Source organism: Caretta caretta, chromosome 16 (assembly GCF_965140235.1).
Source record: "Caretta caretta isolate rCarCar2 chromosome 16, rCarCar1.hap1, whole genome shotgun sequence".
In the NCBI taxonomy this organism is placed as follows: domain Eukaryota; kingdom Metazoa; phylum Chordata; order Testudines; family Cheloniidae; genus Caretta; species Caretta caretta.
Window position 1 is genome coordinate 6,883,923 of NC_134221.1, and position 143,339 is coordinate 7,027,261.

The 143,339-nt window shown below is 47.6% G+C and overlaps 2 protein-coding genes and 1 pseudogene across 7 annotated transcripts in view; all 3 read left to right on the forward strand.

The window, feature by feature from the left end:
• Positions 1-1,311: 1,311 nt before the first annotated feature.
• On the forward strand, positions 1,312-1,879 carry LOC125623515 (histone H2B 8-like; annotated as a pseudogene).
• Positions 1,880-9,283: 7,404 nt separating this feature from the next.
• Positions 9,284-79,043, forward strand: ARRDC1 (arrestin domain containing 1). Of its 2 annotated transcripts, XM_048822897.2 has the most exons (8): positions 9,286-9,627; positions 39,043-39,153; positions 66,638-66,688; positions 68,061-68,215; positions 69,610-69,792; positions 70,451-70,627; positions 71,336-71,747; positions 77,069-79,043. In XM_048822897.2, the coding sequence occupies exons 1-8, from the start codon at positions 9,510-9,512 to the stop codon at positions 77,131-77,133; spliced, it is 1,272 nt and encodes a 423-aa protein (XP_048678854.1). In that variant the 5' UTR covers positions 9,286-9,509; the 3' UTR covers positions 77,134-79,043. The 2 variants fall into 2 exon arrangements, with proteins under 2 accessions (XP_048678856.1, XP_048678854.1); XM_048822899.2 differs by lacking the exon at positions 39,043-39,153 and having other exon boundaries at positions 9,284-9,627.
• A 20,238-nt stretch (positions 79,044-99,281) lies between these two features.
• Positions 99,282-143,339, forward strand: part of EHMT1 (euchromatic histone lysine methyltransferase 1) — a 169,873-nt gene continuing 125,815 nt past the window's right edge. For 2 of the 5 annotated variants that reach the window (XM_075120509.1, XM_048822534.2), the window contains exons 1-2: positions 99,283-99,371; positions 106,527-106,688. The gene's annotated coding sequence lies outside the window, so the exon portion shown is untranslated. Of the gene's footprint in view, positions 99,372-106,526; positions 106,689-122,719; positions 122,821-137,245; positions 137,375-143,339 lie in introns of those variants that run through there. The other 3 variants (XM_075120510.1, XM_048822542.2, XM_048822541.2) reach the window with 3 other exon arrangements.

The window sequence follows — 143,339 nt, forward strand, 5'->3', positions numbered from 1 at the left end:
GGGGACAGAATATAAATACAAACTGCAGGTATCTGTGGCGATGACTTGAGGGAGGCAGCCATGTCTCTCTATTTATATTAGGTACTCATCTGGCCATCCTTACCATAATACCTGAGCACCTTGCATTCATCATTATATTTAGCCTCACAGCACCCGAGTGATAGGGATGTACCTCCTCCATATTTCACAGCTGGGGAACTGAGCACAGTGAGACCACGTGACTTGCCCAGGGTCACACCGGAAGTCTGTAGTAGCTCAGGGAATTAAATCCCGGTTTCCCATGTTGAAGGCAAGCTCCTGAACCTCTAGAGCATCCTCCTTTCAGGGGGAAAGGCTGAACTGAGATGGAAAGAGTTTCTCTCCAATGGAGAAAACAGTCAACCTTGAGCGCTGTTTGTTGTAAGTTTCAATACGTATTTCAATCTTGGTGGGTGGGGAGGAATAGACGTAATTGACTTTTAAATTAGCTTCTTTTTGTTAATTTTGGGCCAATTGTGCAAGTCTCACCCTGCGGAGCACTTACTCACAGGAGCAGTCCCAGATGAACCACTTGTGTGAGTAGGGGATCATCTATGGGTGAAGTTCACCCCTGTGCTGAGGGCCAACACCCCACTTAAGCCCTCAAAATAGGACCTAAGTAGAGCATAATCCCTTGTACTGGCCTTTTGCAAGTGTGTGAATTTCACCCCACCGTGCATAAAGGCTGCACAATTGGGCAGATTTGTTCAAATCCTGACCACTCTGCTCAGAGCCAGATTCTGATGTCCTTGCTCACACTGAGTGGCACCTTGCTGCACAACTGGTCCCATTGGGGTTGATGGGATGACTCCCACACCGGGGCCTTGTCTGCACAGTGGGTGCGTCTATACTGGAGTTGGAGGGGTGATTTCCCGCTCGGGTGGATGTGCCCATGCTGGTTTTGAGCACGCTAGCACGCTGGAAATGGCAGTGTTGCACAGATGGTGGGAGGGGCTAGCCGACCCAGGTATGTTCTTAGCATTTCAGACAGGATCGTGCTCCAGGCAGCTAGCCTATCCCACTGCTCACACCACTGTGGTTGAACTAGTATTCTTGGCATGCTGGCTGACCACAGCGAGCGCACGTGTGTCTGCCTGAGCTGAAGATTACACCTGCAGGGAACAAGGGGTGTGTTCTCGGCTCAGTTTGGCTAATCCCAGCTGGGATCCTAGACAAGACAAGGCAGTTGCAGTTTTCAGCCAAGTTAGTGGGTCAAGTTGAGCTCCAGTCTGACCTGTAGTCTTTGGCTGGGCGTTGCTGTTCCTGTTCTGTGCTGTGTGAGTAGCGATCGAGATGCCTGAGCCGGCGAAATCTGCCCCTGCACCCAAGAAGGGCTCCAAGAAAGCGGTGACTAAGGCCCAGAAGAAAGGGGATAAGAAGCGCCTCAAGACCAGGAAGGAGTTACTCCATCTACATGTACAAGGTGCTGAAGCAGGTTCACCCTGACACCAGTCTCTCTTCTAAGGCCATGGGCATCATGAATTCCTTTGTCAATAGAAAAGGAGGACTTGTGGCACCTTAGAGACTAACAAATTTATTTGAGCATAAGCATCTGATGAAGTGAGCTGTAGCTCACGAAAGCTTATGCTCAAATAAATTTGTTCGTCTCTAAGGTGCTACAAGTCCTCCTGTTCTTTTTGCGAATACAGACTAACACGGCTGCTGCTCTGCATCCTTTGTCAATGACATCTTTGAGCGCAGTGCTGGGGAGGTGTCCCGCTTGGCACATTATAACAAGCACTTGACCATCACCTCTCGGGAGATCCCGACCGCCGTGCGCCTGCTGCTGCCTGGGGAGTTGGCTGAGCACGCTGTGTCTGAAGGTACCAAGGCTGTGACCAAGTACACCAGCTCCAAGTAACCGGTCTGTGTGCTCCCCAAGAGACTTCAATTTAAAAAACCTTGTGTTGGAGCTGCAGCTGCCTTGGCTTCTCTAGAGTTTGGATTGAAGTTGGCTAACTTCAGTTGAGAACACATCTTTGTTTGCAGTGAAGACAAGGCCCCAAAATTACTCAGTGGGAATAATGGTATCAGAGTCTGTCCTTCCATTTTAATTCAGTCTTTACTCAGGCAAAGGCCCATTGACTTCAATGAGAGCTTGGACTGAAGGAGACCTACTTCTTGCAGGGCTTGTAGATGAAGACAGATAAACTGTAACTTCCACTATGCTTGGGGCTGAGCCTCTGAACTGCATAGGGAGGGAAGAAAGATTTCCCATCTCACCTTTGTCCCTCTCTCTGTATTTCAATGCCAAAGTCACACAGAGAAACGTCCCATCAGGGAGGAGAGCAGAAATCCAGCTAACCAGATTAGCATGATCATAACCCTACCTTACACATCCCTAGTGCTTCTTTTCAACAGAGGATCTCAAGGTGCTGTCAAGGCATTAACCTGTTCACGCTTACAGCACCCCTGTGAGGTAAGCAAGTGCAGAGTAATGGGACTGGCCCAGCTGAGTCCTTGGCTTGCTAACAGTGATCCTCCCTGGTTCTCTTTGCTCCTTTGGAGTTTGAATTAAAAGGAAGGAGGTGACTAGCAGGGAGTGGGGAGGCTCTCCGTTAGGGTGAGGGCTGGTCTGCATGAGAGGAAGCAGTTCAGGGGTTCCATGGAGGTAAATAACGAATCACCATCTGCCTATAAGAGCATGCATGCCCAGATACAGGAACACCATGAACTCATGCATGGATGTAGACATCTGCACACACACATGCGTGAACGGATGAGCATGCACACCCCTGAACAAATGTACACGCATAAACATATGAGCGCACATACACCCTCTTAACTACATGTTGAAACGTACCAGGATGTTGCACTCAAAATGGAATGGGTCCACCAGCAAAATCAATAGGAGAGAGATTCTTTCCATCTCAGGTCAGTCTTTTCAAAGGACCATGGCTATCTCCATGGACAGAGTAAATTTCACCTTTATCTTGGAACATTCAAGGTTAACTTTGTCAGAGCCCGTTCTATTGGCTTTGATCCAAGATCACTTTATTCTGAAATGTTAGTAAACAGTAATATTGAGCACCTATAAGGCACCTAATATGTTCATGGAATGGCTGGAATTTTCCTCTAAATGATATGCCCAATGGAAGGAATAATTTCTGTTTTTCATAGGCACTGATTCCCTTCTTCAAACTCTCCTTTGGCATGCCTACAAAAAACCTGACAACTGTTAGGCAGCTGGTGTTTTATAACCATTGCCTACCATGTTAACCAACTTTGTTTCATGGTTTCCTTGTTTTCCCCTGTCATAAATATAAAGGGAAGAGTAAACACCTTTAAATCCCTCCTGGCCAGAGGAAAAACCCTTTCACCTGTAAAGGGTTAAGAAGCTAGGATAACCTCACTGGCACCTCACCAAAATGACCAATTAGGAGACAAGATACTTTCAAAAGCTGGAGGGAGGGAGAAACAAACTCTCTCTCTCAGTCTGTGTGATGCTTTTGCTGGGGACAGAACAGGAATGGAGTCTTAGAACTTAGTAAGTAATCTAGCTAGATATGTCTTAGATTCTGTTTTGTTTAAATGGCTGGTAAAATAAGTTGTGCTGAATGGAATGGATATTCCTGTTTTTGTGTCTTTTTGTAACTTAAGGTTTTGCCTAGAGGGATTCTCTATGTTTTGACTCTAATTACCCTGTAAGGTATTTACCATCCTGGTTTTACAGAGGTGATTCTTTTACTTTTTCTTCTATTAAAATTCTTCTTTTAAGAACCTGATTGCTTTTTCATTGTTCTTAAGATCCAAGGGTTTGGGTCTGTGTTCACCTATGCAAATTGGTGAGGATTTTTATCAAACCTTCCCCAGGAAAGGGGGTGTAAGGTTTGGGAGGATTTTTGGGGGAAAGACATTTCCAAATGGGCTCTTTCCCTATTATATACCTGTTAGACGTTTGGTGGTGGCAGCGATAAAGTACAAGGGCAAAAGGTAAAATAGTTTGTACCTTGGGGAAGTTTTAACTTAAGCTGGTAAAAGTAAGCTTAGGAGGTTTTCATGCAGGTCCCCACATCTGTACCCTAGATTTCAGAGTGGGGAAGGAACCTTGACATCCCCCTTCCGACTGTCTGTATCCACCCCTTGACTCTTGTCTCATACTTAGGCCTGGTCTACATTAGGAAATCAGGTCCGTATAACTACATCGCTCAAGGGTGTTAAAAATCCACACTCCTGAGCAACGCAGTTAAACTGATCTAAAGTATAGACAGCACTAGGCTGACAGGAGACTTCTCCCGTCAACCTAGCTTCTGCCATTTGGGGAGGTGGAATATCTAAACCAATGGGACAACCATCAGCATGGGTACCATCTTCGCTGAAGCACTACAGCAGCATAGCTTGAGAGCTGAATTGATAATAGCATATAGGGACCTTCACAGGGAGAATATACTGAGTATTAAAGGGCTCTTTAGTCTTTAGGCAGAACAAAACTATTGGCTGGAAGCTGAAGCCAGACAAATTCACATGAGAAACGAGCACAGATTTTTAACGATGGGAGTCATTAACCCTGGGAACAAACTCCCAAGGGAAGTGGTGGCTTCCCCATCTCTTGATCAAGGCTGGCTGCCTTTCTGGAAGGTGCGTTAGTTGAACACAAGTTATTGGGATCAACACAGGAGTAAAGATATGAAATGTAAAGGCCTGTGCTAGACAGGAGGTCAGACTAGATGATCTAATGGTCCCTTCTGGCTTTAAACTCTGTGAGTCTATGAATGGGTCCTTCTCGGTGGCTGGGGTTCCTAGGTGCTGGGGGAGTACAAATAATAAACGGATGGGTCAGGGATTAGCGGCAACCTCAGAGTCATAGCAAATAGCTCAATAAAGACATCTGCTTGATTTGGTTATATTTTTGGACTGTGCTTCGCACGGTGGGGTCCTAGGCCAGGAGTGGTGCTATCATAAATAAATAATGACAATGGAGTGTGGTGGTCACAAATCAGCTAAGATGTTACGGTGTGCTGAGGACAGAAAATGGCAAGGGAAATGTTTTAATACCAGTATATAAATAAACCCGTGGTGTGACTTCACCTGGATGACCCTGGTATTTGCTACTTCATCTACAAATGGCTGCAACAGAAGTAGAAAAGATCCAGACCTTAGCTGGCTTGAGGGGTGCATGTTTTCAGATGAGGCTTCAGTTTCCTGTCATTGGTTCTTGTTATGCCCTTCTTCGCTTGATTAAAGAGCCCTGTTAGTACCCGTGAAGGTGCTTAGACAGTATAGTCAAGTCACCTCTTGATCTTCTTTTTGATATAAATCCAGGGGGCCTGACTCAGCCCAGCTGTACGCTTTGGCTCCCTTGGTTTTGTCTAGATGAGTATTTTTTTTTTCTCCCCACCATGGCTGGAGCTCAGGTGCCTGGCTTATGACGTTATGGGACATTCATTACGCTGCATGGCTTTCTCTCCAGTATGAATACCTTGCCTAGACACCAGGCCAAGGAATTGTGCACAGTGCTCCTCAGTGTAAGAAGTCCACACTGCGTGCCTTGCTCCCACAGCACACCCCTGGCACCACAAACCGTCTGGAAATGGTCCTGTGATTTGCAATTGCACTAAAGATAAAGAGGTGTTGCCTCACCTTGATGTGTTCACATAACTGGCCCGTGTGTCTGTGCCTCTCAGTCATTACGTAGTTATTTAGGGACATTTCTATAGAACTTCTCACTAAAGTCACTGGTTGCCTCACAAATTCAGCCTCACACTCTCCGTTGGCTAGGGAAGTGTTACCATCCGCAGTTTGTAGATGGAGAAACAGAGGGGTGACACAACCAGCCCAAGTCACACAGGAAGAGACGGCTAAGGAATGGGACTTAGATCTGATTCAGAAGAAAACTCCCATGCTTTAACCATTACACCTTCCCCCTTACAGATAGCTCTATAATATACTAATAATATTTTGCACTTACTGCTGGTCTTTGTGTGTGTACATTGATATCCTTATTTTATTTCATAAATACAGCTACACTTTGCTCCCCAGGTAGTGACTGGTGTCTTTGGTCCCAAAGGAGAACAGATGCAGTTATTTGTTTTTAACCTGGGATTTTGACAACAGTTACATTTTTCCAGGACACATTTCATATTCCTCAACACTTTTAGTCTTTTGATGAACTTTCCAAACAAAACATTTGTTTTAAAATTTTAGGGAGAATCCTGCTTCCTCATACTTTTTTAATGTATCTTTTTTCAGCAGAAAAAAAGAGGGGAAGGGAGAGATTTTTAAAAAGTAAAAGAAAGTGGGATTATACCTCCCCGCCCATGAAGACATTTCAGAACATTTTATTTTAAACTACAATTTTTGTTTAGACATTTTTGTCAAAAAATTTTGTAAAAAATTCAAATTAAACAAAAATTATTTAATTAAAATGTTAATATAACATACTTTTTTTCACCAGCTCTAGCTGTGAATTTCATGCCTCATGCTTCTTTATGTGCTGTTATATAAGAATTGTACTTTCAGTGCATACATGTAGCTGCAGATGAGCAGATAATTAGGTATGTAAATAGTCTACAAATACGTACCCCATTGGCAGAACATAATCAACCAAGAGGTGAGGAGTAGGGAATGGTGAGTGAGTTGGCATTCAAGTGTAAGACATTGTGTCCATATAGTTATGTTACGTAAATTGCTAAGCAAACTGCAACCATGGATCCTTGTAGCTCCTGGCAAAAGAGTCAATTCTGAGGTTTCGTAACCATCCATATAAGAAAAATACTCATTATCCAGAAAGAGAGATAAAATTTACAGCTTGCAGTTGTACTACAGCATAGGGAGCATACCTAATGGATAGACCAGCGAATAGGGTGCCTATGTGCTATTCCTGGCTCTGCTACTTATTCACACTTTGGCCTTGGGCATGTCATTTCACTTTTCTGCGTCAGTTTCCCCTGTGTAAAGAGGGGATAATAATGATATCAGATTGGAGGGAGGTCTCAAGTGGGATTCCATAGGGATGTGTTCTGGGTCCGGTGTTGTTAACATCTTTATTAATGACCTGAATGTAGGAATAGAGAATGTATGGATCAAGTTTTCAGATGACACAAAGCTGGGAGAGTTGCCAATACTTTGGAGGATAAAGCTAAAATTCAGAGGGTGATACATTGGAGAACTAAGCCATAGACCACAAAATGAAATTCAATAAAGACAAATGTAAGGTGCTACACTTAAGGAAGAAAACACAAACGCACACAAATACAGAATGGGGGATAACTGACTTGGTGACAGCACTGCTGAGAAGAATCTGGGAGTTGTTGTGGATCACAACCTCAACATGAGTCAGCAATGCAATACTGTTGCAAAAAATGCAAATGCAATTTTAGGTTACATTAACAGAGGCATAGCATGCAAGTCATGGGAAGTCTCTACTCAGCGCTGGTTAGGCCTCAGCTGGAGTACTGTTGTGTCCAGGTTGGTCACCAATGTATAGAAAGGATGTAGAGAAACTGGAAAGGATCCAGAGGGAGCGACAAAGATGATGAAAGGGATGTAATCTTTAGTTTGGAAAAGTGGAGATTAAGGGGGGACACAATAGCAGTCTTCACAAAAGGCTGCCATAAAAAAAAGATGAAGAAAAGTTGTTCTCTCTTGCCACAGAGGGCAGGGCAAGCGGCAATGGGTTCAAGCTATAGCAGAGCAGATCTAGATTACATCTCAGGAAAAACTTCCTAACTGTAAGAACAGTAGGACAATGGCACAGACGCCTAGGGAGGTTGTGGACGCTCCTTCACTGGAAGTTTTCATAAGGAGGCTAGAGATCCACCTGTCTTGGATGGTTTAGACACAACAAATCTTGTCTCTTGGCACTAGATGACCTTTGCTGTCTTATAACCCTATCATTCTATGCCTACTGACTTCAAAGAGTTGTGGTGAAGCTTAATTACTAGCGTTGGTAAAGTGCCTTGGATGGGATCATTAATGGGACAGAGCACTCCCACTTTTGCTACTACTAGCGGGACGGTACTAATGCTAGGAGACTTTCAGAAAAGTGCTTGCAGAGCCCAGGCCTTAATCACCAGTGTGAATCCAGCCAGGTTGGTGGTAACCAACAGCTGTTCCCTTTCCCAGCTAATGGCTGCTAAGGGGTCCAGGTGAAATTAATTGGGGTTTCAAGTCAATTTCTACTGGATAGCCATTCTCATCACAGGATCTACCATTACAACTAACAGTTCTTGCCTCCCTCTTTACTGGCAGTCTCATCATAGAGAAACCCAGGACAGAATAATGGGTCATTTCAACTGGAGTCTCTTAAAAGTCTAAAAAGAAAAGGAGTACTTGTGGCACCTTAGAGATTAACAAATTTATTAGAGCATAAGCTTTCGTGAGCTACAGTTCACTTCATCAGATGCATACAGTGGAAAATATAGTGGGGAGATTTTATATACATAGAGAACATGAAACAATGGGTGTGATCAAAAGTGATCACTCTTGTTACAGTGTGTATGGTAAAACCCATTGTGTCATGTTCTCTGTGTATATAAAATCTCCCCACTATATTTTCCCCTGTATGCATCTGATGAAGTGAGCTGTAGCTCACAAAAGCTTATGCTCTAATAAATTTGTTAGTCTCTAAGGTGCCATAAGTCCTCCTTTTCTTTTTACGGATACAGACTAACAGGGCTGCTACTCTGAAACCTGTTAAAAGCCAAAGTTGAGGAAAGGAGCAGTGTGGGCGAAAGCTTGCAGGGCTGCTGTCTATACCATCCCCGTTCTGTGGATAAACAGGGCTTATTAATTCTTCCAGTGTCCACAACCTGCCTGTCCTCACCCAGGCCTGAGTCTCCAGGAGGAGCCTTTCACCAGCACTAAAGTCACACCAGTTAATAGCTAAATAAATGGTATTTTGACTGCATTGACTTGCTCAGCACATACAAGAGGGTTGGAGACGGGGGCAGGGAGGGAGGGAGGTAGATGGTTCTGAGGCCAGAGCAGTCTCACAACCTGGCACCTCGGGTGCAAGGTGCGTCCCACCCCTCCCAGCTGAGGAAGGCTGGATTCTTCATCATCCTCCCCACTAGTAGGGCGACCGCCTGCACCGCAAGGAAATAAAGGGCAGATGGCGCTTATCTTTCAGGGGCACCTGCCCATCCCGTTTCCCCCTTTCATTACCATGGAGGGTAGGAAATGGTGCATTTGGATCACAGTTCCTTTGCCCATAGCCGCTGCAGGCGATTGGTTTTATCTCCATGAGACAGACGGGCAGAGAGAGACACAAACAGGCCCGTGCTGGGAAGCAGGCTTTCTTCCTGCCTGGATCCGGATCCAGATCCCGATCTCAGGGCATCAGACCGCGAGGCCGGGGTCCCTCCTCCTCCTCTAGCTGTAGGGTGCGGGGATGGGGTGCGCGGGTGCGGGACACACCTCCTAGGCATCCCCCCGCCCCGGGCGGGGGCGGGGGCGGCGCTGGCCCTTTAAGAGGCAGGGACATTCCCGGCCGGCGCGTCACTAGCAGCGGGTAGAGCCTCCCGCCAGCCGGCCAGGGACGCAGCCCGGCCATGGGGAAGCTGCAGCTGTTCGAGATCCGCCTGAGCGAGAGCCGCGTCGTCTACAGCCCCGGGGAGCCGCTGGCCGGCACCGTCACCGTGCGCCTCTCCGGGAGCCTGCCGTACCGCGGTGAGCCCCGCACGGCCGGGCTGCGAGCTTCCCCCCCCCCCCCCGCATAGTGCCCTCCTCGGGCTGCGAGCTTCCCCGCCGCAGTGCCCCTCCTCCCCCCCGCATCCCCGGGCGGCGCCCCCCCCCAGTGCCCTCCTCGGGCTGCGAGCTCCCCCCCCCCCCGCATAGTGCCCTCCTCGGGCTGCGAGCTTCCCCGCCGCAGTGCCCCTCCCCCCCCGCATCCCCCCCAGTGCCCTCCTCGGGCTGCGAGCTTCCCCGCCGCAGTGCCCCTCCCCCCCCGCATCCCCCCCAGTGCCCTCCTCGGGCTGCGAGCTTCCCCGCCGCAGTGCCCCTCCCCCCCCCGCATCCCCCCCAGTGCCCTCCTCGGGCTGCGAGCTTCCCCGCCGCAGTGCCCCTCCCCCCCCGCATCCCCCCCAGTGCCCTCCTCGGGCTGCGAGCTTCCCCGCCGCAGTGCCCCTCCCCCCCCGCATCCCCCCCAGTGCCCTCCTCGGGCTGCGAGCTTCCCCGCCGCAGTGCCCCTCCCCCCCCCGCATCCCCCCCAGTGCCCTCCTCGGGCTGCGAGCTTCCCCGCCGCAGTGCCCCTCCCCCCCCCGCATCCCCCCCAGTGCCCTCCTCGGGCTGCGAGCTTCCCCGCCGCAGTGCCCCTCCCCCCCCCGCATCCCCCCCAGTGCCCTCCTCGGGCTGCGAGCTTCCCCGCCGCAGTGCCCCTCCCCCCCCGCATCCCCCCCAGTGCCCTCCTCGGGCTGCGAGCTTCCCCGCCGCAGTGCCCCTCCTCCCTCTCCTCCCCCCCCCCCCCAAAGCGCCCTCCTTGGGCTGCGAGCTTCCCCGCCGCAGTGTCATTCCACTCTCCTCGCGCATTACATTTCCGGGTGCAGGGCCCCCGCTCCCCAGGGCTGGGAGATTCCCGGCCGCGGCGCCTGCTGGCTCCTCCTGGTCTATCCGCCCTTGCACTTCAGAGGTTGAGTTCAGTATCACCTTGTTGAACCCCCCGCCGCCCGCCCACCCACCAGCCACCCACCTTTTTACTGGGAGTTTCATTACTTATGACTTTCAAGAGCCTGATTTTCACGGAGCTCCGTTATGCCCAGGATGGGGGGGGGGCGGGGCAGCCTTTTGGACCGTCCTGCTCATTCCCTTGCTAGCAGGGCTTCGATTGTGTTGTCTGTTGTGTTTCATTTCTACCTCCTGGGGGCTTCAGCAGGAGTGTGACTCCTATTTCCCCACCTTCCCCCATCCTCGGCTCCAGGGAGGGCGTGGGGATGCGGGAGTTTCTTCCTTGGCTCATGGGCAGCGGGAACGAAACTTTCTCTGCTCAGGGTCTGTGCATGCGGGGGCAGAATAGCCTTGGTAAGGGACTGTTTACGCATGGTGGGTGCTAGCAGGCTTCTGGCAACAGTCTCCCTGTCCGGGGTAACCATGGGTGAAACATCGACCAGTTTCAGGTGTGAGATCCATCTGGTCAAAGTCAGTGTCTGTGTGTTGCCCCCCACCCCTGGTTTGGGGAGCTGTTGCTTAGACCCCCCTTCTTAACAATTGCTCAAATTCCCTTGCTGCTGGCATGGCTCTGACCACCGTGTTGATTGCATGCAGCGGGCACTCGGATGCTGTGGTGATGGCCGTGGTGTAAAACCCTAAACCAGACATGTGGTGTTGCCCTAAAGCTCAGCTGTGATTTTACTGGAGATGGGACTTGGTACAAGCAGTCTGAACTTCCCCATAAAGTTTGGGGAATTGCCAGGGTTTGGCACGTAGGAATTGTCAGGTGTGGTCTGCTCCAGGGTCCACCTACTCCAGTACCCTGTCTCCAACACTTGTTCCTACAGTAAACTAATGTGGGATCAACTGCCCTTCCACCCATTTCTCCCCTCCCCCCCCACTAGATCTCTTCCTTATAGTTTAAGATCTGAAGTGTGAAGTTGAATATCTGGGTTCTGGCCTGTTTCTAGTTTGTCCCAGCTTGTGTGAATAGGACTGAAGTGAGTTAAGTCCACAGCCATGCCTAAGTTGTCTTTAGCTAGGTTGGAGAATGTGTTATGTGCTTGGTCCTAACTTGGTAGGACTGTGTTTACAGAGGCCAAACCATAGTGGAGGATGTTTGAAACACAAGCAAGTGTAACGGTTGAACTCTGCTGTCACTGTAGTGTGTGTCTGGGGAGATAGGGCCATATAGATGCTTGCCCTAAAATCTGCATTCTCAGCACCGCGTGTTAAACGTAACTGATTCTGATTTATGTTAAGACCCTGTTTCTCATATGGAAGGTGCTCGGCGAGAGCTGTTTGAAGAGGTCTTGGTGTCTCTCTCTCCATAGAATTATTGACTGTAAAGGACCAGGTTGGGGGAGTGGGGAAAGAGATCATGTACAGGTACCTTGTAGAGAGTGTTAGTTCTCTCCCGCTGAATATTCTCCTTCCCCTCACCCCTTCCCTCCCCCCCCCCCAAAAAAAGCACCCCTAACCACTTGGTTCACAAAATACGCTGCCACAGCTCTGACTCAATGCTTACTCAAACATGAGGGCAAAGAGAGATGACAACCTGAGTAGCTTGGAGGCAAAGCCCAGCAGAGGTGGGTCCAAGTGATCCTCTGACTCTTCCATTTCTCACACTCTTCAGTCTACGTGGCTTCCCCCCAAGTTGTGCTGTGATCTGAGAAGCAGCTCCTTGGTGAAGCACTCATGCTCCAGAGTGCGGTTGAAAGTGGGATTTCTACATTTTCTCTTGGGTCCAGTTGGACTGTGACTAATGAAAATGACAAGCAAGCCAGCTGAGGTGGTAACTTAGCCTCAGTTCTCCCTCTTTCTCAGACAGTGGGGATGGGAGGGTCAGGGGACTATGAGGCGCTAGGCTGTATGATGTCTGTGCCAGGCACTCCGGCTGTAGTCGAGGGAGAGCACTGTGGTACCATGTTTGCAAATTTGGCCATTGAAAAACTCTTCGTAGCAGATTCGGCAAATCCTGTATTGTTAGTTTGCCGGAATTCTGCCAGTTGTGAAGCCTGACTTAGACTGGAATCTTCCTCTGAAAACTTCCAAACTCTGAGGCCCAGCCTATGCTAGGGGGGAAACTTTCTAAAACTGTCTTTTTAAAAAGACTTAAACCCCTTCCCATCATTGCTAATGCTAGTTCAGCTCCACCTGCAGATACCCATGGAACTGACCTGATAGTGATGGAAAGTTACATTAGAGAATTTCCTTCGCGTAAACAGGGCTTCACTGTATAAGCAAGGGATGGTTCATGGCATGGGGGTGGTTGGGGATAGGTGATCTTGGTTCTATCTTTGCTCTGCCACAGGCTTCCTGTGTGACTTTTAGGGTGAGCAACTTTTGTCTGTACCTGTTTTCTCCTTTTTTGTAAAATAGGTATTAGCATCTTCCCTGTCTTCATTATTGCTTCCAAAGTGCTCTGATAGCCCTGGTGCTACAGAAGTGCAAATTATTATTTCTTGCTTCCCCTAAGGCTGAGTCTCTCCCTTCCCCGTCTTCTGCTCTCATTGCCTCTGTCTCGGATTCTTGGGACTGTTTCCAAGTATTTAGATTTAGTCCTTCTGGGCCAGGACCTTGTTCTGTTGACCTTGTCTGGCAAACACCATTGCTGTGGAAGCAAGTATGCCTGTCTCGATTTAAAACACCTCTCCCATTGGACCTTGGTTTTTCTGGCTTCTGAAAGCTATTGTACAGAACTAGTTAGAGGCTCGTTGCTGGTGGTGGTTTATACCTATTCTCCTTAGGAAAAGCTATTTACTACTTTCAGCATGAGACACCTAATTTCTCTCTCCTGCTTCTCTCCGGCCCCCCCAAGCATATAGACTGACTTTTCTCTCGCTCTTCCCGAGAACCTGCTCCCAATAATAGGGCAGCGAGCTGAGTATCCCAGGATTCTGTTGAGCTAGTCCAACTAGCCCGGATGCATTATGGGCCAGCTGTGAGGTAACTATGGTTACACCAGGCTACTGACTGCTATTTGCATGTGGGGCAGCCATAGGCAATCAAACTTTCTGGAGAGTGTCTCTTCTCTTCCTCCACCCCCCCCTTCCATTTTTCCTCACTTTGCCTTCAGTTAAGGTTTTCTTTAACCCCATCGACAGCTCGAGATCTGTTGTAGGATCTCTTTTTTTCTTCATTTTGGAAAAGTTCCCCCCGCCCTGCTGTAGCAACCTATGCAGACTTGAGCCTAGGAAATTTTGGAGTCTTGCATAAATAAGCTTTAGCAACAAAGACAGGAAGATGTTTCCACCAGCCCCTGTCCTTTCAGTACTTGCATAGTGGGTTTGGTAGTGCACCAGTGAGCCGTGGGCTGTAATGGGACCTGAGCAGGGTTTCTGTAAAACTTGTTGGGAAGTGGTAGCTGACGAAGTTTTATTTTTAATTGCATGCAGGGCTGGCCTTAGGCATGATCATCTGCTCTAGGCAGAGGTGTCCTGGTTGACTCAGCAGCTCACGGAGCAGCGTTATGTCCCCTCTGGCTGTGGCAATGCCGAGGGAGGCTGTCCGTGGCCCAGTTTCCCTCTGACAGCTTGCATGAGCCTTTGCAGATCTGCACGTCTGGCTCTGCTCTCCAGGGCGGGAGTCTGCATATTTTTAGACTCCAGGATTTGGTGTGATCCCGTCCCCTGGCTGGAGTCTGAATGTGTCCAAATGTGAAGTCTGCATGAAGGGCCAGTGGCAGCTGCCGGGCAAACGCAGGCTGTCTGATTCATTCCTGTACATCCTCCCTATTGACTTGGCTAATGTCTTATTTATTGTGCTTGTGGGAGACTAGTGTCTCAACAAGTCTAAGCAGCTGAGTTGGGGGTTGTAGTTTGCACCCTGAGGTTTACAGCCTCTTCTGTTTGCTCTCTCTGGCTAACAGCAATGAGGTTGCTGTATGCCCACTGTAGGAAGGGGACTTCTCAATGGGCTGCTGCCAGTGGGGAATCCAGTTAGTTGTGGTGGTGTTGTCTAGGAGCTCTAGTCAAGGCTGAGATCCCACCATCTTTGCCCAAAAAAATACACCAACCTGAGCCTACTTCATGTTGTGGCTCATAGTCTGGCTCTCAGATGCTGTCTGATGCCACAATGGGCCAGCACAGGAGTATCTTGGTCATTCTGCCTTGCCCAACACATTAGAAACCTCAAGCATGTCCTTTGAAAGAAGGACTCGGATACCAACACACCTGCACCTTTAAGATCAAACCACATTTCTCTGATCTGCACACCTTTCGGTGCCAACTCCATAACTAGAGATATCTGTGTTTAGTCAGAGGTCTCCCTGAAGGAATCATAGACTTTAAGCTCAGAAGGGACCATTATGATCATCGTCTGACCTCCTGCACAATGCAGGCCACAGAATTTCACCCACCCACTCACTCCTATAACAAACCCCTAACCTATGTCTGAGCTATTGAAGTCCTCAACTCATGGCTTAAAGACTCAAGGTGCAGAGAATCCTCCAACAAGTGCCCCACACTGCAGAGGAAGGTGAAAAACCCCCAGGACCTCTGCCAGTCTGCCCTGGGGGAAAATTCCTTCCTGACGCCAAATATGGCAATCAGCTAGACCCTGAGCATGTGGGCAGGAATATCCCGCAATGAAGTCTTAAATACTAACTCTGACCTGCTAAAGAACAGGAAGCTGCCATCTTGACCACTGGAGACTGAGTCAAATTGGAAGACTCTGCTTTAGCACAGGGGAAGATGGCTTCAGAGTTGTAAGGAAAACGCTACAACAGTGTGTTCAATTTTTTTAAATTTATTTGACCACTTGCTTCAGTTGTAGAAGTGCTTTTTTTTAACCTTTCAACAACTTTGAAACGTTCTGATTTCCAATGGCAAAGCAGATTGTTTCAGTTCTATTTTCCATTATCAAACTGAGCTCCTCCTGGAAAATATCGTTAAAAGAACAGCCCTGACTCCCACATCGCCACCAGAGACAGACTCAAGGATGAAGAAACTAAAGGTGTTTCTAAAAGCAGCTCTGAAAATTCCTCTCTGTGTTCCACACGCACTTATTTAGCTGTCCAGATTACTAGAGTCATGGCTCTACTAAGTGAAATGTTAAGGTATAAAAGTCTCAAATACATCAGGCCTAAAATGTGTGTGTATACATGTTAACTCTTTATCCAGGTTCTAAATACCGGCAGCGATGGGGCTATCTGATCACCCACTGGGTATTTATCCTTATTGGTATTATAGCCCCATTTTATAGATCGCAAAACTGAGGCACAGAAATCCAGGTCACAGAGAAAATTGATTTTTTAGAACTGAGAATTGAAACTGTCATTCAGTGCTATAACACCAAGACCATCTTTCTTCCCCTGGCTTGTCTATGGGCTTGTCTAGATTAGGAAAGGATGGTGGGCTTAGCTAACTTAACCTGCACCCGTGCTAGGGGAAAAACTTGTGGCTAAATAACAGCTGGTTATCTCTATCTCTCATTTATGTGGCCCAGATCCCCACGGGAGTGAGCTGAAGGTCCACCTGGGCCAGCTAAATGGAAGTGAAAGATACTAACCTGAATCCACACTAGGGAGCAGGTCCTGGCTGACTCTGCTGAACATGGTAAAATGATGTTGAAAAGATGGCACCTGAAGCAGCGTGCTGTCGAAGACAGGGCCCCGCTGATGCAAGTGGTCAGTAACGCCAGTAAGAGTGGATTTGGAATATGTACAGATGATGACAAAGCTCGTGGGTCACCCCAAATAGCACCTCTATAAAATCGTTCTGGATGTGACCGTCAAGCAGTGGGTCCTTTTTGCAAAATGCAGGTCAGGGACACAGCAAAGATGTTTACTGTGTAGAAGTGTGCAAGTGTCCTGTTCAGGGGAAGTACCCAAGCACCGATGCCCCTCCTCCACCCTAGACCCCTCTCCCCATGCATTCAAAACCCAGCTAGCTATTCAAATGACCCTGGCATTGCTTTGCTGGCTTAACACTCACCACTGCATATTCCTGTACATCAATGCAATGAACAATGTAATTCTGTGTCAGTCTACCAGGCTGACTGTTTGCTACTTCCCAGTTTAAAAATCCACTTCAGCTATGTGTGGGATGAGAGCACCCTAGCTCTGTGGCAGTCTGTCTGCTGAGATGTGGTGCAAAAAGGGATTTCTGCCCCTCTGGCTAGTTCACTGGTGGATCAGAAATGCTGTGTAAATAATTATTCTCAAGATTGCGCCGTATGTCTTGGTCTGTAGTGCACTCCTTCCTTCCTCCCCTCCCTCAGCCGCACCTGTGGGCAAAGCTTTGCTGTTAAATTCCTCTTTGCTGATGGAAACATGAGAACAGGAGCCATCTGTGGTGTTTAGTGCATCATTGGGCAAGTGTAATGTAGACCTGAGTGTCTCAGGGCTAGTGGCCAGCATCTGATATGCTGCCAAATGTGGTACTGGGGCATGACCGCTGCAGGGGATAAACAGGAAAATAAGCAAATAAGAGTGGGCAGTACTGTACCTTATAGTCTTTGCAGCATAAAAGTCTGTTGCTAAGCAGGAGAGAGGATTTAGTGGCTCCCTAGCTTGAAGGAGTAACTCTTCTTACGGTTGGCTACCACTTGGAAATTCATATCCTTTAATGGAGAGGGAGGCTAAGTTCATATCGGGATCCTGAGGTCCCCCTGATCTAGGGGATGTTCTGTTCTGGGGTTCAGTCTGTTTGTTCATGTTTACTTTTCCATGGTGGTGGGGAAGATTTTGGAAGTGGGTGGAGGGGAAGAATCCAAATGTAGTTGGTGTATTGTAGTGTAACTTCTCTGGCAGAGACATCTAAAGTATTTTGCAGGCAGTTGTGGGGGGATCAACCATTTCTTGGTAGAAAGTGATGCTGGCTCTCATAGGTTCCATGAGAACTGGTGTGATTTTTGGGAGCATTGTAGGAGAGCAGGTGGGGAGAAAAAGGAGAGTAGAGGATGTGGAAGAGGGCTATAGTAAAGGGGGCGGTGCAGAATGGATCTGATCAGTGACCGAAAGAAGGCGGCCGAGGCTGAAGAAACAGAGACCAGAAAAGTGATCAGATGATGGCTGGGAAGAAAAGTGGCAACTGGGCTCTTTGTGTTAGACGCTGGTATTTAAGTCTTTCATTTAATTATTATTTATTAAACTTGGAGGGCAAGATACTCAAAAGTTGCTGTGCACTCACTGAGAATGGGGGAGACTCAATCCCCCACTGTTTTCAGTCTTAATCTCTTTTTTTTTTAATGCAAATCTGTCTGTGTCAGGCCATTCCATGACCTCTTGCCCTGTTATAGGATTGCTGTGAAAGATAATCATCTCTTTCGTGTGGCTTCTCTAACTTTTGTGTGGAAGTGAAAAGTGCTTAGAGAAGAAATGTACAAAGGATTTAACTGCCTCCAGTCAGCAGATTTGTGTGTGTGTGTGTATAATTGTGCATCTGTGCTTGCGCTTCCCTTATTTCCTATTTGTTTCTGGGGTCTGAAAGCAGATGAACTGATGTCTGATCACAGAGATGCTCTTCAAGGCAGGCAAAATCCTGAATTTACTTTGATGCCCAACTAAAAATAGATGACGCTCCAGTGTCTGATGTGATTTGACTTTTGCTGGGTGTGTCTTTAAAACTTGCAGTGTAAAGGCCTGCCACCAGAATTGACGGGTTTTACTCTAATGGTATGGGGGATATTTGTCACTAGTTCTTGGATCGATACAACCTTGTGTGGTACCAAATACGGCTCTTGGATATCTGCGTGCAACCACTGTGTATGTGTGAGTGTATATGAGAGTTGAATTGTAGGGCCTGATTGAAGCCCTATAATATAAAGCCTGTGGAGGTATCTGTCTTTTAGAAAGCTGGATAGCTGCAGAGGAGGGATACTGTAAGTATCCCAGTGCAGTAAAGGATTTCTCTTTGGGGGCGAGGGGGCATAAATTAGCTGTAGATTACAAACTGTCTGAAAGTGGCAATTGACTCTCGGCTCAAAATAAAACCTTGGGCTTCTCTGATATCCATAACAACAAGCATTTTGTTATGTCCACATTGATTCATACGCATAAATTGTGTAGGTGAACAAATACATTGTCTCAACCTTTCACCAACAACCTGTGCCCATTTTGGCAACTATGTCCTTGTTCCCAACATTCCCTGCCCCGGTGACTCAAGTGCTGAGGTGGTTCCCATTAGCGAGCAGGGTCTAGAGCCTGAAGAGGGAAGTTCAGCTCCATATCTTCTTTAAGGCTGGCTCTGTGCTATAGGCTTCTGCTGGCACAGCTTTGTCCATCAGAGGTGCGAGGAGGTGTGATTCCCTCCCCGACAGATGCCCCTGGTGTAGAAGCAGTTCAGCTAGGTGCGATTACCAGTAGAGCTGGGATTTGCTGGTGGGGGTGTGGATAGGATAAATAAACCATACCGGTAAAAGTGCAGCTTTGCTGCTTTAGCTGCATTCACACTAGCAATCCAATACTTTGCTGGTCTAGTGTACCAGTAAAGTGCTCCTAGCATAGACAGGGCCGAAGTTCCAGAGCAGGCCCTCTTTTTCCAGGAGGTGGACTGAGACCGTTCATTTCATGAAGGTGCCGAAACAGGAGGCATGAATGAGAATCTGAGGTCTCACAAGGTCTAACCTCTTCGTAAGAGGGGTTTAATGGACTGTCATCTCTGCTCTGCACCTCTGATAACCAGCATTTCAGGTGCATGTAAGCTTCTGAGCAGAGTAGGTACAAGTTGGTATGTTGGAAAAGGAGGCCATGCAAAAATGAACCTAAATGAAGGAGGGGTGTGTGTGTACACATACAATTTCCTGGACTTAGTAGTTGCTATTTAAATCCCAGAAAGGCACTACATGGTGCTGTCCAAAAACAAAAGTGGAGGATGATGACTGTCCTACGCCCTGCAACCTGTGTCCTCACTTACACAAGTGCAGAGCATTGGGGATCAGGGCCAACATAACTGTTGTTTAGCTGGATATAAAAATAACCCCGCGAAGTGTAAATTTCCTTTCCTTATTGAAGCCCTTTCTTAAAATGAGTCTGGAAAGGCAGCAGGCTTGTTCAGTGACTAAAGCCCTTTGTGGTGATGGGTGATTGGTCCCAGGAGTTTTACACAGGAGTCTCCGTGCCATATGGGGTCGCACTCCTTTGAACCGATGTTTGTGGTACGCACAATGGCTGATGCTGAGGGGAAAGGATTGATTGTTTTCCTCCCACGGCTCTCCTGAGCTGGCTTACATGGCCATTGGTATTGGCCAGATTTAAAGGACTCTGTGCTCCCAGAATGTCTGAGCACTGGGTATCTTGGCCTCTCAGACTGCTTATTGCTGATCTCTCTCATTCACTGAATTGCTGGCTTGCCCTGGCAGCCAGACAGGGATGGGATGTTTTGCTTTGTGCTTACAGGGGAAGAACAATACATGGATAACATGTTTGAAGGGGCAGCTTATTAGGCTGTAGACTTGACAGGCATTAAAGCACCTTGTGGGGAGTGTTTGCCAGGACCTAAAGCGTCATTAGAGCTTGTCTAAATGTGAAATGTGCACCAGAATAACTTAAGGTATGAATTTAAACCAGTGCAAAATGTGGTGTGGACACTTCTTTTAATTTTAGGTTTAGCAACCTATTTTGGTCTAGCTAAAGTCGGTTTAGGATCAGATTTAGGCTAAATCAGAATGAGCCATTGGTAAATCAAAATGAGAGGAAGCCTGGCTCAGTGGCTAGGGTGCCGGCCCGAGACTCTAGAGACCAGGGTTCAGTACCCAGCTCTGCCACATACTTCCTGTGTGACCGTGGGAAAGTCACGTAGGGCATGTCTGTACTGTGCCTTTAAAAAAAGGGGCAACCTGTGGCAGTGAATCTGGGTCTCAGACCCTGGGTAAGCTGCCTTGAGCTCATGCTATGGGGTGATGAAATAGCGGTGTAGGCATGCCCGCCCCGCTGGGTTCCAGAGCTGAGCGGGAACATCTACAAGACTGTCGTTTGCCCCGTAGCAGGAGCCTGAATTGGTTGGTCTGGGTTCTGAGACGACGACTGCTGCAGATGTTGTGCAGTAGAGACGTACTCCTAGCCTCCCTGTGCCTCTGATCCCCCTGAAACCAGGAAGTAATAGCATTGCCTATGCTCACAGGAGCACTGGGGGGGGGGGGGGGGGGGTTGTGCGGCTCTCTGACGACAGCGATAAGCGCCATATCGGTACACACTGGCTTAATATTTAAATGTGCTCCAGCTGAACTGACTCACCCCCTCTCGCACCCCTGCCCCAACCTGGTGAAAATGAGCAAGTGAGTGAAGGTGAGGGAGAGCAAGCAATGGGGGGGGAATGGAAGGAGCGAGGGGAGGGGTGCATGGCCTTGGAAAAGGGGTGGGGCAAGGGTTTCGGTTTTCCGCAAACCGAAAGTTGACAACCCTACTTTCGTTCCAGGGGTGGGATTCTTCACTCCTACCCCTGTACACATTTTGGGAGAAGAAGAATGACCCACTGGGGAAAGGCTGGCAATGTGTCGGGCTACTGTAAGTGGCCCTACAGATTCTCTGCCTCTTCTGTGTCTCTTTCCCCCCCACACATTTCCTTTGCAAGCCCAGGTCTAGGAATATTGTCATTCCTAGACTCCAGTCTGGGGTAACTTTGTGGGGGAGGAGAGTAAAGGAAACATCTGTGCAGCAGGTTGATCCCCAAAGCCCATGAACCTACTTGAGGATCTGAAGTGTTGGAATAAGCCTCCAGGAGCCAGGATCATTAGGCAGAAGAGTAAATCAAAGGTGCAGCCGATCACATGGCTCTGTAATTACATGGACATGCCCACTGTGCATGTGTGTCAGATGAAGGGAGATAACGAGAGTTATCAGGGGAAAGTAACTTCCCCACTCCAAGACTTGACGGAAGCAGCAGGATTTGGAACTAACCCAGTCTCTGAGTTCAAGAAACCCTTTTATGTCGGGGTTGGGGAATCTTTGTGAAGAGATGCTCCCATGCCAGTGCAGTGACAGAAGGGGGCTAAAAATGAGCTCGTACAGCAAAGCTGCTGGAGGTCAGTTTCGAGACTCCTGCCCCAGGAGGAACAGCGCTTGATGCCTGTTGCTAAGAAACTAGTTGCTTCTGGCAGTTTTTTTTTTAAATGATGAGCACACGTTGGTTGTACTTTTCTCTCGTTTCTTCTTCTTTCCCCCTCCCCCCCCAAACCACCAAAACAAATCTAAGTGGGATGCACTGGTTCACTTTCCACTCCCCACCTTGCCGCATGTGTAAAGAAACAGGCTTGGTGGTAAACATTCGCAAGCTGGATTTTGTTCCAGCTGTTCAAGGTGACTCCTTTTTTTCTTCCTCCTGGAGCAGCCAGCGTGCTGATAACCTGCATGGTGCTATAAATAAGTGTGTTGCCTAAGTAGGGGAAAGTGCCTGAGGCTTAAACACACAAGACTCCTGTTTACAAGTCCGGCAGCTGGTGAAGAAGTGGCTGTTCCTTCCCCAGACAGCCAGCAACGAGCTGGTCTATATCGCCCACAGGCATGGCGGTGCCAATGTCCCCCGCATGGGTGACCTGTGTGACACGGCGGCAATCACCCACGCCTTCCACCTGCTGACGTGTCCCGACGCCATGGTAAGGAACATCGCAGTAAACGCCCTCCATGACGCAACAAAGAAGCGGATCGGCAAAGACACCGCTAGCTTCCTGAGCGGTTCTCTGGATGGCGAATTCGGACGGGACTGGTGTGACATTGCTTCACTGTGGTCCCGCGCTCACAACGCCACGCGCCGCCTGGGGAAGCGCATCGGCTGCCGCTGGGAGTGGTGCGAGGAGCGCCAGGAGCTGGGAGTCCTGGTGCCACAGATCAGGTCTGAGGGAAACGCCATCATCACCATGAGCGCCAGAGGCATGCTGGAGAGGACCCTGAAGGCAGCCATCCACTCGCTGTGCATGGAAACCCTGAAGCGTAAACCAGACCAGGGTAAAGCCTTCGAACTGACCAACAAATGGGAAGCCAGCAACCACTTCCTCGCCGGGGGCGGCTTCACCGACTGGCGGTTCATCCACCACGCCCGGCTCAACTGCGTCCCGCTCAACGGAGCCGTCCGCCACGGGAACCGAGACAAGTGTTGCAGGAAGTGCGGCTACTCCAACAAGACCCTGCCCCACGTCCTGTGCAGCTGCAAGCCCTACTCCAGAGCCTGGCAGCTGCGTCACAACGCCATCCAGAACCGCCTGGTGAAAGCCATCGCACCGTGCCTGGGGGAGGTCGCCGTGAACTGCACCATCCCCAGTACTGACAGCCCGTTGCGACCCGACATGGTTGTCACCGACAAGGCCCAGAAAAAGATCATCCTCATCGACATCACGGTCTCCTTCGAGAACAGGACCCTGGCCTTCCACAAATCCCGAGCTCGTAAACTGGAAAAATACGCCCCCCCGGCCGACACCCTGAGAGCGAAGGGCTACGAGGTGCAGATGGATGCCCTGATCGTCGGAGCCCTGGGCGCTTGGGACCCCTGCAACGAGCATGTGCTGCAGACCTGTGGGATCGGTCGACGCTACGCACGGCGCATGTGGCGCCTCATCGTCTCAGACACCATCCAATGGTCCAGGGACATCTACATCGAACACATCACCGGCCACCGACACTACCAGGAGGTGTGAGCCGGTACGACATCGTGCATCCACTATGGGAAAGGGACTGAGAGACTTTTTTCCATTGGACCGTATGAACTGGAACCATAAATTCAATGAACATTAAATCCCACCAAATGAGGGTAGATCCATCCCCATCATCATATCCACTCATTATATTCCACACCTCAACATAGCCATTTTATGGACAACATACCCCCATATCTCAATGTCTGTACTTTGACTGGTTAAACTTTTACCCCCAATCAGGGAGATTGCAGATTATGTATTCCTTATGCCACCAGCTCCTAACCGAATTTCACACCCCTTGATAATCTGTACCTTATTCCCTGATAACTAGAAACTTCTATGCTTGAACTCTGTACCGTTTCCTTTTTATTTCAACATTATCTTAATAAAATTATTAAATCTGAACTCGGCAGTTAATTTGTTTCTTCCCCTCTCCTGGGATGCATGCAGACGAAATCCCTGATTTGGGGAGGGGAAGGGAACCGGTCCTCTTGTCATGCTCACTTTGTCTATCATTGAAGAAAATGCTTGCAGGCCGGAGAAGATGGACCCATGTATCGCATGGGGGACACTGACAAGTGAACGCTACTTTCTTCACCATGGGGATCTATCTGCACAGCGCTTTTGTTAAGGGGGGGGAAATCTGTATTTGCCTAAATCAAAACTTCTCCTTAGCATGGAGACAGTTACCCTGAAAAATAAAATAAAAACTCTACCTGACCAGGTTCTTGGTATTACGGACACAGGCTATGTGGCCTCTTGCAGCAATGTGCTGAAAGGTCAAGGAAGGGTGAAGTTTGGCCAGGGGGATGCTCTTTAGGATTCCTTTGAAGTAAAACCCCGGGGGGAAGATTGCACAAACCCAGATGCATCCCCTTGGGCTGGACTAGCAAATGGCCTGTAGCCCAAGGGCTGTGTCTAATTTGAATATTTGCATGTATTATCCAAATTTACTCTGCCAGAATACTTGCTCCTATTTCTCTTCCTTGTGGGACAAACCCAAACTCTCTGGAGTTCACAAGCAATACAGACCTGCAGCTCAACTCTACAGAGGGAGGGATACTACAGGCTAGATTTGGCAGTTGATCTGGACTTTCTACAACCCTGCTGCAGACACAGGTCAGCTGTAGTGGTGAGCTAGTGCTGAATGCAACTCCCTTGGCCATCACAATTTGTTGTAGCCAACCACTAGCTAGTCCAGTTTGTTCCATGTTAACTGGTGTGCTTCTAAGAGTAACTGTCTTGCCTGGCCCCTTCCAAGAAGCAGCTTTCAGCTGATTCTCTAAACGGTCCGCGTAGGTTGGAGGTTTGAGCACCTCCCTTATTTCCCAAGGCATGACACAACATTCACAGCGGTCTAGCACCAAGTCTATACAAAATCCTACTTTTCCCCTCAAAGTGGGACTGGACCGTTGGGTGTGTATGTCTTGTGTGTAGGTCTCTGCATAAGAGTAATCTTCCACCAGGGTGGTGGGATTCCTAGAGGGAAGCATGGGGAGATGGGGCACAAGATGCTCCTCAGAGAAGGGTTCCTATCTTTAGAATTGGTCTCTCTGTCGTGACTCCCACAGCTTTGGTCCCTGCAAACTACTCTGACTGCAGGTGTGTGTTTGTGGTAGCTTGTTTGTTTGTGGTAGCTGTCTGTAGATCCATGTGTGCATGGCTGTCCTCAGAAATATGGTCAGCTACCCAAGCAGAGGTAAAACAGTGGCATTTACAGCTGCTTCTCTTGCTCTGGGGGGGTAGTGTGAGTGTGTGTGAGAGAGATACATTTGATCGTGGTTGGGGTTATCGTAGAGTAGCAGGGAAGGAAACATTCTGCAGAGATGCTCCTCCCCTTCACTTTTTAGCTGCTGCTGCCTCCCCCCTCTGCCCAACACAACCCTTTTGCAAAACAAGGACGTTCAGTCTTGCAGCTGCTGTCCTACCTTGAATGTCATCCTGTTGGGCCATGCCTCGTGGGGCAGAACTCCTCGCTGAAGTCAGTGAGGAAATCTGGCTCTAATGACCACTGTCATGCCTGAGCATATTGGCAACCGTGGTATGAGAGGCATCGATAACACTGGGCAGCATTGTATTCCTGTCTGACTTTTATCTACCTTCAAATAGCAAGTGAATCCTTAACCCAAGAAGGTCACCGAAGCGTAAATACATGCTGGAGTAATAGCTGTTCTAGACTGACTGATTTTGGTCCCAGCCGTTCTTGTACGGCCTCTCTTGTGATGGCCTGTGTCTCAGTACAGGGTCTACCTCCCAGTCCTAGTGTACAAAACAACACAGGCTTTTTTCCACCCCTGAAGATCAATACCCATGATATTGGGTTAAAGAGGAACTCTAAAGTTACCACACTAGAATTATGCAGTGTCTTCCTACGATTTTTGGCCGTAATATAAATGGCAGGGAAATGTACAATGTCTGTTCTCCATCTTGGGCTAATCAAGGGTTGTTCTCCTTCAGCTTCTTGTGTGCCCAGTAGCTCCACTGCATGATATGGATTTTTTTGTGTGTGCTAATACTTGAGGAAAAACCTTACGGTCAGCCAAGAGGCCACCGCAACTTCAAGCGGAAAAGGAACCTCTAGGTCTTGGTCTATCCCTCTCCTTACAATACACAGTTCTCTAAACTATATTTTTCCAGTGCCTTGTTCTGTCCACTTCCAACTCTCCCTAGCGATGTGGCTAATGTCCCTGTTCATCCTTCATATAATTAAAGACTGCTATTCCCTGCTTGATCATCCCTTAGCTGGACTATACATATATGGCTCTTGGAAATCTTACACCTCTCTAGCACCTGACTGGCTTTGTTGTGCTCTGAACACCGATTGTGTCACACATCTCCTCGGAGCCACAACTTAATGTTGTCGTTAGACTATAAACTGTCTGACTCTGAGAAGACAGAAAAGGTAGCTGAGGTCATATCTTCTATTGAACCAGCTTTTGCTGGGGGTAGAGACAGGCTTTCAAGCCCCACAGGGCTCTTCTTCAGGTCTGGGAAATGTACTCCTAAATGCAGGGTGGAACAGGCTGTTTAGCAGAAGTAATTAGCACATATTCTAAGGGGCTGCTCAAGGTAGAGTGGCCCAGTAACACCTCTGCAGTCCTAGGCTGAAAAGGGCGGCTAGTGAGTTACAGATTGTTGTAATAAGCCATACATCCAAGGTTTCTGTTTGTCCATGATTCAGCAGAGTTCTGAATTTAAGCTCCCCCCAGGCTTGTCTTTCCTCAGAGGCTGAAGACCGGTTGGATATGGAGAGATCGCTTTGTAAACAGTGTTCACCCACGGGTGATAGGGTGTTTTTGTCTCTGAACACTTCTATGACTAGGACTATGACTTTGTCCTTACCCATAACTATTTCACATTTGGGGACAATGTATACCTTCAGATCAGCGGCACTGCTATGGGTACCCGCATGGCGCAACAGTATGCCAACATTTTTATGGCTGATTTAGAACAACACTTCCTCAGCTCTCGTCCTCTAAAGCCCCTACTCTACTTGCGCTATATTGATGACATCTTCATCATCTGGACCCATGGAAAAGAAGCCCTTGAGGAATTCCACCATGATTTCAACAATTTCCATCCCACCACCAACCTCAGCCTGGTCCAGTCCACACAAGAGATCCACTTCCTGGACACTACAGTGCTAATAAACAATGGTCACATAAACACCACCCTATACCGGAAACCTACTGACCGCTATTCCTACCTGCATGCCTCCAGCTTTCACCCTGACCACACCACACGATCCATCGTCTACAACCGCATTTGCTCCAACCCCTCAGACAGAGACAAACACCTACAAGATCTCTGTCAAGCTTTCTTACAACTACAATACCCACCTGCAGAAGTAAAGAAACAGATTGATAGAGCCAGAAGAGTTCCCAGAAGTTACCTACTACAGGACAGGCCTAACAAAGAAAATAACAGAACGCCACTAGCGGTCACCTTCAGCCCCCAACTAAAAACCCTCCAACGCATTATTAAGGATCTACAACCTATCCTAAAGGATGACCCAACACTCTCACAAGTCTTGGGAGACAGGCCAGTCCTTGCCTACAGACAGCCCCGCAACCTGAAGCAAATACTCACCAACAACCACATACCACACAACAGAACCACTAACCCAGGAACTTATCCTTGCAACAAAGCCCGTTGCCAATTGTGCCCACATATCTATTCAGGGGACACCATCACAGGGCCTAATCACATCAGCCACACTATCAGAGGCTCGTTCACCTGCACATCCACCAATGTGATATATGCCATCATGTGCCAGCAATGCCCCTCTGCCATGTACATTGGTCAAACTGGACAGTCTCTACGTAAAAGAATAAATGGACACAAATCAGATGTCAAGAATTATAACGTTCATAAACCAGTCGGAGAACACTTCAATCTCTCTGGTCACGCAATCACAGACATGAAGGTCGCTATCTTAAAACAAAAAAACTTCAAATCCAGACTCCAGCGAGAAACTGCTGGATTGGAATTCATTTGCAAATTGGATACTATTAATTTAGGCTTAAATAGAGACTGGGAGTGGCTAAGTCATTATGCAAGGTAGCCTATTTCCCCTTGTTCCCCCCCCCCCCCCCCAGACGTTCTGGTTAAACTTGGATTTGTGCTGGAAATGGCCCACCTTGATTATCATGCACATTGTAAGGAGAGTGATCACTTTAGATAAGCTATTACCAGCAGGAGAGTGGGGTGGGAGGAGGTATTGTTTCATGGTCTCTGTGTATATAAAGTCTTCTGCAGTTTCCACAGTATGCATCCGATGAAGTGAGCTGTAGCTCACGAAAGCTCATGCTCAAATAAATTGATTAGTCTCTAAGGTGCCACAAGTCCTCCTTTTCTTATTTCAGCCATGATTCACATGATTGCATCTGACACAACTCCAGCTCCTGGGAAGCGTGCTCTCCCTCTTGTCACAATGATCAAAGTTCAGTTACCGCAACTCAAGTTCTCTCACCCTTTTTAATGCTGTAATCAGTGTGGGTGACAAGTATCTATTCCAGACCAGTGGAATCTAAATCCCCTTCTATATTACAAATAGCCATGCCAGGGGCCTGGTTACACGATGGACCCCTGACATAGTCTTAAGCATATCTGCCCCATTTTGTAGAATCAAAAACCCTGTTCCAAGAGCATGCTTTTAAGTAGGGAAATGATCCCATCCCCTTGTAAATGAAGGGTAGGCTAAATTAGAATCTGGATCCAAACCACTCTTGGTTTTGCAAAACCAAAGTACTGCCTCTTACCCTTTCCTCTCATCTTGCTCAGATGACTTGCTCTAATGTTTCAGTACATAGGACTTTTTTGTGTGTGTATATATATATATATATATATATATATAGATATAAAACCATACAAGAACTGATAGGACAGCCCCAGCAGGGTGGGGACAGCTAAACATTAATTAGTAGCTATTGGTTAATTGGGAGTGTCTCTTTTCCCAAATTTGCATAAATTGCTAAAGTATGAAGCTAAGGTTGCCAGCTCTTCCACTGAGACTTCCCAGCCCTCTCTCCAATAGATTTCCTTGCTCCTCCAACATGAAGGTGTTGGATTTTTTTTTTAAATCTGTGGGAACTGAAGGTGCTTTTCACCTTTGAAAGTTAGTCCCCTTTGTGTTCTGCTACTAATGAAGTTTCCATTGACCTTTCGAGATGCACTCTATTTTAATTTTCTTCTACACATTGAGCAGAGACTAAAAGTAACTAATTTTTTACCTAGAGATTTTGTAGTTCTTCGCAAACTTTCCAAAGTCTTGTCTTGTCTTAGTGCTGGCAGATGGACACCCAGAGTCCTCAATTAAATTCCAACCATCTATTTCCCCTCCGTACAATACTGGGGCCTACCATACACCCAACAAGGCCAGCAAGAACTCCGAGCGCACTTGAGCTTTGACTTCTGTCTCTGAGATGAATCCTTCAACCTGCTGATAGGTTGATACACATGCTGCTTGTTACAGGAACTTGCTGAGACCTTTGTGGCATTTTCTAACCTGCTGCATGTCTTGGAATACAGAATCTTGTACCTCCGCTTCAGCAAATTGGTGTGGGCTTCTTATTTTGTCTGAAGCCAGCTCTGCTCCCTGACGCTCACTCTTGGGAGGTGGTGCAGGGATGGGGGTGTGTGTGACACGTCTCTGTTGTGCCTTGGCCATGCTAGATAATTGACCCATTGCTGGCAATGACAGGTCAGTAACGTCCTCCGTCAATCATCCTCCCACTTCAATCCCATCAACTGGTGCCAAACGTGGCTCTTCAGCTGCTAGTGTAGAGAGAGGGACAAATGTCTTGTACTAGACAAGAGTCTAGAGGATCCAACTGAGATCACACCGTCGCCCCCCCCTCAACCCCCACCCCGAGCTCAGTCTCACTAGGCAAGCCAAGGATGGAAAGGGTCACCAGAGGCAATGTTACTTGCCCCACGCTGCCCAGCTGGCCCAAGCTGGGCAGAGAACTCTCCTCTCGTGTCGCCCCAGCCAGGCGGTCACACAGGCTGTAATGGTGCTCAAGGCCTGAAAACAGCCTGTGCTAGCACTTAATTTGCTCTTATGACCCTACTGGGACTGGAGTGGGGTGAAAAACCAACTTACTGACACCCCCCTTTGCTATAAAGCCCAGTCTTAGCGCATATGGGGCCCGGATGTACTGTTGCTATCCCCAGCATTGTGTTGGTTATGAAGGAGCTTCCTCCCACTTTATTCATTGATCGGGGCGTGGGTGCTCAGGATAATTCTCCTTTCTCTTTAGGAAGGGAGGGCTTGGCTTGGCTATTGCTATTTTTGGTGCCTTCCGCTATCGACTGACTCTTCTGAAAGCTCGTCTCTGGGGTCCAGCTGCAGATACGTGGGAGGAATTCCTGGTCTCAAGGTGCAGGGGGTGTGTGTGTGTGTGTACACACATGGAGAATCTAATTAAACCGTGGTGCTCGGCTGACTCTGTCCTCTAATGGAGGGAGGATGAGAACTGGGCCCCAAAGTTAAAATTGGCTGGTGTTCAAATAAATCTCCATGTCACAAAGCTGAATCACTAGCTGCCCAGAGCACCTGCTGCTATCTCCTCTCTCCTGCCCCCGGCATAGTTTGACTTCTTGGGCCAGCTCCATGTGCTGGGGCCTGGTGAGACCGCACCACCTCCATCCCCTGACTCACCTCAGCAGGGCACCCAGCCTGTCAGGGTTTGGGGGGGGGCACCAGACTCACAAAGGGGAGGGGTTCAGCTCAAAGTTTGAAAACTGGGGAGGTTGCAGGCAGGGGGTAGTGCTTTGTGCCAGAAGAGGGGGTAGCTCAGGGTACAGGGAGTGGGTAGCTAGGGGCTTTGCCAGGCACCTCAGCAGGGCAAGGGCTGGAGAAAGAGGTGCTCCACCCAGGTACATAATGGAGGCCATTCCTGACATCAACCCCCACCCAGATCAGGAGGGAGGCTCCCAGTCCCTAGCAGAGCAGCTAGCAGTGGCTCCATGGGGGACTGCGGGACAGGGAGAGCATCTTCCCTCCTACTGCAAACTTCATACCCAAACGTGGTATGAAACTCAGCGAGGAACTACCTTCCTGCTCTCCCTAAATGGCACCCCGTCTCCAGTCAAAATTGGGGCCCCTGTTAGGTGCTGTGCAGACACCCAGAGAGCTCCTCACTACCCTGAAGAGCTTAAAATCAAGCAAAGGGTGGGTGGAGAAACAGGGCATGGCAGGGAAGTGACTTGCCCAAGGTCACACAGCAAGATAGTGGCGGAGCTGGGAACAGAGCCCTGGTCTCCTGACTTCTAGCCCCATTGTCATGGGGATGCTTCTTCACAAAGAAGTGGGTGTAGGAGGAAGACTTGTCTCTCTGAGGTGTTTCAGAGTAGCTGGGGCAAGGGGAGGGGTTGCGACCTTCTGGATTTTATTTTGTTGCAGAATGTCCTGCTGGGCGTTGTATTCACTCCTCATGCAGGACAGCAGGTGACGTTCTGTGCACATTGGCAACATCCGGTTAGAGCTGTGGGAAGCAGAAGAAATCGTAGCCCTCTGTCTTGCTTGCTACGCTTCCCTGCCCTCTCCTGTAGGGGAGAGTGCCACACAGTGTCTCATTCGCATGTGTGTCTGTCCTTGCTTTTCTCCCACCTACGATGGAAATGGAGCTTTCCTGAGGGTAGACGCTGCCACGCTCTGAATCGACAGAGAAAAGCAATTTGAGCTCTGAACAGGACTTGGCTGCTCTCTTAAATCACCTGGAGGGGAGGCCAATGTGCTCAGGCTCCTCTGCTGACTCGGTTTACCTTTAATACACAGCTGGATGTGGCCGATCTGTCTGCCTTCATCTCGCCATCACTCGATTCTCCTACTTGCATCCCGTAGACCCATAACGTGCGGCATCACTGGGCGCATGCAGATGCGGCTGCCCATCTCATAGGCCTGGCTGTACTGCAAGCGCAGGGTACTTCTGGATTTTGCTCTATGTACATTGGGGGGGGGGGCTTGGGTGTCTCTTGTTTCTGTTGAACCCTGGAGCTCTTACTAGTGGAATATCAAGTCCACCCAGTGGAACAGGAAAGTGCAGAAATATGGGGCTGCTGGTGTCACTTTAGAGTGACCAACTTACTGACAACCCCTTCTGTTTGCTTGTTGTAAGTGTGGCTCAAATACCTGAAATTGGATAGTGTGATGGGGAAACTACCCACATCCTTCCTCTCCCCAGGAAGTACACACAGGCCGAACGTTTGGAGCCTCTGCACCGATGAATGCCCCGCCAGTACAGCACTGCCAAAGGGGGGATACTAATCCCAGTGGTATAGCAGGTTTCAGAGGAACAGCCGTGTTAGTCTGTATTCGCAAAAAGAAAAGGAGTACTTGTGGCACCTTAGAGACTAACCAATTTATTTGAGCATGAGCTTTCGTGAGCTCCAGCTCACTTCATCGGATGCATACTGTGGAAACTGCAGCAGACTTTATATACACACAGAGAATATGAAACAATACCTCCTCCCACCCCACTGTCCTGCTGGTAACAGCTTATCTAAAGTGATCAACAGGTGGGCCACTTCCAGCACAAATCCAGGTTTTCTCACCCTCCACCCCCCCACACAAATTCACGCTCCTGCTGGTGCTAAGTGGTATAGCAGTGAGAAATAGCCACTTCTGTGCCCAGGACATGGCTGCCCACCTTCCTCTCCGTCCCTAGGCAGTGACCCAGTGGAACTTCTATTGGGGTGCTACAGATCCAGTATCGTCCTCTCGAGGTTAAAAATCATGAGTCAGCCCACCCCCAAAACGATCCCATAGCGTTGAGTCTGACTCGAACTCCCCTTTACTCCTCTGCCTGCGAGTGATTTCAGGTTGAAAAGTCAAATTTAAATGCATGCCTCTCCCTGGCTGCTCAGGTGGAGACTCTGCTTCCCCTCCCCCTCCCCTCTGAGATAGGGAGACTGCCATAGGTTTCCTGGTTCTGCCTTGAGTACTCCTGGCATATTTTTTTTGATAAAAGAAGGGCTGGATAGCAAATAACACGAGAACCATGGAGCTGAGTAATGCATCACGCTGGTACGGGGTTGATGAGTTAGAGATACACATGAGCGAACTTTGAACGCCTATCAATCATTGCTATGCATGGGGGTATCTCCTAAAAACCATGAGACTGGCTTAACCTTTAGCAAGAAGCAGCGCTTCCCTGAACACCTCCTGCCCCCTCACATTCTTCTCTGCCTGAGCTAAGCCGGACTCTTTCTCCCCCCGCCCTACCTCCCCTATATTAGGCCCCTCTCCTTCCCACTCCCGTCCACCAGTCACAGTGTCTCTGCTGTCCAGCCCCCCGAGCCATAGAGTGGCAGCTGTCCAATTTCATCCACGCTGCCACCTCCCACCATAAACTTTATTAAGGGCAGCGTCACTTCCACAAGCAGGCACATAGGGACATAGTGGTTATGTTGCTGGCTTCAGTCCCACTGAGAGTAATGGGACACAGTAGCCATTTTGAGTAAGGGAAAATTCCGGAGGGGGCACCCGGTCTTCACAAGACTGGTTAAAACATCCCACATCGCTAGAGTCCCGATAAAATCATGAGAGCTGACAATATAGGGGGGTGCACAGTTACCTGTCCAAAGCCTTTTTCTGTCCTCCCCCAGCCCCTACTGCTCATTAGGGAATTTGGTTTTAAAGGAGGAGGACAGCTGTAGCTTTCCTTTTTACTCTTTCAAAGGCAGGAGGGTTTTCCCACCTGTGTAACTGCTGCTCAGCTCAAGGCAAGGGATTTTAGGCCTTGGTGAGCCAACCCTAAGCTGAGCAAGCTGGCACTGAAATGCCAGTGCCCATGGGTGATCTGGAAACCCTGCTGTCTAATAGCTCTTCCTGTAGTGCGTGTGGGTCTAGCGCACTCAAAGGAACGTGGCTGCAATAGAGACTGTGACAGGATTCCACTGGAACGACAGAAAACTGAATGAATGGCAGACAGTTGAGTCCAGTGGCTCAGCTGGGCCACAGACTTGCTCCCATTTCCTTGACAGAAAGCCAAGGAGTCCTTAGGTGCCAAAGACAACCTGGTTCTGGCCTGTGATAAGGGAGATCAAGCAAGCATCCACAGCTATGCGCTAGACTAAAGCAAACACTGCAAGCTTGGCTGTGTCCCCTGTGTTCCGCATGCATGCATCTGTGCCTAGATAAAAACTTTGCAGAGTGCCCTCAGAGCAGGCAGGCCCTAACTACCAGGCAGTAATGCTCTGCAACTGGGCATTGCAACAGATGCTGATTGCTTAAGAACATCCGAAGTGGCCCATGGAGGTTTCCTGTTGAGAGCCTGAGGTGTCCTTTGGGACTGTAAAGATTAAGAATTTGACAGGAAAATTACTATCTTCATTGTGGAGGGGGAAATGTAACTGCGCTGGGAGAGGAGCTGGCTGGGTTTCGGAACAGTTCATCTGTGACAGATGGGCTGGCTAAGCAGTTGGTGTGAGCTTCCCCCTGTGGGAAGGACTAAACCCAGAGACAGTGGCAGCTATGTTTGGAGTGGAAGAATTCCGCTAATGATGAGCAAAGGCTGAGTGACTCGACATCTGGTTGGTGTGCTTGGGAGTCCAGACTGCAGTAAACCTGGGCTTCTCTCTGTTGTTCTTTCTGGTATCTGCCCTGGTGAACAGTGATGGGTTGTAGCTGAGCCTTGAATTCCCTTCCTTGTTGTGGGCACCCCCTCCTGCTAGGGATGAAGGTTGGGTTGGATTGAAGGGTTGGATTTTTTCCAAAGCTGCCAAGCCAATTTGGAAGCACGCTTCCCATTAATTTCTAATGTGGGCCTGTCAGGTGACACATACCGGCTCAGAGGCTGGGGGCTGTCTGGGTGTCTGCACCACTGAGCAAAATCACAACTGATGGCCAGAGAACTTAGTCTCTCATTTGGCCACCTGCTTAGGAAGTATTGTAGTGGGAAGGCATTCCTCAAACCAGTCTGGTAGCCTTTTACAGAAGGCCTTGCCTCTGAGCTAAGAAGGGAAGTATAATGCGTTGGACTCTATATTGCATTGACTCTTAAAAAGAATTGCTCTTTGTGGTGGTCTATAAAGAACTCCTTCCAGATTAAGCCAGTCATGTTATGTACACATGTCAATCTCCATGCAGTATTGGGGTGGGAGGGGGGTAGAACGTATTCTGTCTAGCTACTGGTCAATGCAGGAAAAAATGGTAACCAGTGGGTCTTCTGGTGGTTGCTCTTTGCTTCATTCTATGATGACTACAGCACTGCAGGCACAAGGAACCTTATGGAGTAAATTGGCACCTTGAGTCTGAATGGGGGAGAAAACTGAACCCAGTGCAATGGGGAAGGCAATGATTCCAAGTGAATGGTGTGGTCAGAGGACTGCCCAAGGAGATGATCTCCAGAGCTGTAGGCTGGAGGGTATGACACAGGTGTGAGGGACACTGGGTAGGAGGCTACAGCAATAAGGTGAATGTTGAAGAACCTGACTGAGAAATCTAGCTGCATGGACCTGGAATGTGTTCTAGCAAGATTTGGACACTGCTTGCTTCGCTGTGTGAGGAGAAGGAGCTGAGGAGAACTCCCAGGTTATGGGCCTGTGTCGCAGGGAGGATAGTGAGGTCACAACAGTGGAAGGGAAGTAAGTTTAGGCCAAGATGAGTGACGATGACAAGACTCCCCCTGGCAGGAGATGTCAGAGGCAGGCTTAGATGCAAGATTGGATGAAGGGAGACCCTTCAGGTAGGGCCGGGTAGATCTGAGTCAGCTACTTAGTGGCTTCTGTTACTTCCAATCAGTGGGTCATCCAGAGAGGCTGCCAAAGGAGGAACTCTGTGGAAGCCTCAGAGTGGGGGAGGATGAGGACCCCAAAAAAGAGCTAAAGTTTCTGCCAGGGAACTAGGGGAAAACCAGGAGAGGACTGTATGAAGACACTGGATGTAGTTCTGGTCCCATCAACTTGTATCAGGGTCTACATGTACACCCTTCCACCCAGCAGAGAGAGGTACCGCTCCTGCTGTAGGAGGACCATCACTGTATAACAGGCTCGTTTTACATGTCTGTCTCTCTCCATGGTTCAGGATATAAAGCCATACTTTGATTCCAGCTCCGCTATGACTTTGCAGGACTAACTGCTCTGACTTCTGTCAGAGCCGCCCAGAAGGAATAACTGCCAAAAGCCCAAAGTGAAAATGTTTTGGTTTAAAGAGTCTCTGATCTCAGAGATGATGCCCAGAAGCTTGGCCTAGAAACAGGGATCTAATTATACTATAACCCGGGAAAGATCAGGTTATGTCCATAGTGCAGCTGGGGACTTCTGAGCGTAGCTGTGAACAAGTGAAGCTATTCTGCTAGAATCCTGTAGAGAAGGCCTCCAGCATGGTTACTTTCTTCAAGGACTGGGGTGGTGCTCAATTGGTGCATACTAAACACCAAATTGGGCCAGCCATAGCTGTGTTGTAAAGCCCAGGGTCTACTCCCTACATAGGCAGATCAATAAACCCAGTGGTGAGAGGACTTGTTGGTGTTAGGACATGGCTACACTTGCAGATGTAGAGCGCTTTGAGTTAAATCCGCCTTCGGAGAGCGCAGTAGGGAAAGCTGTCCACACTGACTGCTTCAAGCGCACTGGCGGGGCCGCATTTGCAGCCGCATTGGGAGCGGTGCATCATGGGCAGCTATCCCAGCATGCTAGTGACTGCAACCTGCTTTCCAAATGGGGGGGGGGTGGAGTGTGACAGGGAGCGTCTGTGTATGTGGGGGGAGAGAGTGGGTTTTTGGGGGGCTGAGAGCATGTCAGCATGCTGTCTTGTAAGTTCAGACAGCAGCAGACCCCTCCCCCATGTGTGTGTCTGTCTCTCTCTCTCACACACACGCGCGCACACACACCATTCCACGCTAATGGTTGCTTTGTCTCAGAGCAGATAAGCAGCGGCTGTCAGAAACAGGAACTTTCAAAGGGCATTTCCGCATTCCTGCAGCGATTAAAAAACAATGACAAGAGTGGCCACTTGACCCAAGGGGATTATGGGATGTTTCCGGAGGCGCAGTAATGCAACACCTCATTCACGCTGAAGCCCAGGCGTTCCAGCCAAGACGCAGCAAACGTTAATCTTCTTGCCGAGGTGGAGTACCAGGAGTGCTCTACATGCCTTGCCAGTGTGGACAGGAAGTGAGCTAGGGCGCCCGGGGCTGCTTTAATGTGCTGTAGCCACGCCCTTAGGCTTGTTCAGTGTTCTGCCCTAGCCTCTGATCAACCCTTCCTGCAACTCCTCACAAGGGCTCTTGACTTGACAAAACCTTTTACAAAAGGCACAAAGCACCAGCCTTTGTTTCAAGAGAGGCCAAGGTAAACACAGCCGCTTACTTCACTTGCTAGGGAACTGTCTTCTGGCTGTCTGAACTGTTGGGGTGTGAGTGAGCTGTAAGGGATCAGCAGTGAGGAAAACTCCCTCCCTCTCCAGAGTGCTTTTCGAAAAACCAGAATTGCAGAGTGTTCAGTCATGATTTTTACTGCCTCTAAGAATGCTCCATGTTTCCTTTCTGCAGCCTAGCAAAAAAGGATTTCTGCCTTGGGTGAAAAGGTCATGAAAAGCTCCACCATGGGGAGACACTACGAATTGGACCCGGGCTCCTTCCCAACTCCGCTAGTGACTTCCTGTGTGGCTTCACTGGTTAGTCTGGCCAGCCATCATGTCTGGTGCTGTGCTGGATGTTAACTTGCCTGCATGAGACTTTTCCACCCCTACTCCCTTTCCCTAATAGAAGGGGAAGGCTTGATGTGCTTTCAGAGCCCTACTGGTACTGGGCAGCACCACCAGGGTGGGAAGGATGGTCTAGTGCAGCATTTCCAAGATGGTGGGTTGTGGGGAAGGTTTTCGGTGGGTCATAGGCCAGGTGCAGACAGGTGGCCTCAGGGAGGTGGGGGGGTGGAGAGCAAGCCCATCCTGCACACATCCTCCAGTGGAAACTCCTGTGCCACGGGGCTGGCCCTGATTCTCGTCGTCCTCCCCCTCACCAAGTAGTTCAAACTGGGCACCAGGCTCACAATGCTACTTGCTCAACCCCACCCACCTCAGCCTCCCTTCTGGGCTGGGATTAGGCCCACAGTGCAGGGGCGGAGAGTGCTGCTGTGGGTGGTTGGTGCCCCCTCAGTGGGGCGAGGAGAAGGACACTGGCCTGTGGCTTTGGGGGAGCCCCCATGAATTTGGACCCAGTGTGGATCACAAAATAGGCTGTGTGGTTGGTGGGTCGCTGAAGTAAAGTTTGGGAACCTCTGCTCTAGCAGCTAGGATGTTGGAGTGGGATTAGACCCAGGTTCAGTTCCTTGCTCTGCCGTAGAGTCCCTGCATGATCTTGAGGAAGCTTCTTCATCTACCTGTGCTTCAACTCCTCATCTCTGCAACGGAGAGAACCCTTCCCCTTCTCCCACAGGCCTGTGGTGAGGGTAAAATCCATTAATGTCTGTGAGATGCTCCGACAGGACAGTGAGTTCTGGAAGTCCCTATACAGACCATCTCAGCTCCTGTCCCCCAAACAGTCCCGCTGAGCGAGTGGTGGTGCTGCCCCCCTTTGAGAACAGGTAGGCCAGATGGTGTCATAGGTTCTCCTTTGTTCATATGACTGCTAGGTTAGTGTGTGAACTGACCTTGCTGTGCAGGGGCCAAGGGAGCCATTGGTGGGCTTGGTGCATCTGTCTCTCTAAGTGAAAGGAGACAAAACCCTTTTCCCTGAGGTGTTTGAGGATTGTGGAGTTCTTGCCGCTCTCTGCTCCCTTCGCTGCATTAACAGGCCCTTCTGGCACTGAGAAGGACCAACCTTTGGATCAGTGGTTGCTCTGCTTGTGCACAGGAATTGGGGCTGAAACCACAAGTTACCTGGTGTCTGGGAGTGTTTGAGGAGGATTAGTTGAACTTAAGGGGAGGGGAACTAGAGAAAAAGGGAGACAGGGGTCTTTGAAAATTTTACCCTAAGTCCCACTGATTTTTTTTTTTCTAGGAGGTTTGAGCTCCTAGTTGCTCTTAAAATCTTACCCAGAAGCTTTTAACTTGCCTAGCAAGTGTGATGAGAATATCTTAGAAAATGCCCTGGCTTGCTGGAGAGAGATGCTGCATTTTGAGCAATAACTTTTGAGTAAAGGGAGACAAATACCCTTTGAACTGAGAGCCACTGACCTCAGTCTCTTCTCCACTTCCCACCCTGTGTGTGTGTGTTTAAAAGGGGCACTGTCAACAGCAACTAGTGCACAGATGCGCTACTTGTAAGTAAATTGGCTGTGTCTCTGTGGAGAAGGAAGCCCACAGGAGGCAGCAGGATGAGACCAGAGATGGGACCTGTACGCTTCTTTTGCTAGCCTGGGAAGACCACTGAAAACTCTACTCCAGTATTGATGTAGATGTGTTTTGTTTTGTTCCCCCCCCAGCTATCAAAGTGAGCTGTGTTGGATCTTGCGGCGTGTCCAACAAGGTCAATGACACCGCGTGGACTGTGGAGGAGCAGTACTTTAACAGCACGCTCTCGCTGGCGGATAAAGGTAAGATCAACAAGGGAAGGGGATATGGGTGAATGGAGAACTGTCTGATTAGTTGGAAGGGTCCTTCCCTTTGGATACCTTTTTGGACAGGTTTTTTATTATGATGTAGGTTCCGCATGTGTGCGCCAACAAGATACCTAATGCCTCCATCTCCTGAAATACCCCTATATTGAAACTGGCTTAGCTGCATGCAAAGTACAGGTGACTTCACGTTAGCTGGGCTATACGCAAGATGGCTAGGCCTTGTCTACACTATGCAGAAAGGCCTTGGAACCCCAGTACAACACAGCACCTGCCTCAAGTGGCTTTCAGACATTGCTTGCAACATCTGGGCCAACGTCTCTAGCTCATGCCTGGTTAGGACTAATGCAGTGTACAGTGGTTTCTCTCTGGTGCAGTCAGTCGACGGGTGTTGCAGCTACACCTGTTTTTTGCACAGTGTCTTTAGAAACTACAAAGGCCCTGCCTGCCACTTCAGTGCTGGATCTTCTAGAAAGGTTGCTTCAGGAACCGCAGAATGCACTGGCCCTAACCATGGGAATGAGGTGTGGGGAGTCCCTGTAGCAGTGCTAGAATTGTAAGAACGGAGTCCCTGCAATGCTTCCCTCGCTCAGCAGATACACACCCAGTGTGTGTGTGTGTGTGAGCTCCTGGCATATATTCCTGCCACAAGTCAGAATGACTTGGGTGTGCTCCAGGGACTCTGCGTTTGAATGAATGCTGCCTTTCAGCCACTAAATAGGTCAGTACACCACAAATAATTCACGCTGTATCTAGGCTTCCATTGAAACCGATCGGTACCTGCCACCTGCCACAGCAGCGTATCAAGTTGTAACTTATATACTGAAGTGTGTTGTGTGTAGCAAGGAAACAAACTAATGGGCCTTCAGAGGCCTCATCTCCTAGTAGGAAATGGACAAGAGGCAGTAAAACAGGACTGACAGCTTTTGCTAAGTGGGCAGTTTGCAAGCAGAGCTTTTAGCACATGCTGGAGAAAGGTCAGCTATATCCTGCAGTGTTTCTTGGGATAAACTTCTCTCCAGCCCAGACCCAGGGGTGAAGAGGAACCATCAGGGTTACTTTCCTGTTGGCTTGGCACATGGATCAATAGGCTGGAGGAGTGGATTGAATCACACTTTTGTTTTCCACATACAGCATGGGGGGGGGGGGGGGGGGAGAGTAGGAAAAGCCCCCCCTCCGTCTCCCTTGGAAATGGCCCAGAACAAAGCCAGACAGTGCATACAGCAGGCTGTATGAATATCTGGGCTGCCGAATCCCAAAGGGCTTTACAAAGCACTCCAGGTAAAACAGCCCTAAGTGAGTTGAGAGCTGGATGCTTTCTGCACGTGGACTGTAGGGCTTTTGGCTGGCTTAAGACTCCATTTAAGTCACTTTAAAGTGGTTACAGGTTAAAGTCTGAGCATTGGAGCGTGGTGGGTTTTTTTTCTTTTCATGCCAGTGATTTCTGTGAGGATCCTGCATCTGAATGACTGTCTGCTGCTTTGGAAAAGCTTAACCATGTAGCAGTAGATAGGGAAAGTGAGCTGCATGGATTGTGCGACTTTGCAGTGTCCCAACCGCAGAAGTTCAATTGAGGGATTCAGGCAAAATAAGCAAATACATTCTGTCCTAGCAGTGCTGTTGCCATCAGGCATCCTCCCATTTTGTTGGAATAAAGACTGGGGAGACTGAAGCCCACAAACACCAAGGGAAGGCAGAACTGCCTGTTGGGGATGTGCATTGCCTGTGAAACTTGCCCTCTGTTTAATCTTTGAATCATTGTCGAGGGAGGAACCATCATACCTGCGCTTCTGTCCTGATTCACTCAAAGTAGAGGAAAACAGTGTGGCCCTTGGGATCCTTGAAGCCTCTAAATTAGGGCTCCCCTGCACTAACCTGTGGGGTGGAGGAAGGAATGCAAATCCCTGGCACAGATGGGGAATGGACTGTTGAAGTCATGACAAAGCTCAGATTTTTTTAATGTCTCCAGAATGAGCAAAGAGACTTAAGCCTGGATTTCCAAAGCAGCTGAAGAGTTAGCTGCCCAGTTCCCACTGAGTTTCACTGAGGGGTGGGTGCCCTGCTTCTTGGGCTCAGTTGAAAAGCCCAGCCAGTGTCCTTAAAATCTCTAAAGTCGGGTAACTGTGTCTCAGCTAACATTGACCAAGGATAGGAGGCACCTGGGAGTCAGAACTCCCTGGAGTCTGTCCCAAGCTGTGGCCACAGACAAGCTGTGGCCACAGATTCACTTAAGATCCGATTTATCTTCCGAGGTGTTGAGTGCTTACAACTCCAGTTCAGAACCATGGGGAGCTGGAAGTGCTCAACATCTGTGAAAACAGACCTTATGGCCTGTCTTTCACTTAATACAGAGCTCACAGGGGTGTCTGTGTTGAATTAGATTTTTGTAAGGGGCTTTGGGATGCACCAGAAAGTGCTAGAGAAAGGTAAAGTCAGATCCTAGTTTTGGTGACTTTTTCCTACAATTTGTTCATTGTTTAATCTAAGTAGAAAGGACTGTCTGAGCAAGGCAGCTAAAAAACAGCCAGTGCATGAATACCTGTCAAAGGTATTGGAAGGTGTGCTCAGCTACCTATGGAGGAGTTGAATATTCTCCCTATTTTTATAGATTTGGAAACTGAGGTGAAAGGTCAAGTCACTTGCTTGGAACTGGTGACGTGGATTGGCAGATTCGGCATTACAGGGACTTGGGTATAAGAACCAGATTACATATGGACTCTGCTGTGTAACCATGGGTGTGTCATTATGTTTGCAGCATTGTAGTGGCCATGTTGGTCCCACGGTGGGTGAAGTAATGTCTTTTATTGGACATTGGAATAGACAAAGATCTGTCAGTGATCTTTGCCTAGTCCTCAGGCATAAATAATGCTGTACAGTGCTTTTTAAATACGACTTAATACTGAGGCTTGGGCAGTCATTTTAGGTGAATGTAGCACTCGTGACCTCCTGCCTCCCATCCCTTTTGCTCATTTCCCTAGAGCAGAGGTAGGCAGATTACAGCCTGCGGGACTGTCCTGCCCAGCCCCTGAGCTCCTGAGCCATGCCACCGCGAGCGCAATGCTCTGGGCAGCGGGGCTGCAGAGTCCGGCCTGACCCGGTTCTCTGTGCTGCGCGGCTGCCTATCCTGGTGCAGCCGTGCCACCGGCGCTCCAGGCAGTGCAGTAAGGGAGCAGGGAGTCGGGGGTTGGATAGAGGGCCTGCCCCTGGCCCTGCCCCTGCCCAGAGCATGTTACTTGTGCTAGGACACTAGTCTCACCTGCCAGCGTCTGTCTTTCTTGCCAATCTTTGTGCTGGAGGATTTTGAAAGTGCCAGTCTATTTTCCACACTGGAACAGGAACAAACATTTCAGCAAAAAGTCCATCATTTCTTTTAAAAAAATAAATAAAAATAAAGCAGCCATTTTAAAATGGTGTCTCTCACAGGCAAACTTCATAGAGGAAAAAGTCTTAGCGTAGGTACCATTATTCATAACTCCAAAAATATTGATCTGAGTTCACGCTTTACTAAACTGAAAAATGACTGAACTTGTAGAGCTGTCATCTTAGTGGTCCAGAGTTAAATGTTGCACACCTGTTCAGATCACACAGGGTGGATGTTTGTGTGTCAACTGCCAGCCCTGTAGACTCCACTTGAGATCTGAGAGTCAAGCTGGGCACTTTGAGGCTTGCCTGCCATTGCCAGGAATAGTGGTCTGTGGTGGCTTTTTTTGCAGTTGGCACTTACCCATCGGTTTGTTAGATGCATGATGAAGAACAGAATGCAGCTTATTCGCCTGTAGCTGTGTTGGTTCTGCAGGGCTAGCTGGCGTAAAAAGCAAAAGCAAATGGTTTTGTCATAAAGTCAGCAGATGCGTCTCAAAAATGCACTGGGAGCAGATCTGTTGAGTAATAAGATGGTTTAGCGATTTATTGCTATTCAACTGCCTTCTAAAGCAGTCATTAGTCACTTCACTTCTCTCCCCACACACCTGTCACTTATTCGGCTGTCTTGCAAATTTGTAGTACAGTTATGGAAAGAGGCTTAGTACTATTTCGACTAGAAATTCACAGCTGAGTACCAGGTAGTCATCTCCATGACATCCAGCTGTATTATTGTCTTTTGCATCTCAAAACCACAGTGGTTTTAGTCAGACACTGAGGCCCTGGCTGTGCCGAGTGCTGTTGCAGCGTCATGTACGTGCTCCCTACAGAGACGGGGAGTTTTTCCATCCCTCTCGTTTAATCCACAGGAGAGTGAGTGTGTGTGTGTGTGTGTGTTTGTGTGGTTTTTTTTCCCCCCCCCCCTCCATTGACCCAGCCAGGCCTACACCAGGAGTTAGGTCGGCATAGCTACAGCATTCAAGGGGTATGAATTTTTCACGTGTGTGTGTAAAACCCACAACCTCATGGGTGTGGTGCTCTTTCCCATCTAGACCGAGACCACTTAGAGAGAGCGCTAGGGCTGTAGAGCAGACTCAAAGGGCCATGTGGCTTTTAGCTCATGCAACAGAGCAGTGGCCCCCACCCTTTGTGGGAATAGCGTATTCATATTCCCAGAAGACTGTGGCGGGTGCCAGACACCCCGGCCGCCAAGAAGCGGCACCACCGAAATGCTGCCGAGCAACTGCAAGGCTTCTCGGCAGCATTTCAGCGGGCGGTTCTCCGGCGGCCGTGCTCGGCGGCACGGCATCCTGCGGGCGCACACAACTGCCCCGACGGGCGCCATTGCGCCCGCAGGCACCGCATTGGGGACCCCTGCAACAGAGGCTCATGCATTTCGCTCCAGAGGTCCCAGGTTTGATCCCACCTGCCGATGGCTGGCGTCTGTTGGTGTTGCATGCGAACCATTGGTGCATTACTCCACTGACCATCTGTTCCCGTTCTGCTTTGCTCTGCCCTGCCTTCCCAAGCAGGCCTTCTGATGAGGCAGGCTGTGCTTTCCAACTCCTAGATCTAGTTACCTCCTGCTCAGCTGCTGTCCCCTTTGCCATTGGCTTGGAGTTGAGGTACAGTCCTGTGGAAACAAACCGTAGATTTGAATATGCATAACTTCTACTCATTGTGTGAGCCTGCTATGTAGTGCGACATTCCCAACTGTCTGCCAAAGGCAAAATAATGAGTTTCAGGCCCTTTTGAAATGGTTAACCATCTTCTGGCTATAAGGAAGTAGGAGTGGGGAGGAAGGACAAACAGCTCTTTGTGTAGGATCTTTGCTAAGGGCAGCATGTGCTGGGTGTTCACTGTTAAATGAATGGTATGTGCTAGAACTGCAGACTCACTGTTACTCATCCCACCTGGACGACTGTGGAGGATGGATTGCAGCAGAAACAGGCTGTAAGGGAAAAGCTGGTACCTCAAGGTGGTAGAGAATGAAACTAGATTGGCATTGTGTGTTTGTGCTTCCATTTGCATCTTGGCTCTGTGTTCAGACAGTGTAACAAACTCGGTTGGTGAGCTCTGCAGTCCAAGTTCTCAAGCTTTGGCAAGCTGACGTCTTCTCTTCCCCTTTAAATAACGTGTCTGTGTCTCCGGTTATCTCACCCCTCTGTCCTATGGGCGCACAGTGCGAGCCATACAGCTTTTTATCTTGATACCTAGGCAGATCCAGCATGACAAACTGTCCCCTTCTTTATCTGATGACCACGCCTATATTGACAGGTTTCAGAGTAGCAGCCGTGCTAGTCTGTATTCGCAAAAAGAAAAGGAAGACTAGTGGCACCTTAGCGACTAACCAATTTATTTGAGCATAAGCTTTCGTGCCCCACAGCTCACTGCATCCGATGAAGTGAGCTGTGGGTCACGAAAGCTTATGCTCAAATAAATTGGTTAGTCGCTAAGGTGCCACTAGTCTTCCTTTTCTTAATGCCTATGTTATAAACAGCTAAACAGGAAGGAATCTCCAATTTTCCGTTCATTTGGCTGCTTTTCTCTTCTGTATCCCTGCCTCTGCATGTGCCAGAGGAAGGTGTGTGACTTCGAAATACTCTATGGGTTATTCAGAGTACAGTGCCTCAGGACATGCCAGGAAGCAAACCCGTACCCATAATCAGGAAGTGGGTTAGGTTCCTCTTCCTGGCCTATGCTCATGCTTTGTGCTTTGTCGGGGAGGAATGCCCCCCACCTTCCTGGATGCTGAAGCACATAAGAAGCTATTCCTGATGAGCAAAAAAGAACCCTAGAAGGGACGGCTGAGTAGACTAGGATGGTCCTGTCCTTGTGTGTTTAGAAGTCAGTTGACAGCCTAGTACTTAAAAGGGAACTGCAGACAAACAGCCTGTGCTCTCTGCTCCCCTGTGATGTACAAAGGTGCCCCTGGAGTTCTTGTTCCCATCTCCTGGCTCAGGAGAACCCCTTGAGCCTGAATTTCCATCTTCTGGTGGGAGGACTTCAGCTGGAGCTCTGGAAGACCATCGTGGTGGCTTCACATGAGGCTGAAGCCTGGGCGTCAGCTTCCCTATCAAGCTGAGAACCGCTGCTTATGTACCACTGTGGCCTGCATATGCAACTCTGTTACGTGAGCCGCATCCACACAATATCTATGCTACCTGGATGGCCCTGAGGATGTCACATGGGCCGCAGCTATGTGCTGACTGGGCCGCAAGCGGCCCGGGGCCACCACCGGTTGAGAGCCCCTGCTGTAGGGGGAGAGGGAGGGAATGTAAAGTTTAATGAGGGTGGGTTGGGCTGGAGTTGCGTTTCAGCCAAGTGAGTAACACTTACTACTACTGAGGCCTTCCGGTTGGCAGGCAGGAGGGGAGAGCCTTTCTCTGAAGGCTTTCTTGGCTCTGGAATGTTTCCCCTCTTTCTGTGGGTTGCCTATGCAAAGTCAGCCCATGTGCAACTTCCCCTCCCCTTGACAGAATTCGGCAAAAATGCAGGCTAAAAACCAGGGGACAATGAGAGCTGGAGTTCTTGTGGCTATTGACTTTATTGCCATGGCTTATGGGGTGTGTGTGTGTGTGTCCTGGGTAGGGTTTTTTTTGTTTGGCATATATTTACATACATTTCTGGAACCAAGGACTAGAGTTGCAACTACACCCTAAACTGTGCATCCCTTCTGCTCCCTCTCCCCCTGCCCCACACTATTAGGGGTCCGGGTTGCTGGGAAAGCTGATGCCCAGGTTTGGGTTTCCTATAAATCACTGTTCAGGCCTCTCCAAAACTGAATTAAGTTCCCTGTGGGTCTAATGAAAGACAACCAAGCAGAGGAAAGAGTCCTATGGCTCTAACTGCTCCTGGACACTGGATTGTCTCTTTACACCATCTTCAGCTCTCTATCCGAGGTCTTTGTCACCGCTCTTTCTGTATCCCTGCTGCTCAGCGCTACCCTCCCTATGGAATAACCCCCAATCTTTGGGGATCCCTCGACAACAGCTGCATTGCTTCCATTGGGAAAGGCACAAGCTGGGCAGGCCGCTGAGCTGTGTAAAAGCTCCTTGACCTTTAACCAGTTGTATCTTAACTCCCAGCCCTCCCAAACCCACACACTGGGGAGCAGCTTGGGGAGAATGTGGTGAAGCAGCAGGCGGTGGAAAGCAGCCAAGAGACAAGACTTTCCAAAGTCTCCCATCTGCACATTTGTACTCCCTCCTAAGACCCATAGGTACTAATTTGGAGTGTTTCTGGAACTGGGATGGGCAGGAAGAACAGCCCCTGGGAGTTGAGTAACCAGCAAGAATGTGGCTGAAAAGTGATCTGATCAAGGCATCTAACCTGTCTTCCCTCTCTTCCACTACTTCCCCCCCCTGCATGGAGGTGGGGTGGCAGATGAGATGCTTGCATTCAAAGCAATGGAAAAAATCTGGCTCTTCTCCAGCATTTGTACTTCTCACTCTTGCAAGAATCCAGTTTATCAAGCCTGACAGCAGGTTTGTTCCAATTCAGAGGAAACCCAGCAGGTGGGCTGCAAGGCCAGGTTGCAAATAGATCTCGCCTCTTTCAGGGAACAGTTTTCTCTCTAACAGTTCAGCCTCATGCTCCTTCCCCCCTCCCCCCCCCTTTGTAATCGGGAGCAGGGGAAACATGAATTCAGGGAGATGCTCCCCAGGGTAAATAAAATCCCTGGGAAGTGCAGAGGAAGCCAATCAGTCTCTCTCCTCCCTCTCCCCCCTCAAAAAAGCCCCAAGCTTGTGGATTTTAGACTGGACAAATATTTTGGAACACTAGTGCTGTCAGCCTGGAAGGCCCCTCTGTCTGCACCTTGTTAGGGAAACTGCAACAGTTCTGCAAAAACAACCTTTGAAACTGGCCAGCAGTCTCTAAGATGCCATCATCTTTGTTTCCCCAACCTCCACCCACACGACCCCTCCTAGAAAGCAGTGGGGGGCTGAAAATCTTGTTTCCATAAGGCTTAGGCCTCATTTAAACATACTGGGGGTGGAGGGGAGAGTGCATGTGTGGGGGCGGTTTGTACTGACCATAACTATTTTGGTTCGGGGTAACTTACTTAGCTTCATGCTATTTTAGTTTAATAATATGTTGAAATGCAGAACCTTTTACACTCGTGCAACTGCATCCATTCTACAGTGTGGTCCACCTTAAAACAGGGGTGCTCAAACTTTTTCTTTCTGAGGCCCCCCACAACATGCTATAAAAACTCCAGGCCCAGGGGGACACTCGGGGCTCTGGGCGGGAGGCATAGGTGTAGTTTGACTTCCCTTTGGGGGGCAGGAGCCAGCAGGGCTTGGGCCACTTCTGCACAGTGGGGTCTGGTAGGAGAGCGCCACGTCCACCCCTGACTCATCTCAGCAGGCCACCCAGCCTGTCTGGGCTGTGTGGATGGGGGCGTAACCAAAAATTATAACTCAAAAGGTGGGGGGGCTCAGTTCAAAAAGTTTTAAAAGTGCTCAGGGTGCAGGGAGAGGTAGCTAGGGCCTGGGAAGTGGTGGCAGGGGGAAGCTCAGGGTTCAGGGAAGGGGTGTGCCAGGAGGGCTCCCCTGTGGTCCCTGTTCCCAAAGGGCTCTGCCAACCTCGGAGTCAGGTCCCCCACTCAGACAGCTTGTGAGCAAAGGGGGCTGGGAGCTGAGGAGCAGCTTCAACCCCCTGCAGCAGCAGGAGAGAAGGAAAGCCGTGGCTGCCTACTCCATGGCACCAGCCAGAGCAGCAGCTGCCTGCACTGCCCTGTCTCTGGCTTCCTGCCTCCGACCTGGGCAGGGAGAGAAGGGGGGAGGTGTGGAGCTGCCCCAGGACTGTCCTGCTCTTTCACTGTAGTTTTTTGGGGGAGCTACACCCCCTGTGCCCATCAACTCCCAGCTTCAACCCCATGGGGGGGCAGTGTGTGCTAGGGATTGGGGCATGGGCTCCTGGCTTCAGCCCCCCGGGAGGTGCTTGGGCTCTGGGTTTTAGCCGTGGGGCTGGCCTGCTTGAAAGGATTTGCGGACCCCCTGTTGAGAACTGCTGCCTTAAACCATACTTGTCTCAAATGCAGTTAAAGCAGTAAAGAAAGACGCTCTTGAACAGTGACGGGGAAGATGACCCTTGTTGTTAAATACAATGTGTAAACTTTGTTAGTTTTTAAAAAGCTAGTTCTGTCTTTAACAGCAAGATGATGTTTCTCTGGGCAGGGTGCGTGAGAGGGAATCACTGGCATTTACTTAAAATCTCACCGGAACTGAAAGTAGGTTTGAACTCGCTCCTTCTGTAGCTATGTCGGAGTCGGAAACAGGCTTGTGGCTCGCTGTGGTTTGAAGAGCCATGCGCTCTGTAGCCTGCGTCTGTTTGCACGAACATGTGACTTAATGGGCTCTGATTTTTTTTTCACATGAAAAGCCACTGGAAACTGGTGAGTGACCCAGGTGACTTGAAATGGAATCGGGCAGGAGGCTTTCCGAGATCTCTCTGGCTTCTGCTCTTTGCTTGAGCACACACTGAGTTAGGTCATCTCCCTCTGACTACAGTGTTGCCCTTTAATGGAGCTTAGTTAAATGTCTGCTTTCAATAGTGAGGTAAAGGAGCATTTGCAGACACTCTTGCTTGGTTTGGCTTTTGTGGTTTCTGTTCAACTTGGACTCTTGCTTATTTCCTGTTTTGTGCATTAAATGGGTGGCATTGCTCTTGTACGACTCCCTGAGCACTGGTGGGGAGCGCACTAGTATTTATAAACCAGCAATATCTGAGGCATTAAGTGAATCCATCATGTTGGTCGCAATGTTCCCTCTAATTTTTGACAGGCCGTGTGCGCAAAAAATTTCTTCTGTGCAAATTGTTATGCTTCCATGCAAATTTTTGTGTTTCACTGTGTGCACGGGGTTTAGGATCTGTGTGCGCGAGCACAGCTTAGAGGGAACAGTGGTCGGTAGAATCCATCATGTCAGCTGGTCCCATTAAGCTGGGCAGCCTGTGTCGAGCTGCCTACTTGTGAGATTCCCCAAGAGGACTGCAGCTCCCACTTGCCGTCCATGTGCGATTCTGGGCTCGCTCTTGCTGGGGAGGAGCAGATGCACCCACGCATGCCTGTTCTGAGCGGCAGGTGTAAAAACCATTCCCTCTCCAAGAGCAGGGACACTTCCAGGGGAGGTGGTGATGGCATGAGTCAGCAGAGTTTTCTCATCTCAAACCTGGTCTCGGACTATATAATGCCTTGACCAAGAGGATGTTCTGTGGCCATGCAGGGTTGAAGAAATCCATAACTGGCACCTGCATCATTGGACGTATTTGCTGCTGCATCTCCTGAGAGACCGAGCACAGACAGCCCAGCCCAGAGGGGAGGGTGTGAAGGCACAGGTGGACTTAAATCACCTTTTGTTGCCTGGATTCTGCTGAAACTGCTGGTTGGCACCGTTCTCAATTCTCCCTTGCAGCGCTACGGCTTCTTTCCCTCCTGCTGTGCGCCTTCCACCAGCAGCTGCAAGGGGGAGCAGCATCGAGCCCCCTACACATGCTCAGTGCCGGTCCTCCACTGGAGTTGTTCTCGTGGCCTGGGTGTGCCACCCAAGCAATGTATGGGGGGCTAGAGCAGTGTGTCCAAGCTCAGTATAGTTCATTTTCAATAGGTTTTAAAGGGCGGGCTGACTGGCTACTGAAATGCCATGGAGGTCTCTGTGCTGGGCTCAGAAATAACTTCCATCTAACATGCGCCCAAGGCCTCTGAGCAACAGCATGAGTGGTTAAAGCACTGGACTGGGGCTTAGGAGACCTATTCCCAGCTCTGCTACTGATTCTACTGGATGACCTTGGGCAAGTCACTTCATCTCCTCCTGCCTCAGGTTTCCCCATCTGTTTTTATTTATAAAAAAAAAAAGGGGGGGGGGTTAAGTATCGCTCTCCATCAGATCCCAAAGTACTGCACAAAGGCTAGTGGTTTTATGCTATCTGATGGCTGCAGTCCCAGAGTGGCTAGGAAAAGGAGGACTTGTGGCACCTTAGACTAACAAATGTATTTTGAGCATAAGCTTGGATAAGAGCATAAGAGTGGATAGGTGCTCCCATCACACACACGCTCACTGTAGTGAGCAGCTTCACCGGGAACAGAGTGGCATCTCTAGAGACAGTCCCTCCAGCTCTGGCCTGGAAAGAACGTGTAGAGGGAGCAGCCATTGATACGCTGTCTTCCTTCCCGTTGATCCGCTGAGCCACTAAGTCGCCCCATATGCTGTCATCCAGGGGAGCAGGAATCTGAGGCCCTTGGGCTTGGCCCCAGGAAGCTGTAGCACAAGAGTGGGGGCAAGCCCTGACCTCCTGGTAACTTGCAGCACGCAATTTACAAGGAGCTGCTGCTGCTGCTCGTGGTAAGGGAAGGTGGATGAACTGAAGACCACATTTAATCTGAAAGCCTGCGAGGTGGGAAGCCCACTGGCTGACTCTCCCGATTATAGTAACCTAGAGGAGAGCAGCTACTCTTGCTGAGGTGCCCTATGATTTATTATTTGTATTACCATAGTGCCTAGGGGCTCTAGTCCTAGGTTCGGACCCCATGGTGCCAGGCACCCTGCAAACACAGAACAAAAACCCTAGTGTCTTGCAACATAGCAGAACTTTTGGCTCCTTCCCACTATCTTTTGGGGCCCTGCCAAAAGCTTGAAGTTCTGATGCCTACCGAGAAGCAAGAAGCTTTGAGTGGAATCCACTAGACCTGGAAGAGAATTCTTGCTGGGGCAGAGCCGTGCTAACAACACTGTAAATACCAGGAGTCTGCAGGAGCCCCTCTCTCCTCTAATGAAATCTTTGGAGATGGAGGGCTAATTACAGCATACAGGAGGGTTGTGCTATTGTGATGGGCGGCAGGGGGACCAACAAAAGGCACTGTAATTTCTTCCTCTCTGGAGGATTCGGCTGAGTGTGTTTAATGCATCATTCTCTAATAAGTAGCCTGAGAGAAATTACCATATTGCCAGGCCTGTTGTTTGTCAAATAGTCTTGAAAGTCTCTCGCTGCTGCTTTAAACAAAAATGCAGCATTTTTATGCGTTTTGGTGAGAGACTCCATGCTAACCGCTCTGAGTGTATCCAACCGCCTCCTCTCGCGTGGCAGGGGCAGGGGAGGGCAAGGCTGGTGCCCCAGTCTCTCCAACAAAGAGAGGCCTGAATTTAAAGGTCATGACCTGGCTCTGTTCCATTTGGGCTGTGTCTACATTCAAGGATGACCTACACTAGGCAAGGCTGAAGTGTTTCTGGTGGTGCGATACACATGCTAACGTGACTTGTAATCTGCGTGGCCGTGCAGCAGCCTATTAAGCGCCATGCAGTTGCTCCGGGGACTGGCCAGGAAAGGGGCACCTCAACTCAGGCCTGGACCTGCCGCAGCTGGGGCACCACTCCCCTGGCCTGGGCCTGGGCCTGGACCTGGACCCAGCCCCAGCAGAGGCCTGCTGGGGGAGGGGCTCTCCTCCCCCAGGCTGGACCTGCTGCAGCCAGGGGTGGGGTGCCTCTTCTGCCCAGCCCCAGTACTGCTGTGGCAGGAGAGAGCTTGGGGGAGTCCTCTCTTCCCCACTGTAGCCCTGCACCCCAAACCCCTTATCCCTGGCCCCACTTCGGAGCCTGCACCCCCAGCTGGAGCTCAGTCCCCTGCCCTAACCCCAAGCCCCCTCCCATGCGCCAAACCCCTCAGCCCCACCCCCACGACATGAATTTTGTTATGTGCACCCATATGGACGTGATGCGTCACACAATTGGTGCACATAACAAAACTCAATCCACACATGGGTGGGAAAAATTAGAGGGACCACGATCTCTAAGTCCTACGATATCCAAAGCCTTGGTAAATTAGCAGTGAAGAAGTGCTGGTGGCATGCCTGGCTCTGTTTTGCCCTGCGACTGCACTAGTAGTGTACTGCATTTCTGCCTTTTCACTTCCCTCTGGGCGAGGTTTCAGAAAGCTTTCTTGGAGACCAAAGGTACAGCTGCAGAAGAAATCCAACTTCCACTGAGCTGAATGATTTATCACTAATGATCTGGAGGGTGGGGTGGACTGCACCCTCAGCAAGTTTGCAGATGACACTAAACTGGGAGGAGTGGTAGATAGGATACAGAGGGACCTAGACAAATTGGAGGATTGGGCCAAAAGAAATCCGCTGAGTTTCAACAAGGACAAGTGCAGAGTCCTGCACTTAGGACGGAAGAATCTCTTTTACTGCTACAGACTAGGGACCCAATGGCTAGGCAGCAGTTCTGCAGAAAAGGACCTAGGGGTTACAGTGGACGAGAAGCTGGATATGAGTCAACAGTGTGCCCTTGTTGCCAAGAAGGCTAACGGCATTTTGGGCTGTATAAATAGGAGCATTGCCAGCAGATCGAGGGATGTGATCGTTCCCCTCTATTCGACATTGGTGAGGCCTCATCTGGAGTACTGTGTCCAGTTTTGGGCCCCACACTACAAGAAGGATGTGGAAAAATTGGAAAACGTCCAGCGGAGGGCAACAAAAATGATTCGGGTACTGGAACACATGATTTATGAGGAGAGGCTGAGGGAACTGGGATTGTTTAGTCTGCAGAAGAGAAGAATGAGGGGAGATTTGATAGCTGCTTTCAACTACCTGAAAGGGAGTTCCAAAGAGGATGGATCTAGACTGTTCTCAGTGGTAGCAGATGACAGAATGAGGAGTAATGGTCTCAAGTTGCAGTGGGGGAGGTTTAGGTTGGATATTAGGAAAAACTTTTTCACTATGAGGGTGGTGAAACACTGGAATGCATTACCTAGGGAGGTGGTGGAATCTCCTTCCTTAGAAGTTTTTAAGGTCAGGCTTGACAAAGCCCTGGCTGGGATGATTTAGTTGGGGATTGCTCCCGCTTTGAGCAGGGGGTTGGACTAGATGGCGTCCTGAGGTCCCTTCCAACCCTGATATTCTAGGATTCTGAAGGCTGGCGTGAATGTGCTCTTGCTCTATGCCCAGCAGAAGCTTTGTGAAAAGCAGCCATCAGGTCACTGAGGTGGCTGTGAGGACAGGTAGTGGATGTTGTTCTGACAATGTGCATGGAGAGCTGGAGACTGAAGCCAGTCCTGCTGCATGGCCACGTACTTCTCTCCCCTCACCACACATTCCTCCAGTGTTCTTGCAGTAAAGCTGGCTGTGTGTTGGTGGGGCCAGGTTCTTCTCTAGACCCGAGATAAGCAGCATTGGTTGCAGAAATTCAGAACCAAGGAGACGTTTTCTATACCTTGGGGAGGGGGGAGTTGCTTTTAATTAACAGTGACTCTCAAGTTAAACTTGGTTAGCCCATTTTGCCCACTAATAAAAGCTCCTCTTACCATATTGGGTCCCATCTACACTATGAGAGGGGGGAAAAAGTCACAGCTATGCTCTAGTCATGCCTGACATTAGGAATAACAATACTGTACCTACCTGTGAATAGCACTTTGCATCTGCTCTCAAATGAGTGGGGGAGGTGAGGCACAGGTGAAGTGACTTGCCCAAGGTCACCCACCAGGCCAGCGGCAAAGCTGGGAGACAAATCCAGGACTCCTGAGTCCCCAGTGTGGTGCTCTAACCTCTAATGTGGTTCTGTCTGGCAGATGGAACAAAGTCCTGTCCTCAGACATTGCTCAAGCCTGGGGCTTTGCAGGTATATAGGATGGCTTGGGATCGTAGTCTAAACCAGAGGTTCTCCACCTTTAGCTTTCTGAGGTGCCCCCTTCCCTGAACATGCTATAAAAACTCCATGGCCCACCTGTACGGGGCTGACTTTAGGGGGTAGCAAGCAGGGCAGTTCCCTGGGGGCCCCATACCACGGGGGCCCCCTGCAGAGCTAAGTGCTTCAGTTGTAGCCCTGCTTTCTGGTTTATTTTGGCAGGACCCCTTGAAACCTGCTTGCAGCCCCCAGGGGGCCACAGACCCATGATTGAGAACCACTGGCCTAAACTTTAAACCATGATTTGGTCCTGTCCCACCTGCATTGCAAGACTAATCTGTGTCCAGGAGCAGTAGTTTGTAACCAGGAAACCACAACAACACTGGAGCTTCATGTAATTATAAACCAGTCTGAACTGTCTGCCCAGACAAAACGCTGTGTAACCTCCCCCTCCCTGGAAGGGAGGGGGCCCGTGTAAGTAGGGTTGTCATTGATCCTCCCCTTGTCTCCCCTCTAGATCAGCCCCACTTAGCCGCATCAGTACTGCGAGTCATGCTGTTTAAGGGGTGATGCAAAGGTTCTTTCCCTGCCCCTTTTCTTCTCTGGTGCCTGTATGTCTATAGACCAAACAGTTTTTATTCTTCTGGGAATGTGGGGTACTTACGGGCCATTAGATCTTAATTGCTCTGGCAGCCAGTGGACAATGGGGGTCAGCCTGGGTCGTTAGCCTTTAGAGTCTGTGCATCCCACTGCAAGTGGCTGTTACAGCAAGGGTGTTGAGCACATCCAGCCTCATCACATTGGACAGAAACCCCAAGTCACTATTTGTTAGTATGTCTACACAGAGAGAGAACCTGTGACTGGCCCCGGTCAGCTGACTCAGGCTCTGGGGCTGAGCATCTACACAGACTTTCTTTTTCCTGCCCCAGGCCATCCACGGCTGTGCCGCAGGTCTTTTTATCCCTGTATAGATGTACCCTGAGAGAACTGCATTGGGCAGTCAGGCCTGCCCCATGGGGAAGAGGGCAGGTGGCTGTTGCAGGAACCCATTTGAGAGAGAGCATGATCCTACTGGAATTCTATTTCCATACGCCTCTTGTAGTCCCTGTGCGCTTTGTACATGGGGTGGTCTCCTTTTGCGATTCTTCCCTAACCGCGTTCATTCCAGGGCCTAGTGCTTTGCAAAGGCTAGTGGATTAAGAGCTGGTCTACTCACAGGTGGAGTGCACATGTGGTTTTGTTTTCACCAGCATAGCTAAACTGAATCAATTTATCATCAAAGCAAACTTCTAATGTAGATGCTCTTAAAACTGCTTAACTGTTAACTTGCTGAATTGAAATAAACTGTTAGATCCTGCATATTACCCAGTAAGTGCATCGACATTAGAGGCAGTTTTCTTCTGACAGTGGCTCGGTGTTTATCTATTCTGCCACGCAAGCGTTCCTGTTCATCTGGCATGTCCAGAATGTATGTTTGCACCTGGACAAGCAGCAGGGGTCAGCACTTCATCGAACTGTGCCTTCCATAGTTCCAGCACCCCTTCAGCACTTGTTTCTGTGGCATTTAATACTCCTCACTAACTTGGATTTGGTGTCATTGCCTTGGACTTAAAATAAATACCAAGATGACAAAGTGGCTGCGTCTTGGAAAGCGGAAGGTGCTAGAGGAAGTGTTTGAAAGGCAGCCGCGGAGAAGTCATAGAACAAGTAGAATCTTGTGTGGACTTAGGAAGCTTGGTCAGTCCCAATGGTTCTGTCCAGATCGGGTGCAAAGGCCGTGTGCCTTAGCCACAAGTCCTGCACAGAATCAGACACCCGTATGGATGGCTAAACAGTATGTTTTGGTACCAAAGTGGAAAATGTATCAAAGCAGTGTGCTAACAGTATTACTCTGATGTCTGCTTCAGACCACAGAAGGCTGGAAGCAGTAGAGATGAGTTTCTTAAAAGATGGCAAGTGTAAAGCGGAGTGACTTTCAGAGAAATGAAGACTGGCCCGTCCACACTACAGCACTATGCTGGTGCAGTGCTGCAGTGACGGAAGGAGTATTTCTGTCAATTTTTGTAGCAAGCCACTTCCCTGAGCAGCAGTAGCTAGGTCCACAGAAGAATTCTTCCATTGACCTAGCCACATCTACACCAGGGGTTAGGTTGGTGTAACAACAGCTCCTGGGAGTGTAGATCAGGGCTAAGAGGAGAATAGGATACAAAATCAAGGTATGGGGGTGGCTGCATTTGAAGAGATTAGGGGTGGGGCCACTGCAGAAGACAGATGATAGGATGCCAAAGAAAATGATGCAGCTATAATCCAGGTCAGTCAAACCGAGAGGCCGACCACTGACTAGATGGCCACTTCACCTCCCTGTGCCGTAGGTTCCCCATCTGTAAGTGGGGTAATGATATCCACCTCACTTGTATAGTGCTCTCTTTATCGAATCGCCAAGCCCTTCACAAAAGCTAGTATGTATAATATCTGGTGGCGTCAGTCCTAGAGTGGGTAGGTGTGCTCCTCCTAGAAGCCTTCACTAAAATGAGCAGAGTCCATCATACGCAGAGACGTGATCAGGCGGGGCTAAATAGAGGAACAGGCAATAGATGGGAACAAATGCAGGCGTTGTACTGGTCCCCGTGTCCCCAAAGACGTTTTGGGATGAGAAGACCCTTTTTAGTGCAGTGATACTTGGACTGAGGCTCGGGAGCTGTAAGTGGCTCTTTAATGTGTCTCCTGCGGCTCTTTGCAGCACATGATGATTGGTTAATAATTAAATCAGGATGCGTTTACTATGTTATCAATGTGCATTAAGTTATTAACTTATTTGCTGTAAGAAATTTATATATCAATTAAATATTTGGCCCATCATACTGTTTATAGTACAATAGCCAGCTACTACTGTGGATCTTCTGGGTAATGTTGATTGCTAATTGGACTCCTGAACTGCTGAGCTTGGAGTAACCCTGCATTAGAGACTTGTGTTGGTGGTTATGGTAGAGACCAGAATTGAGGTCCTGTTGCTCTACTAGGCACTGTGCAGAGGAGTAGACCTCCACATGTCCTACTGACCAGCAGTGTCTCCTTGTTTCCTTCTGCTTTCTTCTGTGTTCCCCCGTTCTCTTGTCTTACGATCTAAGAATAAACTCTTTGGGGCAGGGATCATCTCTGTTCTGTTTGCTCGCTCATGGGCACAGTGGGGTCCTGGTCCGTGACGGATCTCACATACTGCAGTACAAATCACAAACACATGAGGCAGTCTTGCCCAAAGAGCCCTCAATCTAAGGCCTTGTCTATAGGCTATGCAGTTCTTTTTATTAGTAAAGCAAAGGTATGAATTTTAATCTAAACTCCTACATTTATGCTGGTGTGTCTCAGATGTGGAGTCTTACTCTGGTACAAGAGTGGTTTTTGGGGTTGGTTGGCTGGGGTGACAGGGATTTGCTTTCTTATGCTGCTTGGGAAGGGGGTTAAACAAAACCAAAAAAAGCCCTCTTCTACCTGGAGACGTGTTCACACTGGGAGTTCCCCTGGTCTGTCTCTACCTGTGTAACTGGTAACACTTCCCCATGTAGACAAGGCCTACATAGATAGGAAAGGCAAAGGGTTGGACAGGACTAGATCACGGGAGCAGAATGATGGCTTGTGAACAGCAGGCTAGTGCTGCAGTCTTAATGCGTTGGGTGTGGTCTGGGTAGGAGGGAGGTCTCTCAAAGGAGAGACAAGGGAGTAAAGTGGACAGAGCAATTGGAGTGAGGCTGAGGTGAAGACTGGCTGCCTCTTCACTAGGGTTAAAAAGAAGTCTTAAAGTTAAGACAAGGAAGTTTGTAGTTTTCACACCTGGCTTGTGGGAGGGTTGCTGGTGCCACATGGGCCCTTGTGCCCTGAGGGGAGAGCCACTGGTACATGTCTTGTTCCATTAGGCCTGGTCTACCCTTAAAGTTTAGATCGGCATTGCTCGGGGGTGAAAAATTCACAGTTTGTGCCACGGGTTTCCCATCTGTACAGTGGGGATAATAGCACTGTATTAGCTCCCAGGGATGGTGAGGATACATATGCTAACGATTGTGATAGGTTTGTCTGAGTAGCCCGTGTGGGACAGGGCACTGGAGTCTGACCATCTGTTGCTCTTAATGCTGATGGCCTCTTGTGGTTCATGCTGGAGAACTGGAATGGGGGCCTGGCTGCACCAAATTACCCTGTGACCGGGAATAGAGCCCAGGTATCCTGTTTCCCAGATCTGAGTTAACCATGAGAGCAACCGACCTTTCCAGCCCAACATCTCTTACTGGATACCCTAGCAAAGTCCAAATCCTTCTTTGAGACAGTGTTGCCACGAGGTAACAATGGCTTAGAACAGGGGTTGGCAACCTGTGGCATGCGTGCCAAAGGTGGCAGGTGAGCTGATTTTCCAGTGGCACTCTGCTGCCAGCCAGGGACCCGGCTGCAGGCCCCGCTCAGCCCGCTGCCGGCCTGGATGGAGCCTGCTGCCTGCCTGGGGTTCTGTCGGGGAGGGGGGCCCCTGTAAATGTAATATTTTATTACTGGCGCACAAAACCTTAAATTAATGAGGACTTGGCACGCCGCTTCTCAAAGGTTGCTGACCCCTGGCTTAAAACAAACTAAAACCTGTCCCATCGTTACCTCCACTGTAGGATCAAACAGAGCGGCTGGGATGCAAAGCAGAGAGTCCCTTGTTCCCAGACAAATCCTTAGTTGGCAGTGAATGCAATGAGGAAAACTGTATGTGAGACCCTGGGACATTGTTCTCTGCTGTGCACAGTAAGACGGTCACAACTGGTGTTTAGCAGAACAACCTTAGTAATAAAGATCAAGCTCCTTCCAGTCTATGGCAGGTCTACGCTACAGAGTTAGGTTGAACTTGCGTCGACCTAACTCTGTGAGTGTCTACACTAGAATGGTGTTCCCGCTGATGTGAGTCACCCACTACACCGACCTAATAACTCCACCTCTGCGAGAGGCGTTGCACTTAGGTCGATGTATTTAGGGCAACACAGTGTCTCTGTAGACACTGGGCTACTTACATCGCCTGTTGGCTGACAGCCTGGAGCCCCGACACTGCCTCCCGGTGTGGGATGGGGAGGGGGAGAGCTCTCACTGGGAGGTGGCAGCAGGGCTCTTGGCTATGAGCTCCCAGTGGGCTCAATTTCATAGCAGGGAACCAACTGGAAATGAAATTGACATTCTTGTCAGTTTCATGGCTGAAACTTTTTTGCATTTGGTCTGGGTCTCCAGCTGTCAGCCCCAGAGCCTGTGGTCTCCAGCTGTCAGCCCAGCCAGAGACCAAATGTGACATAACCAGCTCCCTGATGTGAAATGGAGCTGTCAGCTGTTAGTGCCCCACGCTCAGGCTGTCAGTCGGTGCACATGCTCCCGGTGAGGACACGCACCACTGCCAGAAGCAGGGTAGCGTGGACATCAACAGCCAATTTAATTACCGCGGTGGCTTTTGATTTCCACACTAATTTTGTAGTGTAGACAAGCCATTCTTCCCCTCAGGAGTCTGTAGGGGAGACGTTTCAAAGGCCACAAGTTCTTCAACCTGGAGGAAAAGCTGCTGCAGGTGGAATCCTCATCACTGAGCCCTGCTGATCTAGCTGCCTCTGCTGCATAATGACTTTCTCGGAGGTATTTTTAGCTGCATGTAAACGTCAGGAAAAGCTTTTGTGTCTGCACAAACTACACCCTTTGTTCAGGCTTCTGGAAATCCTAAGTTAATCACTTGCTGAGGATGGTAACTCTCTCAACCCCTTCGTGCAGACTAGACAGTCTCTCCAGAGGAGACTCTGGGTATCCAAGACGGAATGGGTGGGAGGGGGAAGAAATGGGGTTGAATTTGTGGGCTTTGCTTTCAAGACCTGCTTCACACAGCCTCTGACGGGGGGCGGCAATCCACACATAGGTTCCCTTAAAACACTCTTGTTCCAGACCGCAGGTGGGCACTTCTCATGTTGCTCTCAAAACACCATCTCTCGGCCCTGCTGGTTCCATGTAACGAGACTTTTAACATCAGGCTGCGGACTAAAGAGGAAACCTCCCCTTTTTTGTATCTAAGGGAAAACCTTTTTAGTTAAAATTGGCTCTTAAAGCTTGCTCAGGGAGCACAATTAATACAAGTAAGATCAAGAACAATTTTCTTATGGTGGTGCCCAAAGGCCCCAGTTAGGGAATTGGGGGAGCTATGGGGAGAATGGGAGTGTCTGTCTCTCTCCCACTTCTCATGATCCATGCAGTGCTTGTCGTCTAGGCCTTCCTCCTACCAGCAGGTCCCCCAGACTGACTGCCCGGCAGTCAGTGAGTGACAGCTGCTGGTGGATATGAGATGTAGAAGCAGCAGTGAAGCACAGGACAAAACTTGTCACCGCTGACTCTGGACTCTGCTCCTGGCAAAGTGTGCTGTGTGCAGAGAGGGTGGATGGAGCCACCCTGTCCTGTCACCAGTGTGGCATCAACAAGAGGAGAGCAATCCGCTTGCTTCCAGGAACAGGGCTGTTCCTTCTCCTCTTTGGAATCCCACTAGGGTGCATCTGCCCAAATCTATCTTGCACTGTGGACTTGCCTTCAACAGGAATAAACCAGAAGAGTGGCCAGTGTTTGGATCACATTAGCCCGGTCTACTAGTGCCTGAGCAAAGCTTTATCCCCTTCAGGCGGGGAATCTAATGCACATCCTCCACCAGGGTGAAGAAGGCTGCTTCTTCCCCTTCCCATCTCCCGGGGGCTTCAGGGAAGGGAGCACAGAAGCTAAGCCACACTGGCATGAGGTGGGATGGTGAGTCGTGGGACTCCAGCCATCCGGGCTATATACGGAGTTAGTGGAGATTACCCTTGTATGTTTCTCTGCAATAGCCTGTTGCCTCTCCCCCACACCTGCCTCCCAACTCTGCTCCCTCCCTGGTATTGGGGGGTAGGGGGGTGATCCTCCACTGAGGTCTCTGGAGTTGCACCCACTTAGGGTGTGGGGGATTTGTGGCAGTAATGCAGGATGGAGCTTGTGCCCTGAATGGGTCAGACATAGCAGCTAATTAGAGTGAGTCTCCCTGCTTTGTGTGCTTTGGGGGAGGGGGGCATCCCTTCCTCCAAGGGATAGCGAACAAGGAAGCTGGGAGGAACAACATGATTACTAAACACCCAGCTCTCGCTGGGATGAGAGGCAGCAAGCCAGTGACAGGAGAATCCCTGCGCTGTGAAAGCTGCGTAATCTGCCAAGCAGGGTCCTCTGGAATCTTCACAACCCCTTGAAGCTGCCTACCGAATCTGTGGCTTTGGGTACGTCTACACTGCAAAAAAAAAACAAACAAAACAAAACACCCACATTCTGCGGCAACAAGTGTCATAGCCCAGCTCAGCCAACTTGGGCTTGTGCTGCGGGGCTAATAGCAGGGTAGATGTGGCTCGGGCTGGAGCCTGGGCTCTATGACCCGCTCCCCTTGTGGGTTTCAGAGCCCAGGCTCTAGCCCAAGTGGGAATGTCTGCACTGCTGTTCTTAGCCCCATAGCGTGAGCCAGAGCCAGCTTGGAGACTCACCGCCACGGGGGTTTTCGCCGTGAAGATGCACCTTTAACTCCTTGCTTTGGAGCATGAACCCCTCCTGGTTTCTCCCCAAATTGACATTTCGGTTGAGGGCTCCTAAAAATGCCAGACCCAGCTGAGGCTCTACCCACTCTAACACACCCCCCGGTTCTGCCTTGTAACACCTGCTGCTATTGCAGCCCTGAGCTTTGGCTGGCACCAAGGAAAGCTGCCGGTGCAGTGAGCCAGGAACATCTACCTGCCTCTAGCGGGGGCGCATCCTTCCAATCATCACAGTGACCTGCAGCCTCTTATTGTTCTTGACGCGCACTCAACAGCAGTGAGAACTGTGGGATCCATCTCCATTCAGCCAGGAGTCTGGGCTCATTCCCCTGTGGTGGCTTAGCTGCTGTTACCCATGCCTTCAGACTAAGCTGTGTTGCTCTGCCTGGGGATGTAGGCTGAAACCCTTCAGACACTCCAGTTTGCACCCCCACGTACATAGACACCCAGGAGCCTGCCTGTTGAGCTGGGCTCAGTCTGCCGTCCACCAAGACCTCTGGAGAACTCCTCATGTGCAGGGGGTCTCCTGGCGTAAAGCTGCCCTACCCTTGGCAGAAGGAGGGGGCCATCCATGGGCAGGACCGAGCGGGGACAGGGTGGAGCAACTCTGACCTGGGTCACCGTAGAGCAGACCTGAACTGGAGCCTCTCTCTGCCTTACAAAGCAGAGATTCGAGAGCATGTCGAGTTCCACTGGCTTCTCATTCCATTTCTGGTCCAGCATAATGGCCAGGCCCTAAAATTAAGGCCTGGCTACTGGCCATGAAGACATCAGCCTCTAGGCAGCTTCTGTCTCCAAAGGCTCACTTGATGGGATGCTGTGGTTGGCAGAGCCCAAGATGGCACTCTGGGGGTACTGGGGCTTTGGGGGAGGCTGGTCTCGCTTACCTCACTGAGCCTACGGCCGTGACTTTCTCAAGCATGGTGCAAACCCACCCTCGAGCAATAACGAAGACTACAGAGAATGACCCATTACTGTTCTGTGAGGAGGGGCCGGAAAAGTAATTTCCGGCAACAGCACAAACTGAACTGCAGGATGGTCCAGAGTAGAGTTCGTATTCAGTGAACTCTTGGTAATGGGAGCATCACAAATGGCACTGGTACCTTAAGGCTGCCCCAGTCTGTTTCCTGAGGAAGGCTGAGATCCACCCAGCGGAGCTCCTTGTCTCTGCTGCACTGATCACTTGCAATAACTAGAACAAAAGGTGGCCCAGCAGCAGCAATGGGCATAACTGACTTCGAGAGTCAGCACGGCCCTTGGAAGTGCAACTGTCTCAAGGGTGGCCTGGTCTGCATCCAGCCGGGCCAGGTGCTAGCAAGCCAGCCTCCATCTTACAGGAGGGCGCAAAATGCCAGACTTTTATTTCTCCCTCTTTCTCCTGCCCTTCCCTCCCCCCCCCCCCCCCCACACACACACACTTTAATTGTTCTCATAAATAGTCTTTGTGTGCAGCCACCGGAAACCCTTCTGGGCACAGGTGCCTCTCCAAGGAAGAAGGCCGCATGTTGTCTCTTGTGTATCCTCTTTGGAAAGCTTCCAGAAAAGCAAAGCCAACTGTCTGATGCTGCAACCACACTTCAACCACGCGCGGCTAGGGCTGAAAAGCCAAGACACAGCAGTTGGGGGTTGTGACTGTAGCAATCAACGCTTGATACGGAGCTTTGCATCTCCAAAGTGCTTTGCAAATAACTCCAGTGTGGTAGGTGAATATAGTACCCTGGTTACATGTGGGGAGACAGAGGCACACAGCTGAACTCATTTGCCTGAGGCCGTGGTGTGAGTTGATGGCAGAACTGGGGATTGGAAATCAGGTCTCCCGCACCCAGGCCGGTGCTTCAGCCATTCTATGTAGGAATTACCTTGGTAGAGCAGTGTGTGTGTGTGTGTGTGGGGGGGGGGGTTTGGTTTGTTTTTTCAGTAGCTTCAATGCAGCAACTTTATAGCATGATCTTTATCATGAATTGGTCTGCACTTCCTGTCGTTGTGTCTCAGTGCTGGGCAAATAAAGGAAACGAAAAAACTACTCCACACAGACACCTCCTCCAACCCCTCCTAAGAACACAAGTGTAACCCCTTATACCCTGGAAATCCTAATGTAATTCCCAGCAAAGGCTTGTAGGCCTGCAATTGGAAGAGTTGCTACAGAACACCACCTAGTGACTAGACTAGTTATTAGACTTTAGCCTACATCTGGGTGGGTGGGTGTCGTGTTTTTGGTTTTTTTGGGGGGAGAGGGGAGGGAGAGGATTGAAAACCAGTCCAATAACAGCATGTCTAATGGATGATTCGCTTTCCTATTCTAAAGGACAAGGTGCTTATACATTGTTCAGTCACGAGGCGTTTGGGAGGAATTAAGATCTTAATGCTTGTCACAGTCTGTGTGTCTTTCCATTGAAGGTCAGAGAGGCTTGTTTTCTGTATGTACTGAGTCGTGCAGCTGATTTCTCTCCCCGGTATGCACAGCCCCCACAGCTTGGCTATGTGAATAAAACATTGTGAGAATTGCTAGCAAAGCTTGCAACCAGGCAGACCTTGATCCAAACTCCTCCAGCTCTGGAGAGTGAATGAAATCTCTGTTTGGAGTTGTAACAGGGTGGCATGCCCTTGGGCAGGAGAGCCTGGGGCCTAGCTGTCCCTGATCACCGAGTGAGCCCCACCTGAGGGCAGTAAGATCTGGAAACTGGTGAAGGGCTCCTGCAGAGAGACCAAGGGAGCTGTGACAGAAAGGAGGCTCCTAGATGGGAGTTGATCTTGGCGGTTTGGGGGCCGAGAGGCCAGTGCCGGAGGGCTGAGCTCTAACTGGGAAGATGGCCTGGGAGACCAGATGGGGACAGAAGAAGAGCTCTGGTGGTGAAGTCTGGAATCTTGTGCAGCAGTGGACTTTCTTTTGGGGCCCTGACAACGTTAAGAACTCTCTGTTAAACTGGCTCCAGGCAGTGGTGGTGCTGACCCGGAGAGAAGTTGGTCACAGTTCTGGGGCAGCCCTGAAAGGCAGGGTGGGAACAGAAGCAGGTGTCAGCAGAGGCACCCCGACTGCAAACAGGCCTTCAGGAAGTGGCCCACCCATTACAGGATTCCATGTAGCAAAAATGTCTCCCGCAAAGGGGGAAGAGAAACTCCATTGTTCATGTCTCTTTCCCCGTCTGCGTCCAGTAATCTGCTTAGTCTGCTGACAAATGGGGTTCTACTACTAAACTGACTGTCAGCTGTCTTGTAGCCCATTTCTTGCATCAACAAATTAGCTAGCTTAGTTCTGGGTTTTGGCTCTGGCTTCCTAGTATAAGTTACCTGCAGAACATACACAGCTTCAGTGAGTCGGTAGCAGGTTCCTCTTGCTGTGCTGCCAATTAAAAACATCGCGTGTACATGTAAACAGCAAGAATGAAGAGGGTTTTACAAAATTGTTGTCTATTGCTGGAGATTAAATAGGTAGTAAGTATAACAGTATCACTTATCTGCCCTTAACTGCAATTTATCAACTGCTGATGAACTAGGTTGGAATCTAGAAATGAGAACTGTGCACAGAGCATTGCAGTTGGCTTGTAAATTTTAAAAGGCAGGATTGGCTGATGGCTTTAGCCATGCCAAGCTAATCTTGGCTCTTTGCTCTTTCAGAAGTGCTCCTACAGTCGGTTACAATGCCATTAATGTGGTCCAAAGACGTTACCGCGAGTTGCTGCGTGGTTACTGGAGTTAAAGTAACAGTGGGTTTGGAAAAGGGGCAGCACGTGCTGAAGTGGAGAACTTGATGCCAAATAAAATGAAGTCTCTGGTACAAAATCTAAACCCTTCTCCCAATGCCTGATCAAATCAGAGTGTCTTCAATACCCACAACTGCTAAGGCAAACCACCAGACCGGCAATTATCTCTCATGTCACAGTCTCTTAGTCTGTTCCCGTCACAAAAGATGGACGTGGGACCCAGAAACCAGAGGTGCTGGAACTGAGGGTGCTGCCGCACCCCCTGGCTTGAAGTGGTCCCCATTCTATATATGGGGTACTTTAATGGCTCTCAGCACCCCTGCCAGGAGCCCATCCAGCTCTTTAGGTGAGGGCCTGCGGTGTAAGGGCCAGGCAGAACGGAGGGAGGGGAGACTGCCTGCCGTGCTAAAAACACAAGGGTCATGATAGATTGCAGATCCTAGACTAGGCCTGACGATTGCATTACAGGCCTTGTTCACTGTATGATCCTTGCACTTGGTTGTGGAACAAATCCAATCAACTGCACTGAAGTCTTTTCAAGCTGATATTTGTGAGATCTCAGCCATGTCCTCTAAAAACCAGGACCAAAACTGTAGGGTCTAGAAGTCTGAAACTGTACTCTGCCTTTAACCCTAATGGGGCTCAGGAGTTCCAGCTTTGGCCCATCACTGATGAGAGCCAGAGACTGCAAAGCAACCTGCCTGAAGGAGGGGGAGTTTGGTCTTATCTAGGTAAATGGGCTCCGTGAGGGTGAGTAGCATGTGGAGAAGATTAAGATTATACTGGCTTGATACCACCAAAACTTTCTCCAAGCCCAGGACAGCCAGCACCATCCTGGCCTTGTTCACATGCATCTCCTTCCTGGGTCCCACACCCAGTCACCTGTGGCCAGCCAGTAGCTATAGACCTTGCTCCTCTGACCACTGCACTGGCTGCCCCCAGGACACTGCCCCATATCTCCTCTGTTGCTAGTGTTTAGACAGGTAAATGGATCTTGGCCTATTCCATGCACTGAGTGTGAGTGCTTCAGCTGTGGTGAGAAGAATGCTTTGTGGGGATGAGTCCTGGACATGTGCTCTCAGCTGGCAGTCTGTCTTCTCGGGGAAGCCTGGTGCTAATGCACTGATATCCTGTTTCAGCCTCAGTGCCCGGGATGCCTCCAGATTGTCTCATATGCCTTTTGCTCTCTCTTTTGCAGGGGTTCTGACAGCTGGCGAGCACACCTTTCCCTTCCAGTTCCTGGTGCCAGGTATGGTGGAGATACTGACTGCTTGGGAGGCTCAGGGTTGTGAAAACGTAGTGACGCTAGTGTTTCCGGGAGACTCTTCTCTCCTCTGCCTTATACAGTAAAAAGCGCATGCTGGCCAAGTGGGGAAAGGACCTTTGTTGTCAAGCCTCTAAGACCTTGGCTCAGCTAGGAGAAGGGGGGGGGGGGTGAGATTCAGAGCTGGCTGGCTAATGGGATTTTTAAACATGACTTTAGTACCTATTGGAGACACTGGTGGGAGCCCAGAGTCAACCACAAACAGCTAGTGACTCTTGATGGTAGTAAAGCATGTCCGTGCCAGGTGCAAAGTCACATTTTAAGGTCGTATCCACTGATATGTTTTCAAACCAGAGCTGTTCTCCTGGTCTAGTCGAGGCCTAAGAGCATATTAAGCATTGGAGAGCGCTGGCAGGAAGAGCACAAACCTTTATTTAAGAAAGACCCTCAGGGCTGCCTCTCAATGCATAGCTAGAGTTGGTCTTAAATTGAGCCCGGCTTTTTAGAAGAGCAACTTTGCTGCATAAATCTGGCCCTTCAAGGAATTATCCCTCTGGAGGTTGTCTTCATTAGAGAATCTCGGTGGAAACCCATCTCATTGGGAGCTGTTGGGCTGATGGGAGCCCTAACTTGTGTCTCCACGGGCCAAATTCAGACCCCTAAACCCCTGCTGGTGAGAGCGATGATGGAAGCTGCACTGTAGTCATGCCTCTTGACCACACGGCTGGCTAACCCGAAAAGGACCGAGGCAGTTCTTCTTTGCCTAGTGCAGATGAGGCTCTGGGAACCTCTGGTACCTCTACAGCCATATTAACTAAACCACACAGTAGTAAAACTAGCTGGAAGCTGCTGGAGTCTGCCCGCATTAGCGACCCCACCTCCTCACCAGCACTGGTGGGAAAACCGGTGGGAACTCTGTATTGTAAACTTCTCTAGAGCAGAGTGGGAGGACGATTGTCAGCTCCTGGGGGCAGGGACCGTCTCTGTTCACTGTTTTGTACAGCACCTAGCACAGTGAGGCCGGGTCTGTGACTGGAGCTCCTGGCACTACCATAGCACAAATAAGAGGAGTTAGTGCTGTCTCTGCTTCTGCATACACCATGGCTGCATGGCCCAGGTTGCAGCTTCCTTTTTACTGAAGGGGCAGTAGTCCTGATGGACCAAATTTGGTCCCTGATTCTTCATGCATAGGCTCAAATGCACTTGGGAGACCAACTCCCAAATAGTTGCAAGGTTCTGCCTCTCCTCTTGCTTTGAGCCACAGGAAAGTGTTTCAGGCTCTGTGGGTAAGGCCGAGCTCCCCTTTCGATGGCTTGAGGCATTCTCTTTTTGACTGCCTTCTCTCTTATGAATGTAGCATCAGCCCCCACATCGTTTGAAGGCCCTTTTGGGAAGGTGGTCCATCAGGTCAAAGCCGTGATTGATACACCCCGATTTGCGAAGGACCACAAGTGCAACAAGGTCTTCTACATTCTCTGCCCACTCAACCTGAATGACATCCCTGACATTGAGGTAAGAGAGCAGCAATGGGGAGAGCAAGAGGCTCTTGCACCCTTGAGCGTCTCCCACTGGAATAAAGGAGAAGCCAAGCGTCCCTCTCCCCCATCCAGTGTCTCCCTGCGAAGTCAGGGCAGTAACTCGGAGGAGAGGGTCGCTCATGGAGCGCACTACATGGAACGAGATGCAATAGGGGTTAGCACGTTGCCACCCAAAGCACTGCAGGGTATCGTTGGTCTGGGCTGTAAATCCATGGGCCTGTTCCGCTGCCGTTTCCACTAGTGCCAGTGAGGCTAGTAGGATTCATTTCTTACCGGTATGCCGCACCAGTTAAAGGCAGGGGGGTCGGGAGGGAATGTGACCTCCCCTAGCCTGGGACCCCCTGGTGTCCCCCCTCCCCTCCCCATGATCCATCCCACATTACCTGGGGGGGGGAGTGCTCCCAGTGGGTGGACCCAGCACAGCTGCTGTGTGGGATGCCAAGAGAAGAGGAACAATAGCCGGCCCAGTCGCACCTGCTTTGGGAATCGCCAGCGGAGGAGCTTCAAACCAGCTCCCTCTGACAGCAGAGAATATATTTATTTCAGACACGCTGGCAACTGAGCAGCTCCACCGGCACGGCTGTATGCCCTAGCCACGCCCCCAGCCCGGTCTCCGGCAGGGCTGCTGTACAGACCCTGGACAGGAGACATGGGCACGCAGCTGCACGGGATCCTAGGAGAACCGGGTGGCCCCACATTCTGCTCCTCTGTGTCTTTCCAGTACGCCATACTGACTATAAATAGCTTACAGCAGACTAGACCAGACCACCCTACTTGCCCCACTGACTAGCGCAGTCCCCTTCATGTGTGGGCTGCAGAGATCTGCATGAGAACTAGCCTTTTTCTAGGTGATCCCATTGGGTGCAGGCCTGGGGGAGTGTGTAACCAGCCCCACTCTAGGGGTTGTTGTAATGACCCTTTGGGTCTAATGACACCATCATCTGGCTTTTGCCAGCCTGGAATCTTTTCTGATGAATAGACCGTTGTTCTGGGGTGGCTGTCACTGCTGCTGTGAAAGGAATTGGGCACTGGCCCTTGATGAGATCACTATCCGCACGTATGGGAAAAGCAGCTGCTTTGTGTGTGTTTACCTGTGGTTTGCAGCAGCCCTCTGGGGGCCAGTGAAGTCTGCCCTACTCTGGAAGATGATCTGTGGGGTACAGTAGCTCATAGCGTTGTATTTGTCCCCATGTGGGAGATGTGGCCTCCACTGGGAGGCGCGCTCAGCCTTATTCAAACTGTGTAGAATACCAAGCTTGTTGGAAGACCAGGTGTTTCGGATTTGGCCAAACCCTCATTCCCTTTGACCATTTTTTTGCAAACTCCCTCTTGAGCCCCCGCGTCTGACCACCTGCTGTCCTCCCACAGCAACCGAACACCACGTCCATCACCAAGAAGTTCAACTACAAGCTGGTGAAGAGTGGAAATATCGTCTTGACCGCCGCCTCGGACCTCAAAGGTTATATCGCGGGGCAGGCGATCCAGCTGTGCACCGACATCGGGAACGAGTCTGGCCGGGACACTGGCACTGTGGTGGCCAGCCTCCTCCAGGTAAGAGACATCAGCAGGGACTGGGACTGATGCTGGGCTGGCTTGGATAGAGCCACATCCAGGCAGATGCTGAGAGCAGTGTCTCAAGACTTGCTTTCCCTCCTAGGCGCAATGGTAATATAAATGGGGGTCTGCTAAACTTGAAATCCTTGTGCATCTCCCTTCCCAGGTGTGTAGTAGGTGGTGATGGGAGGAGGTTAGGTGGAAACCAAATCCTTAGAGGGGATGCAGAATTAACTAACTTGGGCATGGGGTGGGAGGAGAGACGCCCCCATGAATGCAATCCAGGTGTAACTCAGTGAGCGGGCAGAGGGCAGGTTGCAGATCCTCATCCCACTCCGTGCCTACTCCACTGAGTCTCTTGCAGCATCAGCTAGAGAGCCTTGCTGCTTCAGCACAAGCTGTAGCAGTCCATGCTTTCAGCTCTGGAGTCCTTGATTTAATCTCCAGTGTGTCTGCCAAGATGGCAACTGTCACATAATTGATACAAGGCAGAAACTTCATGTTGCTGTCTGTCACGCCAGACCTCTGCTTACTCTCACTCAGCAACGCTTAAAGGGTTTCTAGTTCTTGGCAACTCTGAGCAATGCTGGAAGCCCAGTGAAACGGACCCTGTAGAAATTGTTCTGCTTAATCCCATCTTCGCTCTTCTCTATAGAAGGTCGCTTATAAATCCAAGCGCTGGATTTATGACTTGAGGACCATTGCTGAGGTGGAGGGCTCGGGGGTGAAGGCCTGGAAGCACGCGGAATGGAAGGAGCAGATCCTTGTCCCTGCACTGCCGCAGTCCATGCTGCAAGGCTGCAGCCTCATACATGTCGACTACTATATCCAGGTAGGTACTGCCCTGCCCTGCCCCTTCCTTAAGCAGAACATCCGTGAGGGCTGCCAATGGGCTGGGCCAGGGCTGCCAGAGTCCTTGGGGAGGGTGGAGCCAGAGGAGTTTCTGCCTGGGGGAAGAAGTTCTCCAAACAATACTGCGCTCCATGGAGTAAACACCACCTGGTCTGGAGGAGACACCCATGTGGTAGGACTTGCCTGTCAGGCTGCTCAGCAGATGAGTGTCTGCAGCTCCCTGGGTTACAGAGCTCCAGTCTGCTTCCCGGTTTTGGTGCGGGGCAATACTACTATCCCTACCCACAGATGCACGGTTTTACATAGGCTTGTTGCTGAAAAATGCTAATGGTGCAGTCCCAACCTCGGCAAGTCTGGGGTTAGCCAGCTAGAGATTGGAATAAAAGTGATGCTTCTGGCCAAGCTTTCAGCAGAGCTCTGCCCACTGGGTCCTGAGTACTTGGAAATTTGGCCCTGAGCTCTCTCAAAAACCTGGTTAAGACACCAAACAAGACCATGTGGGTGCTGCAGCATGAGACTGGGGACCTCCCAATAACTTGCTACCTTTCTGGCACATTTGGGCCTAGAACTGTAGCTGTCCTGTTAATCTCTGCTCAGTGGCTGGAACTGCCTGTGTTTGGAGCAGCTGGGCCTTTGGCAGAACCTGGATTGACTGACTTGGATGCCTCTTGTTTTCTCCCCTCCCCAGGTTTCCCTGAAGTCGCCAGAGGTTTCAGTCACTCTTCCTATTTACATCGGCAACATCGCTGTGAACAGGGTTCCTCTGACCCCGGCTAGGTCGGTCCAGCACATTCCATCCGTTGTGGTGCCGTCCGCCCCACCAGAAGAGGAGGAAGCTGCCAGTGGCTATCACCCAATGGACAATGTTTCAATCCCCACCAAGAGCCATTCCCAGCTTCAGAGGTTCAGCTACGCTCCAGGACTGAGCCTCCAGGACGTAAGGCTGGATTCAGACCAGACTGCCTCCCCAAACCACCCCACACTTTGCTTGGCAACAGGAGCGACGGTCCCGTACTATGCTGAGGGGACAGTGGTTCCGGTTCCCACCGCCAGCTCTCTCATCTTGCCTCCGGAGTACAGCACGTGGGGTTACCCCAATGGTGAGCGCTCCCTCCCGGAGCTCTAAAAGAGCTGCTGTCTAGGTTGTGAGGGGAAATCAATCCAGTGGCTGTTGGGAGTGTAGACTTGTCCCTTACCCCGCTGCTGCCAGAGCAGTGGTTGAACCCCTGTCGTGTGGTAGTGGTTCTTTCCATGGCTGCTGAGCTAGGCCAGGACATGGGGAGAGCCATGTAGGAGGAGACCAGGCCACATGGTCTGTTAGTCAGAAAAGTCACAGGGTCTCTGTGTCCAGTAGCCTCCGTAAAGGATTCCCCCTTTATAGCCATGACAGTCATGCCTCATGTCTACTATGAGGGAGGTGACCTACCCACAGCCAACATTATCTTGAGGATAGCTGTGGAAGTGGAGAAGATCTTTGCAAAAGATGGTATTGGTCCAACAGGATGGTGTAAATGTCTGGGCCCATGCTGATGCTGTTGGCAACAGAACTGGAAAAGCAACTTTAACAGGAGTCTTTCCTTTGTGAATGGGCATTTGGTCTGGCTCAAAGAGGGGAAATTCTACATGTGTGATGAGATGGTCCAGCATGTAAGAATTTGGGAACTCCTTTATACATGAGGAGAAAATCCATGGAACCCTGCCTATCCCAGAACTGCCCATCTAGGGTCTGTGAGAGAACAGGCTTAGACCAACCAATATCCTAATGCAATAAGAACACCCTTAGCACTCAGGGTAAAAACTGAGGCACTAGATGTTGTCTTTGCTGATGTTTGGCCTCGAAGAAACAGTTTGGGTCAGTTACACAGCCAACAAGGGATGGATGAATTGCAAGGGGAGTGAGAGGATGCTGATTGACGGGGAGGGGGTGAGATCTAGGGGTACTAACCTAACTGCTGCATAGGTAAGCAAAACCATCACTACTACTTAGAGTGCTAGTCCCTAAGTGTATTGTACACGCGGGTACGCACGCATGCCATGCACCTGAGACTGGAGATTTCTAGCCAGTAGTGTCTGTCGGTTGGTCCGCGGCTGCGGAGATGCCCTCCTCGGGCTCCGAACTGAGGGAATAAGAGTTGGTGCAGACAGAGACCTCTCCAGTTTCTTCTTACCACTGCATAGCCCGAGTTGGAATCTTCTGTGTCCATGGATACCTCCGTGTTTCGTCTTCAGAACCTGTAAATGTGTTGTACGTAGTCTTGGTGTTCGTTTGTCTTGTAGTAGTAAGCTTAGCTTGAGAACTGTCTCTATTCCCGTTCCTTCCCCGTGAGCATCAAACAACAGTGCTGCCTTTGTTGCCAGGAAAAGGATCGATTAAGTGCAGCATCTGTCACTCCGCTCCTTCCCGCCCCCGCCTTCCGAAACTTGTGAGGAGGGAGATCATCTGAGAAAACACCTTACGGAGATGGTTGAGACCTCAGTCAGATACAGGCCAGGGAGACTCCCTCCTCCCTCACACACGCCATACATCGACTTCTACCAATGAGAAACAACCCTCCAAGCACGAGCTCCAGAGTTGCAAAACCCAAATAGTCATCAGCAAGGGCTGCTCATGAGAGTAAGGGGCACTCTCATGAGTACAAAGACCGATGTCTTTTCAGGTCTGCTCCCTCCCTGACTCGGTCAAGTCAAGTGAATCCTCGTGCCCAGATCCTAAGGCTTTAGCCAGCTTAAACCCTCTGATCATGAGGGTAAAGCATGAAGATGAAAGGATCTGCCACTTCTGACATCTCCAGTTGATAAGCCTAAGGATCGGCACACCAAGACCATCTCAATTCCCAGTTAGACTCTTTGATGGTACCGACCCATTCCTGGACTAGGGACATGCCAGATCTGTTAGTCCCAACTGTAGAAACACCTCCTACTTCAAGACAAACCAAAACTGACACCTCCCTATAGGACAGTGTTCTCCAAACATTTTACACCTAAGATTACTTTTTGAATTTAAGGGCAACCCAGGATCTACCCTGCCCTGCTTGCTCTCCCTTCCCCCTCCCCCCCCTTCCCCCTGCTGCAGTCACTTTCACTGGGATGGGCTCTGGTCTGGGGCTGAGGGCTTCACAGTGTGGGAGGGGGCTCTGGTTGAGCCTGGGGCAGGGGGTTTGGGTGCAGGAAGGGGTGAGGTGTGCAAGCTCTGGGAGGGAGTTTGAGTGCAGGAGGGGGCTCCAGGCTGGGGCAGAGGGTTGGGGTGCGGGAGCAGGCTCAGGGCTGGGGATTGGGGTGTGGCCTTCTGCTGGGCAGCACTTACCTCGGGTGGCTCCCAGTTGGCAGCGCAGTGAGGCTAAGGCAGGCTCCCAGAAGGGGCCAACATGCCTCTGTTACCAGCATGGGGCTGGGGCAGGCAGGGAGCCTGCCTTAGCAGCAGCCCCGTTGCACCACCAGAGATCCTCTAGGATCGACTGGTTGGTGACCACTGCTGTAGGATATCTTCACCCTCCCCTTCTTTCAGGGCTTGAGACATTTTGACACTGGAGGAGGAAACCTTGAGGAAATGGAAATGCTCCCCACTCCCATCTGTAGGCAGGAGCTTTACCCACCAGTGCAGACGGCTCTGCTGGTTGAACAGGAGCCAGCTTTCTCTCCCGATGGGTTGGAAGCTCCAGATGAACCATCATCCCCACATAGGGAGGTGAGTTCAGACAGACTCAAAGATCTGGAGTCCATCCTCCACCCAGATACTATTATCCGAGGGACTGATGGTCTGTGATTCCTTGGGATCCCCCGCAACTGGTCAGCCCTTCATATTGGACCTGTTAGGGTCTATAGGATCCCTACTTTAGACACCTTTGATCCATCCATGAGTCCCATTGACCCTCTTCTACACTACACCAACCAGCTCCATTGTAGTAAGAGGGAGAAGAATTTCAAGCCAGATCTGGAGCGACCAATGGGTGTTTCCTTGCCTTCACCAAATGAGGCAATTTGTCCCTTCTTCCCTATCCCTGCGTAATGGCCACAGGCAATATCAGGAGCTCCTGCAGAGAGTGGTGAAGAACTTCAGGTTTCACTTGAGGATGTCCAAGATACTCAGCACACAGTCTTTTACATCTTGTAGCCTTCTGCTCCCAACCAAGTAGCCTCCCAGTAAATGAGGGCATCCTGGAACCAGACAAGGTAGTGTGGCATTCTCCAGTCTCCTGTGCACCACCCCAAAAAGGGGCAAGAGGTGATATTTTTGTACCAGCCAAGGAGTGGAGTTTTTCACACACACAGCACTCAGCTCCCTGGCAATACAAGACGCCTCCGAGATCTAGCCTGCAATGTCCCAAAGCAGCACCTGTGGACAAGGGCTCGAAATAGCTTGATCTTCTAGGAAGGAAGGTATTATCTTCTAACAGCCTTCAGTTTCATATTGCTAACTACCAGGCTCTGTTAGCAAAATAATTTCAACAGTTACTGGGAGTTTGTCCCTGTAGTCCAAAATTTTCCTCAAGAATTTCAAGACTTCATTGAGGATGGCAAATTGGTGGTGAAAACGCCAGACAAGTTGCCATGGATGCTGCCAACATGGCATCTAATGGGTTGGAGACAGGAATACTCATGAGGCAGGAGTCTTGGCTACACTCCTCCCAAGTTTCTCTGGGAGGTTCAGAATGTCCTAGAGAACTTGCCCATCGAGTCTAATCCATCTAGTGTGAAGCCTGAGTCTCTAGGACAGTCCTCTGCTCCCCAGGCATTTACACCCCTGCCCCAAAGAGAAAGCACAAATGTATGAGCCGAAACTGCCTCCTCCACCATTCCACCACCAGTGCCCTTTCAAGCCACCATGCAAATGTCTGAGGATACAAAGATGTAGGTATTTATCTCCCTGTGTCACAACTGCAAATACTCCAGCCACATCCATCACTCAGGGATTACTTTTTGACGGGATGATCAAGAACCTCCTACCCCTACTGATGCCATCCACTTCTGCCCTCTGGACCTTGGGTGGCCACCCCGTCCTCTTTGCCCACAATTGGGTGGTTATCACAACAGACCAGTGGATATTAGAAATCACCCACTGCAGCTACTCTGTAGAATTCCTCTTTCCTTCCTGGTTCCTCTTCGGGGACCACTCATGAGGAGATTCTCCATCCAACAAGGGGCTATAAAACAAGTGCCACCTCAGCACCAAGGGAAAGGTTTCTACTCCCCATATTCCATCGTTCCCAAGAAAAAGGGAGGATGGAGACCTGTTCTCGACCTTCAGCAATTAAATGTTTTTATTGGCAAATCAAAATGCCAAATGGTTAAGCTGGCATAAATAATCCCCTTCCTGGTGGAGGGAATGTGGTTTGCAGCTCTCAGCATGAAAGACTCTCTCACATTCACGTGGACATTAACCTGGAGCTCCATTCATAACATTAGGCCTTGTCTGCAGATGCAGCTAAGGGGAGAGGGGGCAGCAGTATTAGACCTCTATACCAACTGCAGCCTTGCACCTCCCCCCCCACACACCTCTACCTGACTTGAATACAGTTTACCAATAACCCATGCGTGGAATACACATAGGAACATACACTTTAAGAAGAAATGGAGGCTACTTACCTGTGACTGGAGGTTCTTCAAGATGTGTGGTCCCTATCTGTATTCCACTACCCACCCTGCCTCCCCTCTGCTGTGGATTGTATCTGATCGGCAGAAATAAAGGAACTGGGGAGGTGTTGATCTGCACCTTCTCTTATCCCCTGGGTTTGGAGCAGGAGGAGGAGAACTGCAAGCACAGACCAACGGACGCTCTTCCTCAAATTCTCCAATCTCCGGCACATGGTATGCTTGTGTACGCACGTGTTGAACGCAGATAGGGACCACCTGTAAAACTAAGTATTTTCCCACTTGTAAAACTGAGTGTTAATCCCTACCAGACCAGGGAGTTGTGAAGCTTAACATTTTAAAGAGCTCTGAAGGACTATGTAAGTGCCTGTGTTGGTGGCCATCCACCTAATTGAAAGTACTTTTTCTTGCATGAACAGACAAATCATAGGGGTATGAGTGTCTTTCAGTAGCTACAGGCTGTCCTTTACCGCCTCTCAAGTGATCAGTTCGTGTACTTTCCAGTTCAGATGGCAGGGCTGGGGGCTGCTTCTCTGGTGTTCTGTGGTCCACAAAGTCATTCCTAGCTCCTCTGCCCTCTGGTTCATGCCCTGAAAGGAGCAGAATGGCAAATTGTCCACAAAAAGTCACTCACTCAATTGTGCGTCTCTCTTTATGGGCTCTAGTCCTGTAAAGTCCGAGATGGTGGGGTTTTTTTTGGCCATTGGCTTCAGTGGGATTTGTATCGGGCCCTAGCTGGAGGAGCAGAGTGGTGGGAGGGAAACCTTCAAAGTAAGCTGTACAATCTGACTCCTAAACTTCTTTTTTTTTTTTTTTCCCCTCTCTCTGGTAGAGGCACCCCCTTCCTACGAACAAAGCTGCAGCAGCGCCAACTCCAGCCTCAGCAATGGCAACTAGCCCTGTGCTTGGAACCTTGACAGTGCTGTCCCCGAGGCTCCCCATCTGCTGCCAAGTCCGGTACCGCGCAAAGCATCTCTTGTACTTGGGGCCACAAGCTACTCCTGGGCTGAGATTTTTTAAGTCTTTCTTTTTTTATTTTAAAGAAATAGAGCGGTGAGAAGCAGTGTGGGGCGTGGTGTATGTGGGGTGGGGAGGGGAATTGTACAGCCTCTTCACACCCGCTCTCCTGACGCACCGGGGCAGAGACATTGCCTGCCCTCGGGATGCCTTGCACAATGGTCTGTGTTCCTGTACTGTAATCAACACTTTATTTAGCACCTGTGATGCCTTATCGAAAATGCTACTGAATTGTTGTCTCTACTGTCTGCGATAGCAGGCTTGTGTGGATTCATTTGATATATTTTTTGTGGTGGGTTTGAGTGCTTTTTCTAATCAGGACTGGGCTCAGCAGCCTCGGTCATCCTTCCATGTGGGCCTTTGGTGTAGCTGACTTCCTCAAAGCCCTTCCTACCTGCTCTGCACCCCTACTTTACACCAAATCAATGGGGCAATGTCTGCCACCATAGGAGATCTCCAGAAGGCACAGCCACAGCACAAAGGGGTAAAAAGGGCCTGTAGGGCAGGCTCTCTGCATTGCCATGCTGCAAAGTGACTGGCCAGCTTCCAACAGTTGCAAGCGAAAACATTGCCAGTACTTGATGAGACAAGGGGGCTTCTGTAGCCATGACCTTGATCTAGGCACTCATCAGGAACCCTAGCAGGATTCCTACTGGGGATAGTCCCAGGTGGTGAGGAGGGGAAGAAGAGTGATATACAATTTAATACCTTTCCATGGCACTTTTTGAAGCCAGTCTTTAGAGGTCTCCTGCAGGAATAGAATTGTCTATAAAAATCTTATAGGATTTTCTGAGCAACACCTGCAGCACCCTATTGGCTTCATCCCTTTTAAATTCTTAGGACTTTGGTATAAAGGGGATAAGCTCTGCCATGCCAGCCAAATCAGCTGCCAGAAACCTCCCAGGCACTCGGTCTGCAAGTGGTTGATAGCTCCTGCTCTGGAGGGCGTAACCTCTTCGTTCCCACAATCCACTGCTCTCAGCCAGCTGGAAACTGACAATCAAGCTTCAAACTTCCATCTAACACTACCTCTGAGTTCTCCCAAGGGGCTTCACGGGGAACCCCACCCTTTGAAATGACCTGAAAGCAGGAAATGCTCTCCCTGCAAAGAGCCTTGCTGTCCATTGGATGGAAGTGCCAGAAAGGCCCGTGGACTGTGACCTACTCCTGCTTCTAGCTTTGCAAGCTGCAGTGCAAAACCAAACCAAATGAGCATGCTCCAGGGGCAGAGGTTAGGGGCATTTAGGGGCAACATCTCCTCCAACAGTGGGCCTCTGACAGGGTGTGTTTTTTGTTTTGTTTGTTTGCTTTGTTTTTTGAGGGTGCCCATCTTGACCTCGTACCAATGTGATGATCAGAAATGCTGATCACCTGCAGCTGCATTTGACATTGCTGGGTCCTGCAGACACTTTTCAGCTGTGAGTGCTGAACCCAAGATAAGGGGTCTCAAGCTGCACACCCTATAGCAGAAGCCAATTCTGAGAGCCGAAGCCTTTCTCTCATCCCCGCTTCCACCTGCCTCTACCTAACCCAGGGCTGGCTGCTGGGGGACGGCTCTCCCTTTTCTGTGCAAATGTCATTAATTGTGTGGAACTGCTTTGGGGGAAGGGAGGATGGGGGGGAAAAAACATTCCCTAGCAGCACTGGCGTGCTCTCTCTCTCTCTGCACCCATAGTTATAAAATGATTGTCCAGGTCCATAAATATATGAAATACAAACTTGTTTTTAATGACTGAATTCATAACAAATAAAATTTTAATGCTGTATTTAATAAATTATTCTGAGAAAAATGGAGTGATTCTTGCAAAATGATCGTTTCTATATGTACACGTGGCCCAGAACTCTGCACCTGCGATTTGGGATCACAGGGGATGTGTATGGCCCTTTAACTGCCATGAGAGGGAGGTGCTTTCACAGGAGTGGTTCTGCGTTTCCAGCAAGGGTCTGATGTTTGCAGACACATCTATTTATTCTGTAGCCTAATGATTTTGGGATGGGGGAGTAGCTATGTGTCTTAATGGCTGAATCTCATTTCCTAATCACTAGTGAATTGCCTGCTGTTAAAGCTACCCTATAATGGGGTAGAGTCTGATCCTCAGGTGCTGAGTTCCCTCAACTCCCATTGGCTTGGATCAGCGGGGGGTAGCTGCTAGATTAGTTCACTCCCTCTATTATGTGCCTTGCTGTGCTGAGAACATACAGGTCATCAAAATGGCCAGCAGGTGCTGTCTGATCACTGGTGTGGTCTGAGCTCTTTGCAATTTAGTATGCAGGCTCGATGCAAGCTAGGGAATTAGAGGAGGAAAATCATCTCCAGGAAACAGGAGGATGGAAATGGAATAGCCAAGACTTGAGAGAAAAGGTTGGCGCCTAATCAGTTTGTGCCCACTTCTTGGCACAATGCTCCTAGAAAGTACATTTTAAAAACAAACAAATCCACGAACCATTGGTTGTAGACATGCTGCAGCTCTCCACCTGCATCATCTCCGAGAAAAGCAGAACTAAAGAAAAGCTAGAGCCAGGGAATTCTTTATTATCCACACACACAAGGCAGTGATGCCTGGGCTGTGGACGTGAGCATGTAAGTGGCATGGCCCTTTTAAGAAGGTTTTGATGACACTAGTAATATCACCAAGGCACGGGAGGGAAATTAAAAGCCACTTACTGCTGCTTTCCCAGTTTTAAAGGATGGCTCAGACTCATGAACCAGATACAACCTCTCCAGTCATGCCTGTCTGTTTCCATGCTGAAGGGGCTGGTGCTGCTCTCTGTAAATATTCATGGGATGCCCCAGGACCAAGCTCACTTATAAAGAGAGGAAAGTTCATCTCTCTCCCACCCCACTTTCTTGTCAGTCTTGTATGTTCCCACCTGAATCTGACTGCTGGCCAGGGCCTGGCCCCACCTGCTCCCTGCAATGAGATGCTACCTCCTCCCTAAAAGCAGTTTTCTCCTGAAACATGCCACAGTTCTAGCTCTGTTTATTCAGTGAATATTGGCAGCTGCCAGGAGCCTCACATGTCATCCACCTAAGCTGCTACCGCTTTCCCGCACCCACTTTGCTGTTGCTCATGTTCCTCCTTTAAAGCCTAATCCAAATCCCATTGGAGTCAATTATCTAGATCATGGTAGCATCTTGGAGTCCCTGCTGTGGAGCAGGTTTTGTGCTAGGTGCTGTACAAACCACAAAAGGACCCTGGAAAGAAATCTATAGGCTTGAATGGGTTTTGGATTAACCTGTGTTTTGGGCATGACCCAGGTCTCTACCTAGCTGTGGGTTTGGAAGAAGGTGGTATGAGCTGCCTCCACCCAGGGATTTGCTTCTGAGCCCAAATCCCTGTTCAGCAGGACTGTGTTTTCTGAACAGAAGAACCCAGTGTGAGTCCCAGGGGACTGTCCTTATTCAGAGGAGGGGGGAATATGCCAAGCTAAAGGGCTGCTGTGACCCAAGATAGTAGCAAACAGTGTGCTGCATAGATGTGGGGGCGCTGCTTCGCTCACCAGGCTCGCGTCTACGTTGGCAGAGCTGTTCGCGGCGGGTGAGCCACGTGCCATGCTGTGGAACTCCCGTGCAGCCCCTTTGCGCTCAGTGGTGTTGAAATCTCACGGGGCTGACCGAGCAGAGTCTGACAGGGTGCCTTGGGAGAGGAAAAGTGGGCTGGGGCTGAGGGAGGATAGCCATTGCCCTACACAGAGGGGTGGAGTCACTGTGCCGCCTTCTGGCCACAGAGGGAAAGGGAGGTGTTCTCTGCCTATGAAGCTCCTTTGCTGGTGCTCAGGGGGCTCTTCCAGCCTCCTGCTTCTAGCTGAGCCGTGAGATTGAACTGTGGTGCCAGGTGGGCCCTCCTGCTTACTCAGCCAGCACTTGTCCTCCTAGTTTTCCCTTTTAAATAATGCACGCGCCTCCTGCCTGTGAGCATCTGGCATAGGCTTCCAGCCTGCGCAGGTGCCAGAGGCCTGCTTGGCCCTAGACAGCATGTCTTGCTTGGGCCTTCGTCTCACTTGGCTTCTCCCATGCTCCAGCGTGCTGGAGCTTGCTCGCCACAACTAGTTCCCCTAGAACGTTATGTTGGTTTAAAAGCCCCATTGCCTGAAACGTGTCTCCACTTTCCCAGTTAGGAGCAGACTGGTGTGCTGCAGGCCATGGGCCCTGGCTGAGCAGTGTCTCCATCTGCAAGCTGGGCTGTGGGGGTGCTGCGGAATCTGATCTGCTGCCAAGAAAATCCGACACCTCTCGATGCGTCATGATGGAAGCCTTTGCTCGGCAGGGTGCCCCGGTTGAGCAGCAGCAAGCTGACTGTCAAAGAATTGGCAGGTAACCTGGGTGAGACTCCCCATGAGTGCTTGCTCCAGTTTATAACTGCTTAGGGCTTAGTCCTGGTCCACTGGAGCTAGGGTTGCCAACTTTGGTTGGCTGAATTCCTGGAGGTTTCATCACATGACATTCTCTTTAATTAAAGGTTAATCTTTAATTCCTGGAGACTGCAGGATAATCCTGGAGGGTTGGCAACCCTAACTGGAGCCCGCTAGCAAAGCTGCCATTGAAGTCACTGGGAGCCCGTTCGGATCATAAGTTTCCACTGGATGACACCCTAACCTAGCTTAGCATTTTCTAAAGTAGCATCAAGGTTCATAGGAATTGCCAGACTGGATCATGGTCCATCCAGTCCAATATTTTGTCTCCAAGAGATGCTCGAGAAGAAGGTGAAAGATATCCCACACATGTGGACTGCAGGGTAACCCTGACCCTAGGGAAAGCATTCTCCTGACTCCCAATAGGGTTGGCTCATGCCAAGAAGCAGGATGACTTGTATCCCTTTCAAGATTCTTGTTTGTTTAATCTTTACTGTTAGAACTCTGGGCATTTATGTGGATAACGAGAATATCCAATCTCCAATCCCTTTTTGAATCCTACCAAAGTCATAGCCACAATATCCCTTGGCAGTGAGTTCCACAGGGTAAATGAGCATTTGTGTGGAAAATGTATATTTCCTTTTATCCATTTTGAATTCATTCTTCAATTTGTTCTATTGTGGAAAGAGTGAACGGAAGATCTACCACCTCTATCCCATTCATTAGTTACTTTTATCTTGTACACTTTTATTTGTCTCCTTTCTAATTAGTCCCAATCCTTTCAATCGCTTTCCATTCTGACAGCTTTATCCAGGCCCTTGGTCATCTTCCGCTCCGGTCTCTGAACTCCATAACTGAGCCAGGGAAGGATTGTTCCTTGCCCATTGCTGTTTCTGGGCAGAGAATGGCACCCTCGTGCATTGTGATTCATTTAAATTCCTAGAGCAAACTTCTTAAGTAACTCTTCTATTTTAAATAGAGAGGGTAGGGGTGTTTAGTGGTTTTTTTTTTTTTTTTTTGCAAGCTAATCGTTTCTATATTATGCATTTATTGGAGAATACCAAAAATAGCTCCTCTCTGTTCTTTTTATTTGCTGCCTCCTTTGTCTTTTTTTGTTTGTTCTCGTCCTGCCGTCCCATTGTGGAGCCTTCATCTTTCTGGCTCTTTCAATGTTGTGTGTGTTCTGCTAAACACTGTTTTGGCACCTGTCACATTACTCTGTGTGTGAGGGAAAAATTTTGGGGGTGGGGGGGAGGATGTCCTTGTCTCACAGATCAGTTTTCTCCTCCTTGATTGAGCAATTTTGGTTATTCACCATATGCGTACTTCCAAATGCATTTAGAACTGCCCTGCTTTCTGCCTCTCCCCTTTGTCTGTTCAAACTGTAATCTTGCTTGCTTGACGGCTGGCTGTCGCCAGTTGGATTTTTAACTTTATCTCTTGGTCTTAAACTATTAGGGAAATTGTGCACGCAAATAATCTGATCTTTTCCCCTTTAATTTGGGGGTGTGTGGATTTTGCTTTTCCTGCTCCCCCTGCCCTGTACCCTTTATTCCTTGGCACTGCATTTTAAAAAAAGCTTTTTATTGTGCTGAACTTTCAGAAGTTTTGTACATTTAAATATATTCTGTTAGTGACTGGGGAGGGGGGAAGCTCCCTGAACCTCCAGAATAACCTAGAATATATGGGGTGTTTTTTAAGGGGCTGTATTTTAAAATACCTCTCTCTGTTAGGATGGAGAAAATGTTGGAATCACCCTCTCCGTATCCCCCCCAAAATCTAGTAGAAACACTCCTGTGTCCTTTGTTACAGCAATTCTCATGGTTTTAATGCTTCATTGAACTTTTTATCCTTTTTAGGATTCTATAAGACAGAATTTCTGATGGTTGTGTACTGCTTTGCACTTTGGCACATTTATTATGTAGTTTAAAAAAAATTAAAATAAATGAATGACGTTTCACACGCCCACCACAGCGTTTTTGTCCCGGGGTTTTTTTTCATAGATACTTTGAAACATAGATAGTTTTTAAACTAGCAAATGTAACGATCATTCCAATTCTAGGTGTAAATATAATTCTTGGGTTTTGTAAGACTGTGTGTTGGCTCAAGGTCAATGTGCCCATTGAGTTTCCCACCTGCCTTCTGCCAGTGTGGGTTGTGCACCATATGTAAAATGCTATAGAACAGTGGTGCAAATTCCAATACGCTCCATTAGAATCCCTCAACTGGGGTCTGCTGCTTCCTACAGAAGACCCACTAGCATCAATAACGGATTGACCTGCTCGACCTTCTATCTTACAACTCGAGCTAGTTGGAATGGGAAAATCTGGAGTGGTGGGGAGATGGGAGATTGAGCTGCCCTGAAACACCATGGGTTGATTTTTATTATTATTTATTTATTTTATTTTATTTTTCAATTTTTTTTTGATTTGACAGAAAATTGGGGGGAGGGGGGGGCGGAATTTGGTTTCAGTTTCTCTCAAAGCAGATTTTGCCCAAAGGTACAACCAATGGACTGGATATTAAATGCCCAGCACCAGTGTTGTTCTAGTTACTGATCTTACTTTGCCTGTCACTCGAAATATTAGAGAGTTACCAGCCTAGCCTTGGGCCTGATTGCCAGGGCCTGGCACAGCTGCTTCACCTTCAGCTTCCTCAACAGTCAAAAATGCGTTCTTCTATGTGAGCGGTACACAGGGCTCAGGGCTCCAGTGCACAGGGCTCCAGACTAGGGCTTGGATCATGACTGGGGCATGGGCTGTCATGCCTAGTGGTCAGAACAGCGGGCAGTTAGAGACCAGGATCAGTGCTGAAGGTCAGAGCCAGAATCAGGAGTCTGAGCCAAAGGATGGAGCTGAAGACAAAGGTCAGAGCCAGGAACTGAGCAGGGCTGGGAATAAGGCAGGCACAGGACCAATCACAGTTGTGAGCATAAGCATTGAGCGGCCGATGACCTACTGGTGCTGCTGGGCTTAAGAGTATGACCAATCAAGTGGGTCAGCCCATCAAGGCGGTTCTACTGTGGTCTCTCTGGGCTCATTCGTCTGCCTAGAGATCGAAGGAGCTAGTCTGAGGCTCACCTGCAGGCCCTCGGTCCTGATAGCAGGAGACCAATGATCCTTATTTGCGGCCCTGCCAGAGACTCACTGGGTGACTTGCATGGGCCACTGCAGCCCATGCTTCCAGTCCTGACGTCTGTTTCTGGGTGGCCAGCTTCGAAGAACCAGGCCCATGCTCACAGCTCCCACTGCCTTGGGAGTAACAGGTATGTCTTCATCCAAACAAGGCAAAGATATCAGTCTGCAAAACCAGTGACTGGGATTGTTCAAAGAAACCTATGTTTAAATTTAAAAACAAGCCAGTGGGAACTGAACTAACTCTCTCAGGCTCCTAGGCAATTCCCAGCCATAAATGTTTTACTTCATGGCTTGTGCATTTAGCAGGGGCGGGGGAAAGAAGCAGCTATAAATTGTAATATGTGGAAAACATCTGCAACACTGTACAGTGCAACTTTAAGGGTACAGCATCTTTCATGCACATCATCCTTCACAAGCATAATCATACTTTGCCCTCCCATAACCTTTTCAGCCAAGGATTATTAAACTTCCCAAAGCCACGGTATGATAGGCAGGTATCTGTGACGGAGGTGGACCTGTAATAATGTTCTGAACATTGAGATGTATCATTTTTATGAACACAGTATGTGACTGGAAAATTATTGGTCTATTTTAATTTTGTGTATGACTACATTGAGCTAATGCGTATTGGATAGTAGTGGAAGGTTCATTGTATGCCTATAATGCTCAAATTTAATGGGGGTCTGTGCCTGAAGGCAACAGCCAGGCATACACAACAGGGCAAGCTGTTAGCTTCATATAGGGTTGTCACCCATCCGGTTTTCACCCAGATGGTTCGGTTTTCGGCTATTGTGTCCAGGTGCCATTTGACAATCCTGGATGTCTGTGTCTTCTCTTTTTTTAATTGGGGGGAGGGGGGTGAAGAGGTGGAGCAGAAACAGGGCCTTGGGAGAAGAGGTGGGTCCTGGAGGGAAGAGGTGGGGAAGGGGCGGGGCCTGGAGGGAAGAACTGGGGAAGGGGGCAGAACCTAGGGGTCTGGTTACCAGCCATTAGAAAGGTGGCAACCCAAGCTTGATGGGTCCTGTCGCCTGTCTCCAATAAGTTGCAAACTTTGTTTTACCAGAGCTGGGAGTTGCAAGATCAAAGGGCAGTTGTAGAGAAGCTTGATTCATGACCAGGGGAGTGAGCTGCGGTAGGGTGCCCAGGGGACTGTGCATGACCTCTAGCAGGGAGACAAGCTGACAGAGAGAGAGAGGCTCTGCAGAAGTGTCCTCAGGGAGTTAGGCCCACATCCTCAAAGTTATTTAGGTGCCATTGATTTCAAGGGGAGTTAGGTGCCCACATACTTTTTGAGGGTCTGGGCCTTAGTCCTACCAGCATCACACTGTGGAAGATGGTTAGCAACCAGCGATGCTACACATGCCTATAGTGTCCTTTATTGTTTTTAAAGTGTCTTTTCGTGAATTGCTTTTGTTCTAAATAAATGAGTCATTGCTTTAAAGAGGCTGTTTGCTCACTGATTAGCACTATCTGTGCCCCGGAGGGAACAGAGGTGCAGGTCTGGACATAAGTCAGACCTGCTGAGGTAAATCATGGTTGATACACATAGGCAACTGCAACCCAGGGCCTGGGTCAAAAGTGGGAGAATCTCAAGTCCAACCTGAGAGACAGGCAGTGGCCTGAGATCTAGAGGGTGTGTGCTTGGCTATACCAGGAGGAGTTGGAGGGGCAGTTAAGATGGTGGTTATTCCTACATTACAGACAGAGAAACGGGTACGGAGCAGTTACAGGCCTGATCCTGCAACACTGAAGTTGATGGAAGTTTTACTGTTTTATTCCAATAGAAGCAGGATCAGCCCTTTAAGAGCCAGATTTTCCAAAAGGCAAAGCACCCACAATCGGGGCATGTTGGGTGCTGATCTCTCTTGGAAATCTGGCCTTTATTTCAGTGCCTGAGCAGGAGCCAAGCTCCTCTGAAAATCAGACCCCAGTTGTGGACGCCGAGCACTTGCAAATCTGGCCCAGACCTCTCTGGAAAACCTGACCCTTAGTGACTTGGCCACGCCTACCCAGTAGGTCAGTGGCAGATCAGGGAATAGAACCCACAGGTTCTCACATTAAGTCCCCTATCCTAACCTCTAGCTCTCCCGCCTTCCCTCTGTAACAATTATAAAAAGCAGCAGCAGGAAAGAAAAACTCAAGGAAGAAAATGTATTTCAGAAGAGATTTGAAAAGACAGGGGAAGGTGTGGGGTTATCTTGGAAATAAGTATTAAGGGGGCTGTCGGAAGCATAAAGGAACACCCCAGATGTTTATGAAGTGTGAAGGGGACACAGTAGGAAAAAGAAGCCTCTGTCTTCTAATGTTTGAAAATGAAGAGAAATGTGGGTTAATAGATTCCAAGACCAGAAGGGACCATTGTGATCATCTAGTGTGACCTCCTCTTTCTCACAGGCCAGAGAACTGGCCCCAAAATAATTCATAGAGCAGATCTCTTGGAAAGACAGCCTGTCTTGATTTAAAAATTGTCAGTGATGGAGAATCCACCAGAACCCTTGGTAAATTGTTCCAATGGTTAATTACTCTCGCCTTTAAAAATGTGCACCTTAGATCCAGTCTGAATTTGTGTAGCTTCAACTTCCAGCCATTAGATTGTTATACCTTTCTCTGCTGGACTGAAGAGCCCGTTATTAAATATTTGTTCCCCCTATAGGTACTTAGAGGCTGTAATCAAGTCACCCCTTATTCTTCTCTTTGTTAAGCTAAATAGATTGAGCTCCTGGAGTTTATCACTAAGGCTTGTTTTGTAATTCTTTTAATCATTCTCGTGACTCTTCTCTGAACCCTCTCCAATTTATTAATTGTGGACATCAGAACTGGACACAGTATTCCAGCAGCAGTCGCAGCAGTGCCAAATACAGAGGTAAAGTAACCTCTCTCCTTCTATTTGAGATTTACCCATTTATGCATCCCAGGATCACATTAGCGCTGTTGGCCACAGAGTCGCCCTGGGAGTTCATGTTCAGCTGATTATCCACCACAACCTCCAGATCTTTTTCAGAGTCACTGCTTCCCAGGATAGAGTCCCCCATCCTGCAAGTTTGGTCTACATTCTTTGTTCCTAGATGGATACATTTACATTTAGCCATATTAAAACACCCATTGTTTTCTTGCGCCCAGTTTACCAAGTGATTCCAATTGCTCTGAAACTGTGACCCGTCCTCTTCATTATTTACTACTCCCTCAATTTTTGTCATCTGCACACTTTATCAGTGATCTTTTGTGTTTCCTTCCAGGTCATTGATAAAAATGTTAAATAGCAGTGGGCCAAGAACTGATCCCTGTTGGACCCTACTGGAAACATACCTGCTCGATGATAATTCCCCATTTACAATTACGTTTTGAACCTAAAAGTTAGCCAGTTTTTAATCTGTGTAATGTGTGCTGTGTTAATGTTATAGCATTCTAGTTTTTAATCAAAATGTCACATGGTACCAAGTCAAACACCTTCCAGAAGTTTATTACATCAACACTATTACCTTTATCAACCAAACTTGTAATCTCATAAAAAAAAAAAATCAAGTTAGTTTGACAGGATCTATTTTCCATAAACCCATGTTGGTTTGCATTAATTACGTTACTCTAATTTAATTCTTTATTAATCAAGTCCTGTACCAGCTGCCCCATTATTTTGCCCGGGATTGATGTCAGGCTGTCAGACCTATAATTACTCAGGTCATCCTGTGAGGGGATCCCCTGGGGTGCAGCCTGGGACTGTGGGGCTGCTGTACCCCCTGAACTCTCTCCAGCCTGGGCTGTCTCTCACAATTTCTTGCTAGTGACTAGCAGCAAACCCCTCCAGGCAGTGTGATCACTCAGCACAACAGCATGTGGAGCCCCACACGCAGCTAGATTGCAGGAATGCTCTCAGAGCTACTCATGAATCACACAGAGAAAGGCACCAGCCAAATACCCCCAGCTCCCAGTCTTGTACCTCAGGAATATACTGTCTAGCACTGCTCAAGACGAGCAATGCAGATTTATTAATTGGTTAACCACTTCATCAACGGAAAGTGGAGATACACCAGCCTTTGTCACACCTGAGCAGATTTGCCCCACACTTCATACAAACTCATAAATTTCTCAACAAAAAAAGGTAGGTTTTATGTGATATTAAGTGATAGGCAAAAAGTCAGAGTTAGTTACCAAAATAAATAAAATATAACCACAGAGTCTAAACTCTCAACCCGATTAGACTGGGCAACAACTAGATTAAGCAGTTTTTCTCACCCCACTGGATATTGCAGTCCTTAGTACATAGATTTCACCCTTGAAATCTGTGCCAATCTCCTCTGTTGGAGTCTTATATAAAAATGAGGAATATGGGGTTGCAGGACACTCCCCCAAGGTATAGAATGTCACACATCCCATTTACCCTTTTTAAAGCGGACGCAAAATTAGCATTCTTCTTGTCTTTTAGAATTTCCCCAGTGCTCCAAGACTTATTGAAAATCAACTTTAAGGGTCCAGAAATCTCCCCAGTCAGCTCTTTTAAAACTCTTGGATACAAGTTCTCTGGATCTGTTGATTTAAACATTTCTAGCTTTAGGAGTTTCTGTTTCACATCCTGCTGAGAATACTAATGAAATGAAAATACTATCTCATCTGTTTTGATTCTGAAATACAGACCAGAAATATTTATTGAACTCTTCTGCCTTTCCTGAATTATTATTGATAATTCTACCATTTCCATCTAGTAATGGACCAATACCACTGTCAGGATTAATTATGTTCCTAATATATTTAAAAAACTCTTTATTGTCCTTAACTCTGGCCATAGATTTCTCCTTGTCCCTTTGCTTTCCTACAATTCCTAACTTCTGATTTATATTCATTACTATCAAGTTCTCTCTTCTTCCATTTATTATATAGTTCCTTTCACTGTCCCTCTAAACCAGGTCAGTTCTCTTAACCACTATGGTCTTCTTTTTGATTGTATTTTGTGGGCACCATATGTAGGGGGGTAGTCAATTATTTTTTGTCCAATGTCCAAATTTCTTAGTCAAGGTATAGTCAAGAGTCAGACTCCAGAGGAACATTTTTAACACTGCAATAACAATAATAAGTGACTAAAAAATGTCCATATTTGGCCCACAGTTTGCCTATTGACTACCCTATAGTAACATGTTCTTAAATGATTCCCAATTATCATTCACATTTTTCTGATTAAATTCTTTCTCCCAGCAGATTTGGTTCATAATTGTTTTCAGCTTCGTGAAACTGTCCCTATTAAAACATCAAATAAATATTACTGGTCTGGGCTTTATTTTGCTTGCACATTATAAATGTGATCTTTATGATCACTTGTACCTAAGCTACCATTAATTTTTAGCTCAGTGATCAGTTCCTCTTAATCTGTGAGGACAAGAATTCCTTGTATTGGCTGCAACACTTCTGGAGTTAAGATAGTGTTTAGAAATTCTGAGGATGTCTTCATACTGGCAGCATGAGATCTCCAGCATATGTCACTCAAATAGAAGTGATCACACAGCTTTTTTCCCCTACACATGTTAGATAGGTCATCCTGTTCCCTAGCATGATTTGGTCTGTAGCAAACACCAACTGAGACCCCCCCACCTCACCCCGCTTGTGCTTTATCTGTTAGGACACTGATTCATAAGCCTTCAAGATCACTATCTTTTGAGTTATCAGTGACTAAGAAACAGAGAATGCCTTTTTTTGATGTAGAGTGCCATTCCCCCTTTTCCCACTCTATCCTTCCTAAATAGGTTACAACCATTGATTTTTAACACTTCAATAGTGCGATTCATTACACCAGGTTTCAATAATACCAACTAGATCGAATTTAGACTCATAAATGAGCAAGTCCATTTCCTCTTGTTTGACTCCCAGGCTTGTAACATTGGTGTAGAGGCCATTCAAGAATGTCTTTGCTGTGTATCCTTTGGTTCCTTGATTAATTTTGACATAAACATGTCCCTCTGGACGAGGCTGGACAGACCCCTGTTGCATGCTTCTTTCACAGAGAGTTGTCTTTGGAAGATGCTCTGCTTTGGGGAGTGGCAGAAGAGTCTGGTACCTGCAAGATCCTATTGGGCCTACATAATGAGATGAGAACCAAAGGTGACCAGGTGCCTTGCAAGCCACAGGGCACCCGAATAAGATAAGTCCCTGTGTTAAATACCTACAAGCTCTGAGGGTTGTGGGGGCGGGGGAGGAGAGAGAGTTCTATAGAGCCAATAACATAATGAAGGAGCTCTATCTGGTAATAAGACCGGAAGCAGACAAATGGTTATTGGATCCCAGACCGGCTAGGGATGACATCTGGCCCTGGCTCACAATGATATTTCTGCAGGTCAATTATATTGCTTTTAGAATGCACTGGATCATACCAAACAGGCAGGTATGGGGAAAACAGCCCAGGGCCCTTTCCACAGGTTTGGTCGCTTACCCCCGCCACAAATCAGCAGCTCTGAGCACCATCGCTCTGGCCATGAGCTGATCATATGAGTCACATCCAGCCTCTGATGGCAGGTTTGGGGTTCTGCTGCCCCTCCTTGACAGCACTCATGTCCTTTTCCCCCAGGATCCGCCATTTCAAAGATCTGAATGGTGCAGAATATATGCAGAAATACATGTTTCTGTTGAAGTTAATGGAAAAACTCCTATGGACTTTGAAGGGAGTAGGATTGGGCTCATTCTGAGTACTCAGGTCTTTGGAAGAAGAAATAGCAAAGATCAATGTCTGTAATCTGGAGAGACTGTCTCCCCTGCTCCCGGGCCCCAGCAGCTCAATCGATTTTACTGTAGCCTCCCTTGAAGCTTTCATACAGGTCCATAAACACTGTTCAGAAGGAGGAAGCATAAACAATCCCACCGTGATTGTAACCAGATGACCCCTGTGCTCTTGGAAATCAGACACATACAGTATCCGGCAGGTTCCACTTTTAGCCTCAATTTGCATTGATTCTCAGCTGGCTTCCCTTCTCCTCCCTCTCCCCTTGCACAGCAAAGGCGGAACTGACAGCTGTCAGGTAATTAAGGCTCCATGTCCCTCTCTTAGAGAACAAAAGACCATGGGTGTGCTGAAGCGTGTGTTAGGAAGCTCATGGTTCTCTAGGGGCTGAGCAAAGAGTGAGCCCTCCGGATCCATGCGCCCAGTCCACTCGCACTGCAAGGAGGTATTAAAATCCCTGTAAACCGAGCATCCTTTGCAAGAGAGTATTTCTACACATGCACAAAGCCCCACTTCCTGGTGCACTACAGCTCCTGGTCTACACTAGGTTCTTAGGCCAGGGAAGAAGCAGAGCCCTGGGGATTGCCTTCCCTTTAAAGACAGCAGCAACTGCCCTCCAGCCGCTCCTTTCTCTTAGGCTCCCACCCTTTTTTGCGCCACTCCTTGGGTCCCTGCTCTGGAGGGATTGCTGGCAACGCTCAGGCCTGTTCTCCGGCCAGTTGCAATAAGGTGTGGGGAGGGAAGGACTTTTATTTTGACTGCAGCCTTCCCTGCTCGTTCTGCTGTGCTGCCATGGGGTGGCAGCAGCCTGCCTCTCATCTCTGCTTCCCCTCCTGCATGGGGCTGCGTGGCCTAGTTAGGCTGGGGCGCTCCGGCCTGTGGCCTTCTGCTTTTGTACATCTTGTGTTCTGCAAAGGATCCGTGGCTTGCTTTTTCCTCTCTCCTTCCAGCCCGTTTGCTTCGGATTCTTCAGTGTGCCAGCAAGGCGGTGGAGGGGAAAGCAGAAGCCAAGGGATGATGCACCGCTGTGTGGTATATGACGGGCCTACTTACACGTCCGTGCAATGCAAAAACCCAGAATCTACCCAGTGGGAGTTGCAAAGCCTTCTGAGTTTGCCTTTTATGTCTCTTTGAAATGGCGGATCCTGGGGGAAAAGGACATGAGCGCTGTCAAGGAGGGGCAGCAGAACCCCAAACCTGCCATCAGAGGCTGGATGTGACCCATATGATCAGCTCATGGCCAGAGCGATGGTGCTCAGAGCTGCTGATTTGTGGCGGGGGTAAGCGACCAAACTTGTGGAAAGGGCCCTGGGCTGTTTTCCCCATACCTGCCTTTTTGATATGATCCAGTGCATTCTAAAAGCAATATAACTGACCTACAGAAATATCACTGTGAGCCAGGGCCCGATGTCATCCCTAGCCCTCTGGCGCAGCGGTATTCAGACAAAGAGAAACTCCTCCAGAGGCTGGGAAATAGCCCCGCACTGGGCTTCAAGCTAGACCCTGTATGGAGACCTACCTTGGGAAGACTGATGCCTGGAGTGTGGCCCCCCTGCCAGTCTTGAATTAGGGAGGGGATTTTGGAGGACTTGTGTTTCCCAAACACATAGGACCCTCCCACCCACATGGAATGGAGAGAACATTCGGATCTGCCTCGAGCTATAAATAGTAGAAGGCAGACTGGTCTAGTGATTAGAGCAGAAGCCTTGGAGTTAAGACTCCTGGCTCTATCCTTGTCTCTACTTCTGACTCATTGTGTGACCTTGGGCAAATCACTTAACCTGTCTGTGCCTCAATTGCTCCATCTAAAAAATAGGATACGATATCTCCTTGTCTAGGGGGCTGTGACTCTTTACCCCTTAATGGTGGTGAAGCAGTTCAGCACATTTTATCGAAGGATCCCAGAGAAGCACAGGATATGGTTCTATTGAACACTCCCATCTGATTTTTGTTTTCAGCTGTTCCCTTTGGGTGGCACATTTGAAACACATGAAACAAGCAGCCTGATAAGTTTCCTTCCTGGCTGAGCCATTTCTACTTTGGACTCAGTGGAAGCAGACCCAGCTGTAGACTATTGAGGGGCGATCACTTAGTATTCCATTCCAGTTATGCTTTTCCTGAGCCCGCCCCCCCATGGAAATGACAAGGTGAGAAGGAGAATATATCCCTTTTCTCCCCTTTTCCTGGCTTTGTTTGAGCTGCTCCTGGAAGGCACGGGGGTTGCTCTGGGGGTTTTAGAAAGACTGTTAGGGGATTTACCACCACACACCAAAATCAGAGGGGGAAATCCTGAAATCCTGCAGCAGTATTCAGGCAGGTGCAGAGCTAGGAGTCATCTTCATTTCCAGCCTGCTCCTTTCTTTACCTCCTGTTTCTGGAAGCACAGATGCCCTTCTCTCTGATGATCTATGTCATGGTGTCTATCCCTGCCTATGGGCACCGTCTGCATCTCCCAGACCCAAAGAATAAAGAGCCTCTTGCTACCAGAAAAGGCAAGGGCCCCATCAAAACACACCCAGTGCTTTGGCAATTCAGGAACCTCTGCTTCCTGCAATACCAAGTTCACATTAAAAAGGTGGAAAAAGCAACTGAGTAAACTGCTGCAGTTTTGGGACAGGAATTGCACGAAACTGCCCCTGAAAACGCAGTTATTCATTTTAGGACAAAATGTTTACAGATTTCAGGTGTCTCCAGTTTTGGGTGCTCTACTTAAGACACCTTAGGCCATGCTTACACTGGGAGCACTTCACTGGTATAGTTACATCCACAAAGTGCTCCCAGGATTTAGCTTATACGTACAAAGCTGTGCTTTGTACAAGTTTAGTAAAACCACCCCCAGGAGTAAAACAGGCTCTACCGGTAAAAGTGCAGCTCTGCCAAGACAACTGCACCTACACTAGGGACTTCTGCCAGCAAAGCTGTGTCAGTCAGGATCAGACCTCTTCTCACCCTTGACTATTCTCGCTATGCCAGCAGAAGTCTGTAAAGTACAGCTGGCCTAGGGACCAATTTTCAGAGGTGCATTTTAGGGAATTAAGGAGTCCTCTGCACCACAGAAAATCAAGCAGAAGACATCTCAGTGTGGAAACCCCAAAATTGCAGCACCCCAAATTGGGAAAAACTGAAAATCTGCCTGTATCTTTCAACACTTGAGTTCAACCTGGGATTTCACTCAAACAAGCAACGGGCCAGAGGACTCAGGTTTGAACAATTCTTTCTTGAATCAAAAGCTTTGGAACTCTGTGCACCCAGCACAGACAAGAAGAGCATATTGTTGGCTGTTGAGTTAAATTCGAACAGGTGCATCATCTTTCTGGTCTTCTTAAGTTTCATCAGACAAATTCACAAACAAACGTATCCCTTACTTTGTTACCAAGACATATCTAAATTCTATAGAAATGTTTTCATTATCATGGTGGAAAACGTGGACCCAATCATGCTCTTAGCAACCCTGGGATAAATCTGGAGTGCGCCCTTTTAACACAATTGTAGACACACTCATAGGAAAGAATTTGTCCCTATAATGCCAAGTCCTGGTCTACACACCCAGTTGCATCAGTTTCACTCAATCGCTTGACCTGGATTTGTGCTGGAAATGGCCCAACCTGATGATCACTTTAGATAAGCTATTACCAGCAGGACAGTGGGGTGGGAGGAGGTATTGTTTCATATTCTCTGTGTATATATAAAGTCTGCTGCAGTTTCCACGGTATGCATCCGATGAAGTGAGCTGTAGCTCACGAAAGCTCATGCTCAAATAAATTGGTTAGTCTCTAAGGTGCCACAAGTACTCCTTTTCTTTTTGCGAATACAGACTAACACGGCTGTTACTCTGAAACCTGTCATTAATGAAACTGGTGCAATTTCTGTGCAAGCCCTACCCAACCAATGCTCTACAGCAGTGGTTTTCAACCTTTTTTCACTTGTGGATCCCTAAAAAATTTCAAATGGAGGCGAAGACGCCTTTGGAAATCTTAGACATAGTCTGTGGACCTCTGGTTGAAAACCACTCCTCTAGAGCTACTTATTTTGGATAGGGCAACCCTGTTGTGTAAACACCTACTACATTAAGAAGATGCCAGTTTCTCTTGTGCAGGGTAAAAAGGGAACTGTGAAATTTGTTAGTCTCTAAGGTGCCACAAGTACTCCTGTTCTTTCTGCTACTCTGAAACCTGTCAAGATTCATGGGGAGTTTCTTAAGGGAAAGGGAGAAAGCCACACACACACACACAAAGAGCTGCTTGCCTTTAATGCCCTCTCCTCTCCCAGTGAATTCTTGGTGAGATCAGATGGCCAGATAAGTTCAAACTGAGATGTTTAGGAGAGGATACAAGAAAAAGAAAATGGGATTCTCCTGAGTCTGTTGTTGGCTGATATGTTTGTTTCACATCATAACTCAGTGACAGAATGGCAGCAGTCACAGGGACAGGTACCTGCTCATTCTTCATCCCTGAAAGAGCATAGAGGTAGTGTGAAGAGATGGAACAGGGGGACAAAGATGACTAATAGAGAGGGGCCCATTCCGCATTCTAACACTCCTGAACTTTGCGGTGGGGAAGCGAGAGCAGGTTTCAAGTGGGAGTCAGAGTTCAGAATGTTGCAAAGGGCCCTTACCTTGGACCATAAGCCCTGACTCTGCATCACCCCACAAGTGAGTCACAATTTGCATGTTATTGGTTACAGCCCGCTCTAGTGAGCAACCTGTACTGGAGATCAACAGCTCCCGGAAAAGTGGAGGTGGTAGGTCTGGGTTTTTGTTTTTTTAAATTAATTTAGTTCTATACTGTACAAATCAAACCATTCACTCAGCACTGCCGGTTACAGTTCAGAGGCCCATGATAAGCTTCTAATTTGATGCATAACCTGATAAGTGGCCAAAGCACAAGCTATGCAAAGGTGTAAAGAGAATAAACACACAGGGCAGTGACTATCTTTTTGTTCTGGGTTTGTACAGCACCTAAGCACAATGAGGTCCTGGTTGGTAACTAGGGCTCAGATGCTACCATGAAACAAATATATAATAATAGCAATACACAGAGAACCTCACCATCTGCCAAAGACAAACAGAAGCATCAACGCAATATTGCCACTCCTTCATTTTGGCTGCACAATGGAGCAAACCTCCCAGCCCCCAATGGGTTGCAGGCTCTAAGAAATCAATTAATTTTTGGGGCAAGGGAGGGGAATATTGTTTCCTGAGGCAGCTGATGTATGTGTAAATTCAAATCAATGCGCTTTGATATTTCTGACTTCATAAAATTGGAGTGCCCTCAGAAGAAGAGACTTCTTCATACAACAGGGGAACTCAAGGGGCTGAATCTGCTATCCCCTCTCATAGTTTGTCACTGGTGTTACTTTGTTGATTTCTATTGTTAGGAAGATCAGAATCAGGCCCAATGAGCTAATTCAGCTGTTAAATTTATAGTATTTATTCCCCTATTTACAGAGCCTGAAGTGTCCTTGTCCAATACTTGTAAAAGAATTAATTGTTTCACATTAGTGGATTTACAATTCTGTGGATTAGGGGATTCCTTTCAGGTATTCCCAGCAGGAGGGCTGCTAACTCTGGGACTTTCACACCACCATTGTGGAGAATGTGACAAATGCAGGTGAAAATCTTATTCAACACCCCTCTGGTCCTGAAATGGTGTGTGGATTTTTTTGAGCAATTCTATATCTTTCTTCAGAAAAAGCTATTAATACATTTCACCCACGCTTTAAAAAGAAAAAAAAATTGTGGGGGAGGGAGAAGGCTGGAGGGGATTTTGCAAAGGTTCAATCTTCTCAGGCTTTGACAAAAGGATAGGGGAACCGTCCTGAAGGGCAGAAAAGAATTTTCTGATTTTAATAGGTGGTAGCTTTTGTTTAGCTCTTAGCACCCCGCTGCTGGACACCATCAGCTAAAAGAACAGCTAATACTAGCAAAAACAACGAGGAGTCCTTGTGGCACCTTAGAGACGAACAAATTTATTTGGGCATAAGCTTTCGTGGGCTAGAACCCACTTCATCAAATGCATGCCACGAAAGCTTATGCCCAAATAAATCTGTTAGTCTCTAAAGGTGCCACAAAGACCCCTCCTTGTTTTTGCTGATACAGACTAACACGGCTACCACTCTGTAACCTGTCACCATGCAAAGCTAATACAAGGTAATTTTAAAATATTTTTGAATTGGAGAGACTTTTATTAGCCAGAGACATTAACACATCTGTATTGGGTTAAAAATTAATGGATTTTCCCACTCTCACCCACGCAGAAACACACCACCAGACTTTGCTTTTATAGGGAATGTTGGTAATTTTCCATCCTAAGACACTTTATTATATGCAGCAGGCATGAGGTAGGATTGATTTTTCTTCTAGAAAAATCAAAACCCAGCTCCGTACAGAAAAGAATTCTGAGCGTCTAGTGTCCTAGGAAACCCCTGCTGTGAAATCATAAACATTAACATTTATGATTTGAAAAAATAATGATCCTGAAGGCACCAAGATTCTCCAGTTACTGTTTGTTTCTTTTAGCTGTTTTATACCAGACGTCTTTCCCTTATTGACTTCAACGGAAACTGCTCCTTACTTTTGAAAATCTGTCCACTTATTTGAGCACCTAAATACAGATTTAGGAGCCCAAAGGGAAAATCTTGGCCTGGGCCATTTTGTGGTGCTCACAGGGAAAGCAACAGCACCCAGTGCTCAGAACTTGGATCTGGGCCCTACTCACTTTATGATTAAATAACAGAGCACCTTTGTCTGAAAAGCGAAGCTAATGCCATGTACCTGGAGACTTGTCAGAAAGCATCACAAGAGACATGATGGCGGAAGGCACTTGACTGGGGTTGTCGCCCGTTCCTCATAAATGCCCTCAGCAGCCAATGAAATATACATTCCTGTGCCCTTTTGATTATGCTCAGCCTGGCCCATTAACAGTCCCTTGACCCTTGGTAGGAGTGGAGGACCTGGCTGTCAGGCGGCATGCTGGGTGGTTTCCTCCCTCCACCGAGAAGTGGCTGGTTGTCCGGGGGCCCGGCTGCCCAGTCCGCTACCTCGTTTAACGTCCTTCAGCCTGGCGGGGGCAAATGCAACCCCCGAGCGCGCGCGCGGGCGTTTGCAGCGCGGTGGAGGGTTCAATACGAGCCTAGGGCAAGGCGGAGGGAAATCCGGGGTAAGGTTTTGAATGTCTCGTGGAAACACATGCAGCAAATTCCCTTCACCTGAGGAAGTTTTTTGTTTTTGTTTTTTTAAACTGCCCCAAATTGTCTTTCCCGGTGCAGAGTTCCTTCTGCTGGAGTCGCAGCCGCAGCCCCCCCCCCCCAAGACTTCCTCGCCACTTGCACCCCCCGGTTTCTCGGGGGCAGAGGGCGGCCGGGCCCCCCCGGCACCCGGGCGAGGCTTGGGCGGGAAGCGGAGGCGGGCGGGGGCACGTCCAGCCCCGGGGGCACGGGCGGGGGAGGCCGCGGCTGCGGGCCCCGCTGGAGAGCGGAGCCGGGGCGGGCGGGCAGCCGGGCGGCCGGCGGGGCTCCGGGAACGGCAGCCCGGCCGCGGTAAGACGGGCGGGGCAAAAGGGGCACAGGCACGGGCTGAATCGCCGGGTCAGGTGAAAGGGGCTGGATTCCGCTCTCCCCGGCCGCTGCTCGGACCCGCCTCTGGGTCCCGGCGCCCGAGCGCGCCGCGGCCGCCCGTGTGCCCGGAGCTGTACGGAACCAGCGCGCCTGGGAGCCGCCATGACGCTACGCGGGACCGGGGGGGGAGGGGAGGGGAGGATAGGGTATGGGTGCCGCCATGATGTTCGGCGCATGCGTGGTGGCTCACGGAGGTGCTCCATTGAGAAGAATCTGGGGAGGGGGAGGAGCCCAGGCGTGAGGCGCCGCCGAAGGGGCGGGGCTAGGCTCCGGGGCGCCGCTCCCTCCCTCCGGCCATGGCCACTGTGGATACCGAGGTGAGTGAGAGCGGCAGCGTCCATCTACCCCGGGCGGGGGAGAAGGCGGGGAGGGGGGTTAAGTGGTATCACCCAGGGCCAAACAGGCTCTGTGGGAGGAGAGGAGGGGCCCTGTCCCCCGCCCGCCCCATGGTTCAGTCCAACTTCGCGCTGAGGGGAAGAATGTGGGAGCTGCTGCCATTGTGGGGGGGCACGGGACTCTGTATAACTCACACCCCTCCCCGGCTAGCGAGTGGTATGGGCCATGCAGGTGCCGGGGCCCCTGATGGGCAGCCGCCAGGCAGGTTCCGGGGCCCACGTGGCCATGAGCCGGGCAGAGGTGGAACTGAGCCCGGCAGCGTCCGGGGCCCGCGCTGGCCGTGGGGGGTGAGCGCCGCGGGGGCCGTATGGCTCCCTCAGGGTCCCGGGCCTGAGGCTCCTCTGGGCCGCTCAGGGGGCAGGGCCCCGTGCGGGGTGTTATGAGCCATTCAGTGCCCCGGGCCCACGGGGCGGGGATGAGCCGGGCAGGGGGCGGGGCGCGCGAGGGGTCGGTCCCCCTCCGAGCCGGCCTGGGGGTCCGCGGGGCTCGGCGGCCCCATGGGGATCAGGGGCCCCATGAGCATCATTGGCCCCATGGGGATCAGGGGCCCCATGGGGCCGTTACTGGCCCCATGGGGGTCTCTGGGTGCCGGTGTCACTGGCCCCGGAGACCCGTTTGCCAGGTGGTCCCCCCCCCCCCGAAAGCCGAGGTGCAAAGCCTTCCACGGGGGACAAGCCATGCGCGGCTCCTGGGGGGCGGGGGGTGGGGCGTGAACCATGGAAGCTGGGGAGGGCTGTAACTGGAGGGATGGGGGGAGCCCCCGCCTTTTAGGGTGACTGTGTGTCCCTGACCCCTGTGCTGAGCCCTGTCCCACCCTGGCCAGCTTTGTAAGAAGCGGCTCGTCGCCCTGGTTTTCGTAAAACCCGCGGGCGCCGCGCTGAAGGGTGCTGAACCGGTGACTTTGACAGCGGGCTGCTTAATCACATGTGGGCCTCAAGCACCATCCCCCCCCACACCCATCACCTACTGACATGGGGGGGGGGGCAGCTTCTGAGGGCCCTGTCCTGGCAAGAGGAATGAGTCCTGGGGATGCATTAACCCCAGAGATCACTAGGGAGCTGCATGGTGTGGGCCCCAGTGGGTAGTTATGAAAGGAAGATTGATTGTCTGTTTCTTATTCACTGTTGGGATTTTAAGCACTCGCTAGAGTGGGAGATGATTCCCCCACTCCAGGGGTGACAGCTGATAGGCACTTACCCTCCTCATATGCACACATTCAGGGCTTCTCTCAAGACCAGCTCCCTCTCCCCCCAAAATAACCTTGTGACTAATATATCAGTTTCACCGCAGTCCCAAGTAACTCCCAGGGTACTGTGTCAATACTCTTTTGCTCTGCCCTCCCCTGCACATTGAAATCAATATAAAGTTTCCTTCTTCTTCCAACTTAACCAATGAGTACAACATAACCCCCGCACATGCACAACCAATTAATCAAGGGGGTGGTGTTTCATTACCATCCACTCACCTCAGTTATAGGATGTGTGGAGATTTTGGAGGGGATGCATTTAGAATCAATACAACCTCTTAAACAAGTGAAGTTGGAGGTGGTGAAAAGGAAATACATTTTTATTAAACAGGCTCATTCCAGATTACAGTGAGGAAAATGAGCCTTCAAAAAGAGCAGAAGTTGGCATCTTGAGCTGGAGTGGGGGTGATGGGACTGTGGGGAGTTGGGTCGGCAAATTTTCCATTGGGGAAAACTACTTTTTGGGCCTAGGAACTTTTAAGGGTTCCATGAAAATGAAGGAGATTCCAGGCTGCTCTTTGGTTGCTGAGTGTGTATCAACTGGCATCCTTTTCCTTTCCCTTTGCCTGCTTGGCAGTAGTTTAGATGAGGAGGGCTCCTGGTTACTACAGAGAATTCTTTCCCCGGTGTCTGGCTGCAGGGTCTTGCCCAGATGCTCAGGGCCTAACGGATCACCATATTTGGGGGCGGGAAGGAATTTTCCCCTGGGTTAAGATTGGCAGAGATCCTGTTTTTTAAATTTTTTCCTTCCTCTGCAGGGTGGGACATGGGTCACTTGCCGGTTTAAACTAGTGTAAATGGTGGATTCTCTGTAACTTGAAGTCTTTAAATCATGATTTGAGGACTGTCAGTAACTCAGCTAGAGGGTATGGATCTATTACAGGAGTGGGTGGGTGAGGTTCTGTGACCTGCAATGTGCAGGAGGTGGGACTAGATGTTCACGATGGTCCCTTCTGGCCTTAAAGTCTGAGTTGGTGCAGCAGCCTCGACAGTCAAGGTTATGTTGATCAGAAAAAGGTGATGTTGAAGGACCGGAGAGCCCCCTGGGTCATAAATGGGGTTGGAGGTTGTGACACACTTTGGGAGATGAAATGTACTGGGACTTTGTCAGAGATAGTGAATTCAGAACATAAAGGTTCCATCCATGAAGATTTTGTTTTGACTCAACACTCACGTTCAGTAGTTTGAAATGCACCGAGTCTGAAATGCTAGGGAATTTATCAAATTCGGATCCAAAATCCCTGAAGGAAGTGGTGTTTGCCAGCTACCCTCACCACATGATGGCAATTAGTCATCAGATTCATAGCTCTAAATATCCCCAAAGATTACACAGATTCATAACTCTAAATGTCCCAGTAAAGAAATACAGGCATCACATTGAGCGAAGATGCCTTTTGCTTGCTCTGCTACCAAATGCAAGACTAAGACTTTCTCCCAAGCTTTCTTTTTGAACATAGGTTTCAGAGTAACAGAGTAACAGCCGTGTTAGTCTGTATTCGCAAAAAGAAAAGGAGTACTTGTGGCACCTTAGAGACTAACCAATTTATTTGAGCATGAGCTTTCGTGAGCTACAGCTCACTTCATCAGATGCATACCGTGGAAACTGCAGCAGACTTTATATATACACAGAGAATATGAAACAATACCTCCTCCCACCCCACTGTCCAGCTGGACAGTGGGGTGGGAGGAGGTATTGTTTCATATTCTCTGTGTATATATAAAGTCTGCTGCAGTTTCCACGGTATGCATCTGATGAAGTGAGCTGTAGCTCACGAAAGCTCATGCTCAAATAAATTGGTTAGTCTCTAAGGTGCCACAAGTACTCCTTTTCTTTTCTTTTTCTTTTTTTTTTTTGAACATAGTTTCAGAATATACAAGTTGCACTGAAGTAAGGAATAAACAGTTGCAGCAGTGAACAAGAGGACATGCACAGGAGAACAGACAGGATAATAATACTATTGTATATTTTATATATCAACTGGATACAAATAGCTGCTGCACAGTTAATGATCAGTATCCTCCCACAGCCTGGCTGCACCTGACGTTACAGGTATGCAGTAGTATATGCTATAACATTTCACAGCTTTCTGGTTTAATCCTATATTCAAAATACTGCAGTGTGGCAGAAGGAATTTCAGCCCCATGTGGGATGACGTTTGTGGCAGTGTTACGCAGATGGTAACATTAGCAGTTCTTTGTAAAATAGTTCGAAGGTGGAACGCTCAATCTAAACGCTTGTCAGGTGAGATCTTGAATTTCTTACTCAGGGAAAGCCTTCTTAACTTCAATAGGCATTTTGCTCAAGTAAGGACCATATACATCATATTCAGTCACAATTGCAGTCTAGAGGCCTGATCCTGCTCTTATTCATGTGAGTAATAACCGTAGGGCTTTTAAAGGGGATCAGGTATTAATCTTGCTGTGTGATTTAAGAGTTAGTATCCAGGCAATTCCATATTTTAATACACCAAATTCTGCCTTCAGCTACAGTGGTTGATTGATGTGGCACTGCATGGTTGTAACCAAGGGCTCTTTCCCCATGAACTCTTTATATATAGTTTAGTCTTGCAAATAAAAATGTACACATACTGTGGGAAAAATCTCCAAGGATCTTGGCTGAGGGATTATTTCATATACAATTATCTGGAGAAACTATTGAGTATTATTCCTCTGAGGGCACTGGCTTAATATCTACAGACACATCAGTGGGACATGGAGGGCGGAGGGGAAATGATGAGTTATTTAGATCACTCTCATAGTTTAGTCTTTCCTCCCCCTTTGTCCCTCCCAGCTCCAAGAAGTTTAGGGACCAGATTCTCCCCTGATTTATACCATATGTAACCCCACTGACATCAATGGGGATGGAGTGCATATAAATCGGGGCAGAATATTGGAAACTGATATAGATTTTTAGACTAGAGGCTAGCAGTTTGGTTTGTAAAGGCTAGCCCGTAGGAGGAGTAGCCCTTACATCCTGCAACTGGAATGGTAAAGCCGGGACTGTCAGATCCTTCTCCGTCATCCCATGATCAGTTTGTATTGCCAGATAATAACAATAACACTTAGCTCTTATATAGCGCTTGTCCTTAGTAGATCTCCCAGCACTTTACACGGGAGGTAAGCACCTTAGCGAAGTAACTGAGTGGGATTGGGGAATTGTGTTGTGGCCAAGAGACGTGGTTTGTTCTTTCTTGTGTGAGCTTTGTGCTCAGAAAACAGGACATGTCTGATCTACCCTACGTAAAGAATAAGCATTTGTAATCTACACCAAACACGTGAGCAGTGTCCACACCAGACTTTACAAACATGTTAAGTACCTCAAGTTAAATGGCAATCCGTTAACTCTAGGGGAAAATGTCTAGAGTAATGAAGCCTGTGCTGAGGCTGGGGGCAGAAATCAGTATTTAGCACCAACCTAAGCACTGAAAGGCAGGCTTGTTCTGCAGTGACTTATACCTTGTGGCAAGCCATACAGGTTGGGATTCATAGATTCTGAGGCTGGACGGGACCATTGTGATCATCTAGTGTGACCTACTGTATAACACAGGCCAGAGAATGTCTCCAAAATAATTCAGAGAACAGATCTTCTAGAAAAACAACCAATCTTGATTTAAAAATTGTCGGTGATGGAGAATCCACCACAACCCTTGGGAAATTGTTCCAATGGTTAATTACCCTCACTGTTAAAAATTTACACCTTACTTCCAGTCTGAATTTGTCTAGCTTCATCTTCCAGCCATTGGATTGTATTATACCTTTCTCGACTAGACTGAAGAGCTCATTATTAAATATTTGTTCCCTGTGTAGGTACTTATCGACTGTAATCAAGTCACCCCTTAATCTTCTGTTTGTTAAGCTAAATAGATTGAGCTCCTTGAGTCTGTCACCTCAAGGCAGGGTTTCCAATCCTTTAATCATTCTTGTGGCTCTTCTCTGAACCCTCTTTAATTTGTCAACATTCTTCTTGAATTGTGGGCACTAGAACTGGATGCGGAATTTTAGCAGGGGTCGCCCCAGTGCCATGTACAAAGGTAAAATAACCTCTCCACTCCTACCTGAGATTTCCCTGTTTACGCATTCCAGGATCACATGAGCTTTTTGGCCACAACAGCACAGTGGGAGGTCATGTGCAGCTGATTATCCACCACACCACAACCCCCAAATCTTTTTCAGAGTCACCACTCCCTAGGATAGAATCCCCCATCCTGTAAGTATGGCCTACCTTCTTTGTTCCTTGATGGATACATTTACATTTAGCCATATTTAAACGCATATTGTTTTCTTGCACCCAGTTTACCAAGCACTCTAGATCACTCTGAATCAATGACCTGTCCTCTCCATTATTTACCACTCATCCAATTTTTGTACCATCTGCAAAGTTGATCAGTGATGATTTTATGTTTTCTTCCAGATCATTAATAAAAATGATAAATAGTGTAGGGCCAAGAACTGATCCCTGCGGGAACCCATTGGAAACACACACACTCAATAATGACTCCCTGTTTACAGCTGCATTTTGAGACCTATCTGTAGAACCGTATCTGTGCCCCTGTAGTGTCTGGAGTGTAGACATACCCTCAGTTTTTATACGTAGAGTAGTTCATCTACATGGTAGCTAATGGTTGAGAGTCTAGTTAATTAACTGTGCTGCAAGTATGATACAGACAGGACCCACACAGGAGATACCTGCCTTCTTTACTGCTCCTGCAGATGATTTTTGTTCATTACAGGTTTTAATATAAGGTTAGTTTGATTCTTTAGGTCTTAGACCTTAGAGTCAACAGCATGCTGAAGATTAAAGCTTGGGGACCTGACTCACTTCTTGCTCTCACCAATTTTACCCCAGCGCAGCTGCAGGTTCATTGAGTTTGGTGGAGATACTCTGGATTTGCGCCAGCATGAGTGAGAAGAACCTCAAGCCCTGGGTCTTTTGGAAATGTGCCCTTTCTAAACTGATAACTTGGGATAAAGCTCCCCCACAGTACATGGGGCCCAGGCAAAGCCCCAAAGGGGTGCATTTTATCTGTGATGAATAAGAAGTGGGGTATGTGTCCCCCCCCCCCGACATCTGTGTCAGGGTTGTGTCAGTTTGCTAATCAAGGCATGTCTTCCCAAGGTCTGTTGATGAACAAAGCTGCTGGCCCATCTGTTGTGTGATACAGTCACCAACAGGTTCTGCAGTTTTCACCTTGGAGGAGTAGCCCTTAAGTAAGCTTGAAATCAAGTAGATTCCAAACAATGATGCAGTTTCTCCTGGGTCTAGAGAAATTTCTGTGAAAATTGGTGTCTGGTTTCTGTGCTTTGAATAAACCAGCTCTAGTTAGAAATGATTTTTTCTTCTTTTATCTGTTCATCAGTAAGATCTTTTTTCTGGAGATGCTTTTATCTTTACAGATGATGGATGACAAGCCAACCCCATAGGGCCAGATTCTCAAGTGCTCAGCATCCACCATTGGGACCAGACTGTCCGAGGAACTCGATACCCATGGCTCCTGTTGTGACATCCTGGCTAGCTTTTCAACAGAGCACCAACATGCTGAGCACATTTGAAAACGTGGCTCAGTGATAAGACTCTGCTGGGCTTTGAGCCTTGCTCTTAACCCCTGAGCCAGCAAGAGTTGGGTGTGCTCTCTCATCAGCCCCTGGAAATACTTTGTGTTGTGGATTAAGGGACAGCATTTACTGGCTCCAGTAGAGTTTCTGTTCCCTGGCTCCTGGCTGGAAGGACAATACTGTAATAGGCCATTGAGTGTAGGGATGCAGGAAGAGCTCTGGGCAGAATGAGAAACCACTCCACGTAAGTGACTTCCTCAGAGTTTCCCACTTTCAGTTTTGCAGGTGACGTCGTTCTTTAAGTCCTGCCCTGCTCTGCCTCCTCTTCTCAGTTACTCCTGATGGCTGATTTCCTCTCAGGATCCCTGGCTCATAAGTGAGGAGAGTTCTCTGCTGTGCTTGCCTGGGCCCATTACTTTTAACACATAAGCTGCTTCAGGTAAGTTAAAATAAGAAAACCTCTTGCATTTTAAATTCCTCTCTCTCTTTTTCACATGAGTGATCCAGAAGGCCATGACTTGATGGGCAAAAAAAAAAATGTTTTCTTCAATTGTGTTAACTCAGTAGAGTTAGCTTAACAGTAAGCCAGTGTGAGCTCGTCTACACAGGAGAAAATGGGTGTGTTTGCAGCCACGTTAGCCCCGCTCTAGGCTAAAATGTGGCCAGTTAATCCAGCTTCAGAGGTTTTAGTCTTCACTAGGGGAAAAAAAGGTGTTCTGTCTTTTTGTTTCAGAGTAACAGCCGTGTTAGTCTGTATTCGCAAAAAGAAAAGGAGTACTTGTGGCACCTTAGAGACTAACCAATTTATTTGAGCATGAGCTTTCGTGAGCTACAGCTCACTTCATCGGATGCATACCGTGGAAACTGCAGCAGACTTTATATATACACAGAGAATATGAAATAATACCTCCTCCCACCCCACTGTCCTGCTGGTAATAGCTTATCTAAAGTGATCATCAGGTGGGCCATTTCCAGCACAAATCCAGGTTTTCTCACCCTGGATGCTCATGCTCAAATAAATTGGTTAGTCTCTAAGGTGCCACGAGTACTCCTTTTCTTTTTGTCTGTTTGTTTACCACATGTTAGCTAACGTGGTAAACAAACCTAATGTGGACAAAGCAGTTGGTAGTTTTCGCACATGTTAGCATGTCACGGTAAACTCTGTGGGGATGCCTTGGGTTTGCTTATCCGCTAACACGCATGAAAACTACCAACTGCCTTGTCTATGATAGGTGCTACACCTTTTTTCCTAGTGTGGATGCTCCCAATGAGCCTTTAATCATGTTAAGCTAGCACCCTTTTCTGCCCATGTAGACAACCCCAAAGCTACAATAAATTCAGCTAATATGAATTCAGATGTGTTAGCTTGTGTATTAAGGAGCATTAAAAGAGGGCTTTTCAATTACTTTAAGCTAATTCAATTGAGCAAACAAGATTGAAGAAAGCCCCCTTTATGCCCATCAAGACAGAGCCTAGGAGGTCTGATAAACCCTCCAACAAGTGAGAAATATTCTTCTGGGAGGACTGCTTGCATTCTTAAGGCTATATTTTGGGCCCCTCCTTACCATCCTGCAGTTTGCTTCTATATTACATGATTTTGTCTGAGTCTAAATTTGAATATAGTTTGGTTCCATGGGATGAGACATTGCAGAGGATTCCTTGCTGCTCTGATATAACGCACAGATAACTACTGAAAAAGATGAGCATGTATGATACTGGGAGTGGATAAGAATCTACTTGTGTGGATAAGGAACTGGATGGAGGGTAAAGACAGGCCATTCAATACTAAATTCACCCCTTTCAGTGTCTTTGCCAGGGGGATTTCTCAAGGGCAGTGATGAGCGGTAAGCGGGACGGCAAGTGGATTGGAATGGTAAATCAGTGCATTCAGGCCTAGTTCTGTTTGCATATCAATAGTCTGGAAGAAGCAGCACGCAATAAAGGGAGGAAAGTTGCAGACGGACAGCTAGGGAGGAAATCAGTGCAGAGGCAGTAGGCAACCAGATTCAGATTGACTTGGATAGACTAGGATTATAGGCAGGTAAATGGCTATTGCTACGCCATGTTGAGAAATGTCAAGTAACCTGAGCAAGGGCAAAAATTCAAAAAAGGGTTATTGCTTCTCAGGGCAGACAGCACAACACACACAGATCAGGAAAAGGATTTGGGGCTTATAGTGGATAGAGCACCCAAAACCATCAACACAAAATTTGGGGCTGAATTAATAGATAGAGGTAACATTGGTGCCCAAAGGCTATAATGACAGGCACTTTAGAGACAGACAGCTGGGTTTTGAAATAAGGCATTTTAGCACAGTGCAGGAAATCAGTGATTCTGCATGTGGTGTGATGTGCTCATTGGTGGTCGTGCTTTGATTAAAAAAGGAAGGGGACACAGGGATTCTTCCACGTGTGGAGAATGAATAGTACAGAGCAGCCAGAATTAATCTGTTGACCATGGCTATACAGAGAGCCATGGGAACTCAAGACTGAAATGAGGGGATCTCAGTGAGGAGCTAATGATGACCTTTGTATGACTTGAAGGGAACAGAAATGCTGTGTGCTTCAGCCCGGTTTAGATTACGATGAAAGGTGTATTTGTAAAACCTGTTAGCTTAGATGTTTTAACTAACACATTTTAAACCTCTAGTGTAGAGAGGGCAAGTTGTATTTTAATGCATATTAGTTGGTCTAGATTAATCCGAAGTTTCCCTTTACGGTTCACCTTGAACTGCTAATTTGTTAAAATACAAATTGCAGTGTTGCCAACTCTTACGATATTTGGTGTTTTTCTTCAAGCCCCAGCTCCTGGAGTCATGTGATTATGTGAGAATTTTCTTTCTTTCGTTCTTTCTTTCAGAGGTTTTTCTGCATGGATGGTAGGGAAGTTGAGTTAGAATCCAGGTTAATTGTGCAGCGTAGACATATCCTATCTGGGTGCTTAACTCTCTTGGATTTTCAAAGGGGCGTGAAGAAGTACTGGGTCTGGGAATTTTGAGGGTTCTGTTAGGTGCAAGGGGTAGTTACAAACTGCGTACCATCAAAAGTGGTTAGTGTAAACCAGTGGTGTGCAACCTGCAGCCCGCAGGCTGCACGTGGCCTGTCAGGGTAATTCGCTGGCGGGCTGGGAGCCGCCCACCACTGGTGTAAATGGTCTGTAAAAGGTGTTAAAGAAGTATATAGAGTGTAAAATATTGACGGGCATTGGCACTGACTAGTTTATCTAGTTCCATCTGGTGTCCTATTGCTCTATAACTTTTTATGTAAAGATGTCAAGATTGCTAGAGCATAGAGCCTGAGTCTAAATAATGTATTCATTGAGGGGCATTATTAATATTTGATAAACTAAATCAACATCTCAAATGCTTTGCACTCACAGACAGGCTGCTGAACTGGTGACCAAGATACTAGGAGTTTTTAATCGAATGCATGTAAATAATAGTCAGTGTCAATTAGTCTGAGTTCTAAATGCTAAGGGAGTGTGATTTTCTTGCATGTGAAATTCACCTTGTGGTCCTTGGAATGGGAGAGGTGACAGCAAGCCAGGTTGAAGTGTTACAATTTGGTGCTTATACAATTCTTTAAAAAGAAAATCTTTTTAATTAAAGTCCAAACCTTTGTTGTTCATAAGCAAATGTCTTATAGGATTTAGAAGCTTCACCTAGAATATTTCAACTTCCCTCCAAAACATTGAGGATAAACAACTAACACGTCTTTAAAAAGTGGACCTCACCTATACAAAGCTAGGTACAATATTTACTTTTCTTGCTGTCCCTTCATGTGCAGATGGCAATTAATACTGAGATGTGCTACCAGTATTCTAACAAGAAGCTCTCAGAAAGCCTTTCACTCTTGGTAACAAGCACTGTGTCCTAGGGGTGCACGTGCTAGGAGAGAGGAGAGGTCATGCTGTCTATTTGTTTGTTTTACTCTTTGAACTAAAACTCAAGGAAGCAGCACCCCTAGCCCAGCAAATCTATATTCAGTGCATTTGCTGGAAATGTTTATGCTTTGGTCCATGAAGAATGTACAGCGTATAGAGAGAGTCCAGCTTACATCATTTGAAATGGTGGAGAAAGTGTAAGTTTGTTCCCTCACCGTGTTTTGATTTTTCCAGCCACTGTCTTTAGTTCTGTGTCCGTCTTATGAGTTGGAGAATGTCACATTCGTAGTCCCAGCAGGTCTGCTTTCTCTCAACACAAATATGGGGCACTCTGCTTCATTCTGAACTTTTGAAATCAGCCTGTTGTGTATTCGATAGCATCCTCTCCCAAACAGATCCTGGTGATATGGCTGCCCTGCTGGTTTCCTAACAGTCCCAGCCTCCTCCCTGATGCAGTGTGATGTTTGTAGCAAAGTGTTTTTAATCATTAATGACTCATTGATTTTATTTCTTTCCAAAGTCTTTGCTACTAGACTGAGAATGCTGGAAAGATGTCTAAAGACACGTTTGTCCTGCTCCGACCCCCATGTGGTATTAGACCAGACTTCCAATCAATGCTTTAGGATGAAAATACCCCTTGGTTTTGCATCTGTATTCACATGTATACTTCCTGTTATTCTGGTTTATTATTTGTATTTGTGGTAGTGGCTAGAGGCCCCGGTTAGGAATCAGGGACCCCTTGTGGTAGGTGCTGTACACAAATATAACACAAAGTTGCCCCTGCCCCAAAGAGCATGCAGTTTAAGGGTCTGTATCTATACTGCAGAAAAAGGTGTGTTCTTAACCCAGGTTCACTAGCCCACATTAGGTAACTCAGCTTAAAATAGCAGCGAAGCTGCGCAACTCAGCTTTTAACTCCGGTTAGCAATTCAAGTTAAAGCCTGTGGGTTGAACTTGAGCTGGTAACTCGAGTTAAAATCCGAGTTGTGTGTCCTCACTGCTATTTTACCCTGAGTTTGCTAACCTGAGTAAAGGATACAGCTTTTTTTGCCATGTAGATACACCCAATGTTTATGACCCTGTCTCACTGTAGTATTGTCACAGATTCTGTGCAGTCTGGTTAGAAAGGAAAAGATCGCCAGGAGGTGGTGGGCAAGTTTGCTTCACCTAACCTACAAGCCATAGAATCATAGAATATCAGGGTTGGAAGGGACCTCAGGAGGTCATCTAGTCCAACCCCCTGCTCAAAGCAGGACCAATCCCCAATTTTTGCCCCAGATCCCAAATGGCCCCCTCAAGGATTGAACTCACAACCCTGGGTTTAGCAGACCAATGCTCAAACCACTGAGCTAACAAACCTCCCCCCCCCGGTACAAGCGGCCCCATTGTGTGCACCTATTTAGATATTAAGCACCCACAGAGACCTGAACAGTTTTTCCAAGTGACAGAAGCTCCCCCATCACCAGTGAGAATGGAGCAATCCATAATTACTGCTTGATGCAACCATATATATTTTTTTAAAGGGTGGCAGTCAGTGACAGGGCAGCCTGTGGTTCCCCTCTCATTTCTGTGGGGAGGTAGGTGTCTGAGCTTGCACTGAGACCGCCGTGCTACTGCTGCCACTGATCATTGCCAAAGCAGGGAGTCCGTGTCAGGGCACTGGAGAACATTCCTCCACTCCCTTTCCTGGGAATTCATTAACATTTTCTTGCTACTATGTTATTAATGCAGCTAATTTCTATAGCCCTGTAATTGGTGCTTTGCAAACGCAGAGTAGGAACTGTTTGCTTCCTCAAGAACTTCTGGTCTGTGTTTTGTACAGGAAGTAAAATATTGAGAAGCTGACTATGCTTCTGAGTACTGAAAGAAAAACCACATTTGTCTTCTCTGTAGAGGAAGGTGCCCAGCTTCCAGGCTGGTCAGTAGAGGTGAATGTAGAGATGCATGAGTAGAGAGCTAAGGGCCAAATCCTGCAAACTTGCTCTGTGCGGAGCTGTCAGGGTGAGTCAGTGGGAGTTCTGTGCAGGCAGAGTCCCTAAGACAGAGGGCTGCAATTCCTGGGTTTTCAACAAAGGCAGAACAGGGAACTAAAAATGTTCCTGGGATCTGATCCTGCACCCTAGACGCTTTGCGAATGACTTCATTGGGATTCGGATTGGCCCCTAGTACGTTTAAGCATTCAGCAGTTTCTAACAAAATTTCATCTTTTTCTCTTTTCAAGTTTTAATACGGAGGCCTTGGAAACTTCCAAGGAAGATCTGTTTGGCTGAGCCTGATTATGAGCTTTAGAATGTCTCTCAACTGAAAAGCAGCTGTGTCCGAAATGTATTAGTTGAGTTGTTAAATCCAACATATCCACAATTCTGCTAATTGCCCTTGTATCATCAGTTTATTGCTTTAGTCTATTGCGAACACACACTGCCCTTGCAATCCATAGTGCAGTGTCTCAACGTCCAGCAATGCACAAACAGCAGCCGGCACATCTATAGGAGAGGTGGTGATGTACTGCTCTCTGTGAATTTTTTATTTTATGTCAATAAGTTGGATTTATTTATTACTGCATAAAGTCCAAATCTGTGTATTTTGCACTTGGCATAGTCAGCTGAGGACAAGCATGCTTCTATACCAGTTGTTTTCTAGTTCGGTGAGCACGAGCAGGCTTTTTCTCTTTCTTTGACCGTAAGCAAGTCACTTAAACCCTTCTTTATAGACGTGGACAGGTGGCATGGGCAGAGAACTGGGAGTCAGATGTCTAAAGTTCTAATCTAATGGGGAGAAAGTATGGTCATGTGGCTATGGCCTGGGACTGGCCACTGGCCGAGCTGCGTTCTGTTCTCTGATCTGCCACAGCCTTCCTCTGTGATCAGGGGCAAGTGATTTAATCTCTGTCTCTGCCTCCATTCTGTATCTGTAAAATGGAGACAATGCTACTAACTGCCCACAGAGGGGCTTAATTCATTTATATATCTAAATTGCTTTGAGATCCGTAGATGGAATGTGCTATAGAAGTGCAAATCATTTTTCTTGTTAGGTATTAGTCTGCCTTCCTCTGCAACTGACTGCAAGTCACTTAGCTGAAATTTTCACAAAGGATCACAGGTTTTTTGTGCTTCAGTTTTTGGCTGAGACACCTTGGGCCTGATTTCCAGAAGCGCTCAACATCCACAGCTCTGACCAGGGTCAGCGGGAGCTGCAGTTGCTCAACACCTCTGCATGCAGGCTCTCAGTGTCTGAATTGGGTTACTCAAAATCTGAACTGTCCAATTTAGAGCCCCCTTTTGAAAATGCTGGCCTTAATCTCTCTGTGTTTCTGTAAAATGAGGGTAATAATATATCCCTGCCTGAGAGGGGTGCTGAGAGTGTTAGGTAGTTTATGTTTTCAAAGCACTTTGAAGGAGAAAAGAGCTGCATAAGTGATAAGAATTCTCATTGGCTTCTTAAGTTACATATTTTAAAAAAAACAACTTACAGATATGGTAGCTTTACCATTCCAGTTTCCAATGCTTCTTTCAAAGAGTATGAGACAATTGCACCCAAAGACCATAACCATTGTAAAAAGCTGTGTACCATTGGTCAATGTAACCTCTTTCTGCATAGAATAGGGGCCCTAATATTTTTAGCATGAGTTCACAGTACTTCCTTTTATTCTAAGGATGGCAAAATTGTGCATTACTCAACTTCATGTTCAGTTTGGTTGCAATTCAGAGCAGAGCACCATTGTAAGACCAATGCACAACTTAAATTATAATGGACCACCACATCTACTGTAGTTAAGGTCTGAACCAGCTTTCTCTTTAAAGCTGGTCTCTTCTAAGTGTTCTAACAACTGCACAGTTACCTGAATTGCCTTGAGATCGGTTGTGATTCCTGGGGGTGCAGGATAGGGTTAGTGATCCAAATCTTACTTGTGTCTTATTCTCAGTTAGAAAGGTTTTGCCGTGGCCCTCTCTGCAGGGGGTCTTTTTCACCTTTTGTGAAGTAATACTGTGTAATGCAAGTACAAGTTAAATTGCATGTAAGGAACACTAACCAGGATTGGGTTTTTTGCAAGATAGCATTTGAGTTTTTGAAGAAATTGGACATATTTGACCCAAGTAAAGGAACACTTGGATCTGAAAAGCAACGTTAGGTTACCCATTACTTAGTTCCTTGGGTTGGGAGACACACACAGGTAAACGGGTCTGTTCATAGCATAGTAATCCAAGGAATGTCAGAAGCAGGCCACCTTTGGGAGTCTGTGTTCATTCTGTAAACAGATTTCGAGGAGACGCAGTCATTTCCCCAGCTTTCTACAACTGTGTTTGAATCATTGTTTATATTTTTTGCCCCAGGAACCTCAGGATGATGATGTCCACAGTCTGACCTCAGAGCTAACTGTTTATTCACCCACATGCTGTCATTTTCTAAGTTACATTTCCCCTCCCCATACAGTCACAGCTGCATTGTGGAACGAACTTTGCAAGCTGTGATGACTGTCTTCCTTGAAACTAGATGCTATCTCTTGACTGGGTACCTGGGGTGGATAGGGGGTTGGAGAAGCAATTATAATCTCTCCAATGAATACTCTGGGTCACCTCTGTGACAATTGTAGCCTCTTCTAGGACAAGGGACCCAATGTCACTTGTAAACTATCTCCGATGCTATCAGCACAGCATGGTACTTGTAACTGAGCCATGTGACCTACACATGGCCAAAGATTTCCCATGGAAACACAGCTCAAAGTGTGAATAAAAAACAGGGTATCTCTTATAATGCTACAGTGTAGGTCTAAACTTGGTGGGGGTGGGGACTGCACATGACTGAGTTTTGCACTCTATAAATACATGACAGTGACAGGCAGGTAGGGTCTGATCTCGCAGGCAGTTAGGCACTTGAGCAGCAGTTATGATTGTGTCTTGAGGCTTGTCTACGCTGCAGCCGCTATAGCGGCACAGGTATGGCACAGCTTTGCCACTGTAGTGTAGATGCTTCCTATGTCGACAGAAGGGATTTTTCTGTCAGTGTAGGTAATCCACCTCTCGGAGAGTCCTTCCGTCGACCTAGCCACGTCGGCACTGGGAATCAAGTCAATCTAGCCGCAGTGCTCAGGATGTGAAATTTTTCACAGTGATGTTACTAGGTTGCTCTAAATTTTAGATGGAGACCAGGCCTTAATGTTCACTGGATCAGGCCTATAGAGAACCCTAAAACCCAGTGGCCTAATGGCTAAAATACCAGCTTTCTAAATTAGGGATTGAGAGTTTGAATGCCAGCTGGCCTAATAAGGGAGTATTTTCAGCTACAAGTTGTTGGCTTTCAATCACATGCTATTGGGTTTAATGCAGGGACCACTGGATGAAATGTGAGACTAGGATCACAATGGTTCTTCTGGACCTTAAAATCCATGAGCATAAGGTACATGGCAAGGGTAAGAGTGAACAATACAGAGTGAAGGCTTGTGTATGCATAGCTTTTGTACTGCCCTAAATACGTCCGTTTCAAAACTTCTGGAGTTATACTGATACAACCCCTGGTGTGGATGCAGTTTTACCAGTTAAAGATGATTGTTCTAGTATAACTTATTTCTGTAAATGTACAGGAATAGGCCATATTGATACAAGCACCTTTATGCCAATATACCTGCATTCCCACTAAGGGTTGTCCCAGTATAAATATCTCATTGTAAAATCCCCCACTAACCAAAATAGTATCGATACAAAAACTGTGTGTAGACCAGCATGAAATCTGATCAGACCCTTGGGTTAATTTTCTTTCTCACACCCTTTCAGGACAGTCCTTGTCTTTGCCTGGGTTTTCACTCATTCCAATGAAAAGGTGAGAAATGTTTGTATAATCTGTAGAAGAGCTAGTGCTTAGCTCCCAGAGCTGGAGACCAATCCTGAGCCTGCTTGCTTTGTATACTAGGTAAAAGGTGCATTGTTAAACAAAAGAGAGATGTTCCCAGAACATGGTGTAAGAGAGGCCCCGCAGGAGGTGCCTTTAGGTTGTGAGCCTTTTGGAGCATTGGACCTGCTCTGTGTTTGGCCCTGATCTCCTACTATATGACACCTTGCACATTTACAGCATTGTACATAGGAATACTAAAAGATACTAGGGAGGGCCTAGGCATTGTTAGTAAATTGTTTAAAGGGGCTCGATTCAAAGCCCACTGAAGTCGATGGCAGGTGTTCCACTGATTTCTATGGGCTTTGGATCAACCCAAGGTCAGGAGATGTCAAAAGCTTAGGGCCAAATCCTGCAGTCCTTACTCAGGTCTGAATTCCCATTGGCTGCATTGGGAGATATGGTTGTTAAAGACTGTAGAGTTTGACCCTTTTTGTCTTATTTCCAGTGCTAAGCAATTGGTCAGTTTCTAATTCCATGACTGTGAGCCACTTACTTAACCTTTCTGCCTCTGTTTCTTCCGCTGTAAGATTGGGATAATAACGCTTGTCTATGTCACTGGCAGGGCTGTTAGTGTTAGCTTGGTAACATGCATATAGTGCTTTGAAATGTAAAGGGCTGTTTAATGGCTAAATAGTATTATTAACTTGAGCAATGGATAGCTCTGTATGCAGTAAGACTGCAGATTCATTTTTACAATCCTGTGCAAGAGTATTTGCCTTTCCTACACTCTGCTAAACCACTTGTGACCTTGGGGTTTTTTGCCTTCCTCTGCAGCGTGTGTGTGCGGGTCGCTTGTCAGAATTATCTGGGTCTATCTCACTCAGTCATTTCCCTGCCATGGCAGGGGCCTCATGCATTGGTGCATCGTGGTCCCTCCTGTTCTCTGCCTGTGGCACATCACAGTCTAGTCTCCTGTGGGCTGTGATATGGTCTCATTTGGGTGGTTGGGTTTAGTGGGCAGACGCTGAGTGTGGTTGGTGGCTGTGATATACAGGAGGTTGGACGAGATGATCTGGTCACCCCTTCTGGCCTCAAACTCTATCACTTGTCTAGAATGAGAGGGTGCTATTCTCTGTTCACAGTTGCACCATGGTAACCCCGTGGACTTCACTGGACCTCCTCCTGCTTTACATTCAGGTAAATGTGGGGAGAATCAGGCCCTGAGATTTACTTTTCAGTCCTCAGAAGCACCATTACCTTGAGCAACAATTGTTTCTCTTCAGAGACAGAAAGCAAAGCGAGACTTGGAACAATAAGTCCCAAATGAGTGTATGACATCCATGGATTCTGAGGATCATCCCCCTATTCCAAATTTTTCCAGAATCAAAACTTTTGTCACAGATAACATGCCACAATGAACCACAACTACAATGGGCTGATTTTGGCAATAGGCTGTAGCCTGATCATGTAATTGCATAGAACACCCCAATAGGTAGTAGTCCTTGCAGTTAGAACCATCTAAATCTATCTTGGGTCCAACCTTTCTGGAGACGATGGTGGCAGCAGTACACAGGCCCGGAGCCAGCCTGCATGATTAATGTTCTACAAAATGCCTATATTCATGCAAGCAATTGGGACACCCTGATAATGGAAGAGCCCTGGTAGATAGTTGGGATCTAGTCATATCCTGCTGGGTGGTTAGTATTAACTCGCCTGCCTAATGCACTTCCTGGATTTAGGCCTAACCACAAGTGTCCTATCAGGGATACTTCCATGAAGCCTCCCTCTGCAAGGATTACTCACTACAAAACCCAAGTAGCAGTTTGCTTAGCTGCAGCTCCAACTCCCTCACCCAATGCACCGATGCACACACTACCAGCTATAAACATTTCAACCCAAAATGGTATGTCCAGGCTGAGCATATCGGAGTGGATCACGGCGCGCTGCAACACATCAGGACAGAACAGCCTGGAGCAATGATAAGGAATGCCCACCTGATGCTGAGCATTGTTGCCATGATGTCACATCTCACAGGTGGTGTGTTTCTCAACTTGATCGGCTGCATCAGGATTGACGTCACCCCCACCAAATCCATTGTGGTTGGTGGTTGGACCCCTGCTAACATCACATTGAGAAGATAAACAGGGCCTGGCCTTGTACCTGGGCAGAGTGGATGCAAATCACTGCCAAGTCAGAGTTGTCTGCTCACTTATGCCAGTGTGGGTGTTTCACACCCACTACACAGTATTCAAGGCTGTGGGAATCAGGTCCACTAAAGCCTACCCAGCGCCTTCCACCAAGTAATGTTCCCTGCAGTGCACAGTGACTGTATCTTGCTCTAAGGGAAGGAACTTTTTCCCATTTTTTGTCCCTGATCTCCTCCCCAGAGAGCATCCATTGTGGTACCCAGCCAGGAGCCTTGTTTCATTTTGCTTCCGTTGCTAGAATTCATTGCTGTGACCACACATCCAAACTCAAAGAGGAACGGTTCCCAGTGGCAATGGAGCTGATCGGAAATAAAGGAAGCACACCACAGAGGGCCAAGAACCCACTCTCATGAAAGTGCCACAAACACATCGGATGTATGACTGGAGGGTCTTTATAGCCTGCAATTCTTCAGCCCAAAAGCTCCCAGAAAAACCAATGTTGCTGCCCCAGCTGTGAATGGGTGGGGTCCAAATTTCCCTTGGGGTAAACCCTGGAAAACTGAGGCCTTGCGGCTGACAGACTCATGCCATCAGGAAGAGAACTCCTGAAATTGCCAGCATTATTAATCATTTTGCAAGCTGTACATCCAGCTAATGCACTTACCCAAAGAGGCTGGATATACCTGTCATGCTCTTGGTTGTCATTCCCTTATCTTCCATAGGAAAAAGGCAGCAAGTTTTACCTCGCAAAAGCAGCAGCGATTCTATGGAAAATTATTTTGATTGATCATGTAACCGAGGAAGCTGCGACTGTTCTGCAGTGTGGTTTGTGGGATTTTATCAGCGGGGTTGGCATTTTGTGGGTTTGCTATGAAACAATGATAGATAGCAGCATTGTAAGCTAACACTTTTCTTTTTTTTTTTTTTTGCATGTCCCTCTATGCTTTGCCATGGTACAGAGTAGTAAACTAAAAAGGCAAGGCTAGATGCGGTAGCTGTCGTCTGCAGCAATTCTGTGGGTAAGAGGAGGAAGAGAGATCCTTGCAGACTTTGGCATGCCTTCCCACAGCTTCCTGTTGTCCCAGGCAATGATGAAACAAAGAACCAAAAGCATTTCACGTAGTAAATAGATGAAGGCTCAATAGGCCCAGCTCTGCAGTGATTGGTTACAGCAGCTCACAGTGTAATACCCACCCCATCAAGGGTCTTCACTAAGAATGATACAATTAAAGCAATTCATCTTCTGTTCTTCTGCACCTGTTTGCAGTGTTGTGGTAGCCCTATTGGTCCCTGGACATTAGAGAGGCCAGGTGGGTGAGGTAATAGCTTGTATTGGGCCAGCTTCTGTTGGTGAAAGACACAAGCTTTCGAGCTTATGCAGAACTCTGTGTAAGCTCAAAAGCTTGTCTTTTTCACCAACAGAAGTTGGCCCAATAAAAGATACTACCTCGCCCACCTTGTCTCTCCGTCTTCACCTGCACGTTCTTCCCAAAGTTATGAAAGTCACTTAAAATTGAGGCCACAAGGTATAACCATCAATGCCTGCATTTTATTGGGTGAGTGATTTTGGTGTCCCATTCAGTGAAGATGCTGTAGTAAAGCGTCTTATAGTTAGGACGAACGGGTTGATCCTGCTTCCATTGAATTTAGTGGTAACCTTCCTATTAATTCTAATGGGAGTAGTATTAAATCCCAAATCCCTGCTTGTCTTCATCACCCAAGCAGTCCACTGAAGTCAGTGGGGCTACTCATGTGGTTCAGATTTGGTCCTAATCATTATAAAAATGATGAAGCTCACGTGAAGCAAGGTGGGGGCAGTGGGGGCCCCAGATTCCATGCCTGCTCTGCAACTTGCAGGCTTCCCCACTTCCTCTCCTGCAGTAAGACTTGGCACAGAGGAAACTGTCTAACCGCCTCCAGTAACAGGAGCAGAAGGAAAGTAACTATTATGATTTGTATTGTGGGAGCATCCATGGGCCTTAATAATGGAGTGTGCTAGGCGCTGTACAAATGCATGCTTTTTATACCTCTGCAGCATCAAGAGATCCTGATCAGGGATTGTGCTAGGCTCTCTTTGTAGTGGCTTAGTGCCCAGCAAATCATACAAACTATCCCTGTTCCTTGTCCTGCGAGGAGGCCTTTTAAAAGTCATCTGCACCTGATAGCATCACAAGCTGTCTTGAATCTTCAGAGTGGGGCTGGTGCTCCTCTCACTGGCACTTTGTTGGCACCAGTGTTAAACTCTGCGTTGACTTGGAAGAACAGAGAAGTGAGTTTTCATAAGATGAACAGGAATATTGATTTTATTGGATTTAAATCCACTGCTGAATTTAAAGAGGAGAAAAGTACCTGAGTTTTGCTGGCATGGTGCTATTAAACACACCCTTATTAGTAAGCTCTGGGGTTCCGCTAAAGAGTTAAATGGGTCATAGTGATTAAGGCTTGAATGGTAAACATTTCACAAGGGCCACTCCATTCTGCTCTTGCCCTGCAACTAATTAGACTTAGCAGATTCCTCCCCCGTGTGGCCCATTCCACACCCAACTAATGCTTTCATGATGCCAGTGAAAAATGAGGAGTTTCCTGGGCTGGTTTCACAGTATTACCCATAACCAGCCCATTTGGTCGCTTCGTAAGGCTCAATTTGCTCCTTTGCCAGAACCCCGCTGGATTGGTTGCTCTTTTCATTCAGGTTGCAGGTCAGGCAGTTTTGTAAACTCTGATTTTTTAAAATGGAGAAGGGCTTTGATTTATTGACCCATTGCCTCTGCAAATCGAGTTGTCTGGGCTGACATCTGCAGATAAGAGGCTGTCAAGTAATGGCTTATTATTGATGGATTGCCAGCGTGGGCAGTTTGCTTGAAGAAGAATCAATGGCAATCAATCTTCAAAGTATAAACTTTCAAGGAGGAGACTCGTTTCCAAATTGGGTGCAGCGGGTCAGGACGACACCATATCTGACATCCTGACTGTGTTCGGCTTTAATCCTGCAACGATGTATGAAGCACAGAACAAAATCGTTTTCACATCTGCCTGCTTTCAAGTCTTGGATTTTCCTTCTCTGCATTTTAGGGCCATTATTCTAAACTCTTCCTGCAGCGTACAGAGCACTCTCAACTCCCGTGGATATTGATGGGAGTTGAGAGAGCTCAGCACCTTTCAGGATGGATGTGGCCTTAAATTCACTGAAGCCCAAAATCATGGAACAGGGAGGGGTGGTTGAACAGTCTGTGCTATGACACATCAAAACCTACCAGTTTGAACACTTTATAAATAAAACAAAACATCTATTTTAATGCCTGGTAACAGAGGTTTCCTTCCTGTGGGTGACTGAATTTAGGTGATAGCAGAGCAAAATATCCACTGTCACCAAATGTTTATTGTTCCTTATGGATGCTGTCACTCTGGTTTGAGTTCATTTTGAAAAGTAGACCTAACCTTTATTTAACACTCCCATGACATTTTGGATTTTTAGTGCAGTTTCAAACAAATAGTTTAAAAAACAAAACGGGATTTGTGATATTTTAAGGATGTAACACTCTTTAAAATGTTTAGAGCTTTAGCATCAAGTGGGGAAGATTGAGGGCTGGATTCTGATCTCATGCTACTGGCTTCAACTGAGATAATCCAGATTTACACTGATATTCATGTGATCAGACCTGTCCCCTAAATCTTCTAGATCGAAGCAGCAATCATAGCCCTAAAATATGAGTATTTATGGGGTAGGGTGGGAGGGGGAGCTTGGATTCCTACTGGATATGAAGAGTAATTAAGTAACAGGACATAAAATAGATGAGACAGCAAAGGAGGAAATGTTGCTGTGATGATAATACAAGAAGATAAAAATGGAAGCGTATAAGAGAATCTATTTCTAAGGGATAAGTCTTTGTCTTTCAGTTGCAATGTTGTCATTTTAACCAAGAAAGCTCGGATTGAGAAGCACAGTTATGGGGTGAGGGATAGGGAATTAAATTGCTCCAATTAAGATATAATGTAGGGTGGCCGGAGGATGAGTGGACAAGATTACTTCCAACTGTCTTGTTTAGCTATTGGATTTGTTGCCAGTAAGCAAATCCTCATTTGCATAGGCCTTTAATCTGTAGAGTAAAATGTGTTTGTCGGGAGCTGTAACTGTGCTGCACTATTGAAAACTATATCTTTAAAACTGTTCCTTTTGACTAAAAACACTTCCCCCCTCAAATCTTTTCTGCCATTTTTAAAGCAGAGATGAGCCAAGACATGATAAGAAGGAAAAAACTGTCAGGGAGAAGGAGCTGTTTTGACTAAAGCTTCATTAGAGGGACCCTCCACCAGTTTGATGGGAGAAAGTCAAGAGCAGACATTTAAACTATGTGTCTTACAGAGAAACCACTGTAAAAAAAAATGTGGGAAAGTGCATGTTAGTCTCAGGGTTTTTAAAGTCATTGGAGGTAGGGAGTTTGACATAGACTCTTGCTAGAACTTCAGAAAGGGATTAGCACTTGTTTATGGAGCTATTCAACTTTGCATGTAGTCCTGAAATGGCATTTCCTCATGTCTGCAGCAGCCCTCATTTCATGAAATGGATGCAACTGCTGAAAAAAGATCTCGCGTGAGCATGCTCACTGGAAGATTAATCCTTTAGAGGGAGTTGGAGAGTTAAGCTACTGTAATTTCTCTGCAGTTGGCTGCAGTAAACAACTGCTCTAAAGACACGAGGAAAAAAAATTGATAGAGGTACATGGGACTAATGTACATATCTTTTTGTGTTTCTACTTTAACATAGAGGGGTTGATAAAGGTTTTCTCTATAGAGAATTGGGAAAGAAGGATCTTTGTTATGATTTTATGGGTAACCTTCATGTTGTGGGTTTATTTTATTTTCCAGGCCACTGTAATCCTATTTCAGTGCAAGGCCATACTGAGAAGCTGGTTTACTTTCTAGAAGTGGGTAGAGCCCTGTTTCTGCCTTCATGTTGGGCAAAATGAATATACCAGTTGAGGCCTGCTGCACATTCGTGCTGTGTTGGCAGGAAGGAGCTGATAACACTCAATACTTTTTGCTTGTGAGCATAGCCCAATGTTGTTGTTTTTTTTAAATATGCTTCTGTTGAAAGTAAATTTGTAAAGGGATTAGCTTTGATTGCTTGCAGAAGAATAGTCTTTTTATTACATTTTTAAAAGAAAATGCATAAAGAACTGCCAACTTGTTATATTGGTGAGATATCTTAGCTTTGGTCTAAAGGGCGATCACTTTTGAAGGCTGAGAGAAGCCTGCCTTGGTGGCAAGGGAATTGTTGTGTGCACAAGGACTGTGTCAAGGTGAAACTGGGCCATTTTGTTTTTCAGTCGCTCTTTTGTGAGTGCAGCCTGAAAGAGTGAAATCATCTGCCAGTTATTAGTGAAAGGACAGCATGGTATCAGCTCTTGCCCTGAAAGCATGGACGGAGGAAAACATTGTTTACCATCCTTAATACTTTAATTAACAACAACATCAGCAACAAGAAGCTTAAGACACTTCAGATCAAGGGCCAGCCTGGTCCCTGCTGTAACTCCATTGAAGTCCAGCCCAGTTTAGTTTCTTTCTTGGGCTGAGTCAGCACTGTGTGAGAGCTTGGAAGGGCAGAGCTCAGTAACCCACAGCTTGGGTGTTTGCCACTGAAAACTTCTAACTAATCCTTTGGAGGGGATGATGGAATCAAGGTGAACTGAATGTCAGTGAAGCACGCTGGGGATTTTTTTGGAGTGGGGTGGCATTGATTATTACATCACTAGCTTTAGTAATTCACCCCTCTTCAGTAGCAAGAGTGCTTATGGACTGCTTCCTACCTTGTTCGTTCCAGGACTGCATTACTGGAGCAAAAGGGGGGAAGAGTGCACTTCTCCTAGTTCTGAGGAAGCTAAAGTATCTTGCAATATGATGAGAAAGAGTGAACAATAGGCAGCCATTCTTTCTGTACAGTCTATGCCATTGAGAAACTGTGCTGGATGGCTGTGATGCTAGTCCTGGCCTTGGCCGCTGTTAATGAATTTCCAGCAGCAGCAGGAGTATGTCTTTGCAGTGCTGCATGTTGGAAAATGGCTACTTATGTCCTTGGTGGTGGTGTGAAGAAGGGGATTGTGTTTTAACAGGTAGGCAAATGCTGATGGCTCCCACTGGATTCTTCCTGCAATAGCCGTGGGCTTAAACACAATATGCAGGTGAAAGTTAATGCAGTCAAATGAGTTCAAAAGGGCATTTCTGTGACAGACTTTGCTGAGCTAGATACACTGTGTTTTTCAGGAAGATTTTGCCAGACCGTTGTTGAGTTTCTTAGGTTTATTTTTCACTCGGAACCATCTTCTTTCACTCCTTTCCGAAAGCTTTGGCTAGCACAGATTGTCAATGTTCTGTGGACATTTTTAGGGAATACTGATGGGTGTGTACGTAGGGGAAATAATTAGCTACTAAGTGCAAATGGATTGCATTTTACTGTTTTAAATACCATTGTAGTCTCTCTGAGGGAGGGTTAATTATGTCTTCCTTTTGTTGGGTGCGAGGAAAGGGTTTTTTATATATATGGGGAGGAGCATTGTTTTCAGAGTATGTTTTCAAATGTGATGGAACAAAGCTGTGTTTGTCATCTCGGAAAAGCTACAGTTCTGCTGGGATCCAGCAATGCTGCCTGGTTTCTCAATGTGTGTGTGTTTCCTAACAAGGGTTTTTTATCTTTTGTCTGATGCCAGTGAAGGATTTTCATGATGAGAAAAACCACTCAAACTCAGGGCAAATTACAACTGGCTGAAGCAAAGGGGGCTGTTTTCAATTTTTAAAGATAAAATACAAGGAAAAATTGAAGAAAAAAGACTAAAACAGGACTTCAAATCTGATTATTTTGTTTGTGGTGGGCATAGCAATCATCTCTCATTAACCCACCATGCGTAAGTGCTGGCGTGTCTTGCAAGCATAGAATCCAGAGGTCTCATAACACCAGGGCTGTGGGCATACAGTGAAGGAACCTCCTGTTGAGTAGGATCCATATATCATGGTGTCTCTCCCAAAGTGCAAACAGTTCTTGTTTCCTTCCTCTTTTTGTAGAAAAGTGACTATAGCGCCTGAATCAGAGCTCTTCGCCCTCCTCATTCATCTCAACCTCATCCAGGGGATGGGCAAGAATTAACCTAGTCACTAACACAATGCCAAATGCTCATCTCAAAAATCTCTTCCAGCCTCTGGCCTTGCCTCCTCTCACTTGTCCTGTTGGAAGGTGGTCTAGGGCTGTAGTGTCTGGCACCAGAAATTAAAGGGAAGACTCAACAAGGAGAAATACGACACTTCAATGCACATGCCTTTTGGCTCAGAACCTCTCTGCTCTGGTCAGCTTACCCTGGGGTAGGACTGAGGCTTTGCTCAGCTTGGTTCAGACTAAAAAGAGGAAACAGTTTCAGCATATTTGTCCAGAAGTCCAGTCCTTTGGTGTCACCAAACCTGCAGCTTCTCAGGGTGTTCATGTGTCCTGGTCAAAGCTTGGTCTCGCTTGGTAGGACACTAGGACTTCCTTCTGACAGATCCCCCAAGCTACCTCTCTTTCCTGTTGATGTAGAACACCTTTCTCTTTCCAGTTAGGATGCTGGGCAGCTTCTCCATGACAGGCAAGGCCTTCCCACTGGTTCATTTGAAGGGAATTAGCCACATCCCTGTCTGACCTACGTTTAATCTGGACTGAGTTTCAATGGTGAGCTCTTAAAGGTGTTAGGTAATGTCCTAACTAACACATTCTGACAGTCAAGTGTAGATAAGGCCGTGTAGATTTTAACAGGTGCTAATCTGGTTGAGCCAGAGGCCGGGCTTCCACCAGTGTAGCTCTTGCTGCTAGGAGTGCTGGGATAGACTGACTGCTAGAGGCAGGTTAGCCACCTGGTTGTCTGGACCCCATCTGAGCAAGGTAGGAGAACATAGTGATTTAATCGCCAGCAGCGTGTCGATATTAGTGCTCCCATTATTGCTCTTGTAGCTGGGGCCGCACCATTGCTGGTGCGGTGTTGGGAACTTGGAAGAAAAATGCCAGTGCAGAGCAGGCCTTGATGTCTTTTACTAGACTCCTAGACTTCATTGTAAACCCCACCTAAGGAAGTTAGGTGCGCAAATCCCATTGGATTTTCAGTGGGATTGGGTACCTAACTTCCTTAGACTTCTTTGCAATTCCCAGCTTTAGGGCCAGTTTCTGCTTTTTGTTCCACTAGTGCAACTCTGCTTAATTCAGTGGAGGAACTGAAAGCCAAATAGAGTCTTGTTGACTAGTAGATGCCTAGCTCTTTGGCAGACGACAGCCCCTGAGTTTGTTAAAAGCAGTTCATAAGAAATAAAAGCAAGTGGAACTGACCAGCCTTTCAGACACCTGAGACCAGTTCTCAGAAATGTTACAGGGCTGCAGCAGTGATCCGAAGGCAAAAGCAACTCACCAGATAGGCTATATGATACATATTCCTCAGTCATTACTAGCCAAATAATGACCATTAGAGCTCATTGCCTTTGCTTCAGTATCTTTACTCCTTCAGCCGGTCGTTATCAGGTGGGTAATGACCTGAAAGCCAGACATATGGCTTAAGCATTGTAATTGTCCACTATGCTGAATCCTCTTTTTGCTGGAAAACTGTGCAAGGGTTTCCTTTAAAGCACGGTGTTTGTCTCCGCTTGTGCCTTGTTGTGTCTTGCACTAGAAGTGGAATCATATCACCCCTCTCCTCAAACACTTGTCCTGGCCTCCTGGCCCTTTTGGAATCCAATTCAAAGATTGCATTTCAGCTTTTCAGAACCCTCAGAGGGCTCCTAACTGCTGCACTCTCTCTGCTCTGGCAACATTGTTCACTGCCAGTCCCTCCAGCACTGGGGGGGGGGGGGGGGGGGGGGAGGGAAAGGGATCAGAGTCCTTACCTACACATTCAGTATGGCTGTCCATCTGCCTGAGTCAGGTCCCCACCTTCCCTCAGCGTACACGAGCTCTGTGGAGTGTTCTGCAATGCCTTGTGGTGGATGGGCAAGAAGAATTGAACTGTATCATAATCAGCCATGGGAGTTCTGCCCTAGGAAGATCGCTCAGCCTCCTGGTGTGATGCCACTAGGAGGAGACAGAGCAGGGTGTAGGTTACACTGGCTGGAAAGAGGATTCTCACCTGGGCCTATCAAGGCAGGTATATAAAGAGAAAGTGGGAAGTAGTTTAGAGGCTCTCTCTCAGGGAAAGAGAGTCTTTTACACATCTGCAAAACAAGGTTAATAACTATGCTACCAGCAGGAGGACAAGGCTTAATTAATTAATGAGCATCGGTAAAGTACCTTGGGATTCTTGGATGAAAGGTGCTACAGGGGAACAAAATGTTGTTATTGTACATAAAGTTTCTTTGAAAAACGATATACAGTGAAAGGAGAGAGTGATGGTGTGCAAATTGCAGGGGAAGAACAATAAATGAAACAGCGAAGGGAAAGATCTGAAATGTAAATTATACATATGCAACGATGCTAGTTACAAGGAGGGGAGAATGGAAAGACCCGGGAAAGGACAGGTGGGTGGGGAACAGGCAGGTTTTTAAGGTAGTCTTTGAAGAGAGGAAGTGACATAGTTGCTTGCGAAGAGAAGGAAGTGCACAACAGATCATTCTTAGAGCGTCCTCTACTCCCTGACCTACTTGCTGTCAGTAATTCGCTGTTAGAAAGGAAAACAAAAGAAACTGAAGTTCTCCTTAGAAAAGATATAGATCCATTTTTCCACTCTGCCTTCTCCAGGAACTCTGCATCAGCTTTACGGAAAAGGGGAGAGGCAGATGTCTGGAGTTTACAGTGAACCCTCTGGAGAAAGCAGAAGGGTAAACCCAGGGCCACATATTTCACTCTGGTGTTATGAATCATGATACTGAAGGGGGACAGTATTGGAATCCTGAAACCAGACTCAGATGTATCTACCAACTTTAATGTGCAAGCCCCTTAATGCAAGAGCAGCTATTTCTTCAAGAACGATACAGGTGTTACTTAATTGGCTTGCCTGGGGATACATCTCACCATAACACATTGTGAGCGTTAGAAATTATCTGTCCCTAACCTCCTTCATAATCCATTGCAAACTAAAAGTCTGCTTTCCCTGCCTCTGCGCCTGGAGGAGCCCCCACTAGCTTGGTATATCTTAATCTTATTTTATTTTCCAGATCATTTGATTTCTCAGTGCTTCTGCAATCCTTAGTGTTCTTGGGAATCTTTGGGTCCATCAATCTTTATCTCAGAGTCTTTGGTTTCCTTGTCAGGCCCTTAGCAACCTTGAAACAAAGTTCCCAAACTGTCTCTCATATGTAACCCAAACTGCTTATGATCTGGAATCTTTCAGTAGTGTGTGTACAACTCTTGGTAAATCAAATTCTGCCCTCTTTGTAGTATGACACTGGTGCTCTCCTTTCCCCTCTCCCTCCTCTACTGTTGGAGATTGGGAATTAAATGCCAAATATTTAGTAGATCCACCTGTGTGTTTAAACGTCGTGGGGTATTTCAGACATCCCAGGAACTGGATTAATCACAAAACAGAGAACCAAATATCTCAAATAGTTAAAAAAAAAAAAAAAAAAAAAGTGAATAAGCAAATAAAACTGAAAGCAGCACACTTCTACTCTGCATTCAGCACCAAACCTTGTCCAAGTAACCTTCCTCCTGCACATAATTTAGGTACAGATTCTAGCCTTCTCTAAACTGATGGAAATCCATTTGAACTGCAGTGACTTCAGTGGAGTTACTCTAGATTTACACCAGAGTGAGATCAGTCCAGCCCTTCATTTCTGTATTGTTCTTTACTTTCTAAATAGCAGTTAAAATTAGTAATAATAGTGTCTGAAATGACAATAATCTCTTAAGTATTCCGTACATCCTTTACATCCAGGGAGTTAGCTCTCCCACGCGATTTACCTCCAGAAGTTCTGCAGGTGCCTTGAGGGTTTGTCCAAGAACACCTTGAATGGGTAGGAAAAATGAGAAAGTCCCCTGGTTTTCGAAGTTGTCATTTGTGCTCTTGGCTAAGCTGATTATTTTATTTATTCCAATAATCCTCTCTTCCAGAATAAAAGAAAATTAATTGTCTGCCTATTTCTGGAGTGATTTGCCCTTCAGACAAAGTTGCTTGGCAAAGTGCTTAAAATCTGGGCTGAAAAGATGGCTGAGTGTTTAAAATCGGAGTTGCTATAAGAGAGGGTTTGGATTTTAATAGGCTAGTATTCAAGTTGCCACAAAGAGTACCATTTGCTCAGTGTTCTGTAGGATTATGAAGTCCTTTCTCTACATATTAAAAATGGGGTCAAACCTGTTGTGATAGATAGTGTGTCTTAGCTAGGATTTTGTTGGCAATATGAACTGGCTGGAATTGAAGCCCTAAAAATGATACAGCATTAAACACAAACTTTTTTTTTTTTTTTAAATGTGGAGCATTGTCATTGTTTTTCACTGTGTTTACTTGTTTGCCTGCTAGTCAGTTTCAGCTGCATTAAACTGCTTGAAAACAGTTAAAGATCTATTTCAGCGAGCTGTGATGGAACAATGAGACTTTTAGTGCGTATCATACCTGGCTCTTCGGACTGTTAAATATCACGTGATTTCTTGTCTGCACAGGGTCAAGCTAAATTTACTACAGCAAAAAGCTGTATGGCTTCTTGGCAAAGATCAAAAGCAATGTCATAATATTTAGTGATGAGAGTAGCTACTGCAGAGAGATATAGGTCAGAGTCTGTGTGGTGAAGAGGAGAATTTCATCTGTATCTCGGGTCTTATTGTCTTTGATCCTGCTGCTAAATTTTGTTCTCCTTGTTTAAGAATGCTTTTACCCTGGAATTTACACCAGTGTATCTCCATTAACATCTATGAAGTGACTTGAGATTCAGGCACGTGCAACTGAGAGGAGATTCAGCCCCTCCATTTTGCCATTTAGATTAATTCCCAGTCCAAATGGCCACATCCAGATTTCCTCCTGCCTCCGCCACGAGATTAGGTTCAACACATGGTGGAATGATACATGGGCTGAACAAACAGCTTGGCTACTAAATGGCACACTAGGCTTCTTGTGGCTGATACAATCAGCTTCCTGCTCACCATGAATGCTAAGTGCTCGGACCTGTGTCATCCATTGCATTTGCCAGGTGTGCGTCAGTTTGTGTTCCAGTGAATGTTAATCCTAATACACACTGGTGGTTCTGGCACAGTTTGGACTGTGCCGAGCTGTGGGAAATACAGAAAAGTTTAAAACTGTGAATACTGTCAGACCGAAGACATGCCTGGTATCAGGGCAGGAGAGACGAAGGGAATGAACAGGGGGTTGTTTGTCCAAACCATTCACTTTCCCCACCAGCATTATACACAAAGGGCCAAATTCAGACTGGTATATGTGGGTGCATCACCCTCGAATTCAGTGGGGATACTCACTTACACCAGCACTGAGTTTGGTCTGAAACCTCCCTCCTCACCTCACTGCATGATCAGAAGGCAGCAAGGACAGACCCTTGGCAGCTCCAATGCTGTTTCAACACAGAAGGGTACCAAGAAGGCGCATGGCAGTAAATGCCTCGTATCTGTCATGTGTTTCCACCTCCTGTTGTCGTGAGGCTGTCCGAAAAGAGCTGGAAGGTAATCCATCATCGTAAGGTTTCAGAGGAACAGCCGTGTTAGTCTGTATTCGCAAAAAGAAAAGGAGTACTTGTGGCACCTTAGAGACTAACCAATTTATTTGAGCATGAGCTTTCGTGAGCCACAGCTCACTTCATCAGATGAAGTGAGCTGTGGCTCACGAAAGCTCATGCTCAAATAAATTGGTTAGTCTCTAAGGTGCCACAAGTACTCATCATCGTAAGGATCAGGGTAGGAGTTAATTAATTTCCACAATCTTTCTGTAGCATTTAGTCCAGCTAGTAGTAACTGTTTTACTAGGCTGCTGCAATAATCCCATAAGGGACCCACTGGGAGCAGGCTCAGCATGAAGGATCAAGAGCTCAGGGATATTTCCATCAGTCCAACCGCACAGGTGAGAATCCCTTGTATTTACATCCACAGTTTGGCTGTGCCACCATGTACGGGAGAACAAATCTCTACCCTCCTCATTCAGCATAGATCTTGGGATGGTCTTTTTATTTTTATTTAAATACCATCAAACTAGCGCGACAGTTAATTAGTGAGACTCCTAATAGCTTTCTGTTTTGCCAAAGAGTGATTTAGAATTGATCTGTATAGCATGTTACAATAGAACTCTCTCTCCTTCCCATTCTGAAGTCCTCAAGGGATATGCTGCAGCATAAAGCTGTCCAATTCTGTTCCTCTTTTTGCTGCTTAATATGATGATGACGACGACATGTTGAGCACGGTTGATGTGCTTGGCAGTTAACAAACATGGAGGAAGATGTTGTCCCAGCCCTGAGGAGCTTACAATTGCATAGTCTGCTCCCCTTGAATTCAACAGGAAAGCTCTCGTTGACTTCAGTGTTTCAGGATCAGTCCCTTCGTTAAACACAGGGCCAGTAAACCAACATCATTCCACTGAAGTAAATGGAGCTATGCTGGTTTATATCAGCTGAGGATCTGACCCACAGACAGTGTATTTCAGATGTTACTGATACATAAGTTGAAAGCTGAATCTATAAGCCATGCAGAGTTTTGTTGTAAAGGTATGATTCGTACTTGGTGGGTTATTGTCAAAAATGCTTTTGTGTAACTGTAGAACCCTAATAGCCAAGATGGAGTCCGCTCTGCAGGGCAGGTTGGCCAAGGAAATGCATGCACAGGAATGCAGCAGGGAAACTCCCTACACCCCAGGGACACCTGTTCCATACCCTGTGGAGTAAACATCCCCCTCTCCCCCGGAATGGCACATTGAATATAGGAAAGGGAAATATTTGTTTACAGAAGGATGAATGGAAAAAAATAACAAAGATAGTTAGAGCAGTAAAACAGGGTAACATCCAACACAAGGACCCAAGGGTCCAGGGGTACCACAATATAAAAGTATAGACGCTGAGCAATGCATCTAGACTCAGAGGTTAGGAATCCTAGGCAGAGTTCCAGTCCAGCAGCAAGTCTTGGGTGCTCCTGGTCATCTTCAGCGCCAGTAAATTTTCCCCAACAAAACCCTCTGGTGCCTTCTTCTGCCCCTCTCTGCAAATCCACACAGAGTAACAACCTCCCTCATTCCCAGTGTACAGTCACAAGCCCAACTACTCCTGGCCCCATACAATTCTGGGTGATGATGGCGATGCTGGGTCCAGCTCCGGTTTGTCCTTCTCAGGTGATTCCTTCCTGGCACGGTGCTCCCCATGGATCCCATCCTGGTTGGCTGCTCTGTCCCTCCTGGGCTCCAGGCTGGTTCTCGACTGCTTTGGTACGTGAGGGCCTGCTCGATGTAGGCACTCTTGTCTGGAGCTACAGACACCACACGGTCCTGTTGCTTCTCCCCTTGGAACAACCAGCATTTCCTCTCCCTCAGGATGAGGTTTTAAAGGTGCCATGCCCTCTCAACCCCAAGGGGTTACAGTTGGAAGGTATGTGTATTACAGGAGGATCATGTCATGGTGAAATATCAAAGTTTATGAAGTTCACAGCAAAGCTCCTGAAAGACCAGAGACTTGTTTTAACCAAAATGGATCGGTACAGTTTGACATCTGCAAAACAAAGAGTAGAGAGGATGGATGGTAGAGGTCAACATTTGCAGGGCATTGTAGACCTTCTCAGGACCCTAGCTTGTGTCCCCTTCAACTTTCAATAGTCTTTTCAAAAGACCAGTTTTTTACAGGTACCTCTCTCTTTCCTCCAAGTTCTTTGTGGTGCTTCACTGCTGCACCGGCTTTGGCTAACTGGGTCAGTGTCTGTGTGTGGTCCACCCCAGTGTGACACTCCTGTCTTGTTGTGTTGACTTAATGTTGCTGCCACTCTCCTACTCTGTTTTCCACACAGCCCTGTGTGATGACACCAGCACTCTCTGAGCCTGACTCTGATCTCTGTTCCACCAATGTCAATCTGGAGTAACCCACTCAAGTCAAGGGGCTGATTGTCCGTTGCACTGCCTCGTGTGTGATCGTTTACACCTGGGCAAAGCAAATGTAAAACTGTACCAGATTAGAATGGCAGTGTGTTATACATACAGTGCAGGGCAAAAGAGAATCAGGCCCAGAGTGCTTACTGTAGATTTACACTTGTTTAACAGAGGTCAGAATCTGGCCCTCAGAGTTTAACTCTTCATCCATATTTTAAGATGTTGAGATTGCTTAAGAGACCATGCTGGCCAGGATCTGTAGGATTTGGCCTGTTAGTTGCGGCTTTGGTGCAACTGATGAAGCAGGTTACTTGTGAGGTATATAACAGGAATGTAGCTGCATTACACCCCTTGATATCTTAACATCATGCTGAAAGCTGGACCATGACCCAAAGCCTGTGTATCTGGGTGTTACACTGGGCTCTACTTTGACTTGCAAGGAACACCTTACCAAAACCTTGCTGAAAATATAGACAAGAAACAACCTGACCAGCAAACTAGCTGCTCTTACCTTGGGAGTGAGTGCGGGGACACTAAGGCATTTTGGGCTTGCTTTCTACTATGCTGTAGCAGAATATTGCTCCACGGTGTGGCTCAGCTCTTTTCACACAGGACTAGAAGACAGTCAGTTGAACGCAACCATTCATATAATAACAGGTACCAGGAGACTGACCAACCTAGCTTGGCTACCAGTTCTGTCCAGTATTGCCTCTCTTGACATTAGGCAGCAAGTCACCTTGCAGAATTTGCTCCATAGGGTGCAAGACTTGCCACAGCTATCTCTGTGTAAAAATGAGTTTCATTTACTGAGCCACTGTCTCAGCTCAAGGCAGGCCACTTGGAGAGTCCCCCAAGGCAGGGGTTCTCAACCTTTTTCTTTCTGAGGCCCCTCAGCATGGCCCACCTGTGTTACAACGACTGATTTTCTTCATATAAAACGTAGCGTCGGTTTTAGGGGGTAGCAAACAGGGCAGTTGCTTGGGGCCCAATGCCACAGAGCCCGCCGCGAAGCTAAGTTGCTCAGGCTTTGGCTTCAGCCCTAGTTGACGAGGCTTAGGGCCCTGGACTTCAGCCCCATCTTTGGGTACTCCATCTTTGGGTAGAAATCAATCCCTTTGGAGGTGGAATGATCATGACTCCCCCTTTTTCCACCATGGCCTATTAGAAGATGTAGGTCGCATATTTGCAGGTTGCACTTATCAAAAAGGTTCCACCCTGGACGTGTACAATGCTTTTCCCTCATCTGTTGACTGGTTAAGACACTCAGACTAACACACTTGACTTGACTATCTGTGCAGATGTATATATCTCCACACGTTCACTTTCTCCTTTGCCCATTCACAAATTCATCCCCGAAGCTGTGTGGCTTTGCAGGTGTTATGTTTAAACCCAAATACTGCAGGATCAGTAACACAGATGCACACTCTTCATCCTGAGGGAGACGAGGCTGAGCTCTTAATCTGTGGCATTGCTCATTTTTCTGGGGTGACAGGTGCGTACCCCTAAAAGAAATAAACTTGTATTTCAAGCAGGTTTCTTGCATCAGCATAGGAAGGAACAAAAAACCGTGGGGCTGGCACACAATGAAGTGGTAGTGATAAAAATTAGCAGACTGCGTAGGCATACAGCTCTACAAAGCCAATAGGGTCCTACACGTATGTGATACTCAAATACTATAGTTTATCCCATAGTCAGCCAACGCTCTCTCATTGGTTCTAGCTCCCCTGCCATCCAAATTTCGAGGGGCCCGTCCTGAATGCTTTGTGCACCCAAAACTCCAGTTGAAGTCAGTGGGAGGATTTCACCCAGGAGTACTTCCTCTTGGTCTCATGGCTCGGATTGATCATAGCAGCAGTTTACAGTCTGACACCTCCTGTGTTAGGGGACTATACTCTGCTCATGCAGAGGGGATGGATTTGAGGATCCAATAGATCTTTTCCATCCCTAACTACTATGATCCCTGAAATGGATCACCAAACACTGCCTTCTGCTTTTTCTCCCCCCAGACCTGAAAGATGAGAAAATGGTCAGGCATCCCTGTAGACAGAAAAACCTGCCAGTGCTGTCCATGCAGCTTCTCTTCTTAGTGACAGGTTTCAGAGTGGTAGCCGTGTTAGTCTGTATCAGCAAAAACAACAAGGAGTCCTTGTGGCACCTTAGAGACTAACAAATTTATTTGGGCATAAGCTTCACACCTTCTTGTCAACTGTCTGTAATGGGCCACTCTCTTACCACTTCAAAAGTTATTTTTCCTCCCTTGGTATCCTGCTGTTAATTGATTTATCTCGTTAGACTGACCTCACACTTGGTAAAGCAACACCCCATCTTTTCATGTATTTATACCTGCTCCTGTATTTTCACTCCCTGCAACTGATGAAGTGGGTTCTAGCCCACGAAAGCTTATGCCCAAATAAATTTGTTAGTCTCTAAGGTGCCACAAGGACTCCTCATTGTTTTTTCTCTTCTTAGTGAGCAACAAGAGATTCCTTGTTAAGAAACAGCCATGTCAATTCTGCATATCCATGGGGAAGGCCCATTTCAACTCTTCTTCAGGCTTAGCCATCTAGCCTGTGTATTTTCCAGTGGGTAACTTCTTAATGAGCTCTTGGCATCTCGGTGTTATAAGAATAGATTCAAAGGCATTGCCACATACTATGCATGAACTTTAGGTGAAACAGAAAACCACAGTGATAGTGTGTTCAGAAAGGTGTCGTCCCCCCCCCCCCCCCAAGTGTGGTGATACATATCCCTATGATTTTCTTAAGCTGTTTTTTCTCCTGGTTGCGGCTTTCTTTGACTCCATGGCAGCTGCACCTTTAACTTTACAGTTCTGCATAGTTCTGAGCACGAGTGCAGGCTATAAAATTAGAAGAGTTTGCAGGGTGTGGCGGGGTTGTTGCTTATGGCTGGTTTAAAAAAAACAAACTACTGTGTTTCCCAGTAATATTTCAACAGCTGTGGTTTGCCTCTCAGTACTTTTACTTTGAGTTTGAGAACATGCATAGGCCCCAATTCTGCAGTCTGATCCCGGCAGAGGGACCTTTGTAGGCAAACAGAGTTCCAGTGAAATCAGTGCGATGGTACTGAGGTCTACCCATGTGCTTCAAATTGCAGGATTGTGGCCACGGTCATTCCTAACCCAGAACTATCTCATCAGGATTCACTGGTGTACAGTTTTTGCTGTTCCAAAATCCTGGATGGAGAGCTGGAATAATAATTTTTTGAAAAACCCAGACAGACTGAATAAACTTTCGTGTCCTCTTTCTGAGTTGCCACTGCACATTAAAGCAGGTGGAAATGTTCAAATAGCTAAGATCATGGCTTCATGGCCTTTTTTAGGCTACCGTGGCTCAGAGAAAATGGGAATGGATGCCTTGGACAGGAAAAAAACAACCCTTTAACATGTTTCAGGCTCTTTTTTCCCCTCCCAAATGCTCTTTTTAAAGAATTACAAATGCATGTTGGCATAGAAACTACAGAATCTGATTGAAGCATGCAAATGTAAAAGAAGCCTTTTCTGTGTGAACAACATGGACTGAGTCTCAGAAAAAGCTGGCTAAAATCTTTTACAAGGCAGAGAAAATTGTCCAGATGTTGCTGGAATTATCATGGCACTAAATATTTAGGGTTTTTAATTTGCATTTAAAATTCAAAAAGGCTCTAATGTAGGGAATGCAGATATGTTACCATTGGGTTTTCTTCCCCTCCTTCCTTCTTTTGAAAGAATTTATGGCCTACAAATATTGCTAAAATCTGTTTGGCTTTGAATAGTGCCAAATCCTCATTAAAACATGTGGATATTTCTGTGGTTTAATCTGTTGGAAATGTATCCGCAATCCAGTTATGTTAAATGAAGGAATAATATTGGCGTGGATGTTTGAAATATTAAATGTGGCAGTCGGAACACCAAGCAAAATGTTTGCACATTTTAATCGCTTAATGATTAATCTCTTAGTTTAGTCCGAGACCTGATCTGGAGTGCTTAGAACTGTCCCAGTTTCTCCGTTTTGCAAGGGAAATATTTGCTTCCTTTCCCCCTGAAACATCCAAAGAGCAACACAGTATCTCCTGCACCTTGCTTCCACTCACTTCCTCTTCAGCTGGCTAGCACAACTGCAGTGCCATGAGCTGAAGGAAGCTGTGGAGCATTGTAAGAAAGCTCTCACTGAGCATGCTCCTCAGCACCTACCGTGGGGTTGGAACTCATGGACAGACCAGTGTAGGCCTCTGAAATCCTTGATGAAAATCTTAAAAGCCAGCACAGCTAAACAGAGGTATGGATCACGTCGAGCTTTATTTAAGAGGTTTTTACTGCTGATTCTTCAATCCTTTGGGGTTTTCTAAAGACTGTCTTAGAGGAAATGCTTCTCTAAACTTAAATGGCTTAGCAGCACATATCAGTAGTTTGTGTCTCTGATATTTTATCTGCTCTGCTGAAGGCCAGGCTAGTTCTGGTAGCATGGAACCTTTGCACTTTTCATTTGTGCTGTGTGTGGTGCCATTTCTAAGGTGCTGCCTTTTGCTTGCATGCTGCTGCTGTTGGAAATACTCCCTTTTCATGAGTTACTTCAGAAGCAGGTAAGGCCACGAATTGCAAAGTCAATTGATTTTTCTTTTTTTTTAAATTGCCTGTGGTGAGTCCCACCAAGTCTTTCTCTCTTTAATGAAGCAGAATTAAGGCAACCCTTAGCCGTTTTGAGTGTCGAAGTAGGTAGGTAAAGAGAGCCATGAAATGTAGCTTACAAACCACAGTGCCTTGGGATACATTCATAAGATTAAAAGAACAGGAGGACTTGTGGCACTTTAGAGACTAACAAATTTATTTGAGCATAAGCTTTCGTGAGCTACAGCTTCATCCGATGAAGTGAGCTGTAGCTCACGAAAGCCTATGCTCAAATAAATGTGTTAGTCTCTAAGGTGCCACAAGTCCTCCTTTTCTTTTTGCGGATACAGACTAACATGGCTGCTACTCTGAAACCATTCATAAGATTAGAGCTGGGTGGATTTGTTGCATAGCATTTTGGGGACAGTTTACTTTGGATGTTACGTTTTCCAGAGTTCAATAATAGTTTTTGTTTATTATTTTCTTTTTTAAAGATAGAAATGAGGGGAACCGTGGTAAATAGGCTCATTTTTAAAAAAAGTTGTGTCCTTATTTTGGATTTTTGCCTTGGTTTTCAGATGACCTTGTATTAAAATGGGCATCTAGATGAAAAGTCGGTGCAGTTTCTTAAATAGCATAATTCCAGAATTCAGAGGAACAGCCGTGTTAGTCTGTATTCGCAAAAAGAAAAGGAGTACTTGTGGCACCTTAGAGACTAACCAATTTATTTGAGCATGAGCTTTCGTGAGCTACAGCTCACTTCATCAGATGTTTACCGTGGAAATAATTCCAGAAGAATGTTACTAAACAGCATTGTGTTGTCGCTGCCCCATCGGTGAGTGGGTAGCATTCGCACCCCGTCAGTTGAATATGTGATCACTCCGACTTAAAAGGGGCACTGTTTAAGGTCAAGAGGCCCATAACTCGATCAATTTTTTTTTGTCCTGTCTTAAAACTCCATGTAATTCTTTCTATTTGAGGGTTTGGATAAAAATAAATAAATAACTAGTCAGTGCAATTTCCTTTTTTTTTTTTTTTTTTTAAATTTAAAAATTGGCATCAGTTGCCTAGCTCTCATGAGCAACCCTACAATAACAAATCAGGTTGCTAAGGCATAATGCTGAAAAATCAATTAGTGGAATTTTCTTTTTTTGATGAATATAAGGCACCTGGCGATGGCATCACTCTAAATTTTTCAATAAAAGATACAGTAATAAACCAGCATGCGATGGAGGGTGGGGAGGAAAGCCAGCCAGCTGCAGGAGGGAAATAGGTTTCAAAGGATTCTTCTTGGTGGCTGTGAAATGCGCCAGAACTGTGGGCTTTGGAGCACTGATGCTTTCCTATGATTGATATATAGGTTCTTCAGGGGTGCTGGCTGAAATTCATCCCTCCCATCTCCCCTCTTTCTCCTGCATACCACACAAACCACAATTAATTGGGTTTTGTGCTAGGAATGCCGCTGCGGATGGGGGAGGGACAAAATCTACCCCAGAGACATGAGTACAGGCATAATTGGTTTTCCATTCTGCGGACTGGTAAGTGGTCACAGCCTATCTGTGTCCCTATGTGGGAGTTCTGGTTACTGTATCCAAGTGCCAGTCCAGTAGTCCCTCTGTGCCAGCCTAATCAGGTTTGATGGAGAGTACCCAGACATGGAGCTGGCTCCTGCAAACTGCTGGCTTACTTTGCTCCAGCCCAGCAAACCGCTGTAAGCATGTGAACAATCCTCCTTAAAGTGCTTTGTTTGACTGGGGCCAGAGGGCTCTGCACCTGGGCTCAATTCTGCCATGGTGCACAGAGGATAAGGATGCAGACACATGGCCATTCTGCCTCCTCCCCCCACAGTAACAATGCGAGGATTAGATGCTGTCTTGCACAGACCTTCTGCACCTGGGTGCTCTTCACCTTTTCAGATTTCAGAGTAACAGCCATGTTAGTCTGTATTCACAAAAAGAAAAGGAGTACTTGTGGCACCTTAGAGACTAACCAATTTATTTGAGCATGAGCTTTCGAAAGCTCATGCTCAAATAAATTGGTTAGTCTCTAAGGTGCCACAAGTACTCCTCACCTTTTCAGAGTAAATCTGGATGCTGGAGTGTTTAATTCGATGGTTTAGGCACTGGAATCTTTAGTCTGTAGTGGGATACTTACAGTGCCTGTGCCCAAGAGTAAAAAACATCTGATGTAAGAGGTAGGGACTGTGACCTAGCAGAGAATCCAGACAAATAGAAATGAACAGGAACCCTGTATTTCCAAGGGTCCTAGTTTACAAAGGCTTTTTTGAGGGGAGATTTTAATTCCAAAATTCATTTCCTCCACCAATTTTTAGGGAAATTTCCCAGCATAGTTACAGCAAGATAATTATTCTGCTACAGTTATATTGGGATAAATCCAGGCTTTTTAAGTGGAGTAATTATACTGGAATAAAGTCACTTTAATTCCAGAATAGTGTGTCCACATGGGGACATACACCGATATATATATAATGGGATAATTATTCTGGTATAACTAGCCCTTTCTAGTGGCTGTTCCGTCACTCCAAGGGTAAGAGGTTGGAAGAGCTTCAAAAAAGCCAGGAGCCCTTCCCCCTATTCCCTGGCCAGACACACACATTCTACTGGTTGGGCGCTTAACAAGGAAGAAGATCTGTGTCTATCCTTAGGTTAAATTAAAGAAAGAAATGTTCATTGGAATCCTGTACATACAGTCAGAGTGGGAAAACGGGTCCTAGTAAGCTGGGCTTCCTCTTCACTGGTTGGCTCAGAGGAGGGTGTATATGTGTTTTGTGGTTTGAATTTTACAGTTTCTGAGACCAGGACAGGGGATTTGGCAGAGTTTTCAAGCAAGCTCACCTGTTTTTGGAGGACAGCAGCTGCCAGTTAACTCTGCTGCCTAGACACCATCATCCCCTGCATTCTGAGGACCAGCAGGATCTGTGCTCCAACTACCATCTGAAGGGGTCTATAGGAAGAGGATTAGAAATGGAGGGTGGGGGGGGAGGAGAAAGAAAACACTGAAGGTAAAAATAAGGGAAGAGAGACCAGATCAGAAGAAGAAAAACTTGGCATAGAGCGATGAGGAAGAAGAGAAATGCACCCAAACATGTAAGGGGATGAACAATTATAGACAAACTAGTGGAAGAGAAAGCACAGATGTTAAAAAAAGACTGAAGAAAAGACACCTAAAGATACAGACTGAAAGGTGGAGAATGGATGAAAAGGGCAAAGGATGTAGGAGGGGAAGAAGCAAGACCTAGTAACTTACCCCTGTATTATGTAACAAGATGTTTGCTTTATCCATCATTCGAACCCATGATTAAATGGTGATTTGGCTGTTGAAAAAATAAATCTGAAAATTGTGCTGGCATTGGCCTGGGAGGGATGACCCTGCCCTTCCCCCAACCTACCCCCCTGTGGAGGCAGAAGATTCCCCTCATTTAAGACACTACAGCTGGCTGAGTAATGTCTTGATGCTTAGAGGCCCTGATAAAGCATGTGAATGGCCATGTGGAAAGAGAGTTTAGGAGGATTATACTCTGTGCTAGTGAATACATATTCTGTGTAACTCATGCTTCCTAAGGCATGGCAATAGCCTGTCTACCTTGCTTGTTCTTTAACACTATAAAATGACTATCACAATCTTAGGCTCCATCTTGACTTCTAAAAGAGATGTGTTTTTACATCAAGATAGCTGTGGTGAAATAGCTATCTTAATATGAGACCCCAGTGGAGACAAGATATAGGTAGGTTTGACCTCAGTGTAGCTAGTGTAGGTCAACACTATACATCCGACCTGGGGTTCACCTCGACTAGCAACATCAAGATAAAAACTACAGTGTCTTCTCTCTATTAGGATTTTCTGTCAAGCTGGCTATCATAAGTGAGCCATCTCAGTGTCAAAGATGCACCTCTTTTTTTGCAGTGAAGACACAGACACAATTTAAAAACTTTTCCCCTCTCTGGAGGTGCCCCTGTTTTCAATGAATGTAACATTTACAGGGGAGTTTGGGAACCAGGCAGTGTGAGAGTTGGATTTGGAAATAAGCGTGCCATTGATAAGCACTACGAGGTAGGTTGCAATGTAATGGCACACTGAAAATGGCTGTCTGGGTAGGGTACCTCATGGAACAGACTCCTTAGCCAGAGCTTTAGCTATCACTCTTCTCAGTGCATTCTGTAAATCCGACAAAGAACCTGGTTCAATATTTTGCATGGCAAGATGAGGACTATCAGTGCATGGGCTGACATCGAATCAGAAATGTGGGACTGGAGACTCAAGAGGCCATCAAGTCCAGCTCCCTGGGCTGAGGCAGGACCAAGTAAACCTAGACCATCCCAGACAGCTGTTTGTCTAACCTGCTCTTAAAAACCACCAATGACCAGGATTCAGCAACTTTAAATCCATTATGATCCTGATGGAGTACTGTTTGGATGTAGTTTTTATAAGCAAAGTGACAGTAGCTATTTCCCCTTCCTTTTCCTCAAATAGAGTGAGAGATGCCTAGACTTAAGCATAACTGCACAGTAGCATTACGAGGGACAAAAGAAATGACTGCAACAGAAATAAAAATGTGCTAGAAATGACGGAGTGAAAAATCCACTCGACTCTCTCATTTGTTTAGCATGCGTGCGAGTGTTCACTTTCCACAATTTAGATCTGAACAGAATGTCTGATTTAGTAGCATCCCTCACTACAGAGAGAGTTCTGCTTTATGAAGATGTGGGATTAGCATTTCGCTACTGACTGGGGCATTGGAATTGTACTGAAGCAGGGATAAATAAAGGTTTTTATATACTTTTATTATTTATGACTGTGAACCATGTTTCTTTTGTTTGTGTGTTGGGATGGATGAAGGCTGCTTGTTTGATTCATGACATCCATTCCAGTCCTCTGGAATGAGGCATATCTAGATTTAGATATGTAATGTACAGCACTGAATCGGAATTCCAGCAAAGCTTTATTCACTCCAGAATGGATGAAGAGCATTGAATGTTTTCTGAAATGACAGGCGTTTTAGATTGCCTTAAAACTGATCTTTCAGACTATTCCTTCTAAAGGAAGTTTTAAAATAAGGTCTGGAGCTCCAGGCATGTCAGTTTACTGACCTGTAAATATTCACCCTTGTAGGTTTCACACCAACATCTGAGGCACGTCAGGAAGGGGGAATATCAAAAATCCTAGCACAGTAATGGCAATGCCAAAGGGATTTTGCCATTATAACCATCTGAGTTTATATAGTTGTTATCATGAGGTGCCCGAATGGGCCTCTCCCCACCCCCTTTAAGTGGAGAGAAAGGGAAAATGCTACTCAGCAATCCCTCCCACAACCACACGATGATTCCCTACAAGCAGACAAGGTTTAAGATACATTTGCATTTAGATCATACGTTTGCTTATTGCTTAAACCCCAACCCTGCAGAGAGATGGATGTAGGCAGACATCTCTGAGGAGCCCTGTTGACTTTGATTAAGGCTCCAGGTGGGCCCTGGGATCTGCCGCCATGATTTTCTTTTGCAGGGTCAGGGCCTTATTTAAGGTCTGTAATGTTTGGGCTTTTCACTCATGAAGTGGAATGGTACAAAGTATACACAAAGAATGAAAAAGATTATTTTACTTCCTAGAAAGGTGTTTCA

Coding starts and splice junctions, on each gene's coding strand:
- ARRDC1 (XM_048822897.2), top strand. CDS start 9,510: ATGGGGAAGCTGCAGCTGTTCGAGATCCGCCTGAGCGAGAGCCGCGTC. Junction 69,793..70,450: donor TGGTGGCCAGCCTCCTCCAG/GTAAGAGACATC, acceptor TCTTCTCTATAG/AAGGTCGCTTATAAATCCAA. Junction 70,628..71,335: donor ATGTCGACTACTATATCCAG/GTAGGTACTGCC, acceptor TCCCCTCCCCAG/GTTTCCCTGAAGTCGCCAGA.